The 143,490-nt window shown below is 36.9% G+C and overlaps 10 protein-coding genes and 1 pseudogene across 11 annotated transcripts in view; 6 read left to right on the forward strand and 5 right to left on the reverse strand.

Moving 5' to 3' along the window:
* Positions 1–3,359: 3,359 nt before the first annotated feature.
* LOC149005816 (putative potassium transporter 11) lies at positions 3,360–12,468 on the forward strand. Its single transcript, XM_089168132.1, has 8 exons — positions 3,360–4,193; positions 4,593–4,818; positions 5,793–6,038; positions 7,636–7,686; positions 7,825–8,085; positions 8,180–8,347; positions 8,436–8,690; positions 11,289–12,468. The coding sequence occupies exons 1-8, from the start codon at positions 4,071–4,073 to the stop codon at positions 12,326–12,328; spliced, it is 2,370 nt and encodes a 789-aa protein (XP_089024258.1). The 5' UTR covers positions 3,360–4,070; the 3' UTR covers positions 12,329–12,468.
* Positions 12,469–12,933: 465 nt separating this feature from the next.
* RH36 (RNA helicase 36) lies at positions 12,934–20,108 on the forward strand. 2 transcript variants are annotated; one of them, XM_089168971.1, is made up of 7 exons: positions 12,934–13,988; positions 15,398–15,720; positions 16,029–16,232; positions 16,322–16,403; positions 17,482–17,580; positions 19,194–19,418; positions 19,571–20,108. In XM_089168971.1, exons 1-6 carry the CDS (start codon positions 13,389–13,391, stop codon positions 19,353–19,355), a joined length of 1,470 nt encoding a protein of 489 aa, XP_089025097.1. In that variant the 5' UTR covers positions 12,934–13,388; the 3' UTR covers positions 19,356–19,418; positions 19,571–20,108. The 2 variants fall into 2 exon arrangements, with proteins under 2 accessions (XP_089025097.1, XP_089025096.1); XM_089168970.1 differs by having other exon boundaries at positions 19,611–20,107.
* An 8,257-nt stretch (positions 20,109–28,365) lies between these two features.
* Positions 28,366–31,060, reverse strand: LOC149005818 (G-type lectin S-receptor-like serine/threonine-protein kinase At2g19130 pseudogene; annotated as a pseudogene).
* Positions 31,061–36,432: 5,372 nt separating this feature from the next.
* Positions 36,433–44,475, forward strand: SDRB (short-chain dehydrogenase-reductase B). Its single transcript, XM_089169214.1, has 5 exons — positions 36,433–36,824; positions 38,412–38,571; positions 39,410–39,579; positions 39,666–39,888; positions 44,096–44,475. The coding sequence occupies exons 1-5, from the start codon at positions 36,639–36,641 to the stop codon at positions 44,248–44,250; spliced, it is 894 nt and encodes a 297-aa protein (XP_089025340.1). The 5' UTR covers positions 36,433–36,638; the 3' UTR covers positions 44,251–44,475.
* Positions 44,476–46,214: 1,739 nt separating this feature from the next.
* Positions 46,215–47,706, reverse strand: LOC149005820 (uncharacterized). Its single transcript, XM_089169627.1, has one exon. The coding sequence runs from the start codon at positions 47,172–47,174 to the stop codon at positions 46,215–46,217; it is 960 nt and encodes a 319-aa protein (XP_089025753.1). The 5' UTR covers positions 47,175–47,706.
* A 126-nt stretch (positions 47,707–47,832) lies between these two features.
* Positions 47,833–50,078, reverse strand: LOC149005821 (UPF0481 protein At3g47200-like). Its single transcript, XM_089169626.1, has 2 exons — positions 49,733–50,078; positions 47,833–49,292 (listed from the first exon to the last, which is right to left on the reverse strand). Exon 2 carries the CDS (start codon positions 49,188–49,190, stop codon positions 47,928–47,930), a length of 1,263 nt encoding a protein of 420 aa, XP_089025752.1. The 5' UTR covers positions 49,191–49,292; positions 49,733–50,078; the 3' UTR covers positions 47,833–47,927.
* Positions 50,079–60,378: 10,300 nt separating this feature from the next.
* On the forward strand, positions 60,379–72,018 carry LOC149005822 (DHHC-type zinc finger family protein). The gene is made up of 9 exons (XM_089168108.1): positions 60,379–60,995; positions 66,962–67,075; positions 67,188–67,601; positions 69,019–69,087; positions 69,191–69,262; positions 69,355–69,483; positions 69,583–69,663; positions 69,767–69,967; positions 70,390–72,018. The coding sequence occupies exons 1-9, from the start codon at positions 60,951–60,953 to the stop codon at positions 71,482–71,484; spliced, it is 2,220 nt and encodes a 739-aa protein (XP_089024234.1). The 5' UTR covers positions 60,379–60,950; the 3' UTR covers positions 71,485–72,018.
* A 1,770-nt stretch (positions 72,019–73,788) lies between these two features.
* LOC149005823 (uncharacterized) lies at positions 73,789–81,971 on the forward strand. Its single transcript, XM_089169695.1, has 7 exons — positions 73,789–73,904; positions 74,160–74,177; positions 74,554–74,750; positions 74,844–74,978; positions 81,140–81,220; positions 81,297–81,356; positions 81,478–81,971. The coding sequence occupies exons 1-7, from the start codon at positions 73,838–73,840 to the stop codon at positions 81,667–81,669; spliced, it is 750 nt and encodes a 249-aa protein (XP_089025821.1). The 5' UTR covers positions 73,789–73,837; the 3' UTR covers positions 81,670–81,971.
* A 144-nt stretch (positions 81,972–82,115) lies between these two features.
* FTSH12 (FTSH protease 12) lies at positions 82,116–114,178 on the reverse strand. Its single transcript, XM_089169694.1, has 19 exons — positions 113,638–114,178; positions 111,229–111,413; positions 110,135–110,361; positions 107,799–108,076; positions 107,439–107,516; positions 107,099–107,341; positions 106,856–106,996; positions 106,598–106,765; positions 101,869–101,981; positions 95,028–95,244; positions 94,261–94,332; positions 91,806–91,925; positions 91,592–91,708; positions 91,333–91,509; positions 89,155–89,274; positions 88,979–89,053; positions 88,014–88,121; positions 85,362–85,442; positions 82,116–83,294 (listed from the first exon to the last, which is right to left on the reverse strand). The coding sequence occupies exons 1-19, from the start codon at positions 114,052–114,054 to the stop codon at positions 83,217–83,219; spliced, it is 3,015 nt and encodes a 1,004-aa protein (XP_089025820.1). The 5' UTR covers positions 114,055–114,178; the 3' UTR covers positions 82,116–83,216.
* Positions 114,179–116,233: 2,055 nt separating this feature from the next.
* LOC149005825 (uncharacterized) lies at positions 116,234–128,062 on the reverse strand. The gene is made up of 5 exons (XM_089169063.1): positions 127,466–128,062; positions 122,075–122,175; positions 116,933–116,988; positions 116,748–116,805; positions 116,234–116,621 (listed from the first exon to the last, which is right to left on the reverse strand). The coding sequence occupies exons 1-5, from the start codon at positions 127,530–127,532 to the stop codon at positions 116,574–116,576; spliced, it is 330 nt and encodes a 109-aa protein (XP_089025189.1). The 5' UTR covers positions 127,533–128,062; the 3' UTR covers positions 116,234–116,573.
* A 6,362-nt stretch (positions 128,063–134,424) lies between these two features.
* Positions 134,425–143,490, forward strand: part of POP2 (Pyridoxal phosphate (PLP)-dependent transferases superfamily protein) — a 10,578-nt gene continuing 1,512 nt past the window's right edge. Inside the window, exons 1-19 of the mRNA XM_089169381.1 lie at positions 134,425–134,745; positions 135,351–135,493; positions 135,732–135,816; positions 136,195–136,267; positions 137,011–137,108; positions 137,789–137,881; positions 138,286–138,359; positions 138,476–138,514; positions 138,686–138,774; positions 138,855–138,931; positions 139,025–139,099; positions 139,750–139,797; positions 139,901–139,984; positions 140,073–140,160; positions 140,242–140,320; positions 140,398–140,488; positions 140,584–140,662; positions 141,162–141,277; positions 141,904–143,490. The exon at positions 141,904–143,490 is cut by the window's right edge and continues 1,512 nt beyond it. Coding sequence (XP_089025507.1) covers positions 134,704–134,745; positions 135,351–135,493; positions 135,732–135,816; positions 136,195–136,267; positions 137,011–137,108; positions 137,789–137,881; positions 138,286–138,359; positions 138,476–138,514; positions 138,686–138,774; positions 138,855–138,931; positions 139,025–139,099; positions 139,750–139,797; positions 139,901–139,984; positions 140,073–140,160; positions 140,242–140,320; positions 140,398–140,488; positions 140,584–140,662; positions 141,162–141,277; positions 141,904–141,978 — 1,548 coding nt within the window. The 5' untranslated portion in view covers positions 134,425–134,703 and the 3' untranslated portion in view covers positions 141,979–143,490. The remainder of the gene's footprint in view (positions 134,746–135,350; positions 135,494–135,731; positions 135,817–136,194; positions 136,268–137,010; positions 137,109–137,788; positions 137,882–138,285; positions 138,360–138,475; positions 138,515–138,685; positions 138,775–138,854; positions 138,932–139,024; positions 139,100–139,749; positions 139,798–139,900; positions 139,985–140,072; positions 140,161–140,241; positions 140,321–140,397; positions 140,489–140,583; positions 140,663–141,161; positions 141,278–141,903) is intronic.

A 143,490-nucleotide genomic window follows, 5' to 3' on the forward strand; every position in this document is an offset into this window, starting at 1 on the left:
TTTGAAAAATATAAGAAACATTTTCATTGCTTCTAGTAGCAAAAACAATTTTTTAGGCTTTTAAAATAATATTAACAAGGTTTTAGCAGAGTTCTAATGTTTTAGAATGCAAAGTTCCATGAATATTCATTTCTAAAACTCTATCACTTAAATCAAGCCAGCGCCAACTTTTCCTTCCTTAACATATGTCAAAATTGTTTCTTCAAGTATACATTTTTTATAAATTTTAATTTATATTTTCAAAATAATTTGAAACAAAAAAAATTTATCAAATGATTTTTGACTGATTTATTTTGTTTCTAAAAACAAGAAACACTAGAAACTGTTTATATATGAATTATCAAACGGGATCAATGGCAATGGCCAATGAGTTTTTATATTTTAACATAATAAATATATATTAACCAGTAAAAATAAAAATAAAAAAAATCTCTATTAACTTTTTTTTTTTGGTAAGAAAAATCTATATTAATACTTTTCAAAGAAAAATCATTCCAGTGAGAACTATATTCCATGTGACATGTGACGCTTTCTAGATTGAACGGCTGAAAAAAAAATCCTAAGACAAACTGTTGAATTTAAAACGTGATAAATAAGAGGGACCAGATTCTTGAGTGAAAATGTAGATTGATCAAAAACCATTTGAAGGGTTTTCTTTTATTTTATTTTTAAGTCAATTTATTATTTTTTTTTTGGTTAAAAAGTCAATTTATTTAACTACACTCCAAGAGGTATTGTTTCATATAATTTGATTATAAGGTAGGACTTATCCCTTGATCCAGAAGGAATTCGAACTTTGAATTCATACTAGAAGCATTGGTCTTTACCAACCAAATCAACGGCCAGGGTTCACATAGTATGAAGTTAATAGGTCCAACCTTCTTAGTTTGAAATAAAGTTTGCTATATATAAATAGTTATCCATAATTAAAATAGCATGCAAATTGTTATAGACAAACCTCTGTTTCAAAATATATCATGAATTCAACGACAAATGGTTGTTCAGTTGGCAAAAGAGTGACATCTTATGGTAGGATTTAAAGAGTTAAAATCCTCTCAAGTTAGAGGAAAAAACAGTGTAAAGAGTTATTCTTCAAGTGCGCATTTGGTAATGGTATTTTCTAAAAATGACGTTATTTGTGAGAACATTTTTATTAAACAACGGTGGTGTGAGAACAATTTTAACCGTCAAGTAAAATTTGCACCTAGAACACTTTGAGAATGTTTGTGGAAGAAATTGACGTTTGGTAAGTGTTATTCTTCAGAACGATTTTAGTTATGTTTTTTGGACTTATATTATGACTTATAGAAAGAGGGACTCACTATGAAGGCGGAAAGGAATTAGAAGTTGTGTGTGAATGAAATTTGAATCAAGTGTGTCTCTTTGTGCGTTATTTTGATATGTGCTTTTTGGTTTACTAGTCAAAATTGTTTTGTGAAAAACTTTCTTAGACAAGAAAAATGAATCGTTTTGTTTATAGAAAACGAAAGAACAACTCATTTCACCAAATGCTTTTTGCCATTTTTCAATATTCTTAGAGCAAAAGAACGCAAAAGAACGGTTCCTTAGCTTGTTACTAAACATGTCCTAAGAATATAGTCACTGATATCCAAAATGGAAGCTTTAAAACACTAACACTAAATTTTATGTTTGAAAAATACATACATCCCAATTTATTAAATAAATTTATTTTGTTACTAAAACAGTTAACCCATTGTTTATTTTTTTTTAATTCAAAAAACCCCTTACCAAAATCTGAGGAAAAAAATAAAAAATCCAACAAATAACTTTCGAAGCTAGAATAATGACTTTTAATTTTTTTGGTAAATAAAAACAAGATTTATTGAAAGGGTATAATAACTTTGCAATAATATAACTAACTATTATAATAAAATATAATCTATTTGTTTTTCAAATAAAAAGTGAAGGGTCGGTATTTAAAGTCATTATTTTGAGGTGCATGCAATTTACTCTATTATTTATTTTAGGGTAAATATCAATTACCTCCCCTTTTACTTGTACAAATAGCACTTTCACCCCTTCTTAGTTGGATAATATCACTTACCTCCCCTTTTACCTAACAAATATATCAAATACCTTCCCTCTGTTAATTTTTTGGTTAAATTTAACTTTTATCGTTAAATATTTTTTTAAATTCCAAACTACCTTTGTTAAAAATATTTTTTTATTTTAAACCTCAAAATTATCATAATCACTTAGCCATTAAAATACTAAATTACTCTCAATTAAATAATTATTAAAAATCAATGTACCATAGTTAAAATCCAAATTATCTTTAATTATTAAGCCCAACATACTTTTTTTTTTAATTATCAAACAATTAAAAAAAACCCAAAATAGTTGTACGGGTTTAATATTGTCTACATTATGCATTTTTAATTTTACTTGATTGTAATACGTGTTTTTTTAATTGTTTGATAATTAAAAAAGAAGAAGGTACGTTCAATTTTTAATAATTAAAGATAATTTAAGTTTTAACAATGGGTCATAATTATTTTAATTCAGGGTAATTTAGTAGTTTAAAGGTGATAATCGTAATTTAGGGTTTAAAATAAAAAAAATCTTTAACCAAGATAGTTTAGAATTTTAGAAAAACATTTAATGGTAAAAGTTAAATTTAACCAAAAAAGTTAACACGAGGAGATACAAAATAAAAATATATATGTTTGATATATTTCTTTATATATATATTTAGTGCTTTTTTTTAATATTGGAAATTTAATGTTGTCTGCAAGGGTCGAACCCATGACCACTCCACTGAGAAGTATGGAGCTTTACCACTGAACCAACCCGCATTGGCAGGTGTTTGATATATTTGCTAGGCAAAATAGGAGATAAGTAATATTATCCAAAGGGTGTAAGTGGTATTTATCCAACTAAGAGGAGAGATAAGTGATATGTATCCATTATTTTATATTTTTGAAAGAAGATGTACATAGGTAGACCTGGCCGACCTAATTCCAGAAAAAAAAAATTTCAATTGTTATAATAACCGTCCAAAAGCACCTAAATTCAATCCAAATCATCAGCAAAACTTGGATCCACTGTCGAGGACCACACGCACCAGACGCGTCATGGTGGACCCCACTCTGACGACCGCCCCCAACCTGAAACCAGAGCCTATCAACTTTCCACCAGATAGACAATCATTGAAATTTGTTTTCCCAATTCTGATCCTTATCCTCAGTTGGGAGCATCTGCAAAGCATTGATTATGAGTGGCATTATCATCTTCTAATGAGGACTGAATGGTAAATTTATCTACTCATACAACTATCTTGAGATTAATGATACGTTTTTTCACCAATAGAATCTTCCAAAATCCAACAGAGCCGCACAGCAAAGACAGAAATCCCAGAAATGGAGAATGATAGAGGAGAGAGAAAGAGAGAGGAGAGAGAGACGAACTGGCGAAGTCGTCTCTCTTTCTCTCTTCTCCAATTGCAAAACACTTTTGTGGGTAGTATAAAAGCACGCTTTTTATGCGGCAGGAACTATGTTTGCTGCAACAGAAAATAGAAATTCCAGGGGCTTGTATTTCTAACTACAATGTGTTCGATGATGAATTCTTGTGGTTTGTTATCATCTCCAATGCAGCTAGATGGAGATTCTTCTGCAAACGAGAAAGAAAGTTAGGTCTTTATTGAGATTTTGGAATACGAAATCAATTCAATCTCTGGGTATTTTGGATTTGATGGCTATTCGGATCTTTATTGGGACTGGGGCCGCACACTTGCGCCCCTCATTTGGTGTTTTAAGATTTTAATGGTTATTTTATTCTTCTGCGGCTGAGATCTTTTCGTTCTGAAGCTGGCCCCACTTGGGTAAATTTCTGCTGGCGGTATTTTTAAGTTGTTTTTCTCTTAATTCTCTCGTGGGTTGTTCGTTTCTAGATTGATAGGAGTGGATAAATTTATCAGCTCCATGGTCTCCTGGGTTTTCAGCTATTCTTCTGAGATGAGTTTCTAAGTTTGCTCCTTGTGGGTTGCTTTGGTGGTCTCGTTATTGGTGTATTGGATTTGAGAAGATTTCTTGAAAGAGCAGAGAGTTATGGCTTCTATGTCTCTTGATGATCATGGTACTAATAAAGGTAACATGTGGGTTTTGGAGCAAAAGCTTGATCAGCCCATGGACGAAGAGGCTGAAAAAATCAAAGATATGTACAGAGAAAAGGTGAGAGTAATAGAAGAGATTTTATGTTGTGCTGCTGCTTCTTTCCCCCCCCCTTCAATACCCTCACACCCATCAATACAGGCTCTTTCAACCTCTGCTTAATTGGATGATATGTTACTTATACAATTGATGAGATTCTATTCCTAGTATTACTCTGTTGTGAACTTGTTTGGTTGCTAATATCCCGATCAGTGTTCTGCTGTTTGAACTGTTCATGGCCCTTTATTATTCCTTTTGATGTTGTATATGATGGTTTCTTATACTTAATTATTGAAGATGGCTTATGTAGAATTTTGGGGGTTGGTTTCTGCAATATTGTTTATCATTTGTTTAACAATAGGGATGTGAAACTGTACACTTGGTTGCTGATTTAGTTCATCTTTTGTTTTTTTCCTCCAGAAATTCTCGTCTTTGTTAGTTCTAAGACTTGCATTCCAGAGTCTCGGAGTTGTATATGGAGACTTGGGCACATCTCCCTTGTATGTTTTCTACAACACATTTCCTCGTGGAATTGAAGACCCAGAGGATGTAATTGGAGCCTTGTCATTGATTATATACTCTCTTACACTTGTTCCACTGCTTAAATATGTCTTTGTGGTGTTGAGAGCAAATGATAATGGTCAAGGTAAAGTGGTCTCAGAGCGTGCATTTCTTTTATAATTGTTTGATAATTTGAATCAACAAAAGTTTGGAACAGACATTGAGCTTAATGTTCGTCTAGATTGCCATATTCATTGCCATATTAGACCCCATTGAAATTGCTTATTTGATCTTCTGCACCACATAGACTATGTCATAAGTTTCTTTTTCCTTTTTCGATGCAATCATGTAATAAGTTTCTGATCAATTGGATAGTCTATGGAAAATGCATTTCCATCTACTACTCAGGTGTCTCGTATCTCTCAAAAAATGTTTCAATTGATGGGATTTGCTGTGGGACTTATGAGATCAATATATTGGTGAGATTGATATTCAGATATTCCTTGTTAAAATGTATTTATTTGATCCCTATACCAGCACCCAATAGCACGTTGAGAGGCAGATGTCTGGGGTTTGGGTGTTCCTTTTTTGTTTCCCATTGGGGTTGGGGGGGGGGTTGGTGAGGGAAGTGTTTCCACTTTTGAAATTGTCACTCATCTTACGTAGTAATCATGATTACAACATCATATCTTAGATTTCTTTCTCATTAAGTTATAGTTTTCCTTTCAAAGCTGGAGGGCACTGTCATCTGTTATGATATGCAGAAGAGATGGCTCAAGAATTTGAAATACTTTTTATCTGGCATGATATATATAAATGAAACAGCTTCAAGAATTAAAAATACTGTATTTGGCCAAAAAAATTATAAATGGATTGTCAAAAATAAGATTGGAATAGGAATTCCTTGAGCATATCTGTGTTCAGGTTAATTAAACAGTGGAAATATCACATCTTTATATAAGATTCTTTATGATCATAGAACATGTGTAATTCACTTGGTGTATTTTTTTGGTTGGTATGGAGTGGTTTCAATTCTTCAACATCATAACATTTTATTATCTACTATATTGACTTGATGAGGTACTGTCATGTTCTCAAAAGATTGTCTGTGTTTTGCAGGTGGAACATTTGCTCTTTACTCATTACTGTGCCGACAGGCTAAAGTAAATACAATACCAAACCAGCACAGGACAGATGAGGATCTAACAACCTACAGCCGGCATGAATTCGATGAGAAATCTCTTGCTGCAAAAACTAAGAGATGGTTGGAAAGCCATCAGTACAAGAAGAATGTACTTCTTATACTTGTACTTGTTGGCACTTGCATGGTGATTGGGGATGGGATTCTAACTCCAGCAATATCAGGTCCTATGATTTTCATGTTTGAGCTGTGTAGGCTTCATCATGAGTTATTAGTGAATTTATTTTCCATCCTTGTTCAGCTTGAGAAAGGGTTGGGTGGACCATAGTTGTAGCCTGAGGAGTGAGGAGAAGGTTCTGAAACACTCTCTCAGCAAAAATTGTTGGGGTAAGGCTGCCCCCCCCCCCCCCCCCCCGGGACTCTGCTTGTGCAAAAACCTTCGGCACTGGGTTCGCCTTATTCAGCTTGAGCATTGCAATCAAAGTGGGGGTTGCTGTGGATGGTTTCTATTTTTAAGGACACAGATTCATGGATCTGAAATTTTAAACTCTGTGCTGATTTTAAGTATACATTAGAAACTCTTATTTAATAAATTTTTCTGTAAAACATCTTTTTTCTTTCAGTCTTTGTAGAGACTTGGCTTTAGGGTTAAGCAAAGGCTGGATCAAATCTGTAGTTAGGGTCCAGCAACCCTCTAATGCACTGATGTTTTGGACCTATTTGAGCCTTTCTTGTTATATGAAATGCAGGATGTTATGCGTGTTTAGGCTTGAGAGTTTATTTTAATTGGAATTTCTTTGGCTCAGATTGTGACCATTTTCCATCTTGTTAGGTTGGTAATCTTCTTATCCTGTACTGGATGAAAATGTATAAAGACTAGGTTAGAAAATGTGAGGCAGATAAGTCATCTACTAATTTGTTTGGAATTAAGCCTTGGATTGGGCTATAGAGGTGTTGGGCTGTTGATCCCTTCGGGATTTCTTTATAACAAGCCACTTTAATAGGCCTAAAATATGGGAAGATGTAGGAAAATGGGAATCACTTCATCGGTTTAGTTTGAGTGCTTTTTAAAGTTAGTTTCTTCATTATTGAGGTACCTACTCAGTTTATGTCATCTTATTAGTTAAGAATTGGGTTAGGCCTTTCCTTATTAGTGTTTGATTCTGTTTTTGAGTTTTCTACATGTATTAGTCAGGTGCTATTACGTTGTACATGAGTTAGATTAATGAGATTCAGGAAAGAAAAAAAAATCTTATTCATCCAAAAAAAGGAAGGGGGGGGGGACATCAGATTGTGCTTTGCTAAGTGAGAGAGGACATGAGAGAGCAAAATGTAGGAGAGGCTATGGGTGAGAGACCCAAATGTGAGAAAGACCACCATTTCTTCATCTTCTTTTTATTTGTTGAAATATATGTACGGACCCAAACCAATACTAGGCCTATTCCTGCTATGATTAGGATATGCAGGCATCTTAAGCTATGCTTGGATGGCAATCCAGGTCTCAAAGATTTTTTTTTTGGTTTTTCTTTCATTATCCATGCAATTTATTTACAAATCAAATGAGAAATGAAACCATTTTCTGATAACTCAAATAAAATATTCTGACAAGACGCTGCTCAATCATCATGACCTTGTTAGTTTGATACAATCTTTTTATCTTTCTCATTATTGTATTCCATAGTCAGTCTGTTTGTTCTACTATGTGAATTCTCATAATGCTGGCCATGGTTTTGATAGATGCTGACAATTTTCTCTCCTTATTTTTCTTTAATTGTGCTACATCTGAACCTTTGATTAATTTATTTATTTTTTGTACTGCAGTTCTTTCAGCTGCTGGGGGGTTAAGGGTAAACCACCCTAAATTGAGTAACGGTATTTTCTGCTTCTAATACTATACATGTTTATTTATTTGTTATTTTTATTTTTTTTAAAGTTACGCTCCCCCATTTGAATCTACTTTATTTTTCTTCTTTTGAGGACCTGAAGCTTGCCTAATTCTCTCTTTTACAGATGTAGTTGTTGTAGTTGCCGTAATGATATTAGTGGGTTTGTTTAGCTTGCAACACGTTGGCACAGATAGAGTTGGATGGCTATTTGCTCCAATTGTCCTTATTTGGTTTCTCCTTATTGGAACTATTGGTGCAATCAACATATGGAAGTATGATAAAACTGTTCTGAAAGCTTTCTCCCCTATTTACATTGGTCGGTATCTTAGCCGGGGACACAAAGATGGTTGGGCCTCACTTGGAGGGATCATGCTTAGTATCACTGGTCATCTTTCTATCATATGATTTATTTTGTTCCCTATCTGTAGAAAAGAATAATGTGTCTTTAAGATTACAGCGGGTTTTTCTAATTGTTTCAGGGACAGAAGCACTCTTTGCTGACCTAGGACATTTTCCTGTCTTGGCTGTTCAGATTGCGTTCACAGTAGTTGTGTTCCCTTGCCTACTTTTAGCATATTGTGGACAAGCAGCCTACCTTATAAAGCACAAGGAACATGTGGTTGATGCATTTTATCGTTCCATACCAGGTCTCTTCTGATCTCTCACTTGCCATTGTAGTTATTCAGTTCAAATGAACCATCCATTAACAGGTGGTTGACAAATGCTTATTTGCAGCTGGTGTGTATTGGCCTATGTTTATTATTGCAACATTTGCTGCTGTCATTGCTAGTCAGGCCACCATATCTGCAACTTTTTCAATTATCAAACAGGCCCAAGCACTTGGGTGCTTTCCCAGAGTAAAAGTGGTTCATACATCAAAGAAGTTTCTTGGTCAGGTGTATATTCCAGATATAAATTGGGTCCTAATGGTGCTATGCATTGCGGTTACTGCTGGATTCAAAAATCAGAGCCAGATTGGAAACGCTTATGGTAGGTTTTTCTATTCGAGTACTTTATGCAATTATTTACTTCTCTTACATGGATATACATTTACTGTAAATTAACTGAGAAATTGCTTTCCTAGCCAGATCATAACCACAGCCAAATTACAGTAAGGTGTCACAAGAAGAGCTTAATGTTTTTTTTAACAAAATTCTATACTTTAATATTATAATATGGACGTCTTAATATTCTAAAACTCTTGTGCCGCTGGTTGTAGCTTAATATTACTATTTAGTATTGTTACTATTATAAAATAGATTTTAATAGTAATATTCTCAAATATGATTCCAGTCAACTGCTTATGGGAATTCTGGTAATCCTGATAAGAACATTGCAACAGCCACGACCAGCAGCATTAGTAACTCAACCCTGTGTTTCATGCTCCGCTAGTCACATCTTGATATGGTTCAGGGTAACTGAACCTAGGAGCAAAGCAGTGCTAGAACCATAATAACAGTCAAGGATCAAACTACAAGCATGATACAGGTGGAAAATTTTGACGATCCAGGAATGTAATGCAATTTAGAATCTAACCAATTGTTTGGCTAATCACAGAACGCTGTTAGGACTTTTGTAGCTGACATTATTGATTTTCTGTTACGGTTTTAGAAATTAGAAGAGTGGGATGGCCAACAAGGGAATTAAAAGAGTTACAGCAGTTCCTAAGACACAGAAAACCTGATATGTAACTTTGAGATTGGGATCAGTTAATCCTAATGTAATGAATGTGTAAGGGAGGAGGGTTGGAAATCATAGGAGTTTTAAGAGTTTATTAGAGAATAAGCCGTATATATGGCTTGCTATTTTGGGATTTTGGTATTTCTAGCTATCCCTAAGTCCATTTTAAGCCTTGATAACATGTCCTAGGTCTGTCTAGTGTTAATTTTGACATGATGCATAAGTGTGTGCTAAATTACTAGTGTTCTCTATTCCATGTAAACTTGGTCTGCTTGGTGATCTAGTCTTCATAAGATCATCAAGTGTATATCAATTTCTTTTCATAAACACAGTTGTACACTGTCGGATTTGTCTTAAAAATTTTTTTGCCCTTTTTCTAGATGAATGGATTGTATCATTAACCAAAGTCCTGAAAGGGGGAGAAAGAATGTACAAGAGAAGAAGGACAATAGGGAGCAAGAAAGAGAAAAATTTGGGGGGTGGGGGGGGATATATCTTGACCCTGACCATTTCTTGATCACTTTGCGTTGGACCAATTCTCTTGACTTGATTTTCTAGGCTTGTTCTAATTAGACATTTCTTAAACAAGACATTAGTACCTTGTGTTTGTTATCATCAAAAGTGAGAGCTCACATGGCAATCCCCAACACTAAGAACTGACTCCCCTCGCCTTGTTGCCAACCCTGGGCCCGCAAGGGTCCGTGTGGTTGGCCCCCCAAACGGCCCCTTTGGGGGGGCCCCCCCCAAACATAAAGCATAGTTGCCACTTGGGCTGACTCTAAGACTTTGGACGTTCTTTCTTCTTTTTATTTTATTTTAATTACGGGAGCCCTCTGTTTAATGCCTCATCTCCTCATTACTATCCTGGTTTTGGGGCTCTCCTTTGTCCCCCTCTTGCTTGTTGGTTTGTGGCGCATCTACCCTCTGTTTTCGCTTCGCCCTAAAAGTGAAACTAATAAGACTTTCCATAACAGCTGTTGGCATTTCCGTGGCAGCACTGTGTCTTCTGGGTTGGGGGGGGGGGGGAGCTGGTAGCCCCGCTAATTGAATGTGGAACCATTTAGGTTGAGTTACTGAAATAATAAGCAAAACCAATAAGAAGGATAAATCTGGTTACAATGGTGCCAGTCACCCCCTACAGCATATGTCAGAGCTGATAAACAAATTTTATTAATGAAATCACTTTTATAAATGAATTGGCAGAAGGGACTATTTTCAAGATTACAAAAGGTTATCTAACTCTTTTTTTTTTGGATGAATACAAATTCATTACCAAAGGAAAGAAAAGGAGGGGGGGGGGGGGGGAAATACATACAGAGAACCAGAAGGCTCAGCATGCAGCACCAAGCCTTATAACAAACCTAAAAGAGCACACAAACAGAAAGGAGATACATGGCACTAGGCAATAATGGACCAAAAGACAAGGTGAAGAGGCCAAGCTCTACTAAGCCAAACCTAGAAATCTCACTGATCTTTTTCTTCTTGTCTCAGAAGGATTGCAGGTGGCAGAGGATTGAATTAGAGGATTTCTTGACCTAGATGCTTCTGTACTGCCTGGAACAACATCGCAGGTTATTGCAACTAGGGAATATATTATAATATTCATAGGGAATTTAGCATCTACACCAAACATTAGAGAAGGAAGCTGAAAAAGAATAACATGCACACTGAGCTTATGTGGAATATTATCCTATTTAGTGTACAAACTTATAATACTCTTTTTTTTTGGGTAAATCAAATTCATAGTTTTTCGACCATATAAATAGCTATTGGGACAGACAATATTTAGAAGACTATAGATATGATCTCTCTCTTTTTCTGTTTTCATCATGAATTTCTGATTGTACTACATGTTTCTACCTTGGAATTGCAATCACATTGATAAGATCTTTTCTTGTATCAAAATAGGAACGGCAGTTGTGGTGGTCATGCTGGTAACAACATTGCTCATGATTCTAATCATGTTGCTTGTCTGGCGTTGCCACTGGGGTCTTGTCATAATCTTCATTGCTTTGTCATGTGCTGTGGAACTGCCGTACTTTTCAGCTGTACTTTTGAAGGTCGATCAAGGTGGTTGGGTACCACTTGTAATTGCTGCAGCCTTTCTTCTCATCATGTATGTTTGGCACTATGGAACACTGAAGCGTTATGAGTTTGAGATGCATAGTAAAGTTTCCTTAGCGTGGATCCTTGGGTTAGGACCCAGCTTGGGGTTGGTCCGAGTCCCCGGTATAGGATTTGTGTACTCTGAGTTACCGAATGGGGTGCCCCATATTTTTTCTCATTTTATCACCAACCTCCCTGCCATCCATTCTGTTGTTGTATTTGTATGCGTGAAGTACCTACCTGTATACACTGTGCCTCAAGATGAGAGGTTCCTTGTAAAACGGATAGGACCTAAGAATTACCACATGTTCCGGTGTGTTGCAAGATATGGTTACAAGGATCTTCATAAGAAGGATGAGGACTTTGAGAAGATGCTCTTCGACAGCCTTACTTTGTTCGTCCGTCTTGAGTCAATGATGGAGGGATATTCTGATTCAGAAGAATACACTTTGAATGATCAGCAAACCATACAACCAGGTGACTTCCAACTAACCCAAAATAGCAGCACAGTGACCTCCAACGTGGATCGTGTAACATCAGGAGATGACTCAATTGTATCTATTCAGTCTCCATTGCCTGCGAACAACATGACCATGTTGAGGTCGTCGGCAACCAGCCATGGACCAGACGAGTTGGAGTTCTTGAACACTTGCAAAGATTCTGGGGTGGTGCACATTTTGGGGAATACAGTTGTAAGATCAAGAAGAGATTCGAGGTTACTTAAGAAAATTTCCATAGATTACATATATGCCTTTCTTAGGAAAATCTGTAGAGAGAACAGTGTCATCTTTAATGTTCCTCATGAGAGTCTTTTGAACGTTGGGCAAGTATTTTATGTATAATTCTTTTATTGAGTTTGTTTCAATAAAAGAAAATCAAGGTTATATGCCTTCTTCAGGGTCATCTATGTTATGTTCTGTGCTTAAACTGTTTCTACTCTTTTGGCAGCAAATTTGTTCATGTACCCAAACACACAGCGCAAACCAAGATTTCTCTCCTAGCACAGATGAATCAATTGCTGCTTGTTAGTTTCTCACAATGGGCAACAATTTCAGTTTCTTTGTGAATGCCAAATCATCCCCTCTCACTTGGAACAAAGTAGCCAGTAGGATACATTGAAGAATCACTTTCACAGCATTACTATTTCTCATTTTGATTTTTGATTAATGGAGATTTTCAATATTTCCCCTTCAATTACTCTCTAATATTAATGCCACCGCTTAAGTTATCCAATTTTTTTTTTTTGGTAATGAAGTTATCCAATTTATCGGTCGTTCCTCTTATTACTGACCCAATTAATTAACATATCGGGTTCTGGTTGGACCGGGTTTAACTGGTCATTCAAATAAATCAGACGGTTGTAAACTTAAAGTACGGGGTGTATGTGTAATAAAAAGTTTACTTTTATATTTAAATTACAAAATTACATACCTGCCTCTACCCGAGAATCCCCAAATTCCTGCCCTAGAAAGCCTCTCTCTCTCACAAATTTGGTCTCCTTAACGGCTTGACGCATCACCTTAAATTGGTGACATGCGATCGAAAAGAAGATGAAGGATCGAAAAGAACCGTACTCCACAAAATGAGTTTTGCATCATAGGGCAGTTTAGGGTTTGAAAAGCATAAAGATTAAGAAATTAAACCTACAAAAGAGGGAAGGGGAATCAGATAACAGCCTAATATCCACAGCATTCCAAACTGAAAGAGATCAAACACGATGAATGCGAGGAAAAGAGACGAGTGACACATCGCAGCACTCGTAAACCTAACAGCACCCTCTTGGAATTTGAGGCTTCGCAAAGCAGCGGCACAGACAAGAACCACCGCCCCCTCCACCGCACTACAGGAGGAAATTTAAGAGAGCGAACAGGTTTTTGAAAGATTTTATTCAAAATCACATTCATGGAGGAAAAAGAAGAAACCCTAGTTGAACAAGATTTTCCTCTCTTCTCCAGAAAAGTTGCTGCAAAGCCCACTAAGAAAGCTTCTCTGAAGTCCGAAAATCCTGAACACCATCCGAAAACAGTAGAAAAATCAACAGAATCTGAATCTAGTTCTTGCAGTTTCTCTGATCTGGGTCTCTCCGAATGGACTGTTCTGACTTGTAAAGAGCTTGGTATTAAGAGGCCAACTCCAGTTCAACAACAATGTATTCCTCGAATTATCGCTGGAAACGATGTTCTTGGGATAGCTCAAACGGGCAGTGGGAAAACTGCTGCTTTTGCATTGCCAATTCTGCATCGACTTGCTGAGAATCCTTTTGGTGTGTTTGCGTTGGTGATAACACCTACTAGGGAGCTGGCTTATCAGTTGGCAGAGCAGTTTAGGGCACTTGGGTCTTCCGTTCATCTACGTTGTGCTGTTATTGTTGGTGGTATGGATAGTATTAACCAGGCACAAACACTGATGCGACGACCTCATGTTGTGATTGCTACCCCGGGAAGGGTGAAAGTTCTATTGGAGAATAATCCAGATATTCTTTCGGTCTTTTCCAAGACTAAGGTATTTATTGATGTTTCAAGCTTTTACAATATTATGTGAATTTCATTGCTCAAGTGTGCCTTCGACCCTTTTTTCCCTCGAGTCTGACATTACCTTCTGGTTTCTTTACTGTGAACTCAAAAATTTGAAAAAGGGTAAATTGAGTGTATTGTTAAAGTTGAACTGAGTTTCAAAAGAGTTCAAAAGTTGCAATGATCAGATTCTGTGACAAAGAGATTTCAACTACAGAAAGCATAAATTGTTCAGCATTTTAGCTTAGAAAAGTTTAAATTTGATTGTTGACAGATTGATATCGGATGTCTGCTAATTTGGTTGTTAGTATTTATTAGGTTTTAGTGAAGAGTTAGTGACTTCTTTCTTCAAATTACAATTGGAAGTTACTTCGGATACTGACATTTCTGGAACAGTTTATAGAGAGAATTATGAGAGACTAGATGGGAGAACCATAGTACTCAGTGGTCCCAGTTATCACAACCCATTGTTTTCTTTCACCATTCATCTGCAGTCATTGGAGAGGATCCCTTGTACTAATTTTGTTTTTAGTGAAGAGTGGAGACATCTTTCTTCAAATTACAATTGGAAATTACTTTGGATGCTGATGTTTCTGGGGCAGTTACTAGATATAATCGTTGGACAAATTAGACGGTGGAACCAAAGTCCTCTGCAGTCCCAGTTATCCCACCCATTGGTTTATCTAGCAATACCTCTGCGGTCATTGGAGAGGATCCTTGTTCAATGTACAGCTGTTTATAGTGTGTTCTCTTTTTGGATTTATTTTACGTTAGCCATTCCATGCTTTAAGTAACTCTAGAATCATTTCCATAGTTTATCATATTATATTTAAGATTTTATGATCTAAATTGCAAATGCAGTTGAAATGATTGGCTTTCTATTAGGTATAATTTATGACTTCTGCCTTCTCATGTTTTTATTTGAACTCTGAGAAATAAAGCGATAGCTAATGTAATGATCATCAAAGTAGAGATGAATGCAAATATATTTATGTCTTTCTCTGTTAAAGTAACACAGAAGAGTGCCGTTTAATGAGATAGAATTCATGAATTTGGGATTTGATAGCTCATGATTTATAAAATTTATTGGGACACAAATGAAGAAGGGATAGATTATGAAAAGTGACATTGTTTCTCTTGAGCAGAGACAATTGAGGATCTGGGTCCTTATGGTTTTGCCTGGCTCTGACTAACAACTGTGGAACATCAAGGATGTAGCATTAATCCATTGTATCACCGAAAAAGTGAACTGCTTCTATTGTTGTATTTTGATTTATGAATCCCATCGTTTGCATACAAATTGATGTTATTTCTTTCTCATTCCCCCCCCCCTTTCTCTCATGGTTATATATATAGTTTTTTTTTTTTACTTATGTACTCTGTTTTTCTCTTTCTCAGTTTCTTGTTTTGGACGAGGCAGATAGGGTTTTAGATGTTGGTTTCGAAGAGGAATTGAGAGTCATATTTCAGTGCTTGCCCAAAGAGCGACAAACTCTTCTGTTTTCTGCAACAATGACGGATAATTTAAAAACATTACTTGAGCTTTCTGCAAATAAGGCATATTTTTATGAGGCTTATGAGGGCTTTAAGACAGTTGAATCCCTTAAACAACAGTATTTTTTAGTTCCCAAGAATGTGAAGGATGTTTACCTCTTGTACATTTTGTCAAAAATTGATGAGATGGGAATTCGGTCGGTCATGATATTTGTTTCTACCTGCAGGTATGATTTCTTACAATTGCAAAGTTACAATTACAAATTATAGATTATGTATTGATTTTCTGAGAGATTTTCAGCATATACATATTCACTCGCATTTGCGATACAAATACAATAAGCTGTTATAAGGATATTTTCCCCAGGTTTTGGCCAAAAGCTATATTTTTTTGTGGCTTGGTAATGGCAACTTGTTAATCATGAACCTGTCATCTTGTGTTCACAACATTGGTGACATACTAACATGTTCATTGTTTATTTATATAGATGCTCTATGTATGGAGTCTAATTTCATCTGTATAACGTGTAACCAGGAGTTGTCACCTATTGAGTCTATTATTGGAAGAACTTGATCAGACCGCTGTAGCATTGCATTCATTCAAGTCTCAGTCTCTGAGGTTAGCTGCACTGCATAAATTCAAATCTGGTCAAGTTCCTATTTTGCTCGCAACTGATGTAGCCAGTCGTGGCTTGGACATTCCAACAGTCGATCTTGTTATCAACTATGATATTCCAAGGTTATTTTCATTGACATCTTTAAATAATGGGATGTATTTGTGGTTTTGTATTTATTTCTATTAAGGACTCAATTTTCAGCTTTCAACAGGTATCCTAGAGACTATGTTCATCGGGTTGGCCGTACTGCTAGAGCTGGCAGAGGAGGACTAGCTCTGAGCTTTGTTACAGAGGTTAGATTTTCAAAATAGTATTGATCAGATATCAAAGCTGCAAGACAGAAAAGATCTACGTAGGACACCTCCTTTAGGTCTAGGCAACTTTACAAATCACATTTCACACATAGAGCTAATCCATGCTGGGTATCAATAGATCCTACATTTAGCTGTGGATGATGGATCTTCACACCAGATCACAATCACAAAAAGAAGAGTACAATGTGAACTGAAAGTGTCCCTCGATGTCCCTTGATGGGAAAAAATCCTCTGAGCCAAGTCCCACGAAATAGATATTCCACGACAGCGTAGGATACATGATGAGGGATTAATTAGACCATTCTGAGATTGTTTGACCTATTCCTACTTTACCTTATGTGTGCATCATTTCATTATATGGATAATTTGTGATTAGGATGAGTGACAAACTAACTTTAGTCTTCATGTTTAGAAAAGTATCACTAGTTGTGTATCCTATCCTAAAGTGGATTCTTAAAGAAAAGAAGGCTCAAAAGGTTCGGAGTGACCCTTAGTGTCTTGATTGAAAAAAAACTCTGGGCCAAGTCCCACAGAATAGACATTCCACAATTGCATACCACAATAGCATAGGATACATGATTAGGTATTAATTAGATCATCCTAAGATTGTTTGACCTATTTGTGATTTGCCTTCCTTATGTTTGTATCATTTTATCACAGCCCATATCACAAAGAACCTCCCTCCCCCCCAACTACAAAAAAAAAAATAAAAATTCCCATAACCAAAATTTCTAGAAACCCTTTGTTGGTTCCATATGAGTTGGTTCTCTTAAAAAAGGATCTTTGAAGAAGTGACCCTCATTAAATTGGGGCTGGCATCAGATGGGAATGGTGGTTAGCTGTGATTTACTTTTTCAGTTTTCCAACCCCCCCACCCTTTTTTTTAATAAATCAGTTTCGTAATAATTTCAGCTCATTTTATTATGTATTGTATGTGGAAATGCTTAATGTAATCTGTTTACATATTCTGAGCTGAGTACCTGATAGTAATGGTCATACATGGACTTATTTAATCATTTGACTGGATTCACCTTCCTCAATTCAATTAATCGTGCAGAATGACATAGATCTTGTTCATGAGATCGAGGCTGTCATTGGAAAAGAACTGGAGGCTACTCAATACAAAGACACTGAAGTTCTTGCTGAAATCACTAAGGTGAGTGGCTCACTGTACTGTTGGTAAAAATAATTTTTGCATAATCGTGATGAGTATTTCAGCCATGAGGTTGTCAAGGTAGTGCTGATGTGGTGAATGGGTGTTAGGGAAGGTTGACCTGTATGAACTAGACTTTCAGGTTGCCTGGGAACTGGAATCATTCCTATTTATAGGTATTAGCTAAAACTCCCTACAGAGTTGTTTTTAAACTCTTAGAGACAGAATTAGAGTTTACTTGATATGATGAATTAGACATTCTCCAATTTTTGTCTAGGAAAAAACTACCTTCTGAGCTGTACTGAATAAACTTGTAGAGACAGAACAAGAGTTGTAGTTGATTTGATGATTGAAGACATCAAGTTTGTTTTCTTGTACTTATTATAATGCTTCTGTATGTTTTTTTTTTTTGGTGAAGTAGTGCTTCTATATGTTAATGTACTCAAATGTGCAATGTGACAATTATGTGAGCGTGTAAGAATCTTCTTTGCATGCATTTATAATTAACCCCAAAAAAAAAAAAAAAAAAAAAAAAAAAAAGAAAGAAAAAGGAAAGAAAGAAAGTAGGAGAAGAGACATCATATGACAGATTTCAGAGTCTAGATTTTCGTATATTTTGGGAACCCTGGCCTATTGTGAATCTTCAATCAGCTGAATTTCTTCCATCCAGATTTGCATATATTGCCTGGGCTCTCAGTAGTTTCCATGTGCAATTTCCTCTCCTTCAAATGCTAGTGAGTAATCTTGACCTTGCATACAAAGGTACAAAGGTCATCTCCTTGCTGCTGTTGTGCCAAAGTGGCTTTTAAGGTACCATGCAACCAATCATCAAGTTGTCCAGAGCACCCAGGTCCCAATATTCATGGGAAAAAGGGAGCTTTCTTCCCTTTCCCTCTGTGTGTGTGTGTTTTCCCTTTGACAAAGCTTGTAAAGATGTGGTTAATAGTAAAAGAAAGTTATCAGGTTTATGTTGCATTAATTTGGTCTGTAGTTCAAAGACCCATCTTGTGTGCTTACTGCTCACAACACACTGTGAAGGACACTGCACTGTGTGCATATCCTACAAATAGGTTTGGACAGGGTATGCATTTTTATTACGGCATCAATATTAATGCTTTCCAGTGACCAGGCAAAATTTGCCATGTTATGAACCAAAGCTGAGTTATGTCTGCATGGGCATTAGAGAGGTTGCTGTTACCATGTTGAAGGAATTCGAACTTGGCTGATGGCCAAAAGGGAAATTGCAGATCAATAGAAGCATATGTATCTCAGATTTATTTAGCCTAAAATAAATAAGAAGCTGCCTTGCTGCCTTACTGCCTTACTGCCTATGCATGCATGAAGAGCTTTAATATAAAACCCCACAACTTGAGTTTTACCCGCTCATTTCCTTAACATTTGATATCAGTAGATGGAGCTTGATGATAAAAATATTGTTACATTAGATTCAATTTCATGGTGATGCCTAGACTCGCCATTACCCTTATTATAGACACATTCTGCTACTACTTAATTTGCCAGTGTGTTGGTTGCTTGTTATTTTGTTCTCAAGTGTTCCAGCTGCAAGTACTGTTAATAATCTTATTAAGATAATATGTCTCTGATGTATTATACAGGTATACAAGGCAAGGCGTGTTGCAACAATGAAGATGATGGATGATGGTTTTGAAGAGAGAGCAAAAGAGAGGAAAGCCCAGAAGCTGAAAACATTATCAGAAAAAGGTTTATTGAAGAAACCTAACAAGAAAAGAAAAAGGCAAAAATCTGCCAAGGAGTAAGAAATAGAAACTGACATATGCAAGCAAGGGATTATGTTACATTTCCAGATATCTAATATTAGGGTAAGTTAATTGGACTCTACAAAATCAGACTTGAGTCTTTGAAACTTAACTGAAGATCCCATTTATTTAATTTTTTTTACCACTAAATTTGCCAAATGACCTGTGAGGATGATTATGTTTTGTTAATGATTGATGGGTTGTTTCTTTTACAGACAGAAGATTGATAGGTTGTTATGCATTTTTATGGTGCAGGAGGCATGTAGGAGGTAGAAGTCTGCTTCTCCAGAGCCCTGGAGGAGCAAAGTTGATTGAGATATGCTACCATGAAGATGACAGGAAGCTGATGCCGTTTTTCTTAGAGACAATCAGGCCAATGTCTATGGTAGATTTTTCAAGTTTGTTTTATTGTGATATTGACTTCTTCCAATTGAAAGAAATGTATATTATACAGAATGAAGAATCTACTACATGATTAGCCATTTAGTTGAATAGCACAAGTTCGGACTTGTAGCAAATCCAAAGGCTAGAATTTTGAAGTCGCGGCCAGGTGTACGTGATGATGCAACAACCATTAAATTTTGCCACATCAGCAAAATACCCATGTTTGCAATTTTAACCAGGAAATCCTCAAAGACAAAAATGACCTAAAATAAAACGTAATCGCTGTAACTTATCTGATTACATCCATGAGGTAAGATCTAGGAGATATAATTTTTTTTTATTTTAATATAATGTAAACTTATGTGTCCTTCATCAAGAGGAAAATGAATGGTAGACTTATGAAAATTTTCTAAATGGAGTGTTCTGCCACCTATAAATTTTGTCATATCAGTAAAGTGTCTTTTATTTTACACAAGAAAGTCACAAAGACCAAAATGCCCGTCAAAATTGGGATATAAAATGGAAATTGCCATAACTTTTCCCTCACAACTCTCAATTGAGTTTTGTTTGGGGTGAGGTGTACATGATGGTGTTTACCACCTATAAATGTTGTTACATCAGCAAAGTACCCTCATTTTTATGAGCGAAGGAGATGAACAAAAATGAATTTGTAAATGCACTTCAAATTCAGGAGATATAACGGAATTCATCGGAACTTTTTGTCTTTGCTCCAAGTTGGGTTCTTTTCATGGCCAAGAGTTTGTCATGATGACAAGCCACATTAGCAAGGTACCCACCATTTTATGCACAAGAGTCACAAAGACCAAAATTCCCTTCAAATTTAGGGTATAAAATGAAAATTGCAATAACTTCTCCCTCTTGACTCCATATCGAGTTTCGTATGGGGCGGCGTCCATGTGATGGTGTCCACCACCTATAAATGTTGTTGCCACCTCAGCAAAGTACAGACTATTTGGTGCACAAAAGTAACAAAAATCAAAATGCCCTTCAAATTTAGAGGATAAAACGAAAATCGCTATAACTTCTCCCTCTCAGCTCCAAATTCAATGCCGTCGAAGACAAGGTGTCAGTGACAATGCCAAGCACCTATAAATTTCGTCATATCAGAAAAATACCCTCTGATCTCAGTCCAGACTTGGATTCCGTATTCGGATATGAGTTACTCATTGACAAGTCTACATGCTGCTAGATAAATCATCATCGACTTTCAAAGTGAAAGACATCAAGTGAGAACATCGAAGTACCATTACAATGCCGCCCATGAAATGCAAGAAACTCAAAACTATTGAAAATAGGGTTTGGGGGTTGAATACAATATTCTGATGTCTCCAAAGCTTTAATTGATCCAAAGGGTGTACCATTTGATGGATCTCAAAAAAAAAAAAAAAAAAAAAAAAGCTCTGAAGAGTGAAGACCAAGATATCAACCTCTCAATTTTGCTCATCCAGAGACCTCAAAAAAGAATCTAGGGAGTTAATAAGCATGTACGGGCGTTGTAGTGTAACATTTGTGATTCCTTGTAGCGCACCACCGCCACTGATGCGAACTATGAAGTCCGTCAGATAAGAATTTAACATCACAAGGCAATACAAGCCAAGTGATCGGAATCAGCGGAAAAGTTGAGAATAGGCAACGTGTCGCATCAGTACTACTAGGTTACACTTACACGGATGAAATCCGGATCGTCGTCTTTGCAATGATGACGTAATAGATTCTGGACCGTTCGATTACATTGCAAATTTTATTGTTTTGATAAGCTGCATGATGACCTATTACATAGAATCTTATTTAAGTCTATTTTTATCGTGGCATTATACTGAATCAAGGATCACAATGGTACACGAGATTAGAATCTTGCGATTCCATCTACAGAATGCGGCGCTACATTGTAAATCTTAGCCGATCCTGGCCGCGGAAGAAGCATCAACTACGTGGCACAATCTCTACTGTAAAATATTTTACTGACTGCATGACGGCACACCTTCTTACGATGATTACAAGTAAGTCACTTTATTAGAGTCTATGTTCAAGTAAAACTCTTCACAAGTGTGATATGAAATTTAAATCAAGACTATTCCTTCTAATCACATGTATTATGAATTTCGAATTTATACTTACGAGATAAAAAAGTATATGAACAATTATTTATTACTAGAGAAAAAGTTATCAAAGTTGAAACGAAAGTGCAAAAATTTTTTAGGATAGAAAAAGTCACAAGAATATATAAAATGAATACTCCATACACTATTCTTCTTTTTTTGGGTCAAGCCATATACTAGTCTTCATAGCCAGCCTAAAACCCCTCATCCTCCACCCTATCTAACAAAAGGTCGGTGTAAACCAGATAGGCGGAGATGGATTAAAGATCGAATAATATGATGAAAAATGTTCAATGCTGTTATCTTTTAAGTGAAAGACACCAGCCGTCCTTTCTAATTGAGATAACGTTGGTCCTTCCCAGCCATATGCTTCATCATATGTGAAATATATATTGTTTTCTCTAAAGTGAGGATAATCACGTGTTGATGCAGATGATGAACTACTTTTACCAACAAATAACATGTGATCACCCAAGTCCTCCACCTGAATCCATCTAAGATTTTTTAAGTCTAACTTGAATATTTTGAATGTAAAACTTCCATAATCTCGGAAAACACCATCTTCACAACTTCTCACAACCATCAACAAGTCCCCGAGACATTCTACTAAATATATTGCCTTTCGCTTATTTCCACCAATCTCAGGGTTGAGATCCACATGAGTTGGAGGAGGAATGTTGCAACTTGTTGTTTTCGGACGAGGAGCCAACTCGACAAGTTTAAGATCACACATTTCAGTAATGGCATACAATTTTCCATTATAAAGAATAACATCTCTATAATATACTCCCAAGGCAGTCCACTGTCTATCCCGTGGAGTACAAAAGGCTAATGCATTGTTAGCATAAATTGCAAGTATTGTACAAGTATCCTTCATGGTCGCTACCGAAGATACAATATTCTTATCATCCATGTCAGAACTATTAGCAGCAATAGTTGGAGTAGAAAGCAACATAGCCTTATTAATGATGTTTGTTGAGTGTCGTTTGCTCATGAGATGGAGATAGCTATTCATCATGATAAAAAAGTCAAAAGGATCACTTTGTCTGGGAATAGTAGCCAGCGGTGGAAGTTGAATTATAACTTGGGTTAATGGATTTAAAAGATAACATTGTTGCTGGATCTCATGCACCATTATCAGCCATCCACGGTTGGATCCAACACATTGAGAGCGAACGACGATTTTAGGAAATCTTGGTCTCAATATTTTGATATTGTCATTGGCATTGTTGGCATAAGAGAGTATGTGAAACTCAGGATAACCAAATTTTGAAAAAAACATCAAGTACGGCAAACAGGGTTCGCAAGTGCAATGGCAATGTTTTCTTAGCAGCCATTGCTTTTGAGTGCCAAGATTTGGAAACTCCACTAAAGCAAAGAAAATCCTCCAAGTTTAATTTATTTGCAATGCACACCCAGATATCCTCCGGTAGTGCATCCATGATATTTTTGACGCCATGATCAATAGTGTTATCCATCTTCAATCGCTTACGGGAGGAAGTCATGATGCTAAGATGAATATAACCAAATCTCAGTGTCCCACGAAACTTATTCTTTATCTGTCTTGCAAGGAATATATATAGGAATTAGAATTAACAAGTGCAGAAAATTAGAAACAAAAAACAGAGAACCTGTTAGAATGAAACAAGATTCACCAGGGAAGGTATTAGGGTAAACAGCACTACTGCCACTATACAAAAAAAAAACTTAGAAACTAAAAGAATATATCTATCGCTCACATAGGAGCTGGAGCTGGAGCTGTTATAAATTATAATGCAAAAGAGACTCACAGCTGATTCGATTTCCACTCTTGGGCTCGATCCTTTGTATTCCTCCCTTTGCCTTCGTTTTACACCTAATAAGTTTTAAATTTCGCTGCCGCCCTATATATATACAGCAAACCTAAACAAAGATATCGAGATTCCTAATTATAATCTGATTCGGCTGCCGCTGGTTACACCTACACACGCCTCTGTACATTGATTGTTTAATATGTTAGAAAAGATAATTTACTACAGCCGATGGATTGACCCGATCCACTATAATAGTATAGGAGTAGACTTTGTAGAGGATCGGATTCATAATTGATGGCGTCCAAAATCTGCTCAGCCCTTAGGTCCCTAAAGATGAACCTGCAAAACAATGTTAGATGTGGCCTGACCCTATGGTCGAGAGGCCACTTTTGAAGGCTAAGTCAGTTAAGGAACTAATCACAAAGCTCTGGCTAGTAGCAGAGCATAAATTGAATGCAATAGTAAGGGAAACGATTCAGATACCTTTGTCGTGTGTAGGCTACTTGCTTATATAGATTTTACCTTTGATTCCCGATCGTTGGATTCACTCGTGCCTCTTCTTGGTGGCCATCAGATTTGGCATTTAATCCTCTTTTTCGGAGATGGTGGCGGTTTCCCTAGAAGACACGATCTTTCACCCTGCAATTATGGCAATTCTGATCTACTTGATGAATTCTCCCTTTATCTGTACACTTTCGAAAATGGTGTTCGATTCCCCTTCTTTTCCCCTCTGTTCTCTGAAGTCTTAACAGGATTCAAGGGCCTGTGGGTGTGTAGGGTGATGTTTCTGCAATGCGCAAACAGGGGAGGGGGCAGGGACGCCTTGCGCGTGGTGGAGAGGATGCGGGAAGGCCTGATGACACCTGGAACTGAAAGGGAAGTGAGAGAGGGAAGATGAGATGGAGTGGGGGTGATCTTTCTTACTTGGGCTGCTATGATTTGCATGTGTACTACTGTAGAAGTTGAACAATTACTGGAAATTTCTGAAGTTTGAGAATTACTTTCCAGTCCAGATATTGTTTATTATAGGGATATTTTTGGAATTGAAATAAAATAAACACTGGTTTAATTGTTAGTGATAAAATTAGACAAATATATCCAATAAAAATCCAATTTTGGGTCTTTGTGTTTTTTAAACATAAAATGATGTCAGTGTTTTAAGGCCTCCATTTTGAGGTGCTAGTGCAATTTGCTCTTGTTTTTATTTGAAAGTTAGTCATTTATCTCTTAGAGTTGGTTTTTTTTTTTTTTTTTTTTTAGGAATTTGTTGAAGTCTAAGTTGTGGGAAGTTGTGAGGTAGTTGGATTCCTATTAGATAGGGAGTTCCAAATTGAGTCACCCCAAATTGAGTCCAAGTGTCTCGTAACTTGGCTAAACAGCCTCTTTGATTATGAATGAAGCAGGTTCGATTATTTGAGTAAATCAGAGGCTTGGGCCGTGGGCAAAGAAGACCGTAAAATTTGCATCCATTGTGGTTTCGATTTGGAGGGTTTTAACCATGTTATTTTGAGTTGTTCGTTTGTGAAGACAGTTTGGTTTGCAAGTTCTTTCTTATACAAACCTCCAGATATTGAGCCTCGTGTTCATCGTCGGCTAAATGAGGTGTAATCTGTGCAAGTGGGAACAGAGAAGCAAAATCCATACTAGTTTATAGTTTAGAGAAATATTGTGTTTTCAAGAGTCGAGGAACATTGGATCCCCTTTGTTGTCTGTTCTCCATAAAACCTTTTTTTATTCATGTTGTTCTAGTCATTAAGGTCATTATGAGATCTGTTTGGCTCCATTTAGGTATAAATTGTAGAAGTTTTGAGATACACTGATTCCATCCCTCTCCCTGTCTCCCATAATTAATGCCAACCAGTGACTCCCACAATTACTATAATCTCCTCTAACTTCCAAGCACATAAGATTACTAAAACTTATTTCTATCTCCCGATTCCTCAGGAGACCTAAAATTCGAACTCAGGAGACAAAGTTTCGGCAAATGCATAGAACGAGCAAACATTCCGTGATTTCTCAGCAGATAACAATTCAATCACGCTTCAGAAATCAAACAAAGCATGCGGGGAGAAAACTGACCTGCTCTTTAGACAAAAGGTAGAAGGAATGGGAACAAGGTCATCAAATGCGTCAGTAAGATGAGGAATGTTGAAATCCGCCTGAAACTTGGCCTTCCAATCAGGATCATTGAAATCTATTTCCGAATTATTCGCCCCTTTGCAAAAACGCGATTTTTCTTCCAAGTTTTCCCGAAATTCCACAATCTTGGAGTGACTGGAACAGAAAACTCGACATTACAAGAAAGTCTCTTCACCGATGAAGCGACGAAGTTTAAGCCTAATGCCGGCGAAATTGATTCCATCAAAACTAACTCTATCCTTCAACTGTGAGAAATCGGAGAGCAGAAATACAAATAAAACAGAGATCCAGAGGAGGATGTGAAGACACTGAACCAAGAACCAACTGAGCATAGTCCGTATATTCTGGTTCAAAGTATGAGTAGGCGGCTTTCCTTACAAGCTAGAGCCTAGATGCCAACGAGATTAAAAAGACCATTTTGACCTTATCATGATATCCGGTTCACGCTCAGAACATTCTGCGGTAAAAGCAAAACCGAAGCGCGGAGACACAGACTAATCCGAACGAGTCTGAATTTCTAATAAATGTTTTGTTTCTTAATTATTTGAAAAAGAAAAAAAATCCTCTATAAGTAATATTAATATAAAAAGCACCTTTGTACCCAAAAAAAAAAAAATAGAACATATCAATGCAAGTTTTACTCCAACAGGTGGCATTGCAATGGAGTCTGGATCATCTCCTTCACATAGAGCATCCGGAGGGTTATTGATCACAAATTATAGGAATGCCACAGATTATTGTTTACTTATTGGGTCCACAGTTTGTAGTTGTAAAGCGGTCGAAAGAGCATAGACGTCAAGGGAGATGATCCATACTCTATGTAATATTATATGAGACTGGGAGTTCATACATTTCAAAATTACAATTAAATAATAATATAAATAATATAAATATTTCAAAACAACATGAATAAACTTGAATGAAAAATTCACACTCCATATCAAAGCATGATTGGTAAAGTGGTAAAGATCCATACTTCTCAGTGGAGAGGTAGTCAATTCAATCATTGCTGAGGATGTAATCAAGGGGCGCGTAAGGTTGGCCCGGATATACCTTAGCCAAAAAAAAAAAAAAAAAAATTCACACTCCATTTATTTTTTTGGTCTACTATTGTCAATATTGAAAATAAATAAATAAAAACTAACGGTATTGATAATAGAAGGGTGACTTTGACCATTGTTTTTTTTTTTTTTTTTTTTCAATAATCAAATATTAATAGTATAAGTTCTATTTAAACTAATTTACTAAATGAAAAACTCAATTATTTGAGATTAAGCATGTGTCAAAAATCTAATGATGAGGGTTAAAATATTTCCTCAGGATTCAAATTCTTTTATTAGACCGTCTACTTTTCTCTACCTTTCTTGATTAGCATGATAGAGCCACTAGATTGGAATGGGTTGTTTCCTTCACTAGAGATTCTAATCCTACGACCGTAACAATTGATCAATCGTCAGTCTCTCTCCCAATCATCAGGAAGACAACAAGGTAGGTTAGAAGTTACGAGTCCATGAAAAATTGTAGGTCGATGTCTACCCATCAAGTAGGCAACTATACAATACACAACTGACACGACATGGAAATTGTCTTCTATATGAATTTGGGGGATAGAGTACATCTATAAATTGAATTGAACTAACTAGACACATGATAAATCACAAGTGGTCACATTCGGATATTCCTTGACGTCGGGCGATGTTCGCTTTTCTTCTCCTTGTGTACGCGTGGAGCCATGTGGTCAGACTCACAGGTGATTCCAATTTTCACATCTGAAGGTGAGTGTCTGATGGTGATGATACCATAGACTTCTGCCATATGGAGGAAGTCATGAGGTTGATACTTAAATACATTAGATCAGACCTGCATATTCTCTATCGAGAGAGTACTTCTAAAATAGACAAGGATACAATTTTGAATTTGAGATGTTCGATTGTCACTAAACTGGACTTTCGTTACTTGGATTACTCTCATCCAAGTTAATATGTTAGGTTTATTTTTCCTTGGTAAAAATATGTTTAGCTTTCATTTTCAATGTATGCTTCTATGATACATGTCACCATTTTTTATCAAATGATCTGATCAGTTTGAGTTAAATTAAGTGAAAAGTATACTATTACATAAATACTCTTACTTGGGTAATAAGAAATAAAATTTTACATGTATACAAATTTTAATTGAACTCCTAGTAGAATCCAACAGGTTCACTTGTAGGTTTTACCGGATACGCCCTATATACCGCTTTTGGGCAACCCTCTCAACAACTAAGAGATCCATTCAAGGAACACGGGGACTAATTGAAGTAATTGAAAAATTATTCTTTAAAGTTTAATATTTGAACCTGCAGCTTGATGATTTCTTCCCCCATCATCAACATCTTTATGAAAGAAGAAAAATGGAGTAAAAGTTTATCCTAGTGCAAGCAACAGGCTTGAAATCTGAAAAGGGGGTTGGGGGGGGGGGGGGGTTGGTTGGTAATATTTTTAGTATAATGTATTTGAAAAGAATTCCAAATGAATATGAAAAGCAATGGGAAGATAGATGCAACAATAATTAACATTTTCAACCCTAATTACAAGAAACCATAGGTAGATAACATAAGCAAACATAGAAACAAGTTGCAGACAAAATACAAGAAGAGGTGTGAAACTATAGCTATAGACTTAGTTGAACTGCAGTTTACATACCATGCTCTCACACTGTAAGTATGAACTGCTTAAAAACTCCCTCTCAGTTTCAGCTTATTCATGTCATTGATATTGCTGAAGAAGTAGTGCTTTTGGCCTGGGATGTAAATGTTTGTGAATCCCAATTGGATGAAGACTCAAAGGGATCTTCATGGATATCCCCTAAAGCATGGAGAGTTTTGGGAAATGGGGGTGGGGTAACATCCATTACCCCTTCAAGCATCTGAACCACTTGCCCCATTGATGGCCTGTGAGCTTCATTATCTTGAATGCACCAACAAGCAACTTTACAAGCTTTGGTGAGTTCTGCATGATCACCATAACCTTCCAACCTGTAATCCAAGAGACTTAGGATATCTTCATTGTCAATGATTTTTCTGGCTGCCCAAGTAGGAAAGTACCTAAATTTTGCATCCCCACATTGACTGGAGTTTCTCTTCCCTGATATAAGCTCAAAGAGCAACATACCAAAGCTGAAAACATCAGCTTTGGCTGTGATTGGCACACCAGAAATCCACTCCGGCGCAAGGTATCCAATGGTCCCTCTCATGCTTGTCAACACTCGGCTGAATTCCCTACCGACGAGCTTTGCCAAGCCGAAATCTGCCACTTTGGGATGAAATTCAGCATCTAAAAGTATGTTCTCAGGCTTGATATCACAATGTATGATGCAGTCTCTGCACTCCTCATGTAGATAAGCTAGTCCTCTTGCTGTTCCAAGAGCAATTTGGTATCTTGTTTTCCAATCTAAGATCTGAACATCCTTTCTGTCATGAAATAGATGGGAATCTAAAGAGCCTTTTGGCATAAAGTCATAGACCAGCAACCTTTTAGTACCTTGACAACAGAACCCACGAAGCCGAACGAGGTTAATGTGCTGAATCGTCCCAATTGTGCTTACTTCAGATCGGAACTGCTTCTCACCCTGACTGAAGCCTTGGAGTTTCTTCACAGCTACAACTGTCTGATCAGGCCATGTCCCTTTAAAGACATAGCCAAATCCTCCTCTTCCTATCTGTTCGGAGAAGTTCTTGGTTGCAATTTGCAAGTCTCTGTATGAAAACTGCACCAAAGAATCCCCAATTGGATTTGAATGTCCAAAAACATTCCTTCTTCGCCACCACCAAAATATCAGCAAAGCAGATGCCAAAAGCAGTAAAACTCCTAAAGTAACACCAACAACAAGACCAGTAACTGATTTTTTCTTACCAGAATTTGAAAGCTCAGAAGCAGCAAGTTTGAGATATAGATCTCTTCCACCACTGTCATCTTGTGAGAGTGACTGCATATTTAAGAGATCTGCTTCCCATACTGAACACCCATCATCGTCATATGTATAAGCTGTGCAAGTACAGTTATTCAGGCAAGCCGATTCACATGCTTGGGCACTATCAACTGCCAAAGATTGTTGATTTGCAGGCAATTTCATATTGGGTATCAGTAGGAATCCATCTTTCTCCCCATTTGCAGTAACATTTTTCTCACAAAGCAAAGGGGTTCTCCTCACACAACCACCAGACCAATCACCAAGATTGTAATAATCTGTTGTTGAACGTGGAATAAAACCTTGCAGACATTCACAGAAATTCAAATCTTGCGAATTGCAGGTACCAAAAGTCCCGCAGAGAGCATAAACCTCGCATACTTGTCTTGGTTGAGACCAAAATAAATTCCACCCCATACCATCCAGCCATAAATATTGCTTGATCTGCCCTGCTCTATCTACCACAAATCTAGTAATCAGAGACTTGTTATATACATTATAAGTGAAATAGCTTTCTTTCTGGTTTGAAACATAACTGTAGTAGAAGTAATGGTTGCCCTCCATTTCAGGTACTAAGCTGAAAATACGCCCATTCCAAGTTCCACTAGTCCAGTACCTTTGAGACCCATTCCACACTATGAAATACTGGCTACTGCCACCAGGGTCTAGCTGACAAGAGAAGATCCCAGAAGCAGGATTCTCAGAATTCTTCCATGAAGTAAGCATCTGTGAGATATTGGTGAGTTTATTCATCCCAAGCTTCCCACCAGGCAACCAAGTGTCAGTTTGGTGATCAAAACTCTGCCAAATGACTGCAGAGGAGTTTAGCTTCTCTCTCAAAACCAGATTTCCAGAATCAAGAAGCACTGCCTCAGTAGAATTTGAGGTTATGGAGGTCAAACCCGTGGACCAAATGCGAGTTTTGGATGAGTCAAGTAGAACTAGATTGCCATCCTCCAGGAGTTTCAGCTGTGAAGAAGACTTATCAGAGACAGCTTTATCTCTGTTAGCCTCCCAAACTAATGTCATTTCTGAGATCTTTCTATACCATATGCCAATGTAGTAGTTTTGAGAATTATTACCTGGACTGCAAAAACCCAATTCGAAGGTTCCATTTGGTTCAGAGACTATGGTTTGGTCTCCAGAAATAGAATCACCAACTGAGATGGTGCTAGCTCCATCAGAAAGAAGGGTTCTGAGAGTGAAGCAATGAAACACAACAGAGAGGAAGAACCATGAACTTTCTTTGATACCCATCGTGCAAAACCACTGACAGACAACACAGACACCCCAGGTTGCAATATAAGAAAGAAGAGGATTAGTGTCACCTTCATGAGAAGAACATTTGAATGAGTCAAAGGAGTGACAAGAGCTTGTAGAACAATTTTTAAGGCACCTGAATCTTGACGAAATATGAAATGACATGGATGCCTTCTGTTGACACCTCTGGGACTGATTTCATTTGTCCTCTCTGCTGGTCTGCTAGACATTCCTCTTGAGTGTGCATATCATCAAATCACCATTAAACAATAAAATAAGGGAAGGAGGGAAATTTGAGTTAAGAAACGTCCACCTATAGGCTTGATGTCTTACTCATACAGTGATTTTTATTAAGATATCCATACTTTCTCTATCTTGCAGGTTTCTTGTTCATCTCTCTTTCACAATTTTTCTATAGCTGGGCCTCAGAGACAGCTAAAAGTAAAGAGTGGGTGAAGTGTGAAATGGTACTGAGAGAGGCAGCAGCGGCAAGACAAACACAGATGTTGACCCTTGTTGGCAACCTAAGAAGGTGATTGGGCATTGCTTTCAATTCTCTCTTTCTAGAAGATTTGGATGATCAAAAGAAACAAATTAGAAGAAAGTGCAGCGAAAGAGATAAGTGATGCTGTAATAGATTTAGGGTGCTTTTGAGGAATCAATATCAATTGTTGGCGATTCTACTCAAAATCAATTCTCTTTGAGACATTTAACCAAATGGATTGCAGATTCATAAAGAACAAAGTCACAAACCTTTGATTTTTATGCTACCAGAATTTCCTAAGAATCAGTTGATGGTTTCCATGAAGGACAAATTAGGCACAAGATCATCTACTACCACTTCAGTGGGCCCCAGAAGCACACCAAATTTGAAATGATGTGGTTCCAACTACCTCTTTGAAATTCAGCAAATTAATAGTAGTAAAATAGGAAATAAAACATCAACACCTTACATGGTTAACTTGAAGTTGTTTTCCCAAAAACAAGAAAAAAATTATGATAAATAAGTAGGCATCTGAAGCCCAAAGAAAAAGGGACAAGTAAGCAAGCATCAGTCTACAATATACAGGTCATCATTCTTTTTCACAAAACTTGTGTTAATTTATTTTTATTTTTTATTTTTTGGTTGAAATGAGATTCACCCAGGTCAACTTACGTGTACTTTGACTACATTCTCAGAGTAGTTATATATAATTTTAATATAAAGCGGAGCTTTGTCTCTGGTCTTAAGAGGATTTGAACTCTTAACTTCTTACTTAGAAGCATTTGTCTCTTGTCACCTGAGTAATCTCTTTAGTTTTTCTTTTTTCTCTACTTGAAATTTTCTTTTTAATTTTACGGCTTTATTTTACTACTTTCTTAAAAATAAAGAATATGTTTGAATGCAGGGCAAATGAGAAACAAGAAAAGGAAAATACGAAGAGAAATGGATAAAGTGAAATTTTACCGAGTTGTTTGGTTGGTTGTAAAAATAATATAAAATTAACGTAAAATTTATAAGTGTACAATCCAGTTTCACCAAGTAAACTCAGGAACAATTGTGTGTTTAGCTTATAACATTCATTTCCATCGTAAACAGCTAATCTTATGCTACGAAAATTAATATCCGTTGTAAAGGGCTAATCTTAATTTCCTTTGATATATATATATTTTGATCTACTTTCTTTAATTGTAGCATATTTAGTTAGAAATTTACTTCAACATTAAATTATTAATACATCATTAGTTAGAAGCTTATTTCAACATTAAATTATTAATACATCATTCAGTTAGAAGCTTATTTCAACATTAAATTATTGATACATTATTTATTTAGAAGTTTATTTTAACATTAAATTATTAATACATCATTCAATTAGAAACTTATTTCAACATTAAATTATTAATACATTATACCTCTCTTTAGATTTGAGTAAGTTGAAGACGAGAAATCAAAGGATGTAATAGCATTTTGATCATAAAAATGATAGTATATCTATAATTTTCTTTCTTATGAAGTAAACTTTATTAGATTAGAAATCAAGTTCCATGACGGTAGGTTACAACCAGTGTGGTATGTGGTTACTTTTTTATAAGTAGTAAGCTAGTGGGGAAAAAATCAGCCATGCAGCATGAGAGAGTGACATGTGGATTATCCAAAACTGATGGCTGAGATTAAAATATTGTTCTAACTGTAAGACCCAGGGGTTGATTAATTCTTTACCCGCAAACCTAGAATTGGATAGTTCTCGTTAGGTTTGTTTCTCCCTTTCCACAAGTCACTCTGGAGCGGGTTCAAATAGTATATTAATCTGCTGGTAAATTCAATCTAGTCATGGCAGGAAATGGAAGAAGCTTTTCGTTCTCAAAACAATTTTTTTCCTTGGGTAACTAGTAAAATTCAACATGTATACGCACATTGTTTTTGTTATTTTTCTTTTTTAATTTAAATGCTTATATATTTTTTCAGTAGGTTTTCTTTGGGAAGAATGTGTACTTTTGATTTAGTATATTTGTAGATGGTAGATCGGTGATTGCCTTTTTTCCTTGGAAGTTAGGCTATATACTATTATTCTCCTCGCTCTCTTACCTCCCATTTTCTCCTTAAATTTCTTTCTTTTATTTGATGAGTTTTTTGCTTTTCTTTTATATGTGATTGTGTTTTCATACTATCCCTCTCTTTTATATTAGTTTTTATTTATATTTTCATATTTCCTTTTATGATTGTTGGACAAGAGGGAGAAATTTAAAAGAAAAAAAAAAAGAAAGATCTGATGGCATTTGATGGATTCATGTAAAAAGAGAGAAGAAAGGAGAAACGAAAAATAAAAAATTTCTATTAAAGAGGAAGAAAGAAAAAACATAAGAATTTTAATATGAAAAAGAAGAAGCTAAAATGTACATCTTATAATAGATTTCTATAAAGAAGAAGAAATGGATAGGAGAAGACATCAACAAATAAAAAATCAGCATAACTGATTTATGAGGTACAAACAAAGAGTAATTTGGCATTTTCAAATAAGTTCACTTTTGGTGAAAATTAGAGGATAAACTTTTGAGAAGGAAGTAAGGATAAATAGTTTTTAAGTGCAGGGGGGAAACATGTTTTTTTCTCTCTTGTCCTATAAAATTATTATGAAAATTTAAATTTAATATGTACAATAAAATTTGGTTTTTCTTTTTTCCTATCAAATGTTATCATAATTTTGGGTATGTATAATGTGAGCTAAGATTTACTTAGGTCTTTTTTGGTTAATTGAGTCGGGAGATTTCAAATATCTAGAGATTTCAAATCTATTCAGTCATGATTCATAAAATTAACTGTTTGGTTAATCTGAATATGTGGAATGAAAACCTAGGGAGCTCTTCGTTTTCGGTCGAAAGTCAAAGTTTGGAGAGTTCTGTCGAAATGTTTAACTCTTTTTTCGTTCTCTGATTTCACCCCATACCCATAAATCTATAGATTCACGTTTTTAATGTAAAATGATGAATCTCTAAATTTCATAAACCCAATGATTTTCACAACCAAACGAGTATAAATCTCTAGATTCATGTAACCAAATAGGTCCTTAGAGAGAGAAGAGTTGTGATGAATATATCATGAGAATTTAGCTTGTCAGTTAATAAGATCTTCTGTTTTTTTTTTAATCTTTCTTCCATATGTTGTAAACTTGTAATAGTAAATTGAAATCTTTTTCTTGAATTTTTAGAGGTTTTCACGTTTTCATTTTGTGTGAAATTTTAGTTTTAAAGAGTACATTTGCATAGGCAATTTGGTTCTAATTTTAAGGCAAAAATGTAACAGAACCAATCACGAGAATTCATTATCTAGATGTCCTGAATCTTCAACCCTTCGTTTTTTAAAACTTAATCTAATCCATAGAATTATTTCATGCTTAGTTTGCAGGAATTGGTAGTTACAGTTCCTCCTTTCTGGTTTTTGGGTGTCAAGATCCACAAAATCAATAAGAGGCAGAGATGGGTTTTATGGAATTTAGGGGTTGATTCACAAGCTTAGAAGCAAAGTGTTGATGTGATCTTGAGCAGAACATGGAGGATGAGTAGCATGCAGCTTTCGAAAACTGCAGAGTGTTGATGTGATCATAATTGAAGCTGTATCTTTTTTAGTCCGGATCAGCGACCCGTACAGGGAGCACTTTGTGCCCCCCCACGCTTCCTGATCACAAATGTCAGTGGGGCCCACGGTGAAAAATACTTTTTGAAAAAAATAAAAAAAGTTTTTTTTTCACCAGTGGGACCCACTGATGTTTGTGGTCGGAAAGCCATGGGGGAGCACAGCTCTCCGGACGGGGAGAAGATCGAGATTCTATCTTTTTCCCGTTAGATGGATAGAGACAGAGATATGATTCGGTGATGTTTGAAAAGCACAGCTACCTTGGGAATGACTTTTTTTAGCAGTTAGGGAAGGTATTTTTGTCAAGTATAAAATATACCATAAGTGTATTGAGTTATACTCTGATATATATGATGTAGTATGATGAACCAAATATATGATATGATATTATATGATATGATTTGTATTTTTTTCTTTATGAAAAATTATAACTTTTGTAGTATTTAGGGGGGGGGGGTTTGGAAAGTTTGAAAGGTGGATTTATTGAGGGGTGCTTTGTATTGTAAGGGTGTGTTGTGTAGAAGGTTATATTGCTGAGAAGAAAAGATATTTTGGTTGAGTTCTTAAAGGGTGCATTTCACCGAGGAGTGGGACTCCACGTTCGTTGACTACAGAATGTGAAGCATAAGCCATACTCAACATAATTGTATAATGAATTGTAGACTTTAGGATTTCTTTTCACTAGTTGTGTACTTGTGCTTTCATTGCATGTTTACATTAGTTTATATGAGTTTTCCAAGCTTATAGTTTTTTCCGCATATAGCTGGGCATGTGCCAATCAGGAACCTTAGATTAAGTAATGATTTAGGCTAAAATAATGCCCTCAATGTATTTATTGACATCAAATTAAGCAACACAACAAAATTCAAGTCAAAATGACCCTAAATACCTTCCGAAACTAGGGGTCGAATTTTCATCAACATCCTGCCAAAAGTCACCGACATGTCGCTAATGTCGATAGCCAGTGACACGCGACATTTCGCCAACATGTCGAACCTTGATTCCATGGCAAGAGGTGTGTTGCTTTGTAAAAATGGTATTTTGGTCTAATGAAAAATCGTCCATCTATTACTTTTTAGGGTTGGGATGCAGGTGGTGGGATTTCGACCTAGAGCTCTTTGGGTGGCGCCTGCGTGGAGATTGGTAGCTCTTGGGTTTTCTGAGTTGGTATATGTCTATTCAGGAGGATATTTTGATCAATCAAAATACATACCATGTGAACTGGTACATGACTATTTTGGCCCAAAAAAAGAAACTGGTACATGGCTCGTGAGTGTAACCAAAATACACATCCAACCCAAATGGATAAAGCGGTTTTGTTTCGTAATCAGCTTTAGCATGTCTAATCTTTCCCCTAATTGATTAGTGTGACACGCGTATGACATTGTCACTCCTCAATCGCCAATATATATTAATTCTGAAACACTGTAAAAATCGACAAATTCATCAACCCAGAATTCTTCGAAGACAAGTCGTGTAAGGCACCAGAAGCCCAGAACGAACTTGCGAGAGAAACAGAGCTTCAATGGAGTCTCCATTCAAGGCCGATATACTGAAAGGAAAGGTTGCCCTTTTGACTGGCGGAGGTTCAGGTATTGGGTTCGAGATGGCCACTCAGTTCGGTAAGCATGGAGCCTCAGTTGCTATCATGGGTCGACGCAAACACATTTTGGACTCAGCCGTTGCCGCTTTCCATTCCCATGGAATTCCGGTATTTCCATTCTTCGCTTACCTCTTACTTGCAATTCCCTTCTTTTGACAATTTTCACTTATCTGGATCTCATTTGCTGAAAATTTTCTATGGCTTTTATGTTGGGTATTTTGTCAGATTCGATTCTTTTGGACCTGATGGTAGTTTCGATTTCTCTCGTTTGGAATTTATCTGCCGTGAAGTTAATTTCTGGATTAGGCTTCACCAAGTTTCCCACCCCCACTTCAAAACTCTCGATAAGCTTATAGAATTTAGTCCCTTGATTCTTGGAGTGATTTTCTGTTTTAGTTTCTTTCCTCCAGGTTATGGGTTCTTCTCTAAATTGGGCACTTGGGTAACTTTCCAATTCTTACGTGCGTCATGCAGTAGATATGTAGGCTCTATTTCTGCTTCATCATTCCTTCCTTACTTGATTAAGAAGGAGGTTGTCCGAGTAGTCAAATTTTGTAGTTTGAGGGTCTGAACTGGCATAAGTTATCTCCAACATGCTTAGAGGTTTTACTTGGAATATATAAGATGCAGAAGTAAAAAAATTTCAAGGAAGGAACCTGGTAAAGTATGTGACAGGAAATACATATTCTATTAGGATTGTTAGAACTTATTTGATCTTCAGGTCTTGATCATCTCCTTCTAGCTAATCACCTGCTTTAAGCTAATTATTGGACCTGAGGAAGCTTGAGACTAGTCCATGGAAGCTCTTGGGAAGTCCATAATATATTATATCAGAGATCACGATGTGGTGTCTACACTTTGTGATTCAAGTCTTTAATCCTTTAGCCAAAGTTATATGAGATTCCATAGTGCAGGCAATTATGAATAAGCTCTACAATTAACGGAATTGGAACTACATCACAAGTTTCAACTATTGTATCATCTTTTTTTTGTCTGACTTAATTTGCAAAATAGATGTTCTGTTTTTGGTGGCTCTTGATAGTCAATGTTCACTGACGGGAGGCAATTCATAATTTCATATAACCTTCTGCTTAAGGTCAGATTTCTTTCATAGTGGTTAGGATCGGGATAGAAGATGGGTTTATGATGGTATTACCTATGTGGTACTCTGAGCTTTTCAGCCCTTTTGGTCTTATAGGCAACACATATAAGGGAAAGAAATGTCAAAGTCAGCATTTTCATAGGTTTTATTTTGGGAGACTTCAGCCTAAACTTTACTTTGCCCAAAGTAGTAAATAGATTACCCCATTTCCAAAGCACTAGTTAGAATTATAACTCCTCTAATTCCTTGATGATCAAAGTTATTCACAAATGTTTTTATTTCACAACTGTGACGTTGTCCCATATTTTTGAAAGTGTGAATTGAGTGTGACCTGGAAGTTCTATTGTCTGGGAGAATGTAAGTGCCATAAGTGCACACTCAACAGTTCAGCATCATAGTAGAAGTTTTCTGAGTTGCAGGTTTTTATTACATTAAAATCTCTCTAGCATTTGAAGGTTGCCAGATGTCTCCACTGTCAGGATATCATTGGGAATTGACTTGCCATGACAGTTATCATCAAACATAAGTTCCCAGCCACCGGTCTCTACCAAGGGTCATAATTATATATTGGGTTTCTTGTTTCTATGTTTCAGGCTATTGGGCTTGAAGGAGATGTTCGCAAGCAGGAAGATGCAAAAAGAGTTGTGGAGTCAACTGTAAAGCATTTTGGCAGGCTTGACATTCTTGTGAACAATGCAGCTGGCAATTTTCTTGTGAGCGCAGAGGATTTATCCCCTAATGGATTTCGCACAGGTTATGTTTTCATCTTATGCTTGGTTATGTCTTCGGCATCTATTATTTAGTTTGTTCATTTTGTTGTTTAAGTGAAACTGCAGTTCTTTGAACTTAGCCACATGGTTGATTTTAGAAGATAGGTTTGCGTTGCTTTTTTAGGCAGAGATGTGACAAACATGAAATAAAGGTTTCGTTTGGGCAAATGGTACTTAGTGGCCCATCAAGAAAAGCTGATCACCTATGCCTAAATATCTGCTGCATGGCAGATCAAACAGGGTCCCACATTAGAGGGGGGAGCAACTGTAGATTGAGGCCTCAGAGCACATCTAAAGCATGAGTAGAAGAACCAAAGCTGAAAACACCCTTGAGGTTCTGGTTTTAGGGGAACTTTCTGGTTCAAACTTAAACGATGTTTCAGATCTGGATCGCCAATCATGGGCTAGGCTGCTTCTCTCTCTCTCTCTCTCTCTCTCTCAATAAATTATTTGTTCAATGTAAAAGCTGAAATGCTTGTTATAAACTTCATCCATTTTCTATTCTGTGTCGGGTAGGCTTAGTCATTAAAAGACACCTCCTCTATAGCATGTGATTAGGAGCTTGCCTGGTTGATTTTTGTTTTCTGTTTCATGGCTGATTTAGGCTTAACTCATTTAGTTTGATGATTTGACAACTTAAGTCAGTTACTTGGAGCTGAAGTCTTTAATGGATTGAATTCTGCTGGATTGAGACCTAATCAATGAAATGTTTGTGTTTTAGGTTATGAAAAGGCATAATCTAGTCATTCTTTTCAGCTGATATTACATGACGTCGTTGTTTGTCTCTGATGCATTTCTCTTGTATAAATTTATGTTTGCAGTTCTTGATATTGATTCTGTAGGCACATTTACAATGTGCCATGAAGCAGTAAAGTATCTCAAGAAAGGAGGACCAGGAAGGGGTTCAGATATTGGAGGAACAATTGTGAACATAAGTGCAACTTTGCATTATACAGCATCTTGGTATCAAATACATGTGTCTGCAGCCAAGGTTTGGATCAGTCTGGTTATTGTAACTTGTTTTGCTTTTCGTGATGATTTTTTAAAATTTTCTCCTGTGCGTTCTCTTTTCTATAGGCAGCTGTTGACAGCCTTACAAGGTCCCTGGCACTGGAATGGGGAACTGATTACGATATCAGAGTCAATGGTATTGCACCAGGACCGATTGGAGACACTGTTGGAACTCGTAAACTTATACCTGATGAAATAAAGAACAAAGCTAGGGAAGCTATGCCACTTTACAAAATGGGTGAGAAACAAGATATTGCAATGGCTGCTCTCTACCTAGCATCAGATGCAGGTTGGTAGACTTCTTATTCAGTCACAGGTTTACAGCATTTCCTTTTATTTGATGAACGTTCTATGAGTATCGATAAGTTATTCTCTTATTTTTTCTTAATTAATTTAATTTCTCTCTTTCTCTCAGTATGCCAAATGTGTTTGTATGTGTAATTTTAAAGCATAAAAGTGTACAACAAGAATTACAACTCATCCTTGTATAATTGTAAATAAAATAGCTCCCTCCGCTCTCGCCCTCTACTACTAACCTCACCATATGGCTTCCTTCCCCCACCAAATCCTTCACTATCTCTTCTGCTTGGAACCTCATCCGATCCCCATCCCCTTGTGTCCCCTGGCTCCCTTTTTAGTTTGGTTCAAAAGCCACATCCCTCGCCATTCCCGTACCCTCTGGAGAGCCCTCAACTTAGCTCTCCCCACCCAAACCTTCCTTATTAGCCGCCACATTTTGGTTGACCCTACCTGCATTTTTTGTGGGAAGGATTCAGAGAACTTAGATCTCCTTTTTTTCTCTTGTCCTTTCTCCCGCTCGCTAGCCATCTCCTCTATTTGGCCTTGATCGAGGCGTCCTTGTGGTTTTGCTAGTGATTGGAATTGGATCTTGAAAATCTTTTTGGATTCCTCTATTTGTGACCAAGTAGGTAAGCTAGTCTTTGGAGCTACCATCCACACTTGTGGTGGGAGCGCAACCTTAGGAGATGGACCTCCAAATCTCGGCCCTTTAGACTTGATTTGGAAGGCCATATGTTTTGATGTTTCTGCTAGGCTCTCGTCTCTCTCCCATCCCCCAGTGGCTAATTCCCCAAGGACTAAGCTTATTGTTAGATCCTGGGGGCTCTCCGCTACCTTACGATCATCTTCTTGATCAGCTTCCCCCCCCCCCCTATTTCCTCTTTTCTGTATCCTTTTGTCGTTGTTTAATATATTATTTATTCACCCAAAAAAAATTTGTAAATAAAGTAATTTGGCTGAAGTAGTCACTAAAGATTGCTCAACGTTGATTTCTATCAAATTTCTTTTGGGAAGGGAGACAAAGAAAAAAGGAATGTCTGTCAACTGCCGCAATTAAGTTGGTGATTTGTTCACACAGGTGGTGTTATAGAGTGCTTGTCTTAGTGGATGTCCAGCTTGAGGGGGAGAGGTATCAGATTGTGTTGTGTCGGCTGTGTTCCAGGACTGGGAGATACCTTAGTGTAATTAGCTAAGTCTTTGTATATAAACTTGGTTCTTATCTTTAATCTTTCATCTATTTCATTGTTTCCTTTTGTAATTAGGACTTGGGTCATTGTAATTAAACTTCTTTCCCTAGTATGGTTCCTACCAACGTTATTTAAACTGAATTTATATATTTTGATTGCGCTGTTGAAGATCTTCTCTAACCTCTAGTTCTCCATCTCTGGGTCAATTTTCAGTCTCTTCTTTCTTCGTCTTTTCTTGGTCTTGTTTACTAATATAGCAAACTCTGGTTTCATTAAAGTCCAAAGGTAGAAGATGGTATTTTTTTTTCTTCTTCCCCTCCCCCCCCCCCCCCGCTTTTTATTTTTCCCTTTGATTGAATGTTTTTAAAGCTTGAGTTCCAAGACTGCCCCCGTCTTTTGTTTCTTATTCAACCTTCTATCCTCTTAACTTATTTCCTTCCAAATCTATACTCAATCTACTATTCAAATGCCTATTTGTACCCCTCCCAGCCAAGTTACCCATTATCTTCTATTTACAATTTTGCCTACATTTTTGTATCCTTCAGTTCTTGATTGTATGGGCCCATATGATTCTGAATAGGATTTCTAGACTCGATCAGCATTAGACATCTTGCAAAGCCAACATATTTTGTGAAATTTTGGCAAAACCTCGAGTGTTGGAACCAGGTTTTTGTTGGAGATAGAGTATTGCCAGGAAAATTCTTTTGAACCTCTGCCTCAAACCTTGGAGCACCAAACCACAGTGCAGAGCCCCATCCAGCACCTGTTTGCTGGATAGGTAAATCCTCTTTAGAACAGAGAGAACACCAACTTCAACTAGAACTTGTAAGGTGATGGGGATGTCAATGATCTAAAAAAGTGTGGCCAACTGTTACCCAATAGTCTTATGCTTTTAGATTAAAGAAGTACTTGAGGTCCTGCTGCAGATCATCTTCTAGATTTCAAGATTCAAGTCTTCGAGATAATAGCAATGATTGCAAATTTTGTCATGGAAATTGAAGAGAGATGCTGGAAATATGATATAGTGCAGCACCCATGATGACAGAAACATAAATTTAGCAAATGAGGCTTGGTCATGCCCTTCAGCAACCAGTTCCCTCTATTTTGACACTTACAAATCAGAAGTGCATTGTTTCCCTATAATTTTTTTTCTTCTTTTCATGGAACCTTTTTGGACACCAAACCCTTTTGCTGGCATCAGTGATTTTTTTGACTCTGAGAACTCCCTCTCCCCTGCTTCGGGCTAACTGAAGAAGCTCCTGCTCCACCAAAGGGTGCCACCACCTTGGTGCTGACTTCATTGTTTAGCTTAATTCCTCTAGGAAGAAGAAGAAAAGTAGGAAGCACTAGCTTAGGTCCTTAGCGAGCCTCGGCTTTGGTCTCAGCTTTTGTTTTGAGCTCTTTTCTTTGTTTGTTTCCTCTTTGGGCATTGTAGGCTTCAGCTGGGCTTTGCCCTTTATTCCCTTGTATTTCTTCCCCCCCCCCCCCCCCCCCCCCCTGTTTCCCCTCCTTTTTGGTTAACGACTTTTTTATTCATCCAAAAAACTGAAGAACCTACAAGAGTCCTCATGCTACTAGAAGAACCAATTTTGGGAGTTTGGAATAGCTCTCCTACTTGAGCCAAACTGAATCTGTAAGGCTGAAAGCTCATGGTCAGACATTTCCTGAGGGTACCTGTGGATGGGAATGGCTAGTTTTGCCACACATAATGGTGATTTTGGCAATTCCTGGATGTTAGAGACGCAGGTAATGGCCGGGATTGGCCATGTGTAATTCAGACCCAAATTTTACTTCTATTCACCAGTGGCCGTTTGTTCATGTCAATCTACCAATCTATTACATCACTTTATGAAGGTGCTGGCCTTGGTGGTGTGAAAAGATGCAAAGGGTAGATATCTAGTGGATTGGGAAGTTTGTGCAATTCAAAAAGATTTGGAGGGATGGGTTTAAGGTGGGGTTCAAGAGATGAATGATGCATTACTAGTCGAATGCAATGGAGGTTTGAGAAAGAACAAACGAAGATCTATGGAAAACCTTACTTGGTTCAGAATTAGTAAGTGCACACATCCCATGGGCTGGGGTACAGAAGGAAATCATTGGAAGTACAACGTATGTAATTGGAAAATGAAATGTGAGGTGGGAAGGGGGAAAGGATTAGGATCTGGGAGGAATGGGTGGTATGTTTTGAAAGGGTTATCACTACAGTCAGATAAGGCAATGATAAACTACAATTTGATGTGTCTTTGATGCCAATGCTGATCGAAGAAAGAAATAAAAGCAAATGACTAGGTTGAATTCACAAAAATGCTGACCATGAAGTGGGGAATTCTCCATTGTATTCTGCTACAGGGAGCTGACAGATTTTGGATTTGCAGCATCATCAGACCTACATGCAGCATAAGGAAAGCCAGTTTCTCTGTGGGTGGAAGCTTTTGCTCGGTGAGATAGCTTTGGATAAAGTACTCACAATGGATCAGTAGAAGAGAGTGCTGCAGATGGCACGGGAGTGTGTGATGATGTGAGCAGATTTTGAGACCGAATTACTTCTCTTTGTATATTGTGAGATGACAAGAGTTGTGCGGTTTCTTCCCTTCACCCTTCGATTTTCCACTCAAACCTTTTGGTTAAGGTGAGATGCTATCGCGATGATCCCTTTGCTGCAGATGGAGTCTTATCGAAAATTTCTTGATATTAAGCAGTCTCCTTGTCTTTGTGGAGACGATTATAGGGTTGATGTGGGCAGTGGCTAGAGTGAGTATAAGGGGCCCCAATAATGAGTTATTGTAAGATTTTAAGCCTTGAGTCATCACTGGGAAACTGACTATGTACTCTAAAATGTGATCATTCTTGCCTTTCTGTTATTGCATGTTACAAGGCGTCAAGGCCTTCATTCTGCATTTGTGCATATATGTAATAAATTTCCTGCTTCCTTGTTCCACCAAAAATAATTGTTTATGACTACAATTTCACACGGACAACTGATGTCTGTTATCCATCTTGTGTGTGAAGGTAAATACATCAATGGAACAACAATTGTTGTTGATGGAGGACTTTGGCTGAGCCGACCCCGACACTTACCAAAAGAAGCAGTGAAGGAGCTCTCTCGAGTGGTGGAAAAGAGATCCAGGGAAGTGCCTGTAGGTGTTGCAAAGAGCAAGCTATAGAATTTTGTATCCATTAATTCTTATTGTTATTTGATCTTATATCCATCTTAAAATGTAGCCATTACACAGGGGTCATCTACTAGCTGTTAAAATTCCATAATAAATTGAAAACCATTTTGCTCTAATTTGTAATGAATTGTCCTCAATTACAAAATGTTGGCTGAAATTGACTTTTGGAATTTATTATTTCATATATGATGCTTCTGAATTACAACTTACCTTGTGAATAGATGAGCAGTGAAGCGCAAATAGGCAATTGTCAAGAAACATGATGCCTTAGGGTTGAGTGGCTCTGGCAGAATGGAAGGAAAAAAAAACTTACCATAAAGACTCCTATGACTCCTGCGGCAAACTCTTCTCTTCTTTACCCAGGAAGTTGCTCCAATCTCATACAACTCTGCTTCCCAGACTCCCAGTTGTGCCAGCAACTGGATATTGAACGCGGTAATTCCAGAGGAACCGTGGAAAAGAATTAATCCTCAGATCTACAAGATCTATGTCAAGCTATTGCCAGGGTGGTTTTTGTTACTTGGGTGAAATACTGGGACTTACTGTTCTATACATCAAACGCTATTCTGAGGTTGGCTTCAAAACAGGATGTTATAAGCCACTCTCTGTCATTCTCCAGTTCTGTTTTGGGTCCTTCCTGTCTCTCTGTGTGTGTCTGGGCGCGCGTGTTTTTCCGTGGTTCTTAAGTGAATCAAAGCATTGGAGAGGTTAAAAGAACAAGACGACATTAAGGAGATGAACAAAGCGCCCAAAGAGTCCAAGAGGCATGGATGCGTAGGGGTTGCCTTAGCAACTCTCACAAGGACCCAACCCATGGCTGCCGCTGAGTTCAGATCCTCAACCACAGAAATTTGGGTGGGTCCATGTGGGGCCACTAGGAGTCCTGTTCTTGATTCATTTTGTCTGCACTCAAATGTGGACTCTACCCCTAATGTAGCTGGGTGTAAGGAAAGTATAAACTAGAGGTGCAAGTTTGGCCCTAATGGCCCTAATCCCCCCGAGCCTAAATTAGGGCTTGGGCTCAAGATTTTGGCCTAAGGGAGGGTTAGGGCCAAAATATTTTACTATGACTAGGGCTAAGGGCGGGTTTAGGATTACTCTTTCGCCCATCGGGCCTCTCATGACCCTTTCTTGATTCTTTGTTCTAACCTTGGTCCTGATTTTGGCTTTAATCTTGGCCCTAATTTTGTCCTTGATGCTTGATCTCAATGAATTAGAAACAGAGACAAAGATAGGGCCAAGTATAAAGTCAATTAGAGCTAGGGCTAGGGTAGGGCTAGTAACAGGGTTAATCGAGGCAAGGACAAAGCCAAATATAGGGCCAATCAGGGCGGGAATGGGCTTAGCTTGGTCCTGTAGGGCTTAGGGTCAAGGACAATAATCCTTGCCTTGAATTAGAACTGAGCTTGGGATTGCAAAAGCTCGGCCCTATTGCAGCCCTAATATAAACCTCTAACCTGATGGATAGAAGATCCTAGCTCACAGCCACCCCCATTCTTATAGGTGCTTCCCCCTACGGATGCATCATTTGAAAACCAAAGAAATGGGTTTAACAGCAGAAAAATAGTCTAATCCAACATTCGATGTCCAAAGGCCTAAAACTAGAATCTCTGGTAAACCAACAGAGTATCATAAAAATATCACAAGGGGAGAAATGTGATGGGAGAATTGCTGAACGCATAAACATTACCATAGAGAAATGAGGGGAAAAAAGCTCACAAGAAATTCACATCACTAAAGACATTTGGAGCAAAAATCTTCATCCCCAAACCCAAGAGCCCAGAAATATCACTAGAATGCATGAACATTTGAAAAAAAAAAAGGGATGTAAGCTCTGACCATAATCCTCATGTCTTTATTGAAAGAGACTGGAATCTTTAAAAAAAATAGACTAACCAAATCAGACATTTCTTTACACAAATGATTTGACTGAGTATACAGATCCTCTTCCACCCTCAGATGTCCATACTCTCCATCTGAATACTACTCTTCAGGGGTACATACTCACCCAGATAGCCACCAAGATGATCATGCAAAGCACTCTTATCAATCCCTTGGTGATGGTAGCTCTTGCAGACATAATAGAACACACTCTGAACCAACAATCCTATCAAATTCACAATAACCAACACACAAACCAAGAACCCACCAACCACAAACCTAACAATGACTCCATAATCGTCACCATGAACAACAATAGATCCAAAAACGCTACTTATCACTCCACAGATCGACAAATATCCAAAAACAAACATTAATGCCATCTGGGTCTTCCCCTTTAACAACTCCTTACTCTTCTTCATCGCAGCAAACCCGTAAAGTGGTTCGAGAACAGAGACGACACTTGCGAGGTGCCATAGAGCTGTAATGTAGACATGAACAACGAGAAAAAGCATGAACATGGCGATGAGGGACAAGAAGTAGAGAAGAAAGCTATTAGTTTCTACGGCGACAAGGAAAATGTAAAGACAGATGATGAAGGCAATGTCGTAGAAGATCATGAGCAGAGAAACCCAAATGTAGGTTACCAAAAGGCGTTTAAAGACACGAGGGATTGCAGAGATGGTGGAAGAGAAAGAAACGGGCTTAGAGGTGTAAATAGAGGCAACGGTGAAGACTACGGCAGCGGTGGAGAGAAGAGAGAAGGCGAAGAGGAAGATAAGGTAACAGAATTGGAAGATTAGGAGACGAGTCCACTCTTGGGTGAGTTTAGGATTTGAAGGAGACTCCATTTCAATTTGTCTGAGGAGAGGATGGGTGAAGAGGGAATGGGCTAAGATGGCGAATGAGAGAGGAAAAATCAAGGTGAGGGTTATTAGGGAAAAGGTCTTAGAAGTTAATCTTGGTATCCAAACCGATTCTCTGAGAATATCTGTGAAGGTTAGCTCCTGCAGCTGTTCTGGTGCAATATCCATGAGGGAAAAATTGGATTTGATTTGAGATAGAGTGGGTATTCAATGTATTTTGGGATCTTTATGAATCTTGAGACGTAGTAGAAACTGCTTGTGGGATCTAAGCTTCTTCTGAGAGAGAAATGCAGGAAGAGACGAAATGATTTCTCGGATCTAAGTTTGTTTTTGGTCCTGGTTCGAATGGAGCTTCGAAGGAGGACCAAGGCTCAGTGATGCACAGAAATAGGAAAATTTGTTGGCGATGAATGATTAGAAGATGCAGAGGAAACATGGACAGTTTTCAGTTGGAGTGTTAGTTATTTGGGAAAAATTTTTTTCTTCTTTTATTTATTATTTTTTTATATATTTTTTAAATGTAGCCAAACCTTGACCCCTTCACTAATGAGGCAGTGGTCATTAATGTAGCGAATCAACAATGTTCTCTTCTAGGAAAAATTCAGGTGTCAATAGACATTAGAAAAGAAATGTATTGATCTCGTGAAGATAGAAAATTACGCTCCTCTCACACCCTTCACCACATATTTATGAGTTGCATTATTCCATATCAATATAGTTAGACTAAGTATAATTTTCAACCTCAACCCTCTCCTCCAATCCACTCATATGGTGGTAAGTCTTTCAAGGGTTTTCCTTGAAAGATAAAAAAAGAGGTTGGATAAAGAGGGTGAATAAGATATCTACTGCTGCTTGCTTGTTTTTGCTCCAGTGTTTCTCTGAAGACTACATGCACAAAGTCTATCAAACGGAAGATAAGAATTAATGATAACTTAAAATAGAGAATATGGTCTGCAAGAAGGTAAGAATTAAAAGTACAATAGCACCAATAAGGGAAATTATAGTCCAGGGGTTGTTGAAGTAGGTATGCTTCAATGTGGCTCTCCACTTATGCCATCTAGTTCGATAATAAGCATTCACTTTCTGGCAAAGTGATGCATAATAGAACTTCTGGAGGGTAGCACCTTTCCATGCTCTGCTAAAGAAAAGTGATGCATCTTCTTCAGTGCTCATCCAATTCTCTAATATTCCTCTGTCTCCTAGTAAGTGCACATCCTTTGATGAGTTCAGCAGATTGTCCAGAAGCACAACATAAGATGTGATTCTGCTAGGCAGTAGATGGTTGCACTGCTCATAAGCAATGAGGTTCCGAAAGAGATGTCCTGTGCTTCCTTGAATTAGGAATGGTGGTATCTCCATCAGCCCATCTTTGAATTTTATGTTCAGAATATCTTCAGGGTTACCCTTCTTGAATTTGACTCCAGCCTCTGCTAGGTCTGTCACAGATGGAATTACTTCCCAGTACTGATCATTCTCCACTGTCACCTCAACTTCTGCAGAAACTGAAATTATGCTATTTCGAAGGAAGTCCAGTAAGTGCTTTGGATCAAGTCTCGAGCTTGATTTTGCAGGAACTGTCATTGGCATTGAGGTTCGAAAGAATTCAAATGCAAGCTCTGATAGAGAATGGCTTTTATCCAAGGGAGGCACAGTTAAGCTGAATAGAGTTTCCAGAACAAACCATGGGATTTGGTTCTCAAGCAACATCAAATCAACACGCAAGTAAGTATCCATCCAAGGTGTATTAGATATGGGATCATCTCTTTGTGCTTCTAACCCATTGATCGCTTTCCTGCGAAAAAGTTCTAAGATGAAACAACCATCAACTAGCATCATTTCCACAAATCCATTGGAACTAAGGTAGCTCAGATCTTCTGCATAACACTCACGAGCACGTTCCTCCGATTGTCGAATGGCTTTGGTGAATATATTCAAACTTGTCTGCGGAGTTGGAGCTCGAGAGAGGAGTCCATGCAGATACCATAGTTTGAACTCTTCCACGCGCATAAGGTGTTCATGACCATGGTGCAACGGTCCAATTGACACTATATTAGGGTAAAAAGCACCCTGACTTTGTTGAGAGAGTACTTGGGGAACTCTGAAAATACAAGCTTGAGATGACAATGGAGGCCTAGGACGCAGCTTTGATTGAATTGAACATGCCAAAGCTTCATCCATATCCATAATTCTGTAATGTTCTTCCTGACTCTACCTTAAATTGGTTGTGTCTCTCTGGATATCCTTTTGTATCTCTTTGTCTTTCTTTTCTCAATAAAGATCTATTACCTAAAAAAGTTGGAAACCCTTATAGGGTCATCATCAGAAACCTGAATTAATGTAGCAATAAGCAATGTTTGTGAATTCAATTTTGGAAGAAATGGGAAAGTACTAATGCGAAGTTCGCTCCTAACAACCTGTAGATTTACAAGAAAAAGAAAAGGGTCTTGACAATCTATAGGGTTTTTCTCCATACAGCTAGTTCTAAGTATGAATAGAGGGTTTGGAAGAGAAGCAACTCTTGGCCAATGACCTCTCTCTTTCTCTGTTAATCAAAAGACGAAAAACACGATTCATGGAAATAAAAAGGTACATACAGGTGAAAGTATGTGAAGAAATTAGAAATCAACATCATCTATTCCTGAAGTTTCAAACCCTTTTCTCTGTTTCTTTCTTGGGCACTTCTTCCAATTTTTACATTCATTAAATCACAGGATTCGAAGGCATACCTGGTTCAAGCTTTTGTGTTCCTGCACTGAGCAGTGGCTTCAATGCTCAAAGCTTCACCAGAGGAAAATTTATCCTGCAATTTCCGGTTGGATCTGCAGAAATAGCAAAGGAATTGAAGTGGGAGATTCTGAATCACTGTCACAATTTATAATGGAGGAGATGTGAGATTGAGAAGGTCTATCAGATTTATTCAAACCACTTTGTAAATCTTCTTTTCTACTTTTGGTTGGACTCACTGCTACCCATTTGTAATCAAAACTCAAAAGTACTGAAACCACTTTGGAAAGTCCTTCTTTTCTGCTTTTGGTTGGACTAGGATATATCCATGGTGACCTTTCGTGGACTCATTTTACACTTTATTCCTATCTTGCGTGCTAAGCAATCCAAAACCCGATTACAAACCGATAAAACCAACTAAACAAATTCATTACATTATAGAAAATTAGCATTCTTTTTCAAGAAGGTACTTTCTTGACACACACAAACCAAGTGATATACCAAAGATACTCTACATCAAAGTTTCATTACAAGTCAAAAGCAATGAATGATGATGTTTCTGTTTTTCCCTGTTTGTATGAGAGATAAATTCCACTTCCACTTGATAAGACATCACCACAATAAATGAAAATTGACTGCCTCTAATGGAGTCCGAACCTGTACAATTAGACCGGTTCGGGTCAATTGATTTGTTGTAAGTAAAATTTTATTTTATTTTTTATTATAGTGTAAATCATAATAATAAAAAAAAAACAATTAAGCATGAATTCAAAGATATGATATAAAGAGTTGTGGTTTGATTTCGGACTGGTGCGGGCTCGATCACCCTCAGCCCAAATAGAACCCATTAAGGTTCAGTTCGAGCTGGTTTGGATTATAACGGGCTGGTGCAGTTCAACTTTCATGGTTCAAGCTACAAATTGACACCGCTAGTTATCTATAACAAATCGACTATGTTATGATATGGTAGGTTGCTACAGCAACAAATAGTCAATCCCAAGTTTTTGTGAGATGAATACTACAACAATAACAATTAAACTATATCTTACGGGAAGTTGTTACCGTGGTAAGTAGTCATATGAATATGAGATGAATACTACGATTCAATGAATAACAATTAGACTATATGCAACGAATAATTATTACCATGGCAAATAGTGCTCTATGACAAATAGACTTTATGCTACGAGGGATTATTAGCATGGTAAAATGTCATATGAATACTACGGTCTCATGGTTTCGTAATAAAAATTACAAATGGACAGCTCTGTTGAAATAGTAAAGGGGCATTTGCAATTATTTTTTCCAAAAATAATATATGTAATTGATTGCAAATATAGGGGGTCTACATGTAATTTGTCCAATTATTAAATGTCAACTTGTTACACAACCATTCTCAAAAGTCCTAAGCATAAGTTTTACCAAACAACCAAAATTATGCTTAGAAAACCATTCCCTGATGAAAACGTCAGGCAACAGTTTTAAGAAAGAACACCATTCTCAAGAAAGACTATTACCAAAAGCCTATTTAATAGGACAATATGGTTAAATTTGGGGGTAAAATATCCAAAGAGTAGGAAAAATTAATGTTTTGATTTTTTTTTAATTGAATATTTTTGTTAATTTTGTAAACCTAAATTGGCTTTAACTAAGGGTATCAATTTGGTACTGTAACGGTTTAATCGTACCATTTCAAAATTCAGTATGGAATGGTTTTGGTATAAGGCATCATACTGTCAGTATATATTGTATACCTTACCGAAATTCCGAATACTGAACCGAATTATATACCATATACCATAAAACCCATTAACAATAACAGTGTAACACGAAGGGCTTAACTCTTATTCAGTTATTCTCTTAACTTAGTGTCTCAGTTTTCTAAATTGGACAATTTCAGTCTTCTCAAGATCACCTTAGAAACCTTTAATGTTGTTGTTTTTTTATTTAGGATAACAAATCTTTGTTATATGAGCTTTAGATGAAGATGGTATTATAACTTCAACAACTTATTGTAATATGCAACCATCATTTTGCTCCATGGATACTAATAACATAAGATGCCCAGCTAAAATAACGATTTATCAATAGTATGAAACTATGAAACAAATTATGTCAAATATAAGATGAATTTTACTCCACTAATTCTTTATGATTCAGATTATGCCCAGATTATGCCACTGGTTCAGTGGTTCTTTTCAGATTATGCCTTACTAGAGATTAGCATCCACTGGTTTAGATTATGACCATTTTTTCCTGCTTCAATGGAGAGGGATCAGAAGGAATTACTAAATAAAACCATAGTGATTATCTAAGGTGGAAGGCAAAGAACAAAATTATGCCAAATGGTGTCAATGCTAATGAATTCGTTAAAAATTCCATAATAAAAAGAATGGGTTTTGTAACGATTTTCATACTGTAAAAAAACCGAATCGTGTCGTTTTTTTGTATTGATTTTATATGTTTTTCATACCGTACTATTTTTTAAAATATCATTTTCATATCGTATCGTATAAATTTGGTATTGTACGGTTTCGATATAAAGTTTTCAAATTCAATATTGTACCGTATCATACCGAATTTTCGATATTGCACAGAATAGACACCCTTAGTTGTAACTAGTCTTGTTAGTTGAAATATTGAGTGACTATTTTTATAAAAAGAAATCACAGAGTAGCTAATCATGTATTTTTTTCGAATATTGTGCAAATTGATTAGTAATAAATGACCAACTCGGCATTAAATTATTGAATACCCTCATTCTATTATCCCATTGACAAAACCCTGAGCACCATCGGAATGGTTAGTCATTAAAACCTCATGCGAAAATATGATATTTAACTAGCTTACATCAATATTTTACTGTAATTTTCTAATAGCAAGGAGTGTCTTTGACATATTTTCAACCTATAGAATGGCTGATTGATAAATTAAATATCAAAGGTGACATTAATATTAGGGGTAACTCCAAAGAGTCAATGGAAATTCAACTAATTTAAATCTTGACTAGTGAAAAAATATCACCTCTTTAGGGAACATATTATGTAATATCTCATTCTGAAATATATAAAATTGACTATTATTAGGAGGAAAAAAAGAAAAAGAAAGGAGTCTTTTATACATACTGTTCTATTATTTAGGAATCACAGTATAATTATGAATAATCCATGGGTTGTAGTAAATAATTTTTTTTAAAAGAGTTTTTTACGTGTGAGTCTTTTTAAGGGATCATAAACTAATGTTGGGTCTTCTTAATTCAATATATTACGTGTGGGTCTCAAACAGACTAATACCATTAGCTACGGCTAAGTATATTCAAATTTTAAACGTAAATGAACTAAAGTATCTCTCAAGTTATTTAGTTTGGTTAGGATCTATATGTAATATATTGCATTAAGGAAACCAACATTAATTTGTAGTCTCTAAAAGGACTCACACGTAAAAATCTCTTTCTAAAATATTAAACAATTAATGTAGAGAGGCGTGTGTAGGTGTAACTGAACCGGACTCCCCGGGGCCGCCCGGCCGACCATCGGCATTAAAATTAGGAATCTCGATATCTCCCCCGTCGTTGATCCGGACTCGTGTAATTAAGTGTAACTAGCGGCGTGTTAAAATTAGGAATCTCGATATCCGAGGTTTGGGGCGGCAGCGAAATTTTAAACTTGTTAAGGTGTAAAACGAAGGCAACGGAAGGAATAGAAAGGATCGAGTCCAAGAGTGGAAATCGAATCAGCTGTGAGTTTCTTTCTCTTTTGCATTATAATTTATAGCAGCTCTAGCTCCTCTTTGAGCGATATATAAATTCTTTTAGTTCTTTTAGTTTCTAAGTTTTTTGTTATATAGTGGCAGTAGTGCTGTTTACCCTAATACCTTCCGTGGTGAATCTTGTTTCAGAAAAACTTCATGAGAAACAAGCATTAACAGGGAAGGTAAGCAGCAATTCCCTTAAGTTGTTAATTCTAACAGCTGGTGTATTTTCTTGTGTATTGCTGCTTACCCTCCTTGCTTCGTCATCTGTATCTTGTTTCTCATGACGTTTTTTCTCATGATCGCTTATCCTCCCTTTTTTCATTATAACGGGTTCTTTGTGAGGGATATATTTTCTAGTTTCTAATTTTATGTACTTTGTTAATTATAATTCCTATATATATATATTGCTTGCAAGACAGATAAAGAATCAGTTTCGTGGGATACTTAGATTTTGTTATATTCATCTTAGCATCATGACTTACTCCATCATGACTTACTGGAGTAAGCGATTGAAGATGGATAACACTATTGATCATGGCGTCAAAAATATCATGGATGCACTTCCGGAGGATATCTGGGTGAGCATTGCAAATAAATTAAACTTGGAGGATTTTCTTTGCTTTAGTGGAGTTTCTAAGTCCTGGCACTCAACAGCAATGGCTGCTAAGAAAACATTGCCATTGCACTTGCGACCCTGTTTGCCATACTTGATGTTTTTTTCAAAATTTGGTTATCCTGAGTTTCACATACTCTATTATGCCAACAATGCCAGTGGCAATCTTAAAATATTGAGACCAAGATTTCCTAAAATCGTTGTTGGCTCTCAATGTGTTGGGTCAAACCGTGGATGGCTGATAATGGTGTATGAGATCCAGCAACAGTGTTATCTCCTAAATCCATTAACCCATGTTATAATTCGACTTCCACCACTGACTACTCTTCCCGAACAACATGATCCTTTTGACTTGTATTCCTTTAAGCTTATCTATCTCCATTTTATGAGCAAACAACACTCAACAAACATCATTAATAAGGCTATGCTGTTGTCTACTCCAACTCTTGCTGCTAATAGTTCTGACATGGATGATAAGAATACTGTATCTTTGGTAGCGACCATGAAGGATAATTGTACGGTACTTGCAATTTATGCTAACAATGCATTAGCCTTTTGTACTCCATGGGATAAACAGTGGACTGCCTTGGGAGTATATTATAGAGATGTTATTCTTTATAATGGAAAATTGTATGCCATTACTGAAATGTGTGATCTTAAACTTGTCGAGTTGGCTCCTTGTCCGAAAATAACAAGTTGCAACATTCCTCCTCCAACTCATGTGGATCTCAACCCTGATAGTCGTGGATTGAAGCGGAAGGCAATATATTTAGTGGAATGTCTCGGGGACTTGTTGATGGTTGTGAGAAGTTGTGAAGATGGTGATTTCCGATATTATGGAAGTCTTACATTCCAAATATTCAAGTTAGACTTGAAAAATCTTAGATGGATTCAGGTGGAGGACTTGGGTGATCACATGTTATTTGTTGGTAAAAGTACTTCATCATCTGCATCAACACGTGACTATCCTCATTTTAGAGAAAATAGTATATATTTCACATATGATGAAGCATATGGCTGGGAAGGACCAATGGTATATCAATTAGAAAGGATGGCTGGTGTTTTTCACTTAAAAGATAACAGCATTGAACATTTTTCATCATATTATTCGACCTTTAATCCATCTCCGCCTATCTGGTTCACACCGACCTTTTGTTAGATAGGGTGGAGGAGGAGTGTTTAGGCTGGCTATGAAGACTAGTATATGGCTTGATCCAAAAAAAAAACACTAGTGTATGAAGTATTCATTTTATATCTTCTTGTGACTTTTTCTATCCTTGTGCTTTTTGCACTTTCGTTTTTGACTTCGATAACTTTTTCTCTAGTAATAAATAATTGTCATGTATTTTTCTATCTCGTAAGGATAAATTGGAAATTCAAAATACATGTGATTATAAGGATTAGTCTTGATTTAAATTTCATATCACATGTTGTGAAGAGTTTTACTTGAACATAGACTCTAATCAAGTGAATTACTTGTACAGAATCATGTGACCAATTTCAAACATAAGAAAACTCTTCCATTTACGTATTGAACAAAGTTGAACAAAGGTTTAGGAATGAACCTTTTTAAGCATCTACTTCTGAAATGAAAAGGCTAACCTTATCACGAGGGTCTGATCATTATCTTTTATGGTAATAACAACTTGCTCTCTTCATGTTCTGCGTAGTCACAACAGTATACAAAAGTAAATCTCTCCTAAAAAGGATTAATTAACAAATATTTCTGCAACTTGTTTTAACTTAAAAGACCCCAAAGAAGCCATGTCAAGTAGTGAAAATTATGTCCACCCACTTACTATTGTGACAAAACCAACATGGCCCTAAATAGAGTTCAAAGCACATCATATCTCCATGCATTTGAGTTCGCAAGGGATCTTCACCTAAGGAAAGGTGAGATTTCAAATCTCACTCTTCATACCCCTTAGACCACTCACATATTATTGATCGTTTCACTTAATATCACCAGGTATCTCAAACCTTGATATTGATGGAAAGAAGAATAAGGCATTTTTTTTTTCTTCTTGTTGTGTAAATGTCTTGGGGACTTGATGCTTATGAAAAGTTGTCAAGTTAGTGATTTACGATATTATGGAGGTCTTACATTTTAGATATTCAAGTTAGACTTGAGAAACTTGAGGTGGATTTAGGTGGAGGACTTGGGTTTTTTTTTTGGGGTAGGAAATAAATTTCTTTATTGAAAGGAAAAACCTCTATTACAACCTATTTGTAACATATCAAAAAGTAAAAGCCAGTAAATGGGAAGGGGGGGGGGTTTGGATTGTTAGGAAGGCTTCTTGGGTGAGAGCACTATCCTTGGCTAAGGCATCCGCCACCATGTTTGCTTTGCGTAGAACATGTCTGAAGGAGATTGTCTCGAATGACTCCTTAAGGTGAAGGATATCAGCAATGATTGGATACACCTTCCATGGAGCATCAAATAGGTGGAGGACTTAGGTTGTTTACATGTTATTGTTGGCAAAAGTACTTTGTCATCTGCATGAACACGTGACTATCCTCAATTTAGAGAAAAATGCATATTTTTCACATATAATAAAGCTTTTACTTGGCAAGGACTGAAGGTATATGAATTAGCAAGAAATGCTAGTGTCTTTTGCTTAAAAGATAACAGCATTGATTCGCATCGAGCTCTTATTAGAGGGGCTGGAGGAGGAGGAGGGGGGAAGGGGTTGATACTGGCTATGGAGATTGGTGTATGAAATAGTTATTTTATGTTTTCTAGTGATTTTTTCTATCCTATAAGTTTTTTACACTTTTGATATAACTTTGATAATTTTTTTCCAGAGTTTTATGGTTGAATTGTTTTCTGCCTATAACAGTGAATTTGTTCATGTACTTTTAACCCCAACAAAAATTGTTCATGTGCTTTTCAATCTAATAACGATAATGAAAATTGAAAATTCGAGATACATGATGATCACAAGGATTAGTACTGAACAAAGATTCAGGAATGAATAAACTCTCCCATTCACATATTGAACAAAGTTGAACAAAGATTTAAGAATGAATCTTAATGCTTCGGCTTTTCAAATAAATTTTAATTATTTTTTACAAGAGACTTGCAAGGTAGGTATAGGCGTATAGAGTGCATTTCCTAGTGTATTAGGCATAAGCTTGAAAAGTTATAAATTCATTTTGTAGAAACCAATGAAGGAAACCAACAAAAATCAAAAGGGTGGTTCGGATTTAGAGTCAGATTTCACATTTTTTTTTAATTAATTTTTATAAGATTCCTCTCATTGTTATGTTCAATGTTCAATTACTCTATCTAATATCCCACGTTTAATTAAGTCAAATAATATCAAGTAATTATGTACCATTGAAAATGGAGTTGTAATGATTATCAAGTTATTGTCTACTCCTACTCTTGCTGTTAATAATTCTGAATTGGATGATAAGATTAATTGTATCTTTGGCAGCTGATGAAGGATAGTTGTGTAGTACCTATGGTTTATGCTAACAATGCATTAGCTTTTTGTACTCTACAGGATAGGGGGTGGACTACCTTGAGAATATATTCCAGAGACATTATTTTTTATAATGGAAAATTGTATACCATTATTGAACGGTGTGATCTTAGACTTGTGGAGTTGGCTTCTTGTCCGAATACAAGAAATTGTATGGTACTTGCAATTTGTGGTAACAATGCATTAGCCTTCTGTACTCCACGTGACAGACAGTGGACTGCCTTGGAAATATATTATAGAGACATTATTCTTTATAATGGAAAATTGTATGCCATTACTGAACTGGCTCCTTGTTCGAAAATTACAAGTTGCAACATTCCTCCTCCAATTCATGTGGATCTCAACCTTGATATTGATTGAGAGAAGCGGAAGACATTATATTTGGTGGGATGTCTTGGGGACTTCTTGATGGTTGTGAAAAGTTGTCGAGTTGGTGATTGACAATATTATTGAAGTCTTGCATTTTATATATTCAAGCTAGACTTGAAAAACCTGAGATGGATTCAAGTGGGGGACTTGGATGGTCACATGTTATTTATTGGTAAAAATACTTTGTTGTTTGTATCAACACATGACTATCCTCAATTTAGGAAAAACGGTATATATTTCGCATATGATAAACATTTACTTGGCAAGGACCGAAGGTATACGAATTAACAAGGAACAATGATGTCTTTCACTTAAAGATAATAGCACTAAACATTTTTCCTCATATAATTCTGGTTTGCAATGGGCTCTTGTTAGAGGGGGTAAGAGGAGGAGGAGGAACAGGGGTGGTTAAGGCTGTCTAGGGAGATTAGTATATGGAGTTTTTATTTTATGTCTTCCAATGATTTTTCTATCCTGAAAAATAGGTTAAATCCCACAATTAAACCTATTTTCTTTTAACCATGAATATGATTTTACCTTTTTATCCACACTTGATAAATTCATATAAAATAATAAAATCATAAATAATATTTTTAATATTCATTTTAAAATCCTAAACAATATTATTGATGTCACCATATTACCCCAGATTATATGACCAAAATTTTTCTCAAATTAAAAAAAAAAAAACTATTGCATGATCATTTTATCACTCTATAGCCAACGCAGTCATATTAACAAATTAATTTGACTTTAATCAGTAACTATGTACCTTCACTAATGGTGTGAAGTGTCAAGGTGCCTAGTAAGGTTTTTATTTTGGAGGGGTTGCGTCACATTTCCATCGAAAATGAAGGAGATTCATGTAAAATAAATTCTTATAATATTATTAAAAAATTCTTATAAAAAATATTATTTAGCATGTCAAATAAATTTACCAAGTAAAAATAAATTTGAAATAAAATGAAACTTGATAGTGTTAAATGTGGAGGGAGGTTTTGTAAGGTTTCAATTTTGAAGGGGGTGCATAGAGTTTTTAATTGAAATAGAGAGGGGTTATGTAAAAACTCTTTTATTTTTTTGATTAATGAAACTTCAAAATGCTACAGTCCTAGATAAAAAGGGAAATTATTTGGGTACTGCATTTTTGAGAAATGGACGGTGGAGATCAAAATTTCGATGTCAATCTTGACCTTTGCTATAGGTGATGTGCATTAACTACGAACACTGAAGAAAAAATTAAAAAAAAAAAAAAAAAGCGACTACTTGACCTAAACATAGCAAGGTAGGTATAGAGTGCATTTTCTAATGTATTAGGGATCAGCCTTAAAATTATAAATTCATTTTGTTAAAACCAATGAAGGAAACCAACAAAAATTAAAGAGTGGATTTGGATTCAGATTTCAGATTTCAAATTTTTTATTTAATTTTTATGAGATTCTTCTCATGTTATGTTCAATATTCAATTACGTACTCTATCTAATAAGCCATGTTTAGGTCAAATACTTGGAATGAGAGATAGATATAAACAAAGACCGCAACATTCCCAAAGCTTCCAAAGATTAGGTGTTCGATGACCTACTTAAACACACCAGCCACATTTGGATTTTGTGTTCAGTTGAGCATTTTCCAGGATAATTTTCTTTTCAGTGTTGGTTAATTAATTAGGCATGTGAAGAGTTTGCCTGCTGTGATGCAATCAAATGGCAAATCTTTCCGTTATAAAGATGCTTAGGGTTTACTCAAGCTTATTAATTACCATCAAGTGAAGAAATCTCAATCCAAATCTTGAACTAACAGCTTTGTACAGGGTTGGATTGGCAGATGGGTTCAAGTTCCTGGACTCCAAAGATCTACAAATCAATCAATGTTGTTGATTAATTAGGTGTATAATGATGGAGAGTGGTTGAAATCATGGCTTCCTATTGCTTAGGGTTTAGGGCAACAAAAGATTGATCCAAATCCTATGATCATGAACACAAACTTAAAAAATTTGAAGAGTTGGTAAAATCAATGATTCCAAATCTTTAATGGTTCTTCTCTTTTTTCTCATAAAGTAGCTTTATCAATCAAGAGATCAATCTTCATATATTGGGAATGATGTATTAGATAATATATCACCAAGAATGATGAATCTTGTGATGGTAATTTTCATATATTGATGTAAAAATCATATAAAACTTGGCTGAATCAGTCGGTCATATTGATCATCATTCTAATCCTAAAGTTGATTTATAGTTCTTCCAGTCGTGATTTTTTCTGTTATATACCTAATAGGGCTCAATTTGATTTATGAATACCTGAAATATATTAAAGGACTAGAAGCAGCTTCAAATTTTTTGGCACATTGGTCATTTTTGACTGATTTTCAAAAGTTTTGACTGATTTTCAAGCTACCATACATCTTTTTTGTGGTCCTTTGAATTGGACAAAATTGATTGTCAAATGGTTTGTTTTCTTTATGATCAATATCAAGTAGTTAACATGCAAGGCCTGAAATGTCCATGTCTGTCCTGCAAATTAATCTTCTTCAAATACAAGAGACGGAATGCAAAAGAATATTTCAGTGGGTTCCCACCAAACCACACTCATTTTTTGTTATTTTCTTGGTGAAAAGGCTCTTGGAATTAAAGCTTCCCATCTTCCTTTCACATTACCCAAAACGTCAACGTTTTTGTGTTCTGTGTCATCTTGAACTTCCCATTCTCTCTCTCACACAGGCCTCTCGCCTAACCAAGTGTTCTGCTTCTTCTTGATATTGCTGCTGGGAGCCTGGTTTTTTTTTTTTCCCTTAAAAAAAAATATTTTTCTGTTTTTATTTCTCTGCTGATTCTGGAGTTCAGAGTTTCAATGCTACCCAGAATGAGTGGGGGAGTTTTGTTGTTTGTTTCTCTTTAACTTTTTAGGGTCTGCTTTCTCTGAGTGCCGTTGTGATCTGACTTGTGAGGGGGATCGGTCAGTGCTTGGATTTTTGCTGCGAAACCATTTACAGCAGGTATGGTGAGGCGCCATGGCTGGCAACTTCCTGCTCACACTTTACAGGTTTGTTCTTGTTCAGTGAGTTCATTCCTCATCTCGGTTAAGTAAACTACTATTCGTTTGAAGTGCTGATTCAAGGTTTGGCTCGATCTGCATTTGGACGAAATGGGTGTCAGTTAAATGCTCAAATAGGGTTTAATCTATTAATTACAGCCTGGGTTGAATTTAGTTGAGTTATCAAGCTTTCCTTCTCCATTTTTCGGTTTCCACTTGAATTGTATCTCTATTTCTCTGGATGAAAACCCATGGACATACTTCCATTGAGCTTTAGTAGATGGTTTGTTTGTTGGGTTTTATTGGTTTTGCTGATGCCGTATGAATACTGACTGTCATTTCGATTTTCATTTTCAGAAACTTTTTATAGTTAGGATTGTCTTTATCAGTCACTTTCTATTGTCTGAATATGGAGCCTATCGTCTGAATAGGATTGTCTTATCAGTCACCTTGAGGATTTTTCTGTGTGTGTGGTTTTGGGAGTTAGTTCTGTATTTTGTCTTAATTTCTTCTTCTTCTTCTTTTTTTTTTTTTTTTTTTATAAGATCTTAGTTTCATTCATTTCTCATTATTTCTCATATCCTGCTTTGCTCTCTAATTTCAGAATTGAGTTGACCATTTTTAATCATCATGTCAATGAAGTTCATCCTGTGGTTATGAATTTAACGAACTAAGAATATCCTGACAGCCATTTCTATGGTTGATATCTATCTATCTGTGTGGAATTGGTTTTCATTACTTGTTTTGAACTTTTGACCATTTTACTTTGGTATGGATATGAGATTTTGCTTCTCTTAGACCTCATAGTCTTGCTTCCTTAAGTTCGAAATCTTTGCTTTTACTTTTGGAAGACTTAGAGGCCGGGATTGTGATTCGTAGTCTAGTATGGTGCTGTTTCTCTTTCAGTAACCCAAATAACTTCATTTATGGAAAAAAATGAAGCAATTCTGCAGCTCTGCTTATGAGTGTTATTCCTTTGGGAGAGGATTACCTTTGCCTCCTGCTAGATGGGATTTTAGTTTCACCTTCAGCTTTACCTTCTGTCATAAGGAAGTGTCCTAAAGCAAAACCAGCCTTATAGTCTTTTTGAAATGACCAGTCCATGCGAGAAAAACCAGAACTGATTAGCCAAGCCTGGATTAAAAAAAGAAAGGGATGGAACAGACTGGGAAAATTTGTAGCCTAAGATAGTTCAGATTGAACTCCTATTCTGGTGGATCATAGAGTTCCAGTCTTTACTATAAAAGAAGGAAGATAGAAAAGATTATAGAGCTCAGGCAATAGATCTGGTCCACCAAATATCTCAGCAATCTGAGTTACAGGTCAGGCCATGTAGAGAACTCCAGGGGTAACTAGGAAAACAAGGTAGCAGATTTAGCACTCAAAACTCAAAGGTCTGGCGCACATGTTACAACGGTTCTAAAGAGCCATAGACAGAAGTTATTGTGTAGAATTGGATTTGAATCTGATTAGAGATATGAGAGTGAAATAAGGAATATCCCCACCCAACCTCTCCTTCATCGCCATGTCCTTGTTGCTCGAGTGTGCCCTCAACACTTAAGGTATCGGAAACCCCTCCATCTCTTTTTCACCTGCCCCTTCACTGAGCCTATCTGGCGCCTTGGTCTTGCTTCCTTCTGGCACTGCTGCAGACACCCATGGCACTTGGATCTAAAGATCGCTGGATTACCTCCACACTTCAGGGCATCACCATTAGAGATACAGCCAGGAAGCTGGTTTCTAGTGCTTGTATTTCTCACATTTGGCTAGGGGAATCTCCAAAGATGGGCTTCCAAATCTAGATCACTGGACCAGATTTGGAAAGCCATCTGTAAAGATGTCTGCTCTAAGCTTTTTTTGGTCCCTCACATACCCCTTCTAGAATCCCCAAGGAACATGCATATTGTTGTTACTTGGGGTTTATATTTGTCGCTGTTCTCTCAGAGCTGAGTTTGTTGCCGCCCCCCTTCTTCCCCTTTGTACATTCTCCCCCTTCTCTTTGGGGAATATATTGTTTATGCATTTCAAAGAAAGAAAAGAAAATAAATAAAGCAACTGGAAACTGAACAGAGGGGGGACTATATAAAATATAGAATAGAGCAGGAACAACCCGTAAAGAGAATAATCCATCCAAAAGAAAAAACCGTGAAGAGTATATGCTCTTTCACAATGAATCCAACTTAGCATTGCTTGATATCCATCCAAATACACTATGGATCCAACAGTCAAATCTTCAAGGAAAACTTGAATAATAAAACTCATAATTTGGTTAGGTTTTAAAGAGCTTAAGCATTAAAGAGTCATTTTCGGTTAGTTCTCTACCAGATCTAAAAGGCTTCACAAATTCTAACTATATTTGTATTTTAGAGTCCTTATTAGTTAGTCTATCTGCTGAAGAGTTCTAGATTTAGGAAACTGACAACTCTATAGTAGGAAATCAACACCTTTTTTTAATTGCCCCTTGTTTTTTCCTAGAAGTTCTTAAAAGGGTAAAAATAGGTTTTCAAAAAGAATTTGAAAATTGATATATCTAATCATTGCCATCATCAAAATGTGTTAGACACAAATTTTGATTGCATATGTGAATTGACACTATTACCGTCATTAGGGGGGGGGATTTGTCTGTCATACGAAAAAGGTAGAAAGTATGCTGACTATTTATTTGATTTGAAAGGTGTTAATAAGCAAATCCCTTTGGTATTCTTATAAATGTGACTGAACCCATTTCATATAGGGTTGGTTCCCCCCCCCCCCCCCCCCAAAAGAAAAAAAAAAGAAGAAAACAGAAAAGAAAAAAAGAGATCGATATCATTTATTTTTGTCTGTATTATTTACTTTTGGTTGGTGTTCACAGTCCAAAAGCTGGATTTTTTACGTCTTTCTTGTCTTTTAAATGAAACTCTATTCATCCTACCCTTGTCTAGATTTTGAAACATTAGGTGAACCTTGATGCAGGGCCATTGGCAGTCCCTGCCAATGCAGATCTACTGTGATCTGGCCAGGCCTAGCTCAAGTGCAGCTTTTGTAAGGTGGTGTTGCCCAGTTTTCAAGTAGTCTTTCTAGTTCTTGCTTTTTCGTTTCCTTAGGTGTCCTTTGTATTCCTTCGTGGAGTGAATGAAATGGCTTTTAGTGCAGATGTTCTTTCTGAATTTCCTAGCTGAAAGTTTGAAAGTGGTAGGTAATTAATTTAAAAATGCTTTATTGGGTTTATTTTGTAGGTGTGGTGAAACCCAAAAGTCCTTAGGAATTGTCAATGTAACTAAAGGTTTATCCTCCACATTTTCTCTGTAAATACAAAATGTGGGAAGGGGTCTCTAAAGGTATGCCACATTGGTTGGTGGACCACAGTTGTAGCCTTGAGGTCGAGGCATCAAAACAACTTCTTAGCAAAAATTGCTGGGGTAAGACTGCGTAGGAAAATCCCCCCCCCCCATCCGGACTCTACTTGTGTGGAAAGCCTTTGGCACTGGGTTTGCCCTTTAAGCTTTCCTTGAGACCTTCTAGCTGTGAATCTCAGTTGTAGTAAGGTGCACCTCTTGATGCCTTTGTGGATTCTGAAGGAAGCAACAAGTGGGACTCCAGGCTGCCAAATCTATCCTCTTTATCCATCTACCAATTCTACCATTGACATCTCCACTTCATATCCACAGTCATTCACATCTTCTACATCCATCTTCTAACTCTTTATATAACCCAGGGTTTGGGCTAGTCTTCAGGATCCCTTTCTAATTGACCAGCAGTAAATTAGGGTTCTAACCTTGCTGTTTTAGGTCAATTCTTAATCAATTCATGCTGGAATAGGAGCTGTATATGCTCAATTATGACCTTCGCCTAAGGGGTTTTGGTTTCTAGACCCTGCAGTTAGGTCTGACGTCTATCCCATGGCTCCAAGTCTTCCCTCAATGCTCTTCCTTATTTAATTCATCATATCTGCCTTGTGACCCGGGGGTGGTGGTTTTATTTATTGCCACATTACATTGAAGGAAAATAGCTAGAACTCTATAAAGAAAAGCAACTTGAACTCAACTTATGAAACCTACTTGGACTCAACTTAGGGAATCCAATTTGGATTAGAATTCCCTTGTACAATTGGACTTAACTTTCTAAACTAGAAAATGACTCTTAAGTAAAGAGTTCCTAAACAAATACTACTTGCAAACCAACTTTAAAAAGGAATCCCACTTGAAATTGCATTCAAACTTGGACTCCTGTCAGACAAGACTCTAATAATTTGGCCAATTGAAAACAAAAAGTAGATCTATGATCCTAAAATTATTATGGATTCTTTGAAGTACTTTGGACCCAAAGGAGGTAAAGGAAATTATCAAAATACCACTAGTGTAACTTGCCAGCTCTTTGTGTTGTATGATTGTGGGCTGAATTTGAGCCTAAAATATGAAGTGACCCATGATTGCCAAACCTGGTTAGATCACCTCCTCTCATGGTTGTCATAGTGTCCGCCTAGGCGGTTTTTCAACCGCCTTGTTTTGAACTGCTTAATTGATGCCCAAATTGCAAAGGAACTCCAAGGCACAAAGTGACATAAGACTTCGTGCTCGTCGCCAATAGAATGTGAAGCATGAGCCATACTCAACATCAAGAATTAATGAATCAGTAAATGCCTTGGCAGACGCTTTGACAACCATGGTTTGATGAGATGAACTTATATTTGTGTTCTTTTTTTGAATAATTTTTCATAATTATGATTCTTGAATGCTTGTTTTTTTGGGACGAATGTGACTATTGAATATTTGTTTAGCTTATTATAAAAAGTAGTTGTATTGAAAATTTTTTACCCAATCACTTTGGTCCCCTTATTGCCGCCTAGACGCCCCTTTGTCACCTATTGCTGTGGTTGCCTTTCCACCTTGACAACCTTGCCTCCTCTACGTGTCTCAATAATCTGATTTATTTTGAATTAATTCGGTTTGATCCTGGAGGGCAGAATCCCGGATCCTCCATCGATGCTAGATCAGGGTCAATGATCCAACATGTATAAAGCCCAACACAAGGCTTATTCACACTACATTAAGCTCACATACTTGATTTTCCCACATCAGATCTTCTGTGCTTCGAGTGACAAAGATTGTATATTTTGTCCAATTTCCATTACCTCCTCTAGGCTGTCTTCAACTTTGAACCTAGATACATCTTCTAGTTTTAAGTTTTAACACCAAATTTTCCTTTTCACAATGATCAGTTGGAATAGAGAAAAACTTCATGGGGCTTTAATTAATGCTGATTTGTCTATGTCAGTCTTTTCCTTTTTTATGTTCCTGCAAAACAATATCTGGTGTGTTTACCTTGGCACTATTTGTCTTCTTGATCATCAGAGAACATGGATGACGCGTGATGTTAGTAATCTATTACTGCTGTCTCATTATGAATACATATGCTTTTGTAATATCTGTCTTGCCATTTGTTCTCCTGGACTGAATACTATTGGCATCTAGTCATTTTTCATGAGGCCCCGTACATATTCGAGATTTCAATTGAATAGTCATGGTATGCTTTTGTAATATCTGTCTTGCCATTTGTTCTCCTGGACTGAAAACTATTGGCATCTATTCATTTTTCATGAGGCCCCCTACATATCCGAGATTTCAATTGAATAATCATGGTATTTAAAGCTCTAGAATCAATCTGTTCAGTAATTCCATTTTCTCTGAGAGGGATTTGGATTGGTTTGAATTTTTTGTTAGACTAGGATGTACCTGTTTCCTGAGTAGATCATTCATCTTCCACTCTACATTGAGTAATCGTTGTTTTAAGATTGAGCTGCATTCAGCAATTCTGTAACTCCTATTACAAGTTCTTAACGTGTACTTCTGCTTTAGTCGTGAGCCTTAGTCATTTGTTGCCTTGAAATCGATTTCCATATATTCTTGATCAACAGTTCAGTTCTGGCCCTCCTTGGATCCTTTCTGGTTGCATAAGGACTCATGCGTGCTTTGCTTGTCTTCTTCCTTGGACAGGTTGTAGCAATTACAGTATTTTCCTTGTTGGTTGTTGCGTTCTATGCCTTTTTTGCACCTTTCCTTGGTGGCCATGTCTGGGAATATGCTGCAGTTGCCATTTATACTCCTGCGGTATGTTACTGATCTGTTACGGATTTTTTCGACGATTCCATTGATTTTTACAAGGGTACCTTCTAAATTTCTTTATCTGTTTATTTTCTGATTTTCTTAATTTTGTGCGCAGGCACTTATTGTTTTCATTCTTTATATCCGCTGTACTGCCATTAATCCTGCTGACCCGGGAATTATGTCAAAATTTACGGGGGAGGTAACAAATAAACCTAATACAAATCTGGGGTTATCAGGTGGGAAAGTTCCTGGTAGTTTTAGAGAAGTTGGAATTGGGGTGCATTCTTCTCCGTCATCCGTTTCTAGAAGCTCTGTAACGGCTGACCACTGTAAGCAAGGTTCAATTGGAGAATCTGAGATTATGGACATTCCAGGGGGTCTTGCAGGTCAAAGATCATCAAATTGTGTCAACATTGGAGGGATCTGCTGTGCATTATTTGTACATGAAGATTGTGCAAAACGTGGAGGACCTGCTGAGCAACAAGCCACTGTGGAAGATGCTTTATTCTGCACGTTGTGCAATGCTGAGGTAGAACCCCAGGATTACTTTACTCTTACATGTGTTGATTTTTTATGACTTGTATCTTTTACGATTGTAAAATTATAACAGCTTTTCATTTTTGACTGTTCCATGTTTGTTGTCTAGGTCATTGATTTGATCCATGAGTGTTCCTAGTGAGAAAATGTGGGAAGAATATATATGTTATTATGAAGCCTTCTTGGTGAATCCTCAAGCAATCTCAAGCAACTTGTATGCGTTGATGATATCTTGCTGTTTTTATGATTAGCATTACTGGTAATAGTTTAATGTGCGAGGATATGCATTTTTTTAAACTATCTCATGAACTTAAAAATAAAGTTTGTGACTAATGTTGAGTTCTAAACATAATTCAGACATTCTTTTAACTTATATATTTCACGTTATAATTGTTCTTATATATCTGATCCTGCACTTAGGTTTTTTTTTTTTTTTTGGGGGGGGGGGGTGGGGGATGAATAAATAATATATTAAAGAGAAAGGAACATACAAGAATGGTCTTTAGGAGGAAGACCGGGAAAGAAAGGTTAAGACCCCAAGATACAACAATAAGCCTGTTCCTTGGGGTATCATCAATCAGGGGATGGGGAGAGGCAACAAGTCAGAAGAAACATCAGAATAGATGGCATTCAAATCATATCTTTCGAGCGTGATTTGGAAGTCCATCTCTAAAGGTTCAGCTCCCACCAAAGATGATGGACAAAGTCATAGAATACAAGCTTACCAACCCGATCACAAATAGTAGAGCCTTGGAAATTCCTCAGAATCCAAGACCACTCACTAGCAAAGCCAAATGATCGCCTCGAACGGGGCCAAATGAAGGATAGGGCTTTTCCTAGATAGATCTAGAAAAAAGGCAAGAAAGGAAAAGATGGTCAAGGTCCTCCGAACTATTCCAACAAAGGATGCAGTTTGGGCTAATAGGGATGTGGTGGACAATAACGAGATACTATTAAAGACATTCCCTTCAATTATTAACAGATAGTAATATTATTTCTTTTTCTATGTATGTCTGTGCAATGACAGCAAAGGAAGAAATGAACGTCATTATGGATGAACTGGATGTAAAAAATTATTTCGTATGTCCTTAAAATATGTTTCTCTTGTCCAACAAAAGGAAAATTCTTATATACTTCATATTATAATTGTATTTCCTTCTCTAAAGTCAGCTTCTCATATGGTTTTCATGTTGTATCACCTCCATGTCAAAGTTTGTGTGAGAGAGATGCCAATAAAATAAAATATTTGTTAATGTTTTGTGTGCGTCTTGTGTTCCTGAGTTTTAGGATCCATCTCATTGTCGAAGTCATGGACTATAGCATTTCTACACAAGGAAATAAATATGATTTACGGAGTAAAATCCTTGAAAGGTTCTTCTATCATTTATATGTTCTTCTTTGTCTTGCAGGTGCGCAAGTTCAGTAAGCACTGTAGAAGTTGTGATAAATGTGTCGATGGTTTTGATCACCACTGTCGGGTATTTCACTGTGCTTGGACATTTAAACGTTCAATCACTTTTCAATGCAATTGTGGATTGAAATTTGTGTTGGAAACTAAGACTGCATGTTCCTTTTATGCAGTGGCTTAACAATTGTGTGGGAAGAAAGAATTATGTAACATTTATATGTCTTATGTCTACAAGTCTTATTTGGGTAATGCATCAAAACAGCATAGTTGTTCAGTTACACTGACATTAAGGTCTCACCTGATGCCTAATAATTGCTTACAATCCTTTCTTTCTTAGCTTGTAATAGAGGCTGGAGTTGGTATTGCTGTCTTCATCCGTTGCTTTGTGAATAAAAGGAACATGGAGGAAGAAATTGTTGAGAGGCTTGGCAATGGTTTCTCTCGTGCCCCTTTTGCAGCTGTTGTGGTTCGTCTGTTTTCTTGACTCATAATGTCAAGTACATCTCTTTGGTTGGTTATGTTCAGGAGATCCCATTTACTAATATGAAATGCTTGATGTGTGCAGGCCGTATGTTCTGCAGTTTCTTTGCTGGCTTGTCTCCCTTTGGGTGAACTTTTCTTTTTCCATATAATTCTTATCAGGAAGGTCTGAGACAAGAAATTTTTGGTCTCTCTTGTGTTCAAAAAAATAAACCAGTCTCAAAGAAGTGCATAATTTTACAGTTGTTTTCTTCCTTTATTCTTATCAGGGCATTACTACTTACGAGTATGTCGTGGCAATGAGAGCCATGAGTGAGGCACCTGCAGGGGCATCTTTAGACGAGGAAATGCAAAATGTCACCTATTCTCCAACAGGATCTGCTACGACTGGCATAAGCGGGGGAAGTTCCCTGGGCCTGCAATACAAGGGTGCATGGTGTACACCTCCTAGGGTATTTGTCGACTATCAGGTAAGATCATTCAGAATTACCATTTATTTTGCAGCTACATATGCTGGGAATTATAACTTAAAAGCATGAAATGCCAATGTTGTATTTCTGTGTGTGGCTTATCTGATAGCGTTGTGGTCATTCATTTGGTGGGTTTAAGTACATGTTTTCATGGTAAATCCACCAGACTAGATCATTGCTGTCTCCATTAAATATGCACATATATGGGATTATGTGATGATCAGGATTGTGGTCTAAAGATTTTATAATGAAGATAGAAGTAAAACAAAAAATAAATTTAGTGATTTGTTTGCCTTTCTGGTGTATTTCCACAACTAAATTTATTTATAGTGGTAATTAATATATTATCTGTGGATAACGTGTTTTCCCCTTTTTTTACTTGGTATGTGAATAACTATTTTTATTCCTACTGGTTATATCAGGATGAAGTTATTCCTCACTTAGAGCCTGGAATGGTACCATCTACTGTTGATCCAGATGCTGCGGGGATTGCAGAAAAAGGAAACAAGTCCAAGAGGCCTGTTCGGATTAGTGCTTGGAAGCTTGCAAAGTTGGATTCAAATGAAGCAATGCGAGTGGCAGCTAAAGCTAGGGCATCTTCTTCAGTTCTCCGTCCAGTTGAAAACCGCCATTTGCCCGACAGTGAGGTCAGTTCCAGTGGAAATCTCAGTGGCAGAAGTAGTATGAGCACTGAGGTAGGACTAAACAAAGAAGCCAAGACTGATATGAGACTGTCTCCTTTGAGGAATTCATATGCACCTAGTCTTGGCAGCAAGGATGACTGTGAAACTGGGACTCAAAGTTTGAGCAGCTTCAGCAGTCCAAGTCATGTCCATGATTCAGTATCTCTTAGTCCTCTTCCACAAGAGCGCCCCTCCGGTCGTCCTAATCATACTAGTTCAGCATCCCATTTTGCTCCAGAGAGGCCTTTTGCTACTACGAGAACATCTTTTCCCAATAGTAATCTTGAAAACTCGGTATTTAATCCTAATTCCTCAGGATTCGATGACAAGATCATGCAAAAGAGTAGCAGTACTGATCCCTTGCTGTTACAGGCCCCGGCTTCATCTCTTCTCAGAGATGGTAAAAGAACATCTGTTGTGTGGGATCAAGAGGCTGGTAGGTATGTGTCAGTTCCTGTATCAGCGAGGACTGCTGAATCTTCCCTGGATGCCCGAATTAGATCAGTGCAAGTTGGAGTAGCGAATAGTCGTGCAGAAAGAAGCACTTATGTTCTGTCCACTGAGCCTGGTACAGCCAAGGCTTCTTCCTTGCAGCAGTCAGAGAAACTTTTGTACACTGGACAGTCTATCTTCTTTGGTGGTCCTCTATTGAGTGTCCCAGTTAAGGATGGTCCAAGAGGTGAAGCCAGCTCGTCTAGTTTGAGACCAGAACAGGGGAGAATGGTATCCAACTGGCCCCAAGAAGCTAGAGGTGGAAGAGGTGTGGCAATAAACCAGTTACCTGTGTTCACTCCAGCAGGTTTGGAAAGGAACCCATCATTTGACTCGCGGTAGTTTGGATTGTAAAGCTTATGATACCATTCTTTAAGAGTAGGAAGGTTTTGTCAGCTAATGTTGGTTTTGTCCTACTGATTTTGGAGATGGTGGGTAAGGAGGCAATACCATTACCAGCTACAGAAGCTTCTTACTGCTCACACTTTTTTGTATCAGAAACTTCTAATTGGGAACTGCAGCTCTCTGAAGGAAACGGTCTGGATGGGATAAGTATGGGGGCTCCTCGAGGATGAAACCATCTATGATTTTGACAGGCACCATTGTTGGTAAATTTTGCATTCCTTTATACTGAACTGGTTTGTAAACCATGGAAGTGCTGATGGCCTTTTGAAGATTGTTGTAGATTTGAACATTCCACTGAATTGGTTTCATCTGTCAGATACCTTTTTCAGTCACTAATATATTTGGAACTTAGCTGTATCATTTTATCTACTTCAGAATAAAGAGAAGAAAAAGAGGTCTTATTCCACAAATTCTACCTAGTCTCTCAATATGCCACAGAAAAACCCCAAAACATGAAAGAAGATTTTATGGTTTCTGAAGAACAAAATCACAAAGGTAAAAAACTCCCAAGGTAATAAGCCTTGTGAAAATCTTAAATTTGGTTTGGCATTTAAAATCTCTATGACCGTATCTCATATCTGGTTGCCCAGTAGAAAATAGAAATGACTACGAAACCCATTTGGAGTCACATAGACAGATTGGTTGGAAGATTAAAACAAGAATGAGGAGAGAAACTCCAACCACTCTTCCTGTTGCTCGTTAGTGTTTTTGTGGGGGTTTTTTTTTTTTTAATAAGAATACATATTCAATAAAAGTTTTTTTTGACATTTTTACGATTTCATCTGTGAGGACTAGATTTGAAATTTTAAGCACTTAGACACTTACGTTTTTAGTAGTATTTTTAGTCCTTGGTTTTCTTACATTCTTTTTTTTTGTTGATTTTCTTTTCTGTTTATTTTAATAAAAAATCTGAAGAAAAAAAAAGCATTCACATATCTTAAACTAAAAATTTATAAAAGTAAGAAAATAAAATAATTTAATCAGATAATTTAGTCAATTTGATAAAAATATTACCATATTTGTGTCATTTCACTAATAGAATGGATTGAAATCCCCTAAAAATTACAAATATGAGTTCAAAAAATAGATTTTCATTATCCATTTACAATCCATACTTGCAAATCATGAAAGCATGCATTTTTCGTATATTCTCTAAATTCTAGCACATGAAAGAGGCATAGCTTACAGACAGAATAAATCGGACTTTCTTCCATCTTAACATTATTAACTGAATACCACGTGTGTCAATTTGGAAGAGAGTTGAAATTGGCCTGACAAGACGGAAGGATCGTTACATCAGACGGTAGAGATTCTTTTTAGAGTCAAAGTCAAAAACTTCCACCAGTTCAATCGTCTGTTTAAACATAGATCATCAATAATAAAAAAAGTCGGGTTAACGGCTGCACATGTAATATTCTTCATTTTCAATTTCCCTCTATGGCTATATAAAAATATTAAAAAAAGAAAGAAAGAAAGGAAGAAAAAAAGAAAGAAAGAAAAAGAAAGAAGAAGAAAGAAAGAAAGAAAAGAAGGGAAAGAAAAGAAAAGAAAGAAAAAGAAAAGCAGAAGAAGGAGGAGACGAAAGTCGGTTAAATATAAAAATGGAAAGCCGGTCTTCTCACTTCTCCCGGCATTTTCCTTTTTAACTCAGGACTAAAGAGAAGTCAAATCTCTTCCTGCACCGGAACATCAGCGCTTCTCGGCTCTTCTTTCTTCCTTCTTCTTCGGTAAGTTAGATTTTTTTGTTAATCTTGAGCTCAACAGATCATGAAATAGATGAATCTCGTTTTCTGTTTCATTGGTACCTTAGCTTTCACTTCTAGGAATCTATCTTGTTTCTTTGTTAATTCGAAGAAGATTTAGAGTTTGTGTTTCGGTAAGAATTTTTTGATGCTTTTATACTTTATATTCGGTCTTGAATTTATGGGAGTATCGGTCTTTTCGCGTAATTGAGTTCTTCGTTCTTTGGATTTTAGTTATAAAAGTCTCGTAGAGATTCCAAAAAATTAGGCTTGGTTGTTCAGGGATGCTGCTGATTGAATTATCTTAAAATTTTTTTATTTCCTTTGCTTCTTCCCATGAAGAGTGAGTTAAGTTGGATTAAAGTCATGAATTGGTTCAGTTCATTCATGGTTTTAAATTAATTGCGGGGCTATAGTTATATCTCTGCATTTAGGTTAGTTTCGATAATTGTCTCTGTTGCGGTTATTTTATGTAATTGAATTTGATTTAGGCTTTTGTTTTATTGTCAAAAAATGCAGGTGAACCGGAAGCCTACGTTTTTTGGAAGATGAGGATAATAGCGTTGTTATTTGCGTTGTTTGTGTTTTCGTCTTACGTGGATGGAAGACATCTCTTTCCCCCCCGTTCCCTTGGGGGGGGTGTGGTCCCTTTTTCTTCTGGTGGCCCTTTTTTCCTTTCCTTTCCCGATGTTCTCTTCATTCCTTGTTCATGCCTTGGGCTAAAGTCAACTGTTGCACTCAGGATCCTGGTGAGGAAAGTAGATAGGAATGCCATGTTCTTCTGGTGGTCCATTATTTCATGTCTTTCCAGATGTATCTCTATCATATCCATATGTATCATGCTCTTGGTGTCTAAAGGTTTCAACTGAATTGCAACTCAGGATCCTGGTGAGGAAAGTAGATAGGAATGCCATGTTCTTCTGGTGGTGCATTATTTCATGTCTATCCAGATGTATCTCTATCATATCCATATGTATCATGCTCTTGGTGTCTAAAGGTTTCAACTGAATTGCAGCCTAGGTTATGTAGTATTTTGTAATTTTTATCTGTAGGCCTTTTTTTTTTGGTTGAGAGGAATTCAGAAGGTCCCTAATGCTTTTATTTCCTCCCCCACCCCCCTTTTTTTAGTCACAATGTGTAACAAGTCTTTCTTTGGTGGAAGGCATTGATCTGATATTGACCATTAAATTTGTAATTTATGTTTTATGTTTTATAATTCTTAACTGCTTAAAGAGATGGATGCTGTGGCTACCATGCTGTGCAGGAAAAGTAGCTGAGAATGGCATGACCTCTGTTGCAATCCGGTCTTCTAAGGGTATATCACCAGATTTCTTCTGTCGTTCATGTTTAGAAGTTTCAAAAAATGCTGTGAAAGCATTAAGAGATCCATTATTACCAGAGAAAGTTAGCATATTTGTGAATGATGCTTGTCAGATTCTCCCTTCAGACATGCGTGTAAAGGTGTCAAAATCCTACAAGATTCTTGATGTTGGATAACATTTTCTTTGTAGTTCTGTTTCTTAGGTTTCCTTTTTGTTTTTGCATATACTGCAGTGTGTTGAGATGTTGGAGATGCACATCAATCAGGCTATTGTGTTTCTTGAAGATTACTTTAGTGAGGAAAACCTTTGCAACAGCACAGGGTTATGCCCTTCAAATGCCAATGCCTTTTCAATGTTAAACAGCAAGGTTCTACATCTATCACTATCCCTTGATTTCTTTAGTAATCCTGTGTTCCCTCATCTGTGTTGCAAAAGTTTACTAACAAGGTAACTTAAAGCGTGATTGTACGGTCGGCCTTCCTGCTTTGTTTGCCTTAGATTTTATATGATTTTAATGGCACAGTGCTTTGTTGTTGGCTTAGTCTTAGATCTTGTTTCAAATAGTTTTAAAAACCTTCAATAGTACCTGCACTCTAAATATCTGATCGGTGCTCTTGGTGAAATATAAAACGGAAATACACCCACAAGACCAGTCATATTAGATATTGTACAAATATCCATGGTGGATTGCATCAGTGATGAGACTTCCATCCTGTGGAGGATTTGCCTCATTGTTCATGATATTCAACGCTTAACCACATACAGAACCAGTCCCACTTAAATAATCCATCTCACAGACAGAACCCAAGGGTGGACCCTGTTGTTCCATGAAAGGGCATAATCATTCCATTCCTGTTTGTAGTATCTGAAGTCGGATCTTATTCTTAGCAGAATTATTCTGGAGAGCATCATTGATAAAGGACCATGAGACCAAAATAGTTTGAGAGTATTAACCTTAAAAACAAGCTTGAGAGATTCAGATATCATTACTAAATCATGTAAAAATGTCTCATAGTTGCATAAATTATATTACACATTTTGGTATTGTTTTGACCCCACCCAGATCTAATTTAGAATTTAAGGGATTTCATGTGTGGGGGGTCAAAAACATTGCATAAATAAGGGAATGAATAAATGATAAAGAAAATGTTGCATAAATAGGGAACAAAAGACAAATCAAATATTGCATGAGAGAGAATATGTATTCAAATGAAAAAGGGTATCAAATATTGGAGAAACTAAGTATGGAAAAATACAAGAAAATGTGGGAATTTAGGAGGAGAAAATATTGAGGGAATATTGAGAGGAGAGAGAAGATAGATGGTGGAAACGTGGAGTTTAGGAGGAGAGAATATTGAGGGAATATTGAGAAGAGAATATTAAGGGAATATTGAGAGGAGAGAGAAGATGGACGTTTAGGAGGAGAGAATATTGAGAGGAGAGAGAAATGGATGGTGAAAAATGTGGAGTTTAGGATGAGAGAATATTAAGGAATACTGAGGGGAGAAAAGATAGATGGTGAGAACGTGGAGTTGATGGTGAATATATTAAACAAGAGAATTGAAAACCCATATTAATTAAGCAAGAATAGAGATGAAAGACAAGGGTGCGGGGAAAAGAAGAAGATAATATAGAGCGTTGAAGGCCTTCTATCTAAGGGTGATTATTCTTTTTGTCATTTCGCCACGATAAGTACAATCTTCATACTTTCAACATGTTATTGTTCTATTTTTCTACGATCAGGTTTATAGTTTTACATGACTTCTTAGTGATTGATTATTTTCTTTAATTTAAATTTTATCTGATTATGAATACTTTTTAGATGATGTTCGATTTACATAATTTATTAATAAATGAATTATTCTTTTTATTTAATAATTTGATTTTGAGTATGAATATATTTTAGATTATGCCTATTTTGATATATTAGTATCTTGTCTTTGAGTATTATATAAATATGTATTTCTTATAGATTATGCTTTATGAAATTATCATGATCTACCAGTAATTAATCTCTTGCTTGAATTTACTAATCTGTTTTATAAGGATGAATGTGTCTTTAGATTTGTGTTTTATTGGGTTATTTATTGTTGTATTATTCATCAATTTGATAATACTATATCGAAAATTCATCTTTTCCATATGATCTTACATTGTTTGCATATGATTCATCAAGACATGTCATGATCATATTATCATTATGTGTGAAGTTGAGCTAGTAGGTGTTTTGGATGAGAATGTATATTAAGGTTGTATAATGAGCACATGCCATGTAACGGCATGTAACATACATTGATTCCAAAACATTCGGTTAGGGTAGATGGATGTTGGGTTGTGTAATGCACGCATGCCATATAACCGCATGTGACATCCTATCGACCTTAGACCATGTATACATATGGGATGGTAGTTGTGCTTTTGAATGAGAATGTATGTTAAGGCTATATAACGCGCGCATGCCATATAATGGCATGGAACATACATTGAGTTTGGAAACATTTGAGTTATGGTAGATGGATGTTAGGTTGTGTAACGCGCGTAGGTCATGTAACGACATGGGGCATCCTATCAACCCAAGACTAATAAGGGTGTGGTTTATTATATCTTCTTAGCATCATTGAGTCTCATCTATATCATTGGACATGTCATGATTTTCTTTTTATACCTAACACATATCAACAATTTTCTTTCTTTTTATGCTTGATACTTAATTAAATAATACTCTTATACAAATAAAATTAACTAACATGTATAAAAGAGGAAAAAAAAATTCATGACATGCCCAATGATATGGATGAGACTCAATGATGCTAAGAAGATATAATAAACCATACCCTCGCTAGTCTAGGGTCGATAGGATGCCCCATACATGACCTGCGCACGTTACACAGCCCAACATCCATCTACCCTTACCCAAATGTTTCCAAACTCAATGTATGTTCCAGTGCCGTTACATGGCCTGCGCGAGTTATACAACCCTAACATACATTCTCATTCAGAAACACAACTATCATCCCATATTAATACATGGTTTAAGGTCGATGGGATGTCCCATGGCCTGCACGTGTTACACAGCCCAACATAATCAAATGTTTTGGAATCAATGTATGTTCCATGCCGTTACATGGTTTGCGCGCATTATATAGCCTTAATATACATTCTCATCTAGAACATCTACTAACTCAACATCACACATAATGCTAATATGATTATGACATGTCTTGATGAATCATATGTAAACAATGCAAGATCATATGGAAAAGATGAATTTTTGATATAGTCCATTATCAAATCGATGCATAATACAATAATAAATAACCCAATAAAACACAAATCTAAAGACATATTCATGCTTATAGAACAGATTAGTAAATTCAAGGAAGAGATTAATTAATGATAGATCATGATAATTTCATAAAACATAATCTAAAAGAAATACATATTATATACTCAAAGACAAGATATTAATAAATCAAGATAGGCATAATCTAAAATATATTCATACTCAAAAATCAAATTATTAAATAAAAAAATAAATAATTTACTAATAAATTATGCAAATCGAACATCATCTAAAACGTATTCATAATCAAGATCAAATTATAAATTTAAAGAAAAGAATCGATCACTAAGAAGTCATGTAAAACTATAAACCTGATCGTGGAAAAATAAAACAATAACATGTTGAAAGTATGAAGATTGTACTTATCATGGAGAAATCACAAAAAGAATAATCACCCTTAGATAGAGGGCCTTCAACGCTCTATATTATCTTCTTTTCCCTGCACCATTGTCTTTCGTCTCTATTCTTGCTTAATCAACATGGGTTCTCAATTCTCTTGCTTAATATATTCACCATCAACTCCACATTCTCACCATCTATCTTCTCTCCCCTCAGTATTCCTCAATATTCTCTCCTCCTAAACTCCATATTTTTCACCATCCATTTCTCTCTCCTTTAATATTCCTTAATATTAAACTCCATGTTTTTCACCATCCATTTCTCTTTCCTCTCAATATTCTCTCCTCCTAAACTCCAAGTTTCCACCATCTTCTCTCTCCTCTCAATATTCCCTCAATATTTTCTCCTTCAAAATTCCCATATTTTCTTGTATTTCCATGCTTAGTTTCTCTCAATATTTGATTCCCTTTTTCATTTGATAAATTTTTTTTTCTCTCATGCAATATTTGATTTGTCTTTTGTTCCCTATTTATACATATCTCCCTATTTATGCAATATTTTCTTTATCATTTATTCATTCCCTTATTTATGCAATATTTTTTACCTCCACGCATGAAATCCCCTAGATTCCAAATTAGATCTGGGTGCAGTCAAAACAATACCAAAATTTGTTATATAATTTATGCAGCTATGAGGCCTTGGACCTCCTCCTTTTTTTTTGGTTCAAAGGGGCTTTATTAAGCCGGGGGATGGGATATTAGTACCTCAGCGAGAGTCGAACCCACAACCTCTTCACTAAGAGGTGTTGGTTTTAGCCACTAGAACAGCTCTGCGTTGGCTGGGCCTTCTTCTTTATTCAAGGTGATTGTTAACCGTTTAATTAATCCTCAACTTATGATTGAATTTAGCAAATAAATTCTAGTATGTTAATCCCATATCAGTTCCGCCTTTAACTGTAATTATTTGAATATCAATACAAAATGCCAAGACTACCCCTATGCTTTAGTTACTGGTGTTACACTTATAGATCAAGTTTTGCACCTCTTTTGGAGGTTAGGTGCCACCCTGGCTTGCTGAGTAGTCAACCCTTGATGATGCTTTCACTTCTCTTCTTTCAAGATCACCTTGGCCACTGGGAAAGTAAAAGGTTTGTTGAGCCAACTTGTATGTTTAGAAAACACTGTGAAAACTTGTTGTTGTTAATTCTCTTTATCCTGCATCCTTGAGCGCTAGTTATGCATTTTTTTTCCTCCAATCAGAATGCTTGCTGGAGTTCACGCCTAAATTTTTCATGTTTTATAATTCAACCTTGATTCATTGGATTGACCTAGTGTAGAAAATGTAGAGCACATAAGTAATGTGATATTAGTTGTTACATTTTAGGATCCTCCATTTTTTTCTTCTTAGTTGGCTGATTATTCTATAAAAGCTTTGGCTTCTTATTTATTTTATTTTAGAAGCATAAATTAAATAGTACTTGTTCATCCGAAGAAAAATGCTTGGTATGTTTATTGAAATATAGCATGTGCAAAAAGAAATCTTAATACTATGAGGTGAATCACATGAGCACTGTGTAGAATTAAGTTGTATTTGGTATAATTTATGACAAACTTTCTAAAGTACAATGTTATGCTTCATAGAAAAATTATGAAAACGCTTACCAGAATGCTGATAGTTGGGAAGGGACATAGATGGTAATGAAAGGAAAGTGACAGTCCTAACATTTTTTCCTTGAAATTGCAAATAACCTTGGTAAAATGAAGAATGCAGTCCCAATAATTTGCAGTAGGAGGTCTCCAACTTTGTCTGCTGTAGACCTCTCATCTTTGACCTGCTTCATGAGGCTTTTTGACTGGACTAGATGTCTAGGAACTTCACATAAGTTACACTTCACATCTCTTTAGAGTTAGTGTAAAAAAGTACTGAAACTCCCATTACAGTTGTTTTGAGTGGTAATCTTAAGAAGTAGGCAGCTTAAATAGTCAATCACTATAAAGTGTTTCTGAGCACCTCCTAGCTATGATTAAGTTCGCTGCTGCTGCAATCCCTCTGATTTCAACTTCTAGAGCCGATGAGGACTGTCCTGATCTGAGCAGTGCATGTAGTTTCTGTGAACCTGGATTCACGTACAAACTACCCTGACTTCCCCCATGATGTGAGACATATTCCTCTTCTGTTTGTTTTTTCAGTCCACCAGATTTCTTCCTTCAAGCCAACCATTCGTTTTTTAAAAGAAGGCTGTACCAGTGCACAAGGCTCCCACATTCAGCAGGGTTTGGAGGTGGTCAGATGTAAGCACCCTGCCTCTGTTTCGCGAAGAGGCTGTCCTCAGAAATGATTCACTTATTGATTCCTAAAAATAGTCTGACCCAAAAAGGTTAGGTAACAATATCTGCTCCCAAGATATAACAGCATTTTTTTGGGCCATTAAAGATAACTTCTGGTTCTGGGGCTGTACGTGGTCCTATATTAAGCAACATATCTGATATCATCCACAGATTAAATTTGAAGTAGCCTCTCTCACTATCCTCATCAATGAGAGTACTGATGAAGAGTCCATGTAGGGGTTCCCGATCCACAGCTAATGAGGATGAAAAACACAAACTATAGTGGCCTGCAAAGATCTATCCAATCAATTTAGGGTTTTTTCCCCAGTCAAGTTACATTTGGCATCTTTTTTAGATGCATTATCTGGTTCCTATTGATATTCATTTGAATGGCAGAATGTCAGTATCTACTATTCTGGTCTATTTCTGGTCTACTTCTTTCTTGGTTTTGTTTTCAAAACAACTCCTTTGCTCTTTTTCAGTCATAGGTATCTGAATTTCCTCCTTGTGCGCTTACAGGTATCAGATGACAAAAACTGTGCTGCATGCCATGCTGTAATGGAAGATATACGTGATGACTTGGAGGATCCTGAGATGAAGGTAATATCTTCAAATGGACCTGACGAAACTTATTCTTGCTTCTTGTTCTATCTAAGCCTTTGTTCCTGGTTGGCAGCTTAAGGTGATAAAGATACTTCTAAAGGCTTGCAATAACGTTGAGAATCACGTCAAAGAAGTAAGTCAAATCTGTAGTTGTGTATGGACATCTGAAACATCATCATTGTTGAGATGTTACAGAGAGTATTTTTCTTTTCTACCTAAACGTGTGACAATGTGGGATATTTCTTTATTTGCAGTGCAAAAAGATGATATTGGAGTATGGTCCTCTGATTATGGCAAACATTGGGAAGTATTTAGATAACAATGATTTCTGTACCATTGTTCGTATATGTAAACCGACGTCCCACGACATTTTGACAAATGCAGAAGATTTTCATCCACTTATAAGGTTACCAACCAGCTCCAGCAGTGATGCAATCTCCAAATAAATTATCTCTGGAGAGGAACGATGAGAAGATCAAATGCTCCATCAGTGTACATAATGTTTCCCTATTGATTGTTTTGCCTTGATGAGTCAAGACAAAGCGTGATCTGACAATAAGTATATGGCTTGTATGGTGGGGACATTGCTTAAAAGCCCGCCTTCTAAAAGCACTCTGAATAATTTGTTGTTGTCTTGAAACTAGAGGGACAAGGAACTGAACTGTTAAATGCTTGTAATGTTTGCATATATCCCCCAAAATAAAAGCATTTATTTGAAGTAAGATTACAGTGGCCTTGGTTCCATGTCTATCAATTTTAAACTCTCTTTCTGTTCAGATATCCTAGGGAGCAAGAATTGTTATGACTCAGTTCCTCAGTCACTCTCCTGCCCTTGTCTTGGCACTGCATCTTTACCATGCTTAGGCTTTCTTTCTTTTTCAGTGGTGCATTTATCCATGATTATGATATCACATGACACGTAAAATCATGGTTTGCTGTAAACAGACTTTTTCTCTTCTAGATTTTGTTTAGCTCAGTATTCCAACTCAACAAAATGAGGTCAGTTTTTCTTTTAAAGGATTGTGTTTTCTGCAGTTATTAGCCAAGAAACTTTTCAAGCAACTTAACAATCTACAAGTCCGGATCAGAGTAGAACATTGTGCTTCCCTCACACATTTTCACCACAAATTTAAGAGAGACCCACTAGAGAATCCCAATTCGCAATCTACTGTCAAATGGTTGACATTCGATCCCACAAACAGATGAATCCCTGCATATTATTCTTTTTAATTAGAAATAATTACTTATTGTCCCCATGGAAAAGAAAAGAATCGATGCATTAGTAAATACTAAGCCCCCCCTGTTTGATTCAAAGTCTGAATGGGAGCAAATTGTGGTTGATGCATCAACAATGCATTGGTCTGAAAAGAACATTAAGGATATTGAAAACGTTTACCTGAGCCAAGTCACTTTCTCAGAATGAAGGGATACAAACATTCATCGCCACTTCTGGGCTTTCCACATTCGAATCTACTAGGTGAGCTGGTCAGCTCATTGCAGTGATGCAATCACTACGAATTATTCGTCTTGCAGGATCACAAATTTGATACTTATATCGGTATGTCATGCTGGTCTACTAGCAGCCAGAAGACATCCTAAACTCACCAAAAAATTCCATGCGATCCTCTTTAGACCCTAGAATTTATGACTTGAAATTTGCACTGAAACGCAACAAGCATGCAAGATTAACTTGAAAACATGAACCCTAAATATTATTACTTAAAACAGTAAATTGAAAACCCTCTAACATGAAACCATCCGTAAACAATTGCAATAGCTGTGACCAGCTGATTCATTGGAGTTGCAGAGTTTCAGTGTAGTGAGAATATGATTAGTAAACAAGACCTAATTGGGAGGCTATTAATTGGCCTGATCACATGAAAATTCAGGCTCATCAATAGAAAACAATAACTATGTCTGCAATTAGCATTCTGTACATTCCACCATCATACTGTACATAACAGTTAATGAACAACAAAAATTCCTCAGGTGTTTAACATCTGTGGAGCGGTGCAGGAAATATATCCAGTGGTTGGTAACGCAGCCGATCATTATGAGGCAGCGGTCCCTCCTGAAGAATTCAGAGAACCATCATCACAAAATGCTAAGACAATATATGAAGTAGAAATAACTATTATCCTAAAAGAAGCATTCTCTATTGCTGTCAAAATACAGGGTTACAATTGGGTGATATGAGACTAAGGGACAATTGATTTGCTGATGTAGAAGACAATAAAAATTCTGCTCCCATAAGTAGATCAAATCAAATTTGTATATGGTATGAATATAAAATGACATTCAGTATTGCTGATTTCACTTTTTCCCGAAAGACAATGAAAATTCAATCATTCAAAGACTGGGGGTTTTACCTCATGTTTCCACCAGGCCAATTTTGTTTATTGATGCTTGGTGAGTAATGACGATTGACGATGATAGGTATAGATTTAAGATCTACACTATCATGTATACTAAAAGTGAATCTATATAATTATCCTATGATAAGCCCCTTATAACTCACGTCTACAATAGACAGAATATGAAGGGAAGCAGGGGATCAGTACCAGCAGAGAGCAGGGGGGCAAACCAACCAGCAGGGGACAAATAGCATGGTACTATGAGGAGCCTCCACGTGGCAGTGAAAGATTGGTGAGAAGTGAGAGTTTGATGGGAAGGTGGAGAATAAGAGAGGGAGGGGAGATGTGTGAAAGGGGGGGAGGAAAAATAGCAAGCTGTGCTTGTGGGAGAGGGAAGACCTCTCGGGGAAGCTCTGGGTGTAGAGCGGTTCTTGTTATCAGGGGAGTGAAGTTGTTCTTGTTTGAAGGGGGAGGAGGGGAAGAGCAGAGCAGCCAGTAGAGTTTGCTAGGAGAGGGCAACCTCTCGGGTAGGGGACTGAGTATGGATTGAGGCTGGTAACATGTATTGGGTGTGATTCTATAGTTTAGTTATTGTCTTTTAATTCCAAGAACTGCATCTCTTCTATAGATATCTGATTTGTATCTGTTGATGAAGTTTATCAGAGTTATTGAATGAACAGAGTTATATCTGGTTGCTGTCTTTATTGAATCTGTTGCGATGAATGATAATGTCCATTGCTGTCAGTAAGGTTTTGGTGGGACTCAGGCCAAAGTTGAGAGGATCTTATCATCCTATCCCTCAGACATATAGCCTTAGTATTAGCCCGCAGATTGACATCTATCTTTTTGCATATCTGATGAACCTAGGGTCTATATACATATGTTGGACTTATTTGGGAAGTAAGAATCCCGTTTGATATCTCATCTGCAAAGAATTCTCAATGTAAAAACACAGGCCTTTGAATAGAACTGAAGTGTCAAATTGCATATACATAGCAGCTTTGAAAGCTTTTCTTCTTTCCATACTCCAGAGATAGAACAAGATATCTGAAACCCACCAGCACATCAGCGGTGGCCACAGTTAAATGGTATGACCTCATAAATCAACTACCAGTTCAAATCCTTTTGGTTTTAAAGTAGCTAAGCAAGTTAGATGTATGAAATTACTACGAAGTACTTGGAGTTGGGGTTCCAAACCCTTATACAAGCACTGACAAAAGTATTCAGCACTTGACAAACCAAAACAGCAGTTCAACCATCACAGATGATTAAACCATTGGTAAGACATATTTAGACCAGATCAAGAGGCTTATGGAAAAGTGAAGCTAGCGATTGAATCACCTGTCTTAAGGATTGTCTGAAAAGTCAACCAGCTGGACACACATACATACACTATCTAAGGCTTAGGTGTATCATAAAATAGTGCTAATTCCAAGCCAACCTTGACAGGAATATGTGCCACTGCACACTTCAAACTCTTGGGATGCTAAGCTTGTCAGTCCCATACTGGCTGGTCTAGATAGGGAAATAAGAGATGGCAAGTGGAATGAGTCTTATCAAGTTTTCAGACAATACAAACAAGGGATGCTACTTGAAGGGATAAAGATATAAGCATCATGTTTCAGCAATCGGCACAAATAATGAAGGCCACTGGACACCCGCGGATTACTTGGGACAATGCAAATAGGTATTCAGCTATTCAATTATGAAACCTACAAACGTCTCAAGAAATTAGTAAATATAACAACAAAATAAACTCAAGATTTAGGCATGAAAAGAAGCACCTGTTCCCAATTTATCTGGAATGGCTTTATGAAATCTTCAAACATTATAGGAGACATTCCTTTCATCCTTTCCTCCACTTCCTGGAAAAGAGAAAAGAAGACAATTTGAAGAAAGCAAGAAATTATGAACATGTTTGACATTTTCTCGAAATTAATCAGTTAGAGACATCAATATTGAACATGAGAAACAGTCATGAAAATGCTCAGCAACTTTCTTTCTTTTTTTGATGAATAAAATGCTTGGCAACTTCTTGGATTAAAAAACATGCTTCATGTCCAATCTCTTAGGATATTTACTTCAAATACTGACAAAACCCCATCAATTATCATCACTTATGTAGTAATTTAGATCCCCATATTCTCCTGCAATGTCCTAACAGGAAGAATTGAAGGGTGGAATAGAAGAAGATAATGAAAAGGAGCAGATCTTGATATTACTCGCCAGATCAGGTTTAGCAACAAGGATATTACTCACCTAGAAGCCCCCCTTGGATACTACAAACTATGGTGATATGGATTTAACCCACCCGGTTAGGTGCCCATAATGGAGAATAAAGCAGCAGGCAGCAGCTCATACTCTTTGCAGACGCAATTTAATTATCAAAATATTCTATGTAATTGTATTCATCCATGATGGAGTAGTTTAAAAAGGTCTTCACAGCCTTAAATACTCAGTATTTCTATTAGAAATGGAACTTCTAACCTGCCTAATTCAAAAGCTACAGTTGACATGAAAACTATTTCCTAACTTTAAGCTAATTCAAAACCAACTTAGAATTAAAAAACTCCACTTATGATGGAAAGGGAAATAAAGAAGACAAATAGTGCTTGGAAGACTTTGATTAACTTCTCAATTGTACCTGAGTTGTTTATAAACCAAGTCTTCTGGGAGATTATCTTGATCCTATCTCTCTTCAAAGTAAATTTTATAGTTCATATAAATATATAATCCTCAATGATTGCAAACAAAGTCCTCCATCAGGTTAGGAGAGCAGGGAGGTCATAAGCCTTCAGCAACGAAGATAAGAGGTGTGCATACTGAACCCTAGCCCCTTACACTTAACCTTTTCAGAGGCCATTCAGACTTCTGACCATTCTCCCCATGAACATGTAGTGGCCCTTTCAAAATGGTAATAGGGATTTTTGGTTTGAGCGGAAGATTATGGGCAAGAAATCATGACTTGGGAGGATGACCCAGCTCCTTAAGCCCCCTGAGAGAACCTGAAACGAGTAACACCAAAAGAAGATGGAGTTCAACCCCGGGAATGGAACATGACCATGCCCCCATTCTTCCCAAATGCAAGGCTATCATCAGAGGAAGCTGTACAATATGTTCAGTTCCTTGAGGAATACTTGGACATATTTGCCTGGAGTTATGCTAAGATGCCTGGGCTAGATCCTCCCACCATAGGCAAGATATCAAACCAGAATTGCCCTTCAAGCAAGCAAGGCTTTCATACACAGTCCTGGTATCAGTGTTGGGGCTGTCATGCCTTACTTTCTCAGCTACCACATTTTCCGTTGAGTTATGGCAAAGACCCCAGTTCCCTACCAACTCTTTTAAAGAAACATTTTAAATGAAATGAGGCCCACCTTGAAAACTTCCATCTCCTAACCAAGCCCACTTCTCTGCCCTTTGCAGCCCAAATTTTGCAAGAACCTCATTTCATCTCATTGATACCATTCCAGTGCAGATCAAACTTCCGAGTCACTCCTTGCTACTAGTGGACATTTTCCCTCTTGCCCAATTCCTGCCATCAGTGGAACATCGATGATATTCTATAGAAACCTTGTGGCATGATCTCAGTAGCATTATTGGTCCTAGATTACAATGCTGTGTTTCTACATCATCTTGTTTGTTCAGAGGGGTGCCGCAAGAGTTTTGGGATGACACAATGTTGGAAGTAGGAGTGTGAACTGAGAATCAAGCTACATCTTCATGATGCAAAATGCATAGGTCAAAAAAGGAATTTGAAACATTTACTTGTTCATCCATGTCTGTAGAACCAGATATCAAATAAGGAAGCAGGTCTGGACTGTGAAGTAGGAATGAAGTAATAGGAAAGGATCATATCCTTATAATGTACTATTCATTACTATAGTCAAGAAAGAAAAGATAAAGACATAGTTGTAACACGTTGGATAGAGGGGCCATAAACGCAATCAAGCAGAAACGACCTCATGCAGGGTCTAGATGCCACCACCCTCTCAATCTGGATGATGTGCGTGGACAAGGTAGAAAAACTCAAAGTTAGGGCTAGGCTTCTAAACCTGGTGGCAATCACTCGTATTAGTGGACAGAAAGAAAGCTGGAATCACATACTATTTGGATTGAGAAGAAGAAAAGGGAGTTCAAAGACTGCATACACCCAGATGACAGGAGCTCTAACGTGGGCTTTCTTCACCTTATCGGATTTTTACCATTTACCCATCATAAAAAGACAGAAAGAGAAAATAGACATGAAAGTGTCAGCTATATAACTGCTGTCAAGATTGAAGGAATGTAATTAAACAAAAGCAGGAGATCATTGTTCATCATCAATTTTTGATGAACTAATTGAACAATATTCCAGCAAGCACTTTGTAATTCTACAATTTGCAAAAGACTCTAATTAAGTAATCAAAAATAAAGGACAACACTTTGTTTCTTACCAGTCCTGTTATCCTAGACTTCTCCAAGAGTTCCTCCGCAATCATGTCCAAAATATGCCTGTTTTGCTTCAGGCCATTCATTGCAAATTCTTCAGCCTCTTCAATGTACTGTCACAAAAACAAATTGCTTAGCATTCTTTATAAAGAACACTTCAACAGAAGATCGATACAATATAATACAGATCTAATATATCCTTAACAGTTATAGCTTCAGATAGTACAAACAAACACTAACCAACCCATTAGCATCCATGAAATATCAGTGCTGCCACCTAGAGCTCAAAACAACCAGGGCAATGTAATGCATGCATAGCAGTCTAATTTTAAAGTCAAATCAATGGCTAACAAAAGGGCCATATATGGACTCAAAGAAAGAGGCTTGACTGACACCTAAAAACAAATATTTTGAACTGCAACCCCCCCCCCAAAAAAAAAAAAAAAAAAAAAAGAAAAACATTTGAACAAAAACTGAACTTCTATTGATTCTCCAGACCTTTTTTCTTTTTCTTTTTTTTTTTATTTTTCTATTTTTCCCTTGGATCTTGAAGAAATGCAAACCTAATGGAAAACAAGATTAAAATCATCAAGCCTGAATAATAAAAAAAATATGAATAACCGTCAAACTCAAATCACATTTGGTAAACAAAATAGCCAGTATCACTGACAAACTGAGCATAAATGGATTAGACAGTTGATCAGAATAATATACTAGAAAATGCATGATATCAACTGTCATGCCATCAGTTCCGAAATTAACCATGAATATATCTAGCACCCAGATAAATCAGTTCATCAAATATGAACTCTTGACAGAATATCCAGAAATATCAACTGAAGAATCAACTGATCTAAACAACTTACTAACACAGGTGGAGAAAGCAATCAGACTTTCAGGCAAAAATTAGTTAATGTTCTATCTTTTTCTAATAAACTGAAATTTATGTGAAAGTGCAGAGTATAATTACCCTTGTCAGCTCACGAGTAAATAGTTCAGCCACTTCAACTGTCATGTCAGCAGGAATCACACGAGGGTCATCCCACTACATTATGAAGAATTGATCAGTCAGCACATTGGCCCCTACAAAATTTCTCGAGAACATATACTAAAACTCAAAGCAAAGTGAAAAAATGTGGATATTACCTTATACTTAATCAACTCCCCATCTGGACTATCTGGCCTATCCATCAGTCCATATCTTTTTGTCAAGCGTGTCAACCCTAACTTAGGATTTCTGGGGCTAATTACCATTTCTCTTGCAATCTGTAGTGAACAATAAAAAGGAAGGATGTATAAACATTTGAAAAATAATTCTACATTCAGTTGCATGAGTTATCATATTTCAACAGTCTACCAGCAAATTTACAAGACTCTGATCAAATCAGCTATCACTTTCCTTAGTTTCCTAAAGTTACACTCGTATCATGACATAACAGATGAAGTAGCACATCCATATGGGCATTCATAAAATAAGAATTTAATGTCATAACCAATAAGACAAACTTTACCCACTATTAAGAGTAAATAATCTGTTATTGGGATCTGCTGAGTGTTAAGGCACAGAAAAGCTGTATTTACTGCAGGATCAGCGTCATCATAAATGAGGTCGTGGGGCGATAGTGAAAGAGTCAGATCAAAACCACCCATAAAACTAACCTCCTGATGTAGATTCATCACCAAATTGGGTTTCTTTCCTTGGAATAAGTCTAAGATTGTATCATATATGTATTGGCATTTGATTTCATGCATTTACTTTGTAATTGGCCAAATTGATGGGTCTAAAATATGGGTGGAAAGTAGGAAAACGAGATTTGTTTCCTTTATTTCATAAGAAGGGTAATTCACTTGTATCATTTTAGTCATGACATAACAAGAACAAATATGTCTTTTAGGGCGCATTTGGTAACATTCTTAAAAAACTTTTTTGGTGTTCTTCTGTTCTTTGGGAACAAAAGAACGGGTTAGAGGCGTTTGTTAAAATGATTCTTTCTTCTGTTCTTTAAGAACGGATCGATCAGAAATGCGTTATAAAGAATGCATTTTGCAGAACATCAAAAAGATGTTTTTACCAAAGATAAAAAACGGAAGTGATAAAATTGGTTCAAATTGAACCTTAGAACGAGTTTATCAAACGCTAACTTATTCTAATAGTGTGCTGGAAATATTTCTAAAACGGATTTATCAAAAGCCCATTTTTAAGCAATGAACTGGACTCTCATAACGGAAACATTACCAAACGCATACTTACATTTCAAAAGTAACATCTCACTAATACCGTCAGCCTTCATGCGCATGAGAGGAAGCCTGTTAATGGTACAGGAACAAGTTTACTCTTGTCATAAAGATCTTCATATTTCTTTGCCCTACAGTTTCCCAGTCTTCTTGTCTTCATTTTTTGCAAATTTATACCATTGTAGATCCTGAACATTCTGAGTCCTTTGCCATGTAGATCCTCTACCCAATTAAAAATATATTGGGTTATTTAGTCATCTAGTTTTCTTTAGTCATAAAATATTAATTTACACTTAATAAACAATTGAAAAAAATTCTCTTTTCTAATATTAAGTAATTAGATTTTAAAAAAAAAATCCTTTAAAAGATCGAATAAAATTCCAAGTAGACGATAACAAGGCAATCATGTATCCTGGGTTCATAACACTCAATGTGTTGGAATATCCAATTCTTTTGGTCAAAAGCTGTAAGAGATTTTTTTTTTTTTTTTACTTAGGTATTTAAGTCTCAGAACCCTTTCTTGTCTTCTCTTATATCTTATAGGTTTGAGTTAGGCTTAAATAAGAATTTGCTAAAACATCATGGAGAAAGATGTAGATATACTCAGATTTCCAAATTTGCAGAAATGTTACCAGATTTTGACTGACCTTAATTTCTCTAGGAGGTCGGATCACCATTTAGGAAAATTTTGCAAACTCAGGATTGGACTAGCTAGGATTAGTATTTGTTGCTGCAGGGGTTCATGCGAGGAGAAATGGAGAATTTGAGTTAAAATAACAAAGATTCTGTGGAGATAACTTTGACGCGAGTACTGCTAAATAGGTCCTTTTTAGCCTCCCTCCTGTGCTTCCCCCCCCCCCCCACTTTTCGTCTTTTGGTATGAGGGCCTAAGCACTGGCTGGGTTCATTTCAGTAATATTCTCTCTTATACACTGTTTTTCTATTGTTCTCTCTCTTTTTCCTTAATCGATTATTTCTTCAAGAAGTTATAGAAGTTACTGTCTCATTAAGCAGGACAAAATAAAAAGCATCAGACTGGACTAATTATTTTAAAAAAAAATTGTTTACTGTAAAGAGATTTCCACTTACTTTAGTAATCTTTTCTAAATCATCCTTTCCCCCATCAGTAATATCATCACCAAACACAACACGTTCAGCACAACGCCCACCATGTGCTACTATCATTTGCATCTGCATGTACCCGAATGTGGTGTATCCTTGATCTACCATATTTTCTCTGGGATAAAAAACAGACACAGCAGTTTCCTGTACCATGGCAGGGATATTGTCAGAAGACAAATCCTATAATGGGAAAAACAATTACTTTATCAATATTTCGAAGTCAAACCTTTCCACCAGGCAGGAGCTGAGAAAATGCATGCCAATCAAATTGAGGAAACAAGTGAGCTAACAAAATGTGACCAGCCTCATGTACAGCAAGCAATCTCTTCTTTTCTAAAGGCACCTGTTACATAAATATAGAAACTTCAAGATTAGAAGAATCCTTAAATCAATAATTTCCGAGAAGTAACCGAATGAGAACAATGAACAGAAACACATACACTCTCTTCACATCTTTGTTGCTCTTCCTCTGTAAGCAGTACTCCCATTCCCTCTAGCAACTGTTTGTCTAACACATCAATGATGTCCTGTTGTGAGATCTTGGAATGTCCTTTCCTCACCTGTATGGAATAAATAAACTTTTTAACCATTGAAACACGAAAATACATCATTATCAGAGGACTGTTATATGCATGCAAGGGACCTAATGTAGGAAACATTAAACTACGAATTTCACCCTCCAAAGTAATTGTACATTAATAAAATTTGAAAAAGATATTCTCAACATTAGAAAATGTTAGCCAGAATTCACAATCCCTAACCTAAAACAGAAAGCTCTAATGCACATAGAACAGCATGTGGCAGGAAATAAGATCTTTTTCTTTTGGGTAATTTTCACTTGGACCCCCTGAGGTTTGACTTAGGTCAAATTTAGTCCAAAAAAAGCCATACTTTGCATATGCCTCCCCTGTGGTATTCAAAAAGGTCAATTAAGGACGGATAATTACTTTTGTGACTTAAATACCCTTACATCATTTAACCGTTAAGATTGCGCCACACATGCAACAAAAATCAATGGCTGTGGATGAACATGTAGGGTTAAAGTGCAAATATTAATATTTTAATTTACATTATGAGATGTTCTAATTTTTCAAATTTATGATTTCAAACCCAGAGTCGACCTTTCGTTCTCTCTGTCTCTTTCTTTTGTTTTACTATTTTTAATGTCTCTCTGCAAAACCCTTATTCTTTTTCCTGTTTCATCTTGAATCTTTTGGTTTTTCAGATCTGAGATTTTCTGTCAAAAGAAAAAAATTTGAGATTTCTTCGCTTTCAGATGCACAACCTTCGAGTTATTTGCAGTGAATCCTAGGATCTTGTCCTGCTTCCTTCTTGTTCTGGAACCGTAAAGGTGGAGAATTTGTTCTTATCTCATTTTAAGGTTTCTTGTTTCTTCTTCAAATTCATGACCGTTTGGTTTGATTACTTTCAATTTGCACACAGAGAATGCATATACGAAAGCTCCCAACTTCTTCATTGTGACAGATTCAACACTGAGAAATTGAAGAAAAGGAGATCGAATCCTCCACAAACAATACCACTCCTCCCATTTCAGTTTCCTTGTCTCCCTTTCTCTGTCTCTCTTTTTTATCTGGTGAGTGGTTTAAAAGTTGATTTCCAAGAAAGCAAAGGAGATCGAATTCTAGAATTCAGAATTCTAAATTCACAACAAGCTATCAGATTATGGGTTCTAGATCGGAAAATACGTCATGAGATCTTCTAATTTTTCAAATTTACTTTTCAAACGCAAGAGGAAGGAACGGGTGGAATCTAAGAAATAAAGCAATGGAGGAGAAATTTTGGGAAATCAGGAAGCGAAATAGCTCGAAGGTTGCGCATATGAAATCGGAGAAATCTCAAATTTTTTTCTTTTGACAGAAAATCTCAGATCTGAAAAACCAAAAGATTCAAGATGAAACAAGAAAAAGAATAAGGGTTTTGCAGAGAGAAATTAAAAACAATAAACAGAAGAAAGAGACAGAGAAAACGAAAGGTCGACTCTGGGTTTGAAATCGTAAATTTGAAAAATTAGAACATCTCATGATGTAAATTAAAATATTAATATTTGCACTTTAACCTCACATGTTCATTCACAGCCATTGGTTTTTGTTGCATGTGTGGCGCAATCTTAACAGTTAAATGATGTAAGGGTATTTAAGTCACAAAAGTGATTATCCGTCCTTAACTGACATTTTTGAATACTACAGGGGAGGCATATGCAAAGTATGGCTTTTTTTGGACTAAATTTGACCTAAGTCAAACCTCAAGGGGTCCAAGTCAAAATTACCCTTTTCTTTTTTTCTTTGATCTCATTGGTTCCTTTTAATAGTGTATTCCAGTTTATTGGCTATGCATGCTTCAGGGATATTGGATGGAATAAAGCAAGCAAAATCATATAAGGAAGAGTATATGTTCCAGATTGGCCATTTGGTATGGATTCTTTCGCCCAAATCAGAATGGAAAGAAATATGCCAGCCTGGAGGTGCATGTTTAAGTAATGATTTTACCAATGATGAGAATCTCATGACAGTTACTGGAAAATTTATTCCAGAGAAAGTCAACTGATCCCATGAGAATCATTTTTATTTTTTCATACAGCAAACAACTCCTATTTTAGTTCTTTTGCTTGATGTTTTTTGAGCAGCTTCCAAAGATAAGCTTGCCCTTTGTGTTTGTTGCAATCAAATAAACACAAATCAGGATGGGCACTTTAATTTATAACAAGTGCTTCCTTTTTCTTGGTTAGGGTTAGGGTAGCATTACCCCTTCTATGGTTTTTACTACTTAGGTTTGTTCTAAGAGGTGCCTGGGTTATTAGAAAAACAAAAAAAAAGACCAGTTAACTCTTAATATTCTCAGACAAAGTATATACAAAAGAATAAAATAGTAACTTACAGACATTATTCCTGCCTCGTTGACAAGATTTCGGATATCTGCCCCAGAATAGCCAACAGTACGGAAAACAAGCTGCAAAAGGAAGAAAAAGCCAATATCACGCAATTTTGTACAAAGTTTTGATCTGAGAAGAAACAAGAAGTTAATTTAGCATTGTGGAATCTAGTTTTGTATGAAGGCCTAAGTCATTAGATAGAAAGCCTTTTTTAAGATCTTGACAATAATTTGTTGAATCAAAAGTTGCTTCCAATGCATTGTCCACACACACACAGGCCAAGAAGGGTGAGATTCTAAAGGCCGAAATAGCCAAGATTATTCTTTCAACAGCTGGGATAGCTGTCGGCGAGGGGCTCAAGGCGAGATAGGCAACCCTTCCTATCACTGTCCCCCCTTTATCTATCCATCTTCTTCTACCTTCCTTCCTTCTTTTTTTTTTTAACTAAATAAATGTTTGAACTTCTTCCGCAACCTATCATCGATCCTACTGCAGAGTGTTTCTTACTTGACCTGCAGCTAGATAGAGAAGCCTCTGAACAATCTTCTTGGCAGAAAACCAGGAGACAACACCAACCATTCAAAAAAGGGCCAACCACCACCAAAGACATTGGCACTCGACAATATGTTATTAGCTATCTAAGGTGCAAAAAAGCCTGATTTCCGTGAGATATGATTGAAAATATACTGGCTCACCAATAAAAATGATACTAGAAGTAGAATTCCATATTCTAGAAACAATTGAACAAACCTATCTGGGACTAGTGAAGTACCTTTGCAAAGTCTACATCTTTGTCAACCAGTTTTCCCGCACTGTGAACACCAAAGATTTGTATTCTCTGCTTTGCATCAGGTAAACCAATATACAGACGACGATCAATACGTCCAGGACATACAAAATCTATGTCCAATTCATCTGGCCTATTTGTTGCACAGATGAATATTACAGCCTGTCGTAGTGAAAACCGATCAACGCCAGTTTTGTCTTTCCTGCATTCAATGAACCATTGAGAATGAGAGTAAGATAAAAATGATTAACCAAAAGAAGAAAACATTATACAAAGATATTAACCTACAGATAAAAGTATCTAACAACAAAATTTGCAGAAATATATATGGAAGAATGAACAGTCGAATTTTCTATTAAGTTATTCCCTCAAAGAAGAAAATTTTTTTCAATTATGTTTACTGGCTTCCAAATGTACCATCTACTAGGTATCATCAACACAAAAAGAATTCACAGAGAAGGACTAAATGTACAATGATTTAGCATTCAACTGACTATTAGCAGTTTATTAGCACATCCCTGCCACTAAAATAAGACCTTCCCTCCCCCCCCCCCCCAAATAACCTTTTTCTAGATGCGAAAATTAGAAGAAAATTTTCCCATGCTATACAATTACAAAAGACTTCCAATAATCAATTTTAGGGGGGGTGGGGGGAGGGGGGAAAAGAAAGAAAGAAAAAAAACTAGCATGAGACGACAAGCTAGCTTTATCCAAACAAAATGGAATCAGCTACATGAATTCTGGTAACTGAGAATCAATAACATAGAAGTAAAGGAAGGAGAACACAAAAACGACACAAACTCCAAATGGGATTGGCCACGTGGATCTTCACTCTCCAATCAGTGTTGTTCAAGACAGAAATAGAACGTTAGGGATCCACACTAAAACCAGCCAAACCTCTTTCTTTTGGGGGTAGGAAAAAACCAGCAAAACTCAGGTCAATTGTAGATGAGAATGGACAGAATCTCTCCTCCAAAATTCAGCCAATTTTGATGACTAGGGGCTGAGATACAACAGTCACACCAAAATAGAAGGATCAGGGAAAACTCGTAGATCAGCACTGTGGTTGAGTTCCAAAGAAAAATGTCAACCTTGATATTATGATCTGGTGCTCCATCCATGTCTGACAGTTACCGATAGTCAGAGGTGGGGATATAAGTTGAGGAAATACAATAGCAGGTTGGTCCCATAAAATAATCCAGCCAATAGGAGGGAGTGCAACCATAGTTTAAAATTTTGCAAGGTTGCAGCAAAATTTTCCAAAATTTCAGTGTCTCGGTCCCATAAAATAATCCAGCCAATAGGAGGGAGTGCAACCATAGTTTAAAATTTTGCAAGGTTGCAGCAAAATTTTCCAAAATTTCAGTGTCTCGGTTCCCACCAAAACAAAATCCTGGGCATGAAAAAAATGTTTAAATTTAGGCAAACATCACAGCAGTCCTTACCCTTATGACACTTACTTTAAGATGGATTCGTTGTTTTATGAGGATGATGCTACCTATAGAAGGGTAGTGTCAGACTATATGGAGCACTATATGTGCTCAATGATATGGGCAACATATGTCCACCGTTTGCAGAGGCAAGCCTATGGGGTCGAGGAAGTGGAGCCACCACGGCGCAACAGCTATTATTAGGTTATTCATAGGTGTTATTTGTGTTGTAAATTTGTAATTTGTAATTCATTCATATACTATTACGTTATACACTTATGTTGTTTTAACCGTGTACTACCGATTACTAACTTCTACACTTGTACTTGACTACCTGTATATTGAATTTTAATTTTTTTTTCTTGTTGCATTTTAATAAATATCTTAGTGTTCTCTTGCATCATATCTACACTTACATGGTTAAAATTTACATCCTAGACTTTAAACTTGGCCGCTATATAGCCAGGCATTTAAGAAATAAGAATAGCACTTTGGGTTAGGTTTTAGGTAAAAATAACACTCCTAGTGTGTTTACAGCCTCAAATTAGACTGAACATAGAAAACCATGCCAGAATGACCCCCAAAACCCACCAAGATGAAGGGTCAAAACTAAGGATTCAACAATTTTGCCAGAGTTTCAAACCTTGTGTGTAATAAGGATGAAGTGGAGTTTCTGGTGGTGTGATTCTGTTCTCCAATTCCCAACAGGATCTAATGAAGGGTTGTATATGGGACTCAAGAGTTGCAGCAAAACATCAACTTGCAGCAGCATTAGCAACCTTCAATTGTTTGGTAGCAGCAGCTATGGTTTGAGATCTCACAAGATCTTACAAGATATCTCACTTTTTTGAAGAAGCAAGATGAGATGGGAGTCGAGAGTTGAGAGATTCCATATCTCGCCATCTCGCGAGATCTCACCCCAATATCTTGCGAGATGGCAAGATGTGGTCTATTTTTTGTCCAACCGCTGGTTCAGGGGCTTTTAAAAGCCTTCATCTTGTATGAGAGAGGCTAAAACCTTTAGTACATCTAGAACATCAAATTATCATCATTCAAGCTCATTTCAACTAGATCTTCAATAAAGGTAAGATTTTTCTCCAAATTTTGAAATTTTCAAATAGCATGTTCTACAATAGGTGTATGAGTGTAGTGTTAATATATGTTGTTATAATAGTGTAAATCTACACTTTCATGGGGGGAAAATTTAATTTTCTGTCATTAATTTATTTTTTGAATTTTTGTATTTAAAATATATAATTTCTAAAAAAATAAAATTAAAAAATATTGAAAAATACTTATGATATGAATGTGATTCTAATTTAAGTTTTTTTATGTATTTGGTACACTTGTTTTTCATTTATATGTCTTTAAGGTTCTACATGCATATTATCTAACCTTCCATTCCCCAATCCTGTAGTTCAATTTCACACACAAGGTACACTTAGAAGATATACTTGGGGTTATTTTCTCACAAATCCAAGGCCATCAATATGTTTAGAAGGCCTAATATAGGCTAAATACCAGGTTTCAGCCCAATCAAGACCCTAAAACTCACCAAGATGGGCCACCGAGTTGGCCCAAAAAAATCACCACATTTCGACCGACATCTCGCCAACTTGGTTGAGATCTCAGTTTTTGAGGTTGGTGAGATCTAGCTCGAGACCGAGTTCTTCAACCATGGTCTATATTATTTACTTTTGGTAGGTGTTCACAGTCTAAAAGCAGCATGTTTTACATCTTTCTTGTCTTTTGAATGAACCTTATTCATCCTACCCTTGTCTAGATTTTGAAACATTAGGCTAACCTTGATGCAGGGCCATTAGCAGTCCCTGCCAACACAGATCTACTGTGGTCTGGCCAGGCCTAGTCTGAGTGCTAACTAGTCTTTTCAGTTTCCTTAGTGTCCTTTTTTATTCCTTGGTGGAGTGAATCAAATGGTTTTTAGTGCAGATGTTCTTTCTGAATTTCCTAGTTGAAAATTTGAAAGTGGCAGTTAATTAATTTAAAAATGCTTTATTGGGTTTATTTTGTAGGTGTGGTGAAAGTGAACCCAAAAGTCCTTAGGAATTGTCAATGTAACTAAAGGTTTATCCCTCCACATTTTTTCTATAAATGCAAAATGTGGGAAGGGTTCTCTAAAGGTATGGCACATTGGTTGGAGGACCACAGTTGTAGCCTTGAGGTTGGGGGGCATCAAAACAACCTCTCAGCAAAAATTGTGGGGTAAGACTACTGACTGCGTAGGAAAATTCTCCCCCACCCTTCCGGACCCTACTTGTGTGGAAAGCCTTCGGCACCGAGTTTGCCCTTTAAGCTTTCCTTGAGACCTTCTAGCTGTGAATTTCAGCTGTAGTAAGGTGCACCCCTTGATGCTTCCGTGGATTCTGAAGGTAGCAACAAGTGGGACTCCAGGCCGCCAAATCTATCCTCTTAATCCACTTCATATCCACAGTCACTCGCATCTTCTACATCCATCTTCTACCTCCTAATGTAACAGGGGGTCTGAGCCAGTCTTCAGGATCCTCTTCTAATGAGCTAGGATTCTAACCTTGCAGTTTTAGGTCAATTCCCAATCAATTCATGCCAGAATAGCAGCTGTATCTGCTTAATTATGACCTTCGGCTTTGGTTCCTAGACCCTGCAGCTAGGTGTGAGCTCTCTCCCACGGCTCCAAGTCTTCCCTCAATGCTCTTTCTTATTTAATTCACCAAATCTGCCTTGTTACCTGGGGGGGTGGGAGTGGGGGATATTATAGCCACATTACATTGAAGAAAAATAGCTAGAACTCCATAAAGAAGACCAACTTGAACTCAACTTATGAAACCTACTTGGACTCAACTTAGGAATCCAATTTAGATTAGAATTCCCTAGTACAATCAGACTTATCTTTCTAAACTAGAAAATGACTCTTAAGTAAAGAGTTCCTAAACAATATTACTTGCAAATCAATTTTAAAAAGAAATCCCACTTGAAATTGTGTTCGAACTTGGTCTCCTATCAGACAAGGACTCTAATAATTTGCCCAATTGAAAAACAAAAAGTAGATGATCCTAGAATTATTCTGGATTCTTTTGGACCCAAAGGAGGTTAGGAAATGACCAAAATACCACTATTGTAATTCGCCAGCTCTTCGTGTTGTATGATTGTGGGCCTAATTTGGACCTAAAATATGAAGTGACCAATGGTTGCCAATCCTGGTTAGATCACATCCTCTACGTGTCTCAGCAATCTGATTTATTTTGGATTAATCCAGTTTGAGCTGAGAGGGCAGAATCCCAGATCCTCCATCGATACTAGATCAGGGCCAATGATCCAACACGTATAAAACCCAACTTGAGGCTTATTCACACTACAATAAGCTCACGTACTTGATTTTCCCGCATCAGATCTTCTGTGCTTTTATTGACAGAGACTCTGTATTTTGTCCAATTTCCATTAACTCCTCCATGCTTTCTTCAACTTGGAACCTAGATACATGCCAGCAGCTACTGTGTTATAATCATGTGGGAATGGTTTTGATCTTCTGCAGATAATGTTGCAGTCATAATCAAAATCACCAGCAAGGACTATCAAACTGAGGAAGGGAGAAAGAACAAAAAGAGAAGAGGCCAGCCATGCTCTCTCAGCTAGTCATGGGTTTCAGCTCCCGATAGACCCTCAGCCCTTCAGCCACACAATCAGGACAACAAGACTTGCATAAGCAGCTCAATCAGTTAACTGATCGCAGGAAGCCTCTGGGCTTTCACATATAAATAGAAGGCAATAATTTGGCTCTCAGGATACAAAAAAAGTTAGAAACTAACTTTGACAATGTTCTAAAACTAGAAAAATATGAAATAGAAATCAAACTCAAAATTAGATCCTAGCATGACAAGTTTTCTAGAAAGAAATAAGACCTAAATAGAAAACAGAAACTAATTGAACTCCTAAATCCCAACATATAGAACAACTTAGCCTCAAGTCTATTACCTTCAACATCAGAATCATAGCCACATCAACTGATGTAATCGGTGCCACCAGAAAGTATGCTACATATACACAGAATGGATATGTGGGAACTAAGTACACCAACCCCAGCCAAAAGCAGGTGAAACAAAAAACTCATTAGTAGGACCATGCAACCTATAACCCGCCGTTACTTATGATGTGACCAATAACTCTCTGAACCCCCCCCCCCCAGTACTCAGAATGTGTAGGAATGATGTAGGACCCACGGCCACCCCAGGAAGACCCCAAGGAATGCCCAATTTTCAGCCAGCATGAAGGGATTTTGGTAATTTGGGCAGTCCTAAGCAAGCCCAATAAGGTCTAGTTAGAATCAGAATTTTATTAGGAGTCTAGTCCTACTTTTATTTCGTAATCTGAGTCAGTCTAGGTCGAGTAAGAGTGAGTCCTAATTAAAGTAGAAGTTCTTCTTTGTTTTGGTTTCAAAGTTGAGTCCAAGTATGAGTCCTTCAATAACAACAACGACGACGACAACAAGCCTTGTCCCAACTAAATGGGATTGACTAAGCATGAGTCCTTCAATGTAGGCTATAAATACAGCCTTATATATGTAACCAAGACTGTTTATGTTGAATAAAGATAGATTGAAGGAGAATCCGAGTGGAGTTTCAGGAGTTTCCAAGGCAAGAAACCCTGTGGCAGCCTGGTGATTTGATTGCAATTGTTCATGTAACCCTTCATCCCCAAGCCCTCAACTTGTAAGCAAACATCTCCCACCCTTCCCCCTCTCTTCACCCCCATTGCACCTAACCTGAATCATCTTCCCCATCCCTGCGACAGCCCTCTTTTTCCCCAAAACCCTAGTTTCTAGGTCTCCCAATCCCCTCCACCAAAATCCCTTCCCTTTTATGATTATCTTCCCCTCCCTCCCCCTTGCACTCATCCGAAGTAGTAACCCTAACTACCTCTAGAAACCCTAAAAAATTGAAATCCTAATACCCTAGACTTCTGAGATTTGAATACTAAAACCACAACTTCAAGGTTCAAATTCAGGTTCCACTAACCCTGAGCCTCTACACCATAACTGAACCCTAATTACCCTCTTCTCAAATCCTAAAAACCCAAAACAGACCCTACAACCCCAACCGCAGGGTTTGAGAAACCCTAATCTGCCAGCTGATTCTGACTAGTTGATCCTGTAACTGGCCCTCAACTTTGAGGCTGCATCAAGGAATAACTAAACCTGTACTGAACCTGCTTAACACTAACTATCTGTATTTATATTTTCAAGCCTGTCCACATCTTCGACCATGGTCAAATATATCAGAAGCTACAACCCCTAGATTGAAATGATACCAATACTAGGCAAGAAAAGTCAATAATCAAATGAAAACCACAGAAATTTGAAATAGGAACAAGGACAAACTGAAGGGAAATGAATAAGAACATACTCTCCATCAAGCTGCGAAATCAAAGCCTCAAATGTTGCTCTTCTCCGGGGATCCTTTCTTGCATGCCTTCCAGCAATAGCATCAATTTCATCTATAAATATGAAGGAAGGAGCCTGGAAATAGGAAAGCCACATGATTTTGTTTCTAATACACATCATCTAATCTAAATTTACTATTCATCAAGCACAAAATAAAAATATAAAAATATAAAAATATAAAAAAAATAAAAAATGAAGAAGAGAGAGAAAAGAAAAGAATCTTAACATCACTTTAAAACACAAACAGTTGAAAATTCAGAAGTTGCAACATGGAAACAACAGATGATGGCAGCAAGGAAACTATCCAATTCCCTACTTGCGGAGATTAAAGGCTAGCATCCAGCTTTAGTGAGAACTATCCGAATCATACTTGGGAAGCAATAATATTTCCCTTGCCCCTTATTAAATTTATACTGTCAGATGGACTACCAACTCCAGTTCCTTAAATCAGAGATGGTATTCCATCTGCTTTGATGTCAAAAGCATACTCTTGTCATTCCCCATTCACTTTACGGATTCTCCTAAAACTAGACATCATGTAACTTCTTGGAGCTGTGGGTTTGTTCTTTGGAACCTTTGCCTCTGCCTTCACTAGCAATTGCAGTATTTTATTTTGTTTTTTCCTCCTCTGATTTCCACTTTTTGCGCTCTCTTTGGTTGATGGATTTATTAACCCGGAAAAAAAATTATACACTTTGATTTTTTTTTCGCTGTACAAGTTTTATCTACTCTTTTTTTTTTTTTTTTTTTTCCTAAGGGAATTCTCCGGTTTACCTATGTAACTATAGCACAGTTCTCTACTGTTAGTCAAAGCTTTTATGACCATCACGTATCTAGAAGGGAGGGTCTGAAGCAGCAAGGGTGCCTTACTGCAATAAACATCACCCCCCCCCCCTAAAAAAAAATATAAATAAAAATAAAAATAAAAAAACCACATTTTTTCTGGATAAGCTAAAAGATACAAAATAACTGGAAAGTGACCACCACACAGTTTTGGGACTGACTATTTAAACATTCAAACCAGTGGACAGAAAAGCTAGATGGTCATTCAATTGAAGGTCTGGACTCTGGAGGTCCTCCCACAATTGTTGAATGGTTGACAAACTTGTCTGACAAAGTCGACTGCCAAACTTGAGGAAAACCATTTAATTCTCAGTAGTTCATTCCAAAGAAGCAAAAGCAGACTAATGTGCAATATATTAGAATTGAACTCGGAAAATCATCAAGAATACTCCCTCCAACAATGAGTTCAGGAGCTCAACTTACAGTTTGTAACTAGGGTTTTCATATTATATATTATTATTAAGTATACCTTGATGTTCATCATCTAAATTGTTTCTACATTCAGACCAGGGTGATCAAATGACTGAAACCAGCCTAGAATGGTCCAACATCCAGTCCTCTTTTAAAAAATAAAACATTGGTATGTACAACACCTATGCATTTAAGCCACAATGTTTCAATAAGACTAAAAAACCATTTACATCTGTACTACTGAGCATATCAGAAATGTATAAACTCTCCAACAGCATCTTAAGGAAAACTCAGTTTATCAATCAATCTTTAGGGACAAAAATGATGGTTTACCAACCCAAGAAAAACATCTTCTACAATTCCCTTCCTCTAGAACAAACCCCCAAAACCTGATTTTCAGAACTAGAATTCTAAAAGAGATATTTTACATTTTAAAAAGAAAAAAATCTCACATGTGAGAGGGATCCTTGTTTATCTGCCAACAAAATTTGGGACCCATCTGACATAATACAGCAGATGCCCAAATAGATAAGCCTCAGTAGGTAGGCGGAACAGGAGTCATTCCCTTTTATATACTGTATGGTTATAAAGAATAAATATAGACCATAAGCATAAAATAGGAGGATATTAGGGTTATGGATATGAGATCAAAGAAAAATATAGATAGAAATTTGCTAGGAGTGAAATTCATGCCATGTGAAAGCCAATATCATCAGGTTTTTGGGTATGTACGTCTTGGCAATTATTGTGACTAGGTAGATCAACCAGGAGACATTCCCTTTTACATACTGTATAAAGCATAAATATAGACCATAAGGGTAAAAAGAGGATATAAGGGGGATAGATATGAGATCACAGAAAAATATAAGGTAGAAATTTGGAAGGATTGAAACTTGTGCCATGTGAAAGCCAATATCATCAGGGTTTTGGGTCTGTGCACCTCGACATTTAATGTAATTGGTCCACTACGAAGTAGAAGCACAATGAGGCACATTCTTGCCTAGCCAATCCTTTGACAACTGTCAAGAGCAAGCCACAAAAGGAATACAACTGCAGATATAATTGTTTGAGGAGGCCAGGATCAGGATCATTACTTTCTGCCACACACTTTTATTATTGACAAGGAAAGGAACCAGATCACCACTGATGCCTCCTCTGTTCTTTTTGCAAGAAAGGTTTGGTATCCTTCCCAAAGGTATTTGTATTGAACTAGGTATTTCATAATACTTGAAGTGGTTTTGCCACTGTGGTGTTATTAGGTTGAGAGGCAATTTCTTCTGTAAATGAACATTTTGAGCTGTCTTTTGGAGACTCCGACAGAAGAAAAGATTAGTCTATTTTGGATAGCAGAGCTGATTCAAGGATGCAACAATAAACTGTCCTATCAGACAAATGGCTGGTCCGTAGTCAAAGAAGACACAACTAATTATCTCTGTACAGACTTGAAGAATCTGATTGCATCTGTTCCACCATTGGGAGAACCAGAGAAGAGGGCTAGTGTGATAAACCCACCTATAGAATGTCATGAGAAGTTAATCAACGGGTGTTTGATTGGTAACCAAGGGGCCTTTTGGCATTGGAGTGAATTGAGATCTCATTTGCAAGCCCAGTAGTAGGTACTACTTGAGGTGTACCGTTGCCGCACAGGGAGGTTCTTCAAAGGTAGCTCTATGGTCTCTTTTCTTAAAATGCTTAAACTATATTCATTGACAAAGGAAGGAGTTCAACAATACAATGCCTTTATGCAATAGAGAGGAAATTACTGGCTTCTGTTTGGTTCTCAAAGCTAAAGCTCGGTCAGCTGAGTTCTTCAAAGGCAGCTCTATGGCCTCTTTTCTTTAACATCCTTAAACTATACTTATTGACAAAGGAAGGAGTTCAACAATACAATGCCTTTATGCTATAGAAAGAAATTACTAGCTTCTGTTTGGTTCTCAAAGCTAAAGCTTGTTCAGGTAGGTCTATTTGAATATGCTTTTATAATCACTTGGGAATTAGGATTCGGAAGTTGAGCATATCACAAGGCATATTAAACACCCTTGCAATCTTGCATCCTTAGTAACGTTCTGGTAAGGATGGAAGAGAATACACAGGGGAATCAGGTAAAGTGTTATTAAGACAAAACTCTCAGTGCAAGAGCTTTGGAGCACAGTCTTTTGTTAGGTCCTCTACGGACAAGAAAGCCTCTTGGCTATACTCTACTGTCCGCCTCCGGCGGTTCTTCCCTTTTGGAGGCCAAACAAGAGATGCTTCAAACTGTGAAGAGGGTCCAACCCAAAACCTTAAATTAGGTGAAGATAGTTCCTCAAATATATGAAGGCACCCAGAACATAACTTTACTAATGAGGGGCTATAGCTCTGTAAGTCCCAACATTTCAAAAGACCATCCCCTCACATGAAGGCTGAAGCTATGGCATACATGGCTCTACACAAGGACAAATAACCAAGGGATGACAACAATGGACCTGGGCTCTAATACCATGTTGGACAGACCAATCTAAAACCTTGTAAACATACCTCTTTAACTCCCAACATCTCAAGTCCCAAACAGAACAGGGTATTGTGACAAATTGTTTTACCATATAGCATATTCTGTTTTTGGTAGTTGCCTTGTTCCCCTAGGGTTCTTTTACACTCCATCTTTCTAATAAATTTCAGTCATCAAAAAAGAGAGAGAAATTCAACATAAATGTTCATCTCTAAGCCACTAAAGCCATTTTATTTCCCACACACAATCACTTAAAAGAATTATAATAAAAAATAAAAAAAAAGAAAGACCGGTTAGCTTTAGAGATTAACAAAATGCCACGTGATTGAATGAATGTTCCATTAAGGGATGGATTAAGAATCATTAAACCTCCCAGGTAGTCTTTTTTTTTTTTTTTTTTTTTTTTTTTTGTAGGCTTCTTTTTTTTTTTTTTTTTTTTTTTTTTTGGGGGGGGGGGGGTATTAGGTAGTCTAGCTCAAGAAAACAGAGTTCAAGAGAGATGCTTTGAAATTAAGAAGGCAGTTTACTTAACCCTTTCTTTAAGAAGGGCATACAAAGTGCGCAAGCTTCTGGCCACCTCAGGGTCTGGGGAGGGTCAATAAGTAGCCTTACCCCTACTATCGGAGAGAGGTTGTTTGTTCAACCCCCCTCCCCCCTTTTGTTTTAAAAAATTATGTGCTTTTCAAAACTTAAACAAGAAATAAGCACCACATGGCAAACATTTGCAGATGACAAACTATAGTGCAACTCACCAAAATTAAAGAATTGAAACTGTTTCAGTAAAAAGTTTGACCATTTGGGTAACATTTATATTGTAGACAAAAAGATGCACTCTTTCAGCAAAATTTCAATCAGTTTGATCAGGCCAAAGAAAGACCTAAACATAATTTCATACCATTTGACACACTTGTTATTGCTTTTTGCAAATAAAACATAACAGAGTGCTTACATTTCTCCTTGCAATAGAGAAGATCTCATTAATCCTTGCTGCACCACTTTTTTCACTATCTGTGAATTCTGCACCAGAAGCAAAAACAAAAGGCATACCACTTTCCTTCGCAAGTGTTCGTGCAAAAAGTGTTTTCCCTGTTCCAGGCGGTCCAGACAGGAGAACACCCTGTCAAGAATGTAAGTATCAAGCAGTTTTTAATTGGATTTCTAGGATCAACTCCGAGAAGCTATGTATAACTTGAGACTAAGGACTTACCCTAACAAACTGCACTTCTTTCTCATAGTACTGCATGGGGTTTCGCATGTAAATCATCAACTCATCCAAAAGGTCCCAAACATCACCTCCAAGCACTACTTCTTTATACATGGATTTTGTTTCTACAGTATCTCCCGCTGGCTGGGGAAGTATTAATAAATGAGATCAACAAACTGGATTTACTGTTTCTTTAAGCAGATTCACAATAACCGAAGCTATTCCAACAGGGAACCGAGGTCATACCAAGATAAAGTTTTCAGCATAAGCCATATCAAAAAGTTGGTTATATTTCTTGTATAGATAGCGGTTTGATGTGATATGTAGAAGCATCACAGATTCTCTAATGATCCACAAAATGAACAGTCCAGGAACCAATGCCAACACAACACGGAGTAAGTAATGAATTTGGCGCTTCTGAAGGAGATCCACTTCAACTCCAGAACTTGTTATTATCTCAAACAAATGAGGATCAAGAGGAATATCAACCTGTAAAATACAGTGAGCATCAATTATCCAGGGTTTTAAAGGGGGAATTGTGGAGGTATGTGGCTGAAACTAGAGACAAATGAGTTGTTATGCTTACAACATATTCCAAAGGGAATCCTTCTTTCATAGTTATATATAATTTCTTCAGGTCCTCTGAAAAGACAACTGCAGCGACCTGCTCAGAAATAACTGGTACATTTAAGTTTCTCACTTTCATCCACCACTGGACTATTATACAAAAGAAATACAATCATATTCAAAGATTTGGGTATACATGTAGGGTAGATGCTTCCATATATATAAACAACAAATCAAACTAAATATTTGAAATTATTACAAAAATTCTGCATGTTTTGTTTCATTCTGGTGGTGATAGAGGCAAGTAAATTATTCGGAGCTGAGCAAACAGATAGACACTAGTCCTGACAATGTTCAGAGAGCTGTAAAATGGATTTACCTCAGAACAATCAAGTTTGTGAAGAAAGTAAGTGTAGGGAAGCTTCGGACGGTAGCGCCACCATCTCTTAGAAATCCATAGTGCCCTACCACCTTGAGCATCTGCTATCGTTTCCACCACATCTTTCCGAAGGCTCTTCTCAACCTCTTGCATGTCAAAATCAACTACATACTTCGAATTTACAGTATCTAATTGCTCAGTTAATTTCTCTTTTCCAAGAATCTCCTTCCATTTTTTAAGCCTTTCACGCCATGTGTCTCTACTTTCTTGATCTTCCCCTGTGAAGAAACAGAAGAGAAAAGGCAGTAGTTAGAGAGTAGAAATTTAAAGTTAGCATGATTTCTTGAGCAATGAAATTGAGTTCAGCTAGCTGACAGTAATTTTTCTAGATGGAGAATTGCAATAGTGTAAACAAAATCATATATAAAAAATTCAAGGAAAACTGTGAAACAATTTTCACATATCACAGACTACAAGAAATTCTAAGAAAATCTGTCAACTTGAGAAAAGAGCAGCACCATCCAAAAGATGCAAATGAGAACAGTGCCATCAACTACTATGCTTCAAGTTACACACCTATGAAGGCAGCAATGCACCCATCCAAAAATCAAAGCAAGAATCAAAATGCAGAGATGCTTTTTCTGCAGGCCAGGATTAGATTTTGGTTGCAAAAAAATTAGCAGATAAATGTACTCTCCAATGAGAAAGTCTCCTTATGTAGTGGAGGTTATGAAATACTTGGCTAATTTTCCCAAAAGGGCTGTGTTCAGGGTGAGCGGGTAAAAGGACACACACTTGGGAAGATAAGCAGTTGGAATAAGAATGTTTGGGAGGATAAGCAGTTGCTAGGAGTGTAAGAAGGATTGATGTCCCAAATTGTATAATCTCACTACTGGCAAGGATATCAAAAACCATGACTGGTTTTGAGCTCCAGGTCGCAGTTTTGCCAAGAATCCACTGTTCAGAAGAAATTTGTTTTCTAGGGAATTGGATGAAGGGAGTCAATTGTTTGAATGCTTAATAAAATGAAAGTACCTCCAATGGATGCTGATATAGGGTTTGGACATTTTCCCGGTAATATCCTTTACATGTCCCTTTCTTTTTCTTTTCTGTTTTTTTTTTTTTTTTTTTTTTGGGGGGGGGGGGGGGGTAGGTAAAATTTTCTGTCCCCATTCATATTCTGAGATTATTGTGGCTTTTCTGGAACAGTGCATCTTATGGTTACTGATGCTGAACCGCGTGTAACCCTTCTCGCCAAGTCCAAATTAACTTGTAGGCTATCTTGAGCTAAGTAAGAATTAAGAAAGCTTATGAGACATACCCTACCTACCCATATTGTTTAGTAAAAGGAGAATAAGATAATGGTTTCTTCAAGTGAATCCAACACCGATAATAAAGCCAAAGCTTGATAGATAATATCCCCTAAATTCCTTTTCAATTCAACACCAATAAATAATAATGGATGCAAACCAAACACCTACAAATGCTCCTACCTTTAACAACTACTACCCATGTTTTACTAGAACTCTCCTTAATTTCCTACCTAAGACTTGAAGCCATAACCCAATACAATGAACTATTCAAATAATAACTATCCTATTGTCATGACTGACTTAATTAATAAACATCAAGCTTGTAAACTCCTAAACTTAACTCCAACTGGAACATTATTCTGAAACAATTCTATACATGGCAACAGCAAGCATAACAGTGCAGGGTTATTTTTCATGTTTGGGGCCCACCTGATCCTATGAAGGGGATACTCTTATGTTTGGAACATCTTAAATCAAGGGGATTAAGTTGGTTAATCAATGTGTTCTCTGTAAGGAGGAGGCACTCAGGCACCTTCATAACGCGTATTCTTCGTATAACAATTACGATACACAGAGAAAGAATCCCAATAAATGAAAAGAAGAGGGGTGCATCCTGTAACTGATGTGAAGGGCTTGTACTAGGATTCCAGATGGATGAAATGGGGTATTAGTAGTTTAGTACATCTACAGCATCTAAGGTATCAAAATATTTCTTCAGTTAATTTTGTGTTGATTTGGTGACTCAAACAGATGGGACTACCAGGAGTCTTTAGAAAATGGAGCCTCATGCAGCTACTGTTGTGATGTGGAAAGAAATCTGAAATCTGAGATAAGTATCACAATTCTAAATGTTGTGTACACACATTGGGACATCTTTGATGAAGTGGACAACCTGTAAGGAATTTTTGTCCAGTTTCTAGTCTTGAGGACAAGAGACCAATCTTATTTAGGGAAGACAACTTCAGGTTGCTCCCCCTCAGTGTACATTTTCTTCAACATAAAGAAGCCACGATCCATACTAACCTGAAATACCTAAGCCTTCTTTCAGCTTCTTTTTTTCCTCATCATTAAATCTAGTATCATTATCAATGATATGATTTACATTTTTTTCAGGAGGTTCTGGATCTTCATCCCATGCATCTTCCCCAACATAGGATCTGTCATGAACAAGTACTCCATCAGGTCCTTCAATGAACTTTTTCATCTTCAGGCCTTTAGGCATTGTCTTCCTCCATATACCCTTCTTAAACCTGAAACATAAACAAAACTCGAAGTCAAAATCATAGACCTAGACACCCCAATGCAACAAAACTACAAGAAGCAGAAGTTTATCCCATTTGAACATTGTTGCAAAGTCATGCAAATGCATTTCTCAGACCTTGTGTGCTGTGTATCGCCTGGGTGACGACTTGCTTTCTTGTCTTTTAACCTTCCCCCAGTCTCCTTGTTTTGGTTGGAGGTTGCATAACAATTATGAAATACTCTCCAATATGCCGAAAGAACAAACTTGACCGAAATTTACATAATGATTTGGTGTCTTTGATTAGTATGGTTTAATGATTTACATAATGTTAGTTTAAATTGCTAATTATTTATATCCTCTGGTATTTCAAGAATGTGTAGCTATGTAATTATGCATTCAGATTAGACTATATACCAGCAATGAATAGCGTAAATCCAAAGCACCATTTTGAAAACTTCGCTTTTTAAACTGCCCTTTAATGTGCTTGTATTTATTATTTCCATGAAGTTTCAAGCCTTATAACACTTGGTACTTGCATTCTGTCCAAAGTTGTCGATTGTCATGATTCTACGAAATGACAAAAACAGAAAAAGCTCGACATGTTCAACAATCAAGTCAATATAACTGTATCAAAAGAACATAAAAGCAAGCTTCGTGTGTAACCGAAATTAGACAGTAATGTTGCATAGTATTTACTAGCAAAAGTTCCATTTTATGAGATTTTGTTGCATTGAACAATGTCTACTTACAGCCTTCATTAGAGATAAAATGTCATACACCAATACTTTTTTCCAAGCAAGATAACACTGGTTTTATCCTCTATAGAGAAAAGAATCGAATAATGTCTTCCTTGCATGTGAGAAAGTGTACTTACTTCCTAACATTACCGGGAGATGGCTCAGGAATCAAAGCTTCCATATATGCTTCAGTCAACACCTTGCTTTGACGAAGAAGACGTTGGGTCTTTAAAGCAACATATATCCTTTGACATGAAATTATCATAATGAAACCATAAATAATCAACACACCAATTCGTTTAGGCTCCCAATTCCTGAATTCCTGACAATGACAAAAGACCATATAATTGTCCTTAAATAACAATTATGTGACACCAATAAAAATGACCATAAGAGTTGCATACGTGAGTGAACGCCAAGCCCTCAGTAGAGTGCTTCGAAATTGTAAGCACAACAATGAAGGTGGTGTTAAACATTAGGCAGTTCTGAAGGAAACTTTGACAAACTAAGTACTAGTGCATTTAGGTTCTTTAAAATAGAGAGTTTGCATAGTCTACTTGTTTGCAAACCTACACTTACAAAAGCAAGAAACTCAGTCAAATCTGAAGTTAATAGAGTTCGCTACATGGAACCAAACAAGACAATGTAAGGAAAATTAATTACTAAAAAAAAGTGCTTGAAGAGATGAGGCAAAAAGAGATAGGAAATTGAATGAGAAATGGACAATAGCAAATGAAAAATGAAAGATGGAAGTGAGAAAAATGAGCAACAGCCCAGAAAGTAGGAGAAAATCTCAGCTGAAAGGGGTCTGCTGGATGGCTCCTTGCCCTCCAACAGGCTCTATCTGAGGTCAACTTGGTACAAGACCCAGACTATTGTTAAAGCTTATCATTGATCAAGGCAACCCCCAAGTCAGCTCGAGTAACCTCATTTTTTTTTTCATAAGTGAGATACATAATGAATAAAAGAGTTACAGAAGTAAGGCATTCTCCTAAAACCCCTTTAGAAGAGGGTAAGGAGAATCCAGACAAGGAGAGCATTCCCTACTAAGCAGCATCCCAAACTGGAAAACCAGCCCAATTACAATCTGTAATAAGGTTATGCTGCAGCAACCCTTTAAATCAGTTCAACTAGCTTTTGAGGGAAATGACTAAGATCCCACCGCACTTGTTGCTGACTTGCTGCCTTATCTGAACCTTGTCATGTTATCTGCTGACTGATTCAGTTCACTCCCCACATGCCTTAATTCCACCTCTGTTAACATAGCTGCCTCTTGCGAAATTCCCTATTTTATAGCTTGACACTACCAAGGTCCTTCTATAGTCCCATTAAGAATATACTGCTAATTTAGAATCAGCCCTGATGGAGACCTCCAGATACCCTTCTTGAGTGCAAATACTCCTGCTAATAATCTCATTGCTGACTTTATCCTTTCTAGTTTTCTTTACAGAGCCTACGACTCCATAACTCTTTGCATCATTTTGTCACCACACAAATCCTAGAAAGAACAGTCCAGATGCATTCATCTTTTATCATCCATGAGCATGCCTGATTCCAATATGGATCAATATTAGAAAGTCTTCTATGCTTTCTCCTCAGAGACTCCCCCACCTCCTCAGAGAAAAATGATGTGAAATGCAATTGCTTGTTCTGGCCCCAATGCCACAGGATTGAACGCAATAAACAGAACAAATTGTAACAAAAGCTCATAGCAAGGGTTTGAAACTTGGGAACTGGCATCAGATTGGTCTACACTGATATCAACTCAATTCGAATTTTGAAAGAATCAGCCAGTATTGGCCAGACTTGAGGGAAATGGAATAGCAGAGGAGCAAACCTTTTTAGATCTCAGGAATTCAAAATTTCAAATGGAAGAATATAACAACAGAAACCTATATTTTCCTAACCTTTTAAACCAATCCATTTTTTGTTGTACAGATTGGCAAAAATTGGAATCAGCCTCCATCGAATCCACCTTGAACCAGGCATTCCACCTATTCTGATCTGAGGTATAAAACCACAACTACCTCAACACGAGAGATAAAACTTACTGCCCTTAAAGAACCATATTGTATCCTTTACTTTGAATCATTTCAACAAAAACGTGATTATTGGTGTCAACGAGCAGTGTCACCACCTTCCCAGCACACTTAGTATTATATTGATGCATTCTTTGCAATGTTCCAAATGGTAGTTCAGTTTAAGCTTTTTATGTCACAAACATAATGTTGCAACATGTCTAACTCATATTAAATGTAGTTAAAATAATACTTTTAGCATTGTGATGTTCATGGAAACAATGCACAAGACCTACCCTAGCATAAGAAGGTGACTCATGAAGAAATGAAATACTAAATTTGGATGTTAATTAATCCTTCATATTCTTGATTGAATTTAATTCTCCCCTTCGATAGAAACAAAGTAACAAATTGGACAAAACACAGTACAAAAACATAAAATTAAACGAAAATGTTTCTCATCAAAAGAAGTAACCTTTATAAAACAAAGGAACAGAAGTTACTTGAAATGAAGGATTGAGAGAGTACCTTCCAATGCTCCCACTTATTCCAGTCAATAAACTCGGGAATCCAGTCGGACCTGAACCGATCAAATACATCTTCACCCTTCTTGGCTTTGTCACGGACGTCACCCCAAAGGCGAACAACCTTATCACTGGTTTCTTCAAAATTAAACCCAGTCTCTTTCTTCATAAATTCTGCAAAATTTGTCAAAAATCGCTCAGAGCCGACGCGAATGGCGTGTGAAACCGTGGACCATGAGAAATTCTCCGACCCATATCCATTGCTGGAAGCTGAAACTCGAAGAAGCGGTTTTCGGTGGCAATGCCTCTTCCTTTGTCTCGAATGCGGTGGCAGTGGCTTCAAAATCAAGAAATTTGGAGAATTTTGATTGATAAACGTGGGGAAGGAATTTAGAGGCCTGCAATGGACTTTCATCTCCATTAGAGTTCAGAAGTGAAGATTCGAGGGAAGGAATGAAATCTAAAACCAATATAGCATCTCTTCTCAGCTGCTGAAGCTTCCGCAGCTAGCTGTGCTAAGGCTAAGCGCATTTGCTTCAATTTTATCCGTTGGGGGTTAGGGGTTAAGAGTGTGTTACACATAACTACAAATTGTGACGTTCGAACAATCACAACTCCTGAACTCCAGGTGCCGACGGCCCACAGGCCCACAGGCCCACAAAGCAACGAATTCCAGTCAGTATTTCGCCAAATCACCTCTCATTTACGGTTTACCACACATATTATGTAGGCCCATGTGAAACCCACTAGGGATTCCATCTCTAAATTATTTTCACATACTCAGGCATGGGGGCACACATTATAATGTGGTGAAAATTTGTCTTTTTTTGGCCAAATTTAACTTCTTCTTTTTTTACATTTTTTTTATGAGATTCATCCCGGCCAGCTTGCGTGCACCACGATTACATCCTCAAATTAATGCGCCGAATGGGTGCGAACCCAAGATCTCCCCGTGGGAGGTAGAGTCTTTAACCGCTTTACTAACCCATCATTGGCGTGGTGAAAATTTGTCAGGAGAGCGGAGATGATCCAAACTCCAACTGTTGAATCTCCTGCAACTTTTTGTGCAAGTAATGTGTTTTTTTCACTTTTATACTTGTAGGAAAAGGTAAATTTTTCTATGAAATTCCAAAATAAACTTAGATGTTACTTTTTTCCACCCAATCTCTTTTTAAAGTCCTACATGGGAAACTAGCCAAACTTGTAAATGGATAGGATTCGGCTCAAATACATCAGCATCTGAATTCAAATCCGATTTGCAATAACGCTATCCGAATCCAAATCTGGCAAACATTCAAATGAGGCATCCAAATTCAATCCGGAATTTTATCGGATATCCAATAAAAATCCGATTAGATAAACTATCCCATTATTGATTGGTGATTGTCTTTTATTTTTTATTTTCAATTTCCGATTTCCGATTAACGATTATCAGCCCTTTTTTTGACAAAAATGTTTAATATTTTACTCTAATCAGATAATTTTTTATTAACGATTACTGGTTTTTGAATCCGATTATTATCCATTTTTTGGAGAAAAAAATGTTGAATACTTTACTCTATTAGGATAATTTTTTATCATTATCCGATCCAATAAGCAATAAAATTCGGATACAGACACCCTTAAACAAATACGAATGCGAATTTAGAGATAAATTTCGACTATCTCTTTACAGATCTAAAAATTTGTATATAATAAAAGTGAGACCCACAACTACAATTTTTCTACAAAATCTTTTTTTTTCCTTCTTCATTTTTCCACCCCAACAACTATATGTAAGTCCCACATGTTTAATTTTTTCCAACCCATTTTATCTAGCAAACAAACAATACCTTATGGGAGATAGAGATATAACATAACTCGCAGTTGCAACGTTTCAAATGTATCACAACTCCAAGGGTCCGAGGCCCACATGCCACGGCCCACAGCCCACAAAGCAAATTACAAACGCGGATTATGGACCTGTAACAAAATATTAAACATTTTTCATTTACCGTAAATTGTGAGGGTAAATGAAAAATAGGGAAATTGACACAGTCCTATAAAAGCAAAACTTTTCTAACAAAAACATTATCTATTTTTTATGGTAACAACTTTTGATTGCAATTCTTATGATGGATTATCGTATTGTCACCTTGACAACTATAATGTAACTAACCTTATTTAAGATTGTAATTGTGGGGTCGTGCAACTAATTCTTCACTTTCATAATTTACTTCAAACATTTAAATAGATAAACATATTGTCCTTCACTCTCTTCTTTGCCTATGATTATGCGTCATAGTTGGATGTATGGTTATGATACCGCAGTGGTCTAAGAGGAAGATCATTTTCAAGGAAACAGCGGTCACATGTGGAGATTCAACCCGCTTAAGGTGGGTGTGACAACTTGGTATCAGAGCCTAGATGCTCTACCATAACCTACGACCTAACCATGGCACAAAGCATTCTTGGGGCCACACGTCCAAAAGTGGGCCCACACCTACTGTAAATGTAGTATATATATAAACAACAAGCATAAGAACATCAACTGAACCAAAGAGCTCAAATGGAAGAAGTGCAACGGAAGAAAAAAAATGTAATATATATAAGAAGACATATCAAAGGTTAAAGGTCGATAACAGTAACCCAGTTAGATAAGCTCACTCCGACATGCAAGTAGTGTTGAAACAAAACATTATATCTGAAATAATTAACAAGACTAAGCTCGGGTTAGGCTACATCGTCACAAAGCAAAAAAAACTCCTACTAAAGATCACTAGATAATCTTGAGTAGAAATAGGCATGACAATCCTCCACTGCTTCATGGTATCAATGCTTTGGTGTATGGATTCCTCTAAACAGTCCACACAATTTTGTGGTTGATCTTATGATTTTATGCAAAGCTTAACTCTCCTCCATTTTCTGCATCAGATCATCCTCGTACCTCTTCAAATCCCTTCAATGAAGATCCACCACCAAATGAGGCTTATTTTCTCCAAGATAAGCCTTGATTTTGGTTGTAAATGTAATGGGCACTTAGTCCATTAAAGTGAAAGATTACAGATAAAATCCCTTTAAAATAAATCAATGAGAACTCTCTTTTTTTTATGTAAAAATTCAATGAAAACTCACCAGTCCATCCTTGGAGCTTGCCAAGAAATATCGATCATAGGCTTGAAGATAAGCCAAACTGCAAGGACAAAAGACTAAATAAAGAACAAACCAACTAGATACAACTTTGAAGTTATATATAGAAAAAAAAAGGAGTCTGCAGTGCACAAGGTTCCTGCCAGTACAGGGTCTAATCTCATACCAACCTGGAAATAGATGAAGGCATGAAGATGGTATGAGAGGGATGTATGTTTCCTTTAGTCTGCAGAGTGCGACATAACCCATTTTAGATTCAGACATTTTACAAGCAAGGCATGGATAGGTATAGTTCGAAGCCAGTAGAGACACAGGTATTCTATATTTACCAGATCATAAAAGTTTCCAAGAGGCATGACAGGCAAGTTAAATGTGCAGAAATGCAATATGTGATAACTCAAACTTTAGCCAGAATAGGATGGACACTCATGGTGGTAACTGAGTGCTTAATAAGTGACTGCTCACTCGATTGTTGAGTTTGCAGAAAGAAAATAAGATGGAAGAATAACTGTTGTAATGTGAGCTTGAGGGTAGTGTAGTTCTTCTTGTAATAACACACACAAACACACATATATAGAACACTTAACAATTGCAAGGCTTCATATACAGCTGATTGGCAGCCCATCCAACTGGAAAATGTGAAGTGTTCAGGAAAAAGCTTGCTAGTAACTTGGATCAAACTCAAACCTTCAACTTCTAAACATTAAATTATGAATAATTCTTTCACAATGAAGAAACAACATTTAAGGCTCTAAACCCCATAATTGGGAACCATACTAAATTTGTTAAATGAGGGATTGGTTATATCACGATATATTCCTCCATGGGGGGAATCCCTTGTCATGGATCGTTATTGTCCACTAACATGGTCAAGCATTAGTATTCTAAATTGTTTAGTTGTTGATTTTGTATCTCTTTAGTTACTTTCATATTAAATTGAAGTACTCTGTTTCTAGATTAGGCTACAAAGCTATATTTTAGTTTGACAAGAAAAAGTATATAACCTGATTCTTTTAAATGATATGGAAAGGATATAACAATTATTGACTGTTGCTTTCCTCTAGCACTCTACTTTTTTCATCAATTTCTCTCCATTCACTCATTTTCATTTTTGATGTTGTCACGTGAGCCTAGAGCAACGAAGAAGAGAGAACAAAATACTCTGCAAGTCTGAGAGGAGGCCAAGTCTGCACAACCCCAAAAAAAACGTTTCTTAAATGTTACTGTTTGCTGCTATTGTCACTTCATAGTTCTTGTTTTTAACAGCCTAGCTAAGATATCATCCTGATGCTTCTGCTACTCTTGATTCACTCAATCGGCTGTTTGACATACTGCTTACATAACACTCATGCCATCAATAAAGCATATGCTGTCTCATGGAGCCAACTGCTGCTAATTTCTTTGGTACCGAGAGATTTATACTGCTGAAGATTTCTGGATTTGTTCTACAGCTGAGACAACCATGCTGCAACTGCTCGATTTCTCAGATTTATTCCCTGGCAGATTTATTTCATCTTGGCTGCTATTAGTTAACAATGCTACCTCTTGCAAGGAACTACCTACAGTGATAAACTACAAGGCTTGAAGAAGATTTCTGTGCGAAAATGTTCCCCTGGTTGGATGTTTGATTTATATGAGATCACCTCCTCCCTAGTTTCTCAGTTGGGAAGGATGTGACATTTGGAGGTTGGAGATGACATCCCCTCCACCGCTCCCCCTTCCCCCTCCAACACCCCCCCCTCAAAAAAAAAATGGTCATTTGTTATTTTCCTCCTTGTTACCCCTTTACATTAATCCCTTAACTCCATTATATCCTTCCTCATTGCATTTCCAACTTGTAATTTAGTACAGTTTGCCACCCCTATACTCCATATGCTACAGTTGCACTTCAGCCACTCCTCTTGGTAAACTTCCGACAAATTACAGATTGGCCACCATTCTTTCAACTTACTCCCAACTCATTTACTTTGTCCTTTACCCTATCAAGCAGGCCTCTAAACCTTCTGGTTGTTCAAAGAAGTTCCTATCTATTGTTATTGACATTTTTTGAGTATCCTTGTGCTTGAGAGGTCCCAACAGTGTGGCTAACGATTGAGATTCATCCTGGGATCGAATGGGTTACTTATATAATTGACAATGGGCTTGTGAACATGCAAAATCATTTTCATTTTATTTATTTTCTTTTTGAAATTCATTTTAGTTGCTGGTGGTCGTTATTCGTCCATGTGTAATACATGTGAGGGGAAGGTAAGAGATTTTTATCATCTTCATCTGCTCAAATCATCAGCTCCAGACTACTTAATTTTACCTGAAGAAAACAATATTTATGTGTTGACTGACTGTCCTCAGCAACAATTTTAACTGATTATTGCAATTATTAATCTGTTGTTCTTGGAAATATTCTTCTTTATGAAGACGTATTCAACAAGAATTCATATTTATTTCGTCTACAACAACTTGATGTTGTTTGGTTCACAATAGCTTGTACTGTCTATTTCGTTATATGGTCTATAAAAACCTAAAATGCTATCTGGTCTGCAATAACTTACACCACCTATTTATCATTGCAGTCTTTATTAGAGACCCCCCGTTTGGGGCTTTATATGTATCTACTTTTGTTTGAGCAATATACTACTTACCATCTGCATTCAATGTTAAGGCATATTTATGTAGCCATTTGAATCTGTGCTTTTAGTCTTTATTTGAGAAAATGACTACCTACTGCTGGCCTTCTCTGTAAAGCTTTTATATTGTTGCTGCTCGCTGTAGTATAGTTGCTGTTACTACCATGAGTTTTTTCGCTTGTTATTGATTGGATTTATTCAATACCAAGATTATTATTCACTGATGCAGCTAAATATTTGAGAGGTTGCATTGATATTGCTAGATGAATGAAGTTCTCTTCATAATGAGTGGCCTCTACACCTGTTATCAAAACTAAAACCACCTTTACTGTCTATGCACATTGGTCCAAGCTGGAGCCTTTAAAATGTATACTCCAGCTCGAGCTGGAGTATTATACCATAGGGCCAGTTATGTTTTTGTACAGTATGAATGTATGATAGGGGGAGCTCCTCTATCATGGATCATTAATGTCAATAGATTGAGAAGCTGAACATCTGGGCAATGTAGCACCTTGAAAATAAGGAGTTGGCTGAGATCTCAGAGAGAGAGAGAGAGAGAGAGGTGTGTGTGTGTAATTTCTTTCTGGGGACTTGATGGTCTATCTCCAAGGGCATATGGTGTCATCTGGGGCTGAACTTTCTGTCCAGCCCATTTCACAGCTATTAAACACAGTGGGGCTCTCAGATTTATGATAAACCCAACATAAATGAAAGTTCTATTTCTGACCCCAAGTTGGAAACCACTAACTATCGAATACATTATATATTCATAAAAAAACCTTAACCCACACATTACTGTCAAACAAATTTCAGCTGCAATGACTTGACACATCATGAATCTAGCAAGATCCATCTCCAGCTTCCAGCAGCGCAAAAGTGGTGAAATAGCTGTCTCAGCAAGATCAAGTTGGGATGCCTTATAACATGGATTGAGTTGAGTTCTTGGTTGGACCCAAATCCGAATTTGAGAATTCGACAAAGTTGGTGCTTCTTTTTTCCTTTTTCACTCTGAAAAGAATTTTGCCTATCAGAGAAAAAGTGACTTAAAAAGATTCTTTCTTTTTCTCAACTATTGCTCAACTGCTCACCAGCATCAACTCATCCTCCCAAAATCTTACCCCGGATACATCTCCAATCCTAAACAATCTAGCACCCAAGAGTTTCCCCTCATAAGTTCATATTATTCTTCAAAACCATTAATTGGGAAAAGCAATTCTTTCAATAAGTAATTTTTGTATTAGAGTTGAGAGAACAGAATAGGCAACATCTTAGAATCCCCATAAAACGGGAGGAAAGCTCCTTCCAAGGAGGTATTAATGACCCACCTACCCTCACAAGGTTTTGACAATCACAACACATATAACAAACTTCTAACATCTACTCTTGTGATTAAGAAAATCCAAAATAAATTACAAGATGATAAACTCAAGCTGAGAGTATACATTGCACTGAAGTAGTCCAAGAAGCATTAAAGGCCTGTTTGGGGCGAGATCAAATTTAGAGACAAACTCGACCAAACTCGGTCAGGTCGAAACGTTGGTTAATTTGGAAGAAATCGATACCTAAAAATATTTATTGATATGGTCAATCTTCGCTTGAGTGGGGAACTCGGTTCCCTCTCCTAATCTCGTCCGTTTTGTGAAATGTGAACCGTTCTGACTGTCCCACCACGTAATCTCCCTTTGTGTCGGTTTCCCGTCCCTAAAGGAATCTAGAACAGGGTTCAAATTGACCAATCTTATGCTACGGTTTTGGCTCTCAAAACCAAATTCAAATTTGAGTATGCAACTTAAAGTGAAGTCTCAACTGACCAAAACAAAGTTGTAATGGCCACAAGGGAATATCCCTAAAGATTAAAGCAATCTAGAACAGGGTTTACACTTTTAAGGTATAAATGCTGACATGGTATGATACAGGCCAATACATTTATGGATCACCACCGATACAACACATGCCGATACAACAATTTATTTTATACAAAAAAGTTTTGCATTGAATTGTATTGAAATGTACAGGATGAAAAGGGCTGATACAACCAATACAATTTTGATACCATCGATACTCAGTATAGGGTTAACATATCAGCAAATATAACTTGATACATACCAATACATACTGACACTGTTGATAAATTTAATAAAACAAATTCACTCACAACCAATACCTTATAATCTTCCATTTAATCTTGGTTATTCAAACTTTTGGACTAAAAGATAACCAATGAGCTCTAGAGCATCACCATTTGCATCATCTAATATAAAATATCACAGCATGTGAGAAACCTCTTCTTTTTATAACATTACTTAATTCCCTAGTTTGATTATACATTATTCTTTATCTTAGTGTTTATGCATGATAAATGTTATATGTTTCATTTTTTGTTCCACAAGTGTATTTTCATGTATATGTTGACCATTTCTGTACATTCTTACATTATTCAATACATATTTCCGATACAATACCACACGATATGCCTCTTAAAATCACCCAACCAACAAGTTATTGATACAAATACTGTAAACCTTGATATGAAGTCAGCTTTTTATTTGTTATTACACATACGCACACGGTGAAAACAGAGCAATATACACCATTATATACAAAAACAAATAGAAACTCCCAAGGAAAAGAGGCAAGCTTCAGCAAATCAAATCCAAAATCGAGCAAGTGGATTCTATATAATGTTACCGAAGGATCAAATTCTTGTGAAAGGACATTGGTCCTACTACGGAACACCCAGGATTGCACTCCAGTTTTTAAATCCACCAAGGAAGCTCCCAAGTCGGTTCCTATGAACAAAAGTAAATAGCCAAGTAAATAAAACAGATAAAAGTTCTTGTCTATGGTCTGATTGTGTGTAGACTTGTTTCATTAAGAATAAAAGGAAAAAGTAAAAACAGCTTCTGTCTCTCCTGCTTTAAGCAAATGAAAAATGCTCCATATGGGGTTTCATGCACAGAACTGGATCTCATAAAATAATTTAGAAGTATCATTAAAAAGGTCACAATTTCTTAAAGTTATAAGATCTAAAATCATACACAAAAAAAGGAGGGGAACAATTTGACAGCCAGTGATAGAGGAAATTTTGGTTTGAACTCCATCGTTCCATTGAACCAATTGAACCAGTGGTTCAATTCAAGATAGCATGTGACTAGCACATGACTAATTATAGAATGCAATTAGGACTTCTGATGTAACCAGGGTTCCCCCCCCCCCCCCCCCCCCCCCCAAAAAAAAAAAAAAAAAGCCCCCAAAAACTAGACCCAAAAGGCCCATCTTAAAGCTGGCCGAATACCACAGAGGTATTTTGGTCATTTTCCAGGCCATTTAGGCCTCAATAAGTGTCTAGTTGGAATCCTCTTGATCCAAGGGTCATGGATCTACCTTGATAGATTTATTTGGATTATTATTTTGTGAGTTGTGAGAGTCCTAGTCTAGTGACTCTAGTTAAGAGGCCAAGTTGGAATATGAAAAAGATTCCTTCTGGATAATTACCTATTTAATCTTGCAACATTGTTAGGAGATTCCTTTTGATAGGTACTAAGTTGTTAGTTAGAGTCCAAGTTTGTTAATTAGATAAGAGTCCAAGGAGAGTCCAAGTGTCAGTGTGGTATGGCTCTAAATAAGGCCACCCTCGGATGTAATCAACAGTTGACGATTAATAAAGATGAAGATTGCAGCCAGGAAGTGAACCTACTGCTTCAGGGCTGAGAAACCCCATGGCAGCAAGGGGGGAAGAGGTGTCACACCCCACCCTTGCTATCACTTAGGGAATTTTCTCCTCTCAAATTATTCATTACTTTCTCCATATCATCCCAAAACCATACACATATAAACCTTAGGAATTAGGATATTCCCTCCCTTCTTTCATCAACCCTAGAGTATCCCATTTCTTTTTTTACAAACCCTAGTTTAACCAAATATCCCCATGATTAACCAGTGTTTTTCAAGTCATCCCATAGGGCCTTGGGATATTCCCACAACCCATCTTACATAAATACTAGTCCTTTTCTCCCACCCAAGCCAAGCCATCCCATATGATATCCCATAAATTTTAACCATCCCTTACCATACCCAAACCCAACCAATCTAAACCAACTATTACTCGAAATTCCTCTCCAAACCATTCCATCCATAACCCTTACCATATTGAGAGCTCAATTATTTGCTGGTACTTATTAAAGAGGGTCCTAGATCCTGGGTTACATTAACTTCTCACCACACCCTCCTCCCAAAGATAACTTTCCTAGTTAGTCTAAGTTACCTAATAGGTTAAGGATTGGGTTGCATTCCTTGCTTAAATATTTTTTTTTTCCCGAAGGGGGAGCATTGTTTCTGTTGCAGTTTAACTGGCTGTTTTTTAGCACAAGTAAACATTTGTATTACAGAGAGAAAATACATTGAAGGCATTCACCTAGAACCTCCAAACAGAAGAAAAAAAGGGGGGGAGGGGGGGGGGGGGAGAATCCTACCAAGGGAGGCATAGCCTCCTAACTGGTGTCCCAAGTTGGAAAACAAGCTAAATTACATTGTAATAAATCCCTTGGGATTTACTTCTCAAGCTCTCCATGGAGTTCTAGAGGTTCCCACTGCAGCAGGTTATGTGCCTGCAGAATTCCTGCCAGGTAGTTTTCTGGTTGGCTCAGTTCTCCCCATACACGCATAATTCCTTGACATGTAATGGTGCTGCCTACCATAGAAATTTTTACTTTCACAGGCAGCAGCCTTCTTTCCCTGTGAGAGACCTCTGTCTTGTTTTAAGGTCAGACTAATTAGCACCTTGGTGTTTCAAGCTGAGTTGCTATTTGTGCTTGGTGTTTAGAGTCCAATTACAAATTCCTTCATGTTTAGATTCCAAGTATTTGCTACTTGATGCTTCAAGTCCAAGTATTAGCACCCCAGTTCCTTGGTGTTTAAAGTCTAATTGAGCTGTTGGTGTTTGGTGTTTCAAGTCCAAGCCCCTGTTTTGGCTGTGGAATCAGCCTATGTAGGAAGACTCATATTCTCCAATAAGGTTATGGTTCAAGTTATTGCACATTCAAAGATGTTGCCATTATAGGACTCCAACTATAGCGAGTCAAATTTGAAGTTTGCACTCTCTCTGCCAGGCTTTTAGAAGAATACAAGCAAGGTATTCTTTTACAAGACTCTGTCCGCCCAATCCAACCAATGGATCTTCATCCCCTTTGGACCATATGATCCCTACACCCTCCTAACAAAATCATTTGAATCTAGTTGTCACCTGATGCAGGACCCCACGACCATCCCAAAAGGGACCCAAGGGCTGAAAGAAAACCTAGGACTGTTGCCCAGCACTGTGCGGCACTGCCCAGCAGCACAGGATGTTTGATCCACAGTAGGGGAATTTAGAAATTTCTGGCACTCCTAATCAAGCCCAGTTAGGTCTATTCAAATTCAGAATGTTGGTAGGAGTGCAAATCTATTTTTATTTTGTTATCTGGGTCAGGTGAGGAGTAGTTAAGTAGAAGTTCTATTTCAAATAAAAGTCCTTCCTGACTTATGATTCAAAGTTGAGCACTGTTAGGAGTTGTCTAATAAAGGCTATAAATATACAACCTATGGCCTATAAGAAATCAGTTTTGATGAATAAAAATACTGCTGAGGAGTTGCAGCAGAGACTGTGGCTTGATTGAGGCTTTCAGGTTTCTGTTTCAGGAAATTTCTTGCAGCTGCATTGTGGATTGTTTTCCTTCGGATCAACTTCATCCCTAACCTTCTAAAATCAGTAAATATTCATTCCTACCCTTCCTCCCCCTTCTACCTCCATCGCACCCTAGTGTTTTCCCTGCCCCTTTCCTGCGGCACTTCTTCTTCCCCCAAACCCTAGAATCCCATGTCTCCTAATTCCTTCCACCAAGTAAGTCCCCCTTCTAGAATCACATGCCCTCCTCTCCATCTAGCACTCAACCTCAACCCTAGCCCTAGTTAAAACCCTAGAAGTTGAAACCCTAATTTCCCAAAACCCTAGACTTGTGGAGCTTGAATCTGAAACCAAAACAACAAGGTTCAGATTCAGGATTCCAACAATTCTAAGCCTATAAATGCTAACCGAATCCTGCACACCCCTCTTACAATCTGTAAAAACCCTAACCCTAAAACCCTAGCTGCAGGGCTTTAGAAACCCTAATTTGGCTACTAATTCCCTAATTGATCTTGGATTTTGGCCCTCATCTTATTGAAGATACATCAAAATCTGACCAGCCAATCCAGTGAAATTACCCTTTTACCCTTCAATCTTATTTCTTCTAGGAATCCTCCACAGCTCCAGATTTAACCACCAGATTTGTTTGTAGCTTTTGGGATACATTGTCTTCCAGATTAACTTGACATAGCCCCCATCATTAAACCTAAACCTAAACTTTGAGCAGGCCCCACCTTCAGTTTTGGCCTTCTTGAAATGGTTGGCTCATAAAATACCTTGGTTAATTGCCCTAGTTGGTCCTATTCAATCTAAGGCTACATACCACTTACTAAAACTAACCACCCATTTATCTGTTGAGTGTTGACAAGATAAATCAGGAGAAGGAAAACAAGTGAATGGAACAACGAAAAAGAGCGTACACAGAGGAGGAGGCTGCCACTGTCGGGCCTGGGAAGGTCATATTATACACAGCCTTACCCCCGACTTTACAGAGATGCCGTGCCCAGAAGACTTAGTTGACTTGGTGCCTTGGTGGGCTTGTTGGTATCACCTTGATTTTCCCCCCTCTTCAATACCCTCCACTATTATCCCCAAAGGTCAAAAAAATAACGTATACAATACAATTGTGAATGAGGGTCTTATCCCAAGAAGATCCTCAAGAGAAACATAAATGGGCATCTGGTGTTGGAGATAATACTGCATACTAGTGCAGATATGGGTAAGTTAGGCATGCATATCTTTCCACTATCCAAGAAACACATGGGGCAAATCCAAAGCCCATGCACAGATTTGTTTTAAATGAAAAACTTTATGTATGGGCAGTGTAACGAGAACAAGAATGCTACTACCTAACTGGCAGTGACCACCTAATAGTATGGAAAAGAAACGCCTGTTTGTCCCTTTCCCTCCAATTCAACCCCCCCCCCACCAAAAAAAAGAAAAAAGAAAAAGAAAAGAAAGAGGAAGTAATGAGAGAAGAGCAAGAAGAAGAAACATCTCAAAAGCATGAATGTAAATTACAACAGCAACCTCTTTCACAGCCATCAACCATGTCATGGTTGCACCCACTCTACACCTTCACCTCATTTCCTCACTCCCCTCTTCTAATTTTCACCCAATGCATTTCCTTGGGTAGATTTTGTGGAGATCATCCATGGCACTATATTTTTCAGATAGGCTTCAGGAAAGTACAATGACATTTTGGACATTACTAGAAGATGGAGAAAACAAAAGCAATAATAATCACAAAGACTCCAAACCTTCCCATAAGAGGTCATGTCACTACATTTTTTTATCCATCATGTTTCGCTATTTTTCTCTTCTTTCCTCTCATTACTTTTCAATAAAATTTATTCTAAAATGCACTAAAAGGAGAGGGTAAAGGAGGGAAGAAAATTAGGTAATTGTTAACTCGCACAATCTGCAAACAGCAACACTCTAAATGCATCAAGAAAATGAGACAGTGGAATATGATGTTCCTAAGGTTAAACCACATCACTTCATAAATACACCTTTAACAAGTCAACTGCAACAGATTTCAGACCAAGCACAAGTAATATCCAAAAGTCATCAGCATATTACACTAATCATACATCCATATGTTCCCCTCTGGTCCACTAGAGGAGCCTGTTTCAACGTCTGAATTGAACCAGTAAAACAAAAAGAGGACTTTTGGTCTCAATCCTAACCCAAGTTTACTACGTCCTTGCCCTTGGTCACCAACCTGCTTATCTATGCATGGTATAATGAAATGAACTACACTAGCCCAGTGTATATGAAACAACCATGTTACAATCAAAGGCATAACAGCTATTTCTACATTATAATGCAGTAAACAGTTTCATCCCAAAACACATAATACGAAATCCTTTGTTGGTAGGGCTACCTTGATGAGATCTGTACTCTAATCCTCATACCTCTATTGTTAGAGCTTATCACTACTGACTCTTGCTTCTCAGAAGGATTTTGTTGTTTTGCTCGCATAATGTGCAGCAATCTACCTTGGAAGATAGAATTGTCTAATTATCCCTGAAAAAGAAAGGAAATTAATCAAATTAAACCAACGATGATTATAAATGACATCAGTGAAAGTACTTTCATGTTGATAGGTGATATGTATCCATGTTATGCATGAAAAAGTCGTCATCATTCAGAACAAGAAGCAGGAGTGATCTAGAGTCGAGATATTTGATCATCGAGTTTCATCCTCCAGGTTGCGGAAACCTGCAGTAAGATCTTCATGCAGCTTATTAAATTTGGCCAACAGAGCAGCTTCTCCTTCTGCTGCATCCTCAAATTTCAAGGACCTGTGGTGTGTAAGTCTCATTATTTACTAAAAAATTAATTCCCATAAATCAACTAAATGCCATGCCTCTCTCCTGCCCCTTGTCCCTCCCCTCTCCCCCCACCTTTCCTACTGTACCTCATGAAATTAGTAAATCATTGTGTAGAAGGGGTGAATAAAACCTCAATGACCATGTAACAATGAAAGAATTTTATTCACTTGTAACAGGAATGTTCTGAAACATAAAAACAAAAAAAGAGGAGGAAGGAAAAAAAAAGACTACTGCAGTTCCTGCTTTACATAAATCCAAACTTGCTTAGAATAACTTGGTGTGGATAGACTTAGAGAGCTAAAAGAAGAAGTTGGACGTTAATCTACTGAGATGTGTAAACCAAATTAATGAAAACTGTCCGCAATCCATGGCTATTTGATTTCAACAATGCAAAGTCTGCTTGTTGGGGGAGGTCCGTTTGGTGGGAAGACAGAATGCACAGCGGAATCTATGGTGTGTGACAAACCGTCAGCCCACATGTGGTGGGATTCCTGCAACCCGAGGCAGTCAACATGCTTTTGTTCAAAAAGATGTGGTCTAACAGAAAAACATAAAGACTACTGCAGACCCTGCTTTACACAAATCCAAATTTGCTAATAGATGTAGGAGTGCAGATGTTTCCCAAATACGTGTGTTAGACCATATTGCTTTGAACAAAAGCATGTTGACTGCCTTTGATGGGTTATTCCACCACATGACAGCTTGTCACACACCATATATTCAGTTGTGCATTCTGTCTTCCCACCAAACGGACCTCCCAACAAGCAGATTTGCATTGTTGAAACCAAATAGCCATGGATTACGGACAGTTTTCATAAGTCTGGTTTACACGTCTCAGTAGGCTAACGCTCCAACTTCTTTTACCTCTATAAAAATATCCCACACCAAGCTAGTAGACTAACGCTCCAACTTTTCTTTTAGCTCTCGAAATATCCCACACCGAGCTATTATAAGCTAGAATCAACTCCTTAGGCCTGCAACTGAATAGTATCCTTCTGAATTCCGAGAAATATAATTTTCTAACTGTTAAGCAAACCAGTTCATCGAAGAATCGTTGTTTCCAGATTTTACTAAACGCATATGTGGATGTTTTTGAGATAAGCCTTCACTCTTTTCAAAACCCAGCTCAAACTTCAGGTAAAATCTTTTCTAAAACATACAAATCTTCCAAAAAAAACAATTCTTGAAGAGAAACCTTCACTCTTCTCTAAAATCGAGTTCAAACTTCATTCTTCTTTAAAACCTAAGAATTCATCAAAATTAGACTGGAGAGTGGAGACTCGTTTTTTACGAAAAACACTTTTTAAGCCTTCACTAACGGGGGTTAATGGCATGAGGCATCGTAAATCGTAATAAGCATGACCCGCCGTGGCCCATCCCAAAATGAATTGGATATGACCTCCCTGATAGGGATAAAAACGTAAAAACATACTTTTGACTCATTAAATCATAAGCAAATTGAACTAAGCACCCAAAACGGAGGCTTTAAAGCGCTAACACTCCATTTTATGTTAAAAAAACACAAACACCCCATTTCCCCCTTGTTAGTAAAACCATTAACTTACTTTTTTTTTTTAGTTCTAAAAATCCATTCTGTTTCACCGCCTCTCCGTTTATTTTTTTTTTTAACTCACCGTTTATTTTTTTTATCACCAAATGTTTTAAGTGTTGGTAAAGCAATTGGAATTAAAAAAAAACTTTGGGTTAATGGTTTTATTAACATAATGCTGGGTTTAGAAGGGGTGTTTGTGTTTTAAACCTAAAATGCCCTGTCAGTGCTTTCAAGCCTCCATTTGGGTTTCAATTTAATCTTAAATCATTAATCGGTGCACCAATTTATTTTTTTTATCACCATATGTTTTAAGTGTTGGTAAGAGCAATTTTGGAATTAAAAAAAAAATAAATTATGGGTTAATGGTTTTATTAACATAATGGACTAGTGTGTTTAATGAATGGGGTGTTTGTGTTTTTAAACATAAAATGGGGTGTCAGTGCTTTAAAGCCTCCATTTTGGGGTGCCAATGCAATTTGCTCTTAAATCATTAATCAGGTTGCAACAATTTGGCGAATTTTTCCATCTGGAAGATTGGCGAACTGAAATCCACTACCGAAACCAAATTTACAGAATATAGGCGATTTGGTGAAATACGCGCGATATTTGCCGGAGACGATAAACAGAGCTTCCAAGTACCTGTGCAAAAGCTTTCCTTCTCTCACCTTGATGGGTAATCCTGCTCTACCTTCTTCACACTTGCATAGCCCACACCTGTCTTCTTCCTCGCACTGATTGTTGCAAGTCTTCTTATCTTCTCTATGTCGCCATCTACAAAATCTTAAGCAATGTTCGGCAAAACAGAACAAGGGGAAAGCTAGACACAGCAAAGGGAATAGAAGAGGTGAGCAAAGAACAAGAAAGATGAAGCATCTCCGGCGAGTGCGCGACTAACCCAATAGCATTCTCATCACCATCATCAGATTTACCGGCGTGTTCTTCGGCAAAATCTCATCTTGGTTCGTATTCGTGATAGATTTACGCGCAAATCTCGGCAAGAAACTGAATCGGACCTTGGCATTACTGGCTAAACCATCCAACACAAGGACCAATGGCCGTGAGCATATGATTGTTGGCCATGCCTTACAAAATTGAAAAAAAAGCTCGTAAAGAGCAATATGGGCCTCCACAGTTGGGTTTCGTATTTATTAAGCCCAGGCCCATACAGGTTAGACTGGTCCATAATGTCCATGAAAATAGATGTGCAAATATGTTGGGGATCGAATTTTTATCAAGTTCATTTTCCTGTGGATGAAGAATACATGTCCATTAGTCACATCAAGAGTTTCAGAATAATGAAAATAAAAATTTTTTTATCTTCTAAATTTTATCTCAACTTTTGGATGTGACTGATGAAAATGTGTCCTTTAACCAAAATGAAATGGATTGTCCATTTCTGATAAAAGATTCCGTTAGCGAGCACGATGCCATTAGCTAATGAATTGCATTTAGGTATCAAATGCCCTGCAATCATTCATGGCTATGTTAGGGAAGGAAAGGCTGGTAAGGCATTTTTTGAGGTTGTAATCTTCTATGTAATCTCCATAATTATTTTTAATACAATATTATTCTAGCCTTGATCTAGAAAAACAAAAAATAAACATAATAGGTTTAGGGTTCTACTCTTGAAGATTTTGTAATTAACATAGTTATTTAACCAAATCTCAGCTTTTTTTATATTAAAAATTACAAAAAATAAATAAAAGGGAGAAGACTCCATGAGGATGCAATAGAATTTGAAAATGAAATTAATGATCATGTTGATGAGTCTAATTTGATACATTTGTAATATTTCAATAGCGATTTTATTCCGACATACAGATGGGGTTTTTGATATCAAATCCTGCTTATAAATTTTTTTATTATATATTTAATTTTCAGAATACACTCAGTAACTTTACTAAAAGAGAAACACATCATTCATGAGTCAACTCTAACATGAATAATGCATTAAATTTATTATAAATATATTAAAATATGGATAAGAGATTACACTATTTTTACGTCTCTTTATCATACATTTAATAAGCAAATTTAATTTTGAACACTGATAATATAAATCTCCTGAATAGATGGGATGCCAAATTTGTATGGACGAAAGCACATATTAGATTAGCTTAGAAAGGAAAAAATGCCCAGTTTTGGTGAAATGTCATTTTCGATTGTATTTGTTTTTCCTACAAATCAATGGACAGTGACAAAGCAGTGTTGGAGCATCAATTGTTTGGGAGTGAAAAGATAAGAGAGAAAAGAAAATGATACCACTATGATTTTAAAACATATGCTAGATTCAGAGTGCTTGGATGCATGGATTGCCATAAGAGTTATTGAATTTTATTTCCCTTGTCTGGTCTTTGATAAGATTTTCTTTTTCCTTGTCATCGAACTGTCCTCATGCACTAAGATAATCGAGGACTCAATTATAATATCCATTTTTTCATGGAGTAAAATAAAATATGATGAGATGTTTTTTTTTATCAATTATAAGTAAGGTTCATTGAACTTCACCACTGATCCTGAGGACTGAGGAGTTTCAAACCATTGACTTCATACTTTCGAGATATTCAAGGAATCATTTATAATATTCATTTTTTTTGGAGTAAAATAAAATATAATGAGTTTTTTTTTTTTTCTTCTTCAATTAGAAGTAAGGTTCATTGAACTTCAACACTGATCCTGAGGACTGAAGAGTTTCAAACTGTTGACTTCATACTTTCGAGGTTCTAGTCTTATGAAGCACCAAGGGAAGCAACATATGGATGAAGACAGAGATAAACTTGAAGGAAATCCAACATTTATGAGCTTCCATATGATCATGGACCGTTTTGAGTAAGAATTCTTGGAAATTTTCAAGGTTTCCTCTTGCGTTGTCTCTTAATATTAATTTCGTCACTATTTGAGTTACTTATTTATCGGTTAGTTTTTATTTATTAATTTCCAATTTTAAACGGTAAACAAAGAAAGCTGGAGAAAAAAAAGAAGAGAAAAAATTGTGAAGAAGAGAATTCAAGAGAGAAGAGGATGATTGTAAGTCTCACTTTAAATGTGAGATCCTTCGAGAAAAAGATGTTAATTTTTGAATAAGTTTGTAGAATTATAATAAAAATAGATGATGTAATCTCTAATTCTAAGTGAACTCAAACAACTATCATTGTGGAAAAACATCCTCTACTGTACACAACAGTGCACTTTTATATCAAACAAGTGGCTGAGAAAACTTAAAAATTAAAAAAATATTGATAATTTTTTAAACTTAAAATTAAATGTTTAATCACAATCTTCTATTAGACATATAAGTGCATTGCTGTACATAACAAAGAGATGTGTACAATAGATGATTTTTTCTCCCACCATCGCTAGATTGAGTCTCAACTCTCTTTTCTTTTTATTTTTTTTTCTTCCTTATTTTCTTATTTATTTTTCTATTATTCCAAATATGCCCTTTAGCATCAATATATTCTCCCATATTCTAAGTTTAAATACACTATATGAACCATATCTCTCAAAACTTATATTAGGATTTACTATTGAAACCGGAACAAGTTGTAGACAATGGTAAGCTCAAGGGGGTCTTGGGTTTGGATCTTTGGTCCATCCACACCTTCTTCCATCCCCCGTACATATGGGCGCCACATTCCTTGTGACTGGTCTGAAAGCTGATTTTACCCTTTGTTTTTTTTTGGTAAACAAAAGAGGGGATGCAGTAGCGGCGACCAAGTGCCCCACCGCTACGCAATGTTCGGACTTTTTATCCATGTGTCCTTGATTTTACCCTTGTGTCCTTACAAAAATGACTGAAATCAATTCATACTTATGAAGAAAAAAAGAGACTCGCGCTCAGGCCGCATGGCCTCCACACCAGCTAGGGGGTGTCAACTGTCAATTTACCAGTCATGGGTGCGTTTGTAATTACATTTTTCTCCTGGGTAATAAATGTGATAGGACCCATATGTAATTTCCTCTTTGACTTTTATAAAATCCAAATTCAAAGGTTAATTTTTTCCTATTCTAAAAAGTTAATCGCGTGGATTCTACATTTCTAGTCTACTTTATAAATCCCATGAAATGGCTGCGCAGCCGCACAAGTAACAAGAAGATTGGAAACGGCCAACATTTCAATGCCTGTAAAATTGGGTTGAATTTACTCTCGACCGGCTGCCGTCATACGTTTTTTAACCATATAATAGGGAAAGAGGTCCAGGTGAGACTCATTGAGATAGCAGTTATGAAGATTCTATATTTGTTAGGATTAGAGCGATCAATTACACACAATTACACAGAAAACAAGAAAAAAAGATATACGGATTTTATTCCGGTTCACTTCAGCGAGAGACTACATCCAACATTAGGTTTTTCACAATATTTTTCTTATAAACAAGTATATCATATGTTTTGTTACAAGAAAATATATATGCATTTAGAAATCTTTAAGCTACAGCTACTTATGGGTCTAAATCTAAATTGTAAAGAAACTCCAAGGCTCAAAGAAACTTATAATCTCTTCATGAAGACGTATGAATCCTATCACCTGATCAATTTTGCACTGGCTCGACAGATTCACATCCTCTACAATTCTCATCTCCTACAATTCTCTATAATTCATATCTAAGATTGTGACACATGACAATTAATTAATTAAGGGTCATGATTAGAACCCAACCAAGAATTATATCTAATAAATCTCTAAATTTTCTCCGAATTTTGTCACTCCTCTTTTTTAGAAACTGAATGTTAGGGATTTATTAGGTCTAATTCTTAGTGGGGTCTAATCATAACCCTTGGATAATTAACTGCCATATATGACAATCCTAAATATGAACTACAAGGAATTGTAGGAAGTGAGAATTGTAGAGGATGTGACCTCTGGATCGACCAACTGAAATTTATCTTTTTAATCTTTTTAAATATTTAAAGAACTGATCATTATATGGGGTAGAAAAACATTAAGAGAGGATAAAAGTGATGTAGACTTCTGAACTTTTACTCCTCCTCCACATAAGATCAAAAGCAAAAAGCATGGAGCGATTTCTTCTCGTGCTGGTTCACTCGCTAATTCAAGTTTCAACGACTCAACCATGCAAAGCCGTTTCCATAAAGACAGGGGCGTTTTAGTCCAGATATGTCGCTGATTATGATTGATAAGAGCCACTATCGTCATGAGTTTATCACTATATTAAGCAAGTAAAGATTGTCAGAGCAGAGATCTCTTATTTTCTCTGCTAGGATTCGCATTCCGAGAGAAGGAGAGAGCGAGAGATAGTACAAGATGGTCATGAAGCATCTCCTTCGATCTAATCTCACTTCCCAGGTTTCAATCCTTGAAAACTTAGAGATCCTTCACCTTTCTTTTGTGTTCTGTTCCATTATCGTGGTTTAATTTCTCACTGATCACTCTCGTCTTCGTTTCAGTGTTATTTCTTATAGGTTTGATAAGTGGTATTTTCGAATTTGTGTGATTTTATCATGGTTGGTTGCAATTTATTGGCTTTTGTCCAATATTGTTGTTTCCTTAAAATTGGTGATCGGAAATCGTCTGGTGTAGATCGTAAGAGCACGAGTAACGATTGTAGTTTGTATCATATTTTCTTTGGACTGCTCCTGTAACCATGTATTAAATTTAATTTCTTTCTTCCCTATTTTCAACTTGATGTTGTTTTTCAACTTCTGTCATTATCACTTTATCCATTTTGTTGTGCAGATTCTTAATGCTTGAGTAAAATTCCTTTCTTTTTCTTTATTGTTTTCCCTTGCACTAAATCTTGTTTGGTATAATCTTTAATTCAACCGTTGCGCAATTTTGACCGACTCTGTATTTCACTATCATCAGCTACACTGAAAGCACTCTGTGTTTTTGATATGTTTTTGATAGATTGGTTTTGGTTTTTAATTCTTTTCTCCTCCCTCATTTGACAGGCTGGTGAACTTGTAAGGCATGTTACTCGTTCTGGAATGTCACAGGGTAGTCAACGCTGGATCCCTGTACTTGCTCGATTTTACAGTACAGAAGCATCTCTGAAGAAAGAAGATTCAGCAGTTGATTTCAAGGACCGAAAAGAGTATGCAGTGCTTCTTCCTGCATGATTGCTTTCAGTCGTTGTTGATGCTTTTTACTATTTTATTAGATAATTTTTTCTAGCAATTTATTTATTTACACATTCATGTACACAGGCATGCATTACACTGTATTATTTTCTTTGAATTCTTACTCTTGTTTAAGCCCTTATAATAATAGTTTTGGCCATGTAGGGTAATTTGATTTGTTTCTTGTTTGCCAAATTGTCATCACTGTCTCAGGTTCAAAGGACATGATATGTTGGCACCATTCACTGCTGGTTGGCAGAGCACTGATTTAAATCCTTTGGTTATTGAAAGATCCGAGGTACTAACACTGCCTCTGACACTTTTTTTTTCTATACATTTTTATTAATATTAGACTTGGCCTTTTAACATAGAGAAGGTTTAAAAATATTCTAGTACCTGTATTTTCTGAACATGTGGGCATGGCTATATGGCTTTTCCCCTTTTTCAGATATGTTCTATGTTTTTTCGTTCTCCTGTCGACCCCCTTTTTAAGATGCATTCTGGGTTGCATTCTTGTGACCCTGTAACTATAACAGAACTGGGTTGAAGTGATCATCTTATTCTGTTCTGTTATGGATGTTGATGATCTATTCCATTTTGTAGGCCACACCACTTTTTTCTATCAGATAGTTCTTTTCCTTGATCACATTGCCCACTTTCTGATCAATGGCTGCAGGGTTGTTATGTGTATGATGTCAACGGGAAAAAGTATCTTGATTCACTGGCTGGTCTATGGTGCACAGCTTTAGGTACTTCCAAATTTTAATAAAATTTCAAAACAACAATCTTCAACTATCTGTGGTGCTTGTCTTTTTCTCTTATTATTATTATTATTATTATTATTATTATTATCATAATTAAGTACTTTTAAAGATATATCCATCTTAACATTCTACCTATATGGTCTTGTCCTTCCAATATGAACAGTTGTAATGGTGGAAAACAAAGGTTGCACAATGTACCATGGTGTAGCCCAAATTTCCTCAGTTGGATCAATATATATATATATATATATATGTTTGGAGCAGCATTCCAAGGTGCAATGATAAGGTTGCTTCATTGTGACCAAGTGGTCATAGGCTGGAAACAGTCTTTTTGGAGAAAACATAAGTTTGCATACACTGCATATAGAGCTTCATGCACTATATATATGATGCAATTGGAAACAACTGGGTTTCACCTTAATCTTGGACAGCATAGAATTCATCCTGACTAGTGAGACGGTACACTGAAATAGCTATGCTAGAAAGCCTTTTTCACATTATCAATTGGACAGTAGAAGAAACAAATTAAGTCTGTACCATGTCAATTGTGGCCCAAGTAACTCTTGCTCCCATTTTTGAAGTTACTTTTTCCCAAAAAGATACAGTTCATAATTTGGGTTTCTTAAAAACTTCTATACTAACTTGTGGGATGCAAAATAAGATGTGAAATCATGTCTGGATGACTGCTTAAAATCTATTCATCCATGTTCTGGTTTTGAATTTTGCAGGTGGAAGTGAACCCCGCCTTGTTGCAGCTGCAACTGCACAATTGAACACCTTGCCATTTTATCACTCTTTCTGGAATCGTACAACAAAACCCTCCTTGGTACTCCTAACTTATATCTCTTTCTTATTAACGCTACAACAAAAAATACCATTTTTTTTCTTTATATAAACAAGAATTTCTTGACTGCTATCAATGGAAACACTGCAATGCTCTTCCTTTCCCCTTTGTCTGCTAAATTCTGTTTCTCAGTTCGTATTCATGAACTTCCTCTTATGAATCTCTGGGTTGCATCTTCCTACTTGTTGAAATCAGCTACCCTTTTCCGCTTGACATTTGTTCATGAACGAGAAAAATCATTATTCCAAAAGACAATTTGGGGGCAGTATCTATGAAAATGCTCCATCTAGCTCCATCTACTACCATCTTTTTCAGTCTTCTTTCTCTCATTTCCACCAACTTCTGTCTGACTTAATTCTTTGACAGTTTTTACTGCTACACTGTTTAATGCTTTATTGATGTTTCTTTTTAAATCTTCCTTTCTCTCATTTCCACTAAGTTCTGTTTTACTTGATAGTTCAACAATTATTACAGCTGCACTGTTTACTGCTTCGCTAAATTCTTTTTCCACCAAATATTATATGGTTTTCCCTTTCTTTGTATTAATACGACCTTCTTTCAGATGTATTATTTGCTAACAGATAGATAGTTAAGGAAGTATTCAGTGAATGTGAATTATTTCTCGAGGTTGTTTCTTAGATTCCCTCTCTTACCTTGGTCAGGAACTTGCAAAGGAGCTTCTTGAGCTATTCACAGCAAGCAAAATGGCAAAGGCCTTTTTTACAAATAGTGGATCAGAAGCTAATGATTCTCAGGTTTCTCCTCATAAATAGTTATCACATGGATTTCTTTTTTCTTCCTAGAATTGATCAGAAGGAAAAACAATGTGGAGGGTGAATAGGGGCTGGAGAAGGTTAACCTTCATTATTTTGTTGTTGGAGAAAGCATATGATTTATCTAGTTATGCAAGGCATAGTGTGTGTGTGTGTGTGTGTTTGTTTTTGTTTTTATTTTTTTTATTTTTTTGGGGCTAATTCTCATCCTAGATAAATTTTTATACAGCCAAGACATGATAGACTAGTTAAGTGGAACATGGTTAAATATAAGTACGAATGTGAACAAAGATAATGAAATAATGTGGGGATGCTTTGAAGGTCACTATCTTTGATTCAGTTTCTAATATATGATTTCTTTTGGGTATATTTCTGTTTTCTTGTAGGTGAAATTGGTTTGGTACTATAACAATGCGCTTGGAAGGCCAGATAAGAAGAAATTTATTGCACGGCAAAAGTCGTATGTTCTTAATTAGTTAATTTAGTAGTCCAAAGTCGAATGTTCTTGATTAATTTAGGAGTCATTGTATATTTTTATTAAGGATATAGCTTTATTTCTTCTGCATTTTTTGACAGGTATCATGGGTCAACTTTGATATCAGCTAGCCTTTCTGGGTATGTCTGGAAGCAATATTGCCGAATGTAACTTTGGAAGTAAATCTTGATAGTGGTGCTCTTTTGGTTGCAAATTTGCCTATGATATTTTAAGCATCAAGTTATTTTATTTTTTTGTTGGAGTAATTATCGGAATGTTTTAAATGCACTTCTGAGAAACTTCCCTTACAGTCTTCCAGCTCTTCATCAGAAATTTGATCTTCCTGCACCATTTGTTTTGCATACTGACTGCCCACATTATTGGCGGTATCATTTACCAGGTTCTTTTCTTACTCATGTTAGTATCGATTCCTCATTTTGTTTCTTTTGTTACTGAGAGACATGTTCATATGTGTTCCAGGAGAGACGGAGGAGGAGTTTTCTACTAGATTAGCCAATAATTTGGAGAATCTTATACTTAAGGAGGGACCAGAGACGGTAGTTGCTTCAGATATCACCCCATGTCAATAGGAATTCTTTATATTTACAAGAGATGTTCCGTTGCTGATTGTTCATATGTCTAAATCTCAGATTGCTGCATTCATTGCCGAGCCTGTAATGGGTGCTGGAGGTGTAATTCCACCCCCTGCAACATATTTTGAGAAGGTGACTCCTCAAGATAATCTGTTTGTGAATGCTTGGCCTGTGGGTTACCCAGTCAGTCATTGAAGTTTTTCACCGATTGAGAACCCAGTTTGATTTTCATTCCTTTTCTTTTCTGATTGATTGATAGATGACATAGTTATCATAAAAAAAATGATTTTAAAAGGTGGGTGAAATAATGGGTGGACCAGAAATGCCACAAAGCTTATCTAGTCACTGCTCACACATGCCTGAGTGAAATATGTTGTGACATTAGATGCATTGAAGAGAAATTGCTTGACATGGAGAAACATAGGAGGCATTTGAGATGCATGCATTAACATGTATAAATGGTAAGTACACCCATGCATGTGTCCTCCAAAGCATCATCCACACAAAAATATATGCAGCGACCTTTTTACTTTTGAATCCATTTGTAACTCTTGATATTTTCAAGTAGAATGCGTGAACTTTGGGCGCAGACATGTTTTAGTCGTTAATACTCTTATTACTTTGAACACTCCATCTTTAAGGGATACTTGGTTGTATGGTACAGGTTTTTGTTACCCTCTTCATTATTTTCTAGAGTGACATTTTATTTCTTACACAAAAATGATAAACAGTTAATTGCATGAATACCTATATGCTAATCTTTCTACTCTTATTAATTGCAGATTCAAGCTGTTGTGAAAAAATATGACATTCTGTTCATTGCAGATGAGGTATTTAAATCCGTTTGTCCTGTTTGTATTACTTGCAGACTGACTTTACTTGTTTCTTCCTTTTTGACTGTATTTTCTCTTGATGTCTTCCTCTCTTATGTAGGTGATATGTGCCTTTGGAAGGCTAGGAACAATGTTTGGTTGTGACAAATACAATATTAAACCAGACCTTGTCTCCATGGCTAAGGTAATAAGATCTGAAAAACAAACTTAACTGCCCATGAAAAAAAATCATCTCTTTTGTATTCACCCCATCTCAAAATGTGTTTTGTCAGGCCCTCTCATCTGCATACGTGCCCATTGGTGCAGTTCTTGTGAGCCCTGAAATATCAGAAGTTATAAACTCGCAAAGCAACAAACTTGGTAATCATTTAGTTCTTCAACCCAACAGGAGATAGATAGATTTTTCTCTGTAGGGTATTACCTGAATCCTGTTGCTTTCAGGAAACTTTTCTCACGGATTTACTTATTCTGGGCATCCGGTTTCCTGTGCTGTTGCACTGGAAGCAATCAAACTATACAAGTATGTCTGCATTGGTTAATTTCCTTGAACTTCGAACATTAAACAGAGTGCCAAGAGACTCATCTTTCCTGTTTCAGGGAAAAAAATATAGTTGAGCAAGTCCAGAGCATCTCTCCAAGGTTTCAAGATGGACTCAAAGCCTACTCTGATAGTCCCATTATTGGGGAGGTACTTGATGTTCAACTTATTTATATTTCATTTCAATACCTAACATTGGTTGGGTTCCTTAACTTTTTCTTTGTTTGTTGATCATTGTTATGCAGATAAGAGGAACAGGCTTGATTCTCGGGACTGAGTTTGCTGACAATAAATCGCCTGATGATCCATTCCCTCCTGAATGGGGTAAGCTTTATATTGGCTTTCAAACTACCACTCTGACTGGGATTATGGTCCTTATGGAAAGAAAATAGTGAGATATGTGGCCCAACATTGCCAGTTAATCTGGAGGAAAAAAAGTGAGGACTAGAGGTATATCGCCAGATTCTCTGGCCATCGATTGAAGCTTCATAGTCCAACCCATGGGGCAGACCCACTAACAGATAGAAATCAGTATCTAACATATCACTGAAATGAGGATTACAAGAAAGTGCAAGAGAGAAAAAAATTTGGCACACTAAAACATGGACTCAATCACTTCAAGTAAAATTTAAATAATCCTCTTACAACTTGTACATCATACATCTAGTACTCATTCTTCAAGGCTGTAGATGTTCCCTTTCCATAATTTGTAGTCATGCACCTGTGCACTCATATAATTTGCATCATTAGGAGATTATTCTTCCAATTTCCCAATGATGTTTACCTTCTCTTATAATGTAGTCTTCTGATTTTGCCACGACAGGTGTGGGTGCGTATTTTGGAGCTGAGTGTGAGAAGCGAGGAATGCTAGTAAGAGTTGCTGGGGATAATATAATGATGTCCCCGCCGTTTATTATCTCCCCAGAAGAAGTTGATCAGGTATGACATGTATAGATTCATCTTAATGGTGAATGACATTGAATATTTTGTTGGCTGATGTGTGTGTTTATATATGAGGGAGTGAGAGTGTGGCATAACTTATATCTTGGGTATTCGTAAGAAGTTGAACCAAATACAGCTATGGTAACATATCACTTTGTGTGTGATGTTCTGAACCATCTGATTGAATTCATTCCTGACTGTCAAAGCCAAGATACCCTTCATTTTCCAGTAAGAACAAATTGAGAGGATAAGTAGAGAAATATAATTCAGGTTTTTTTCTTCCTTGTACTATATTGGAATGTTAAAGTTACCAACCCTCTTGGATAATGGGATCTTACTCAAAGAAAAAAAAAAAAAAAAGAAGGATAATGGGAAGTTGCTGTCTGTGCCATAGTTGCTAGAAAGGGAAATGTGTGCAAGGAACACTACAATAATTAAGGACTTGAAACACCTTTAGACCAGTTGGTTATACCATCTTTTTGCAAGGTGCTCAACATGGGAATCCTAAACTCGAAAGTAATTTCATAATAGTTGTGTGGGGAAGGTGGAGCTTAGTTTAATCTCACTCTTCACATGTTATATTTACCCAACAACTAACCGAGGTTTGAAACTATTCTTTTCAGTTAATAAGCATCTATGGTGAGGCCCTGAGGGCCACGGAAGAGAGGGTAAAGGAGCTTAAGTCCAAGCAGCAGTAGCGACGAAATAAAGAAGAATTTCAATTTTTATGGTCGTTGCTGGTAATGTTGAAAGTATGAGCTTATGTAGATGGGAAATCTTACAGTGTTTATGTAAATGGAGAATCTCTAGGCTGTAAGATGATAATATATTAAATAAAGTTTTTGATGTTCTATTTTCTTAATAGTTAAGAGCACATAAAGATAAGATGACTGGTTCCATCATTCAATGCTTAGTGGTTTGAGAATGCTAATCATCTGATGACTCCCTTTTGGTGGACCATTAGTTATAAAGTTAGTCAATGCTGGGGCAAGGTCTAGTGAACTTGCATGTTCTCTGTTTTCACACAGATGGCTTTTGCAGGGGAATTTGGTCCTAGTTGGGTTGTTCTCACAATCTCACCTGGTCTATGCACCTTTTGTATTTCTGTTGTTATTCCTTCCCTTTTGCTTTTCCCACGGCCATGGGACATTGCATTCATGTCACCGTATACTTTGCTTCTATCCCCCTCCATGATCATTTTAGTCTAGATTTTGATTCATGGGTGTTCCTCTGGTGCTGATAGTTTCTTCGGATTGTTTCCTGTTCAGACCTTATACCGTCTAAAGGTGGGAATGTCTTTTCATTGAACAACTTTTTACATAGTTTTATTTTTCTGTATGAAGAAAACTAGAAACAAAACTGCAGGCATGCTAGTCTTCTAGTTGCTTGCTGTTTCTATTCACAGCCTGATGATAGTAGGCTCCTTTACAAATAGTCATGACTTTCTTCAATTGTAAAGCCTTTGTCTCTCAAGATACTCAAAGTTGACACTGATAATTCTTCCCCCTTCAGTAGATGTCGACCAGAAGAGGAGAGCTTGTTAGGTACTTGAATGAGGTTACTTAACAAGGTGGAATAACTCAAGAAGAAAAACGGGACTTTGAATAAAAGTTGAATAAGAAACAATACATTCTACCAGCAGTAGGTGATTCCTACGGCTACCCAAGAGCAATGGCTCTCACATAAACTTCTCTCTATCTCCTTTCTACTCATCCTCCCCCCTATTTATAGCAATTACATTCCTATCGAATTAATTAACAAAATCAGCCTACTTCGAGTAGGACTCTTCAAAAGAAACCTAACTGTAATGTAACTCTAACCTAGATGTATTATGACTCTTGACTCTCTAAATCTAATTCTAATAACCTTAACGCAGAAGGACTCTTCATGCTTCAAATTTGCCAGTCGCCTGAATGCACTAGGACTCTGCTGAAAACGACAGGACTCTCTTCACTCTTCAAACTATCAATCGTTTCCTTGGGAGTGCTTTCCTTGTCGAATATAGACTCTTGATATCAGGGGCTTATCAGAGCTCCTTGTGTGGAGTTTACCGTAATTATGGATGTGATTAAGATCAGATGAAGGTACTAGTGAGTTCTTCCATGATTAAAGGTGGCTACATTTCTTTTCTCTCTACGTCATTTTTGTTGCTATGAAGTAGAAAGCGTTATAGGAGGATCATAGAGGTTTCAATTTATCAATGATCCTAG

The sequence above is a fragment of the Hakea prostrata genome, chromosome 9 (assembly GCF_041222555.1).
Source record: "Hakea prostrata isolate BN-2017 chromosome 9, UWA_Hpros_2, whole genome shotgun sequence".
In the NCBI taxonomy this organism is placed as follows: Eukaryota; Viridiplantae; Streptophyta; class Magnoliopsida; order Proteales; family Proteaceae; genus Hakea; species Hakea prostrata.

Bases quoted from the DNA above. Each gene is read 5' to 3' on its own strand.
- SDRB (XM_089169214.1), top strand. From the start codon at position 36,639: ATGGAGTCTCCATTCAAGGCCGATATACTGAAAGGAAAGGTTGCCCTT. The intron at 38,572-39,409 runs GTTATGTTTTCA...TTATGTTTGCAG, and splicing joins CCCTAATGGATTTCGCACAG to TTCTTGATATTGATTCTGTA. The intron at 39,580-39,665 runs GTTTGGATCAGT...TCTTTTCTATAG, and splicing joins TACATGTGTCTGCAGCCAAG to GCAGCTGTTGACAGCCTTAC.
- FTSH12 (XM_089169694.1), bottom strand. From the start codon at position 114,054: ATGGAGATGAAAGTCCATTGCAGGCCTCTAAATTCCTTCCCCACGTTT. The intron at 91,510-91,591 runs GTTTGACTTCGA...GCCATGGTACAG, and splicing joins AGCTCCTGCCTGGTGGAAAG to GAAACTGCTGTGTCTGTTTT. The intron at 89,054-89,154 runs GTAATATCCACA...TTCATAATGTAG, and splicing joins GGGAGTTGATTAAGTATAAG to TGGGATGACCCTCGTGTGAT.
- LOC149005825 (XM_089169063.1), bottom strand. From the start codon at position 127,532: ATGCGAGCAAAACAACAAAATCCTTCTGAGAAGCAAGAGTCAGTAGTG. The intron at 122,176-127,465 runs GTATGAGGATTA...TTTTGTTCATAG, and splicing joins GATAAGCTCTAACAATAGAG to GAACCGACTTGGGAGCTTCC. The intron at 116,622-116,747 runs GTGAGTTTTCAT...ACCAAAATCAAG, and splicing joins CAAGCTCCAAGGATGGACTG to GCTTATCTTGGAGAAAATAA.
- LOC149005822 (XM_089168108.1), top strand. From the start codon at position 60,951: ATGGTGAGGCGCCATGGCTGGCAACTTCCTGCTCACACTTTACAG. The intron at 69,484-69,582 runs GTTCGTCTGTTT...TGATGTGTGCAG, and splicing joins CCCCTTTTGCAGCTGTTGTG to GCCGTATGTTCTGCAGTTTC. The intron at 69,664-69,766 runs GTCTGAGACAAG...TATTCTTATCAG, and splicing joins ATATAATTCTTATCAGGAAG to GGCATTACTACTTACGAGTA.
- RH36 (XM_089168971.1), top strand. From the start codon at position 13,389: ATGGAGGAAAAAGAAGAAACCCTAGTTGAACAAGATTTTCCTCTCTTC. The intron at 16,404-17,481 runs GTTAGATTTTCA...TTAATCGTGCAG, and splicing joins CTCTGAGCTTTGTTACAGAG to AATGACATAGATCTTGTTCA. The intron at 17,581-19,193 runs GTGAGTGGCTCA...TGTATTATACAG, and splicing joins TTCTTGCTGAAATCACTAAG to GTATACAAGGCAAGGCGTGT.
- LOC149005816 (XM_089168132.1), top strand. From the start codon at position 4,071: ATGGCTTCTATGTCTCTTGATGATCATGGTACTAATAAAGGTAACATG. The intron at 4,819-5,792 runs GTAAAGTGGTCT...TGTGTTTTGCAG, and splicing joins AGCAAATGATAATGGTCAAG to GTGGAACATTTGCTCTTTAC. The intron at 8,691-11,288 runs GTAGGTTTTTCT...GTATCAAAATAG, and splicing joins CCAGATTGGAAACGCTTATG to GAACGGCAGTTGTGGTGGTC.
- LOC149005820 (XM_089169627.1), bottom strand. From the start codon at position 47,174: ATGGATATTGCACCAGAACAGCTGCAGGAGCTAACCTTCACAGATATT.
- LOC149005823 (XM_089169695.1), top strand. From the start codon at position 73,838: ATGAGGATAATAGCGTTGTTATTTGCGTTGTTTGTGTTTTCGTCTTAC. The intron at 74,751-74,843 runs GTGTCAAAATCC...CATATACTGCAG, and splicing joins CTTCAGACATGCGTGTAAAG to TGTGTTGAGATGTTGGAGAT. The intron at 81,357-81,477 runs GTAAGTCAAATC...CTTTATTTGCAG, and splicing joins TTGAGAATCACGTCAAAGAA to TGCAAAAAGATGATATTGGA.
- LOC149005821 (XM_089169626.1), bottom strand. From the start codon at position 49,190: ATGGATATGGATGAAGCTTTGGCATGTTCAATTCAATCAAAGCTGCGT.